The 141,630-nt window shown below is 37.3% G+C and overlaps 13 protein-coding genes across 20 annotated transcripts in view; 6 read left to right on the forward strand and 7 right to left on the reverse strand.

The window, feature by feature from the left end:
• Positions 1-2,984, reverse strand: part of LOC132177002 (CRIB domain-containing protein RIC4-like) — a 5,941-nt gene extending 2,957 nt beyond the window's left edge. Inside the window, exon 1 of the mRNA XM_088515876.1 lies at positions 2,968-2,984. The gene's annotated coding sequence lies outside the window, so the exon portion shown is untranslated. The remainder of the gene's footprint in view (positions 1-2,967) is intronic.
• The window catches only part of LOC132178387 (Transmembrane amino acid transporter family protein), a 3,309-nt gene extending 297 nt beyond the window's left edge, over positions 1-3,012 (reverse strand). Inside the window, exons 1-3 of the mRNA XM_059590827.2 lie at positions 2,751-3,012; positions 1,127-1,737; positions 1-243 (exon numbers count right to left, since the gene is read on the reverse strand). The exon at positions 1-243 is cut by the window's left edge and continues 297 nt beyond it. Coding sequence (XP_059446810.2) covers positions 1-243; positions 1,127-1,737; positions 2,751-3,012 — 1,116 coding nt within the window. The remainder of the gene's footprint in view (positions 244-1,126; positions 1,738-2,750) is intronic.
• Positions 3,013-5,875: 2,863 nt separating this feature from the next.
• On the forward strand, positions 5,876-8,528 carry Z-ISO (15-cis-zeta-carotene isomerase). 2 transcript variants are annotated; one of them, XM_059589180.2, is made up of 4 exons: positions 5,876-6,486; positions 7,033-7,179; positions 7,297-7,506; positions 8,036-8,528. In XM_059589180.2, exons 1-4 carry the CDS (start codon positions 6,061-6,063, stop codon positions 8,369-8,371), a joined length of 1,119 nt encoding a protein of 372 aa, XP_059445163.1. In that variant the 5' UTR covers positions 5,876-6,060; the 3' UTR covers positions 8,372-8,528. The 2 variants fall into 2 exon arrangements, with proteins under 2 accessions (XP_059445163.1, XP_088371917.1); XM_088515791.1 differs by having other exon boundaries at positions 7,077-7,179.
• A 1,711-nt stretch (positions 8,529-10,239) lies between these two features.
• Positions 10,240-21,951, reverse strand: LOC132177808 (nucleotide/nucleic acid binding protein). Its single transcript, XM_059590269.2, has 15 exons — positions 21,650-21,951; positions 21,458-21,565; positions 21,215-21,329; positions 18,134-18,870; positions 17,731-17,862; positions 17,280-17,369; positions 17,076-17,199; positions 16,535-16,858; positions 15,545-15,609; positions 13,540-13,711; positions 12,737-12,841; positions 12,549-12,650; positions 12,291-12,464; positions 10,809-10,940; positions 10,240-10,724 (listed from the first exon to the last, which is right to left on the reverse strand). Exons 1-15 carry the CDS (start codon positions 21,691-21,693, stop codon positions 10,548-10,550), a joined length of 2,601 nt encoding a protein of 866 aa, XP_059446252.2. The 5' UTR covers positions 21,694-21,951; the 3' UTR covers positions 10,240-10,547.
• A 2,042-nt stretch (positions 21,952-23,993) lies between these two features.
• LOC132177128 (MAP3K epsilon protein kinase 1) lies at positions 23,994-63,151 on the forward strand. The gene is made up of 24 exons (XM_059589350.2): positions 23,994-24,316; positions 25,575-25,709; positions 25,912-25,932; positions 26,429-26,502; positions 26,602-26,692; positions 26,776-26,859; positions 29,895-29,996; positions 40,676-40,807; positions 41,158-41,229; positions 44,695-44,798; positions 52,030-52,144; positions 52,262-52,648; positions 53,479-53,811; positions 53,908-53,952; positions 55,169-55,348; positions 55,470-55,553; positions 55,940-56,031; positions 56,135-56,218; positions 57,609-58,474; positions 58,840-59,225; positions 59,336-59,470; positions 61,391-61,797; positions 62,504-62,618; positions 62,871-63,151. The coding sequence occupies exons 1-24, from the start codon at positions 24,257-24,259 to the stop codon at positions 63,045-63,047; spliced, it is 4,281 nt and encodes a 1,426-aa protein (XP_059445333.2). The 5' UTR covers positions 23,994-24,256; the 3' UTR covers positions 63,048-63,151.
• Positions 63,152-68,482: 5,331 nt separating this feature from the next.
• On the forward strand, positions 68,483-79,045 carry LOC132176961 (uncharacterized). The gene is given in 9 exon segments (XM_059589127.2): positions 68,483-68,699; positions 69,409-69,810; positions 70,623-70,703; positions 70,859-71,250; positions 72,809-74,222; positions 75,248-75,345; positions 76,934-77,075; positions 78,037-78,690; positions 78,693-79,045. Coding segments are annotated over 9 exon segments (3,399 nt in total). The 5' UTR covers positions 68,483-68,521; the 3' UTR covers positions 78,731-79,045.
• Positions 79,046-80,755: 1,710 nt separating this feature from the next.
• On the forward strand, positions 80,756-82,566 carry CCB3 (cofactor assembly, complex C (B6F)). Its single transcript, XM_059589138.2, has 3 exons — positions 80,756-80,832; positions 80,950-80,993; positions 81,892-82,566. The coding sequence occupies exons 1-3, from the start codon at positions 80,790-80,792 to the stop codon at positions 82,432-82,434; spliced, it is 630 nt and encodes a 209-aa protein (XP_059445121.2). The 5' UTR covers positions 80,756-80,789; the 3' UTR covers positions 82,435-82,566.
• Positions 82,567-83,551: 985 nt separating this feature from the next.
• LOC132176964 (BTB/POZ domain protein, putative (DUF177)) lies at positions 83,552-86,258 on the reverse strand. 2 transcript variants are annotated; one of them, XM_059589136.2, is made up of 3 exons: positions 86,139-86,258; positions 84,586-85,344; positions 83,552-84,195 (listed from the first exon to the last, which is right to left on the reverse strand). In XM_059589136.2, the coding sequence occupies exons 2-3, from the start codon at positions 85,149-85,151 to the stop codon at positions 83,781-83,783; spliced, it is 981 nt and encodes a 326-aa protein (XP_059445119.2). In that variant the 5' UTR covers positions 85,152-85,344; positions 86,139-86,258; the 3' UTR covers positions 83,552-83,780. The 2 variants fall into 2 exon arrangements, with proteins under 2 accessions (XP_059445119.2, XP_059445120.2); XM_059589137.2 differs by having other exon boundaries at positions 84,586-85,355.
• A 636-nt stretch (positions 86,259-86,894) lies between these two features.
• Positions 86,895-91,758, reverse strand: LOC132176963 (putative trehalose-phosphate phosphatase C). 4 transcript variants are annotated; one of them, XM_059589131.2, is made up of 10 exons: positions 91,569-91,756; positions 90,269-90,803; positions 89,673-89,813; positions 89,142-89,213; positions 88,914-89,042; positions 88,756-88,806; positions 88,183-88,284; positions 87,944-88,021; positions 87,497-87,637; positions 86,895-87,300 (listed from the first exon to the last, which is right to left on the reverse strand). In XM_059589131.2, the coding sequence occupies exons 2-10, from the start codon at positions 90,608-90,610 to the stop codon at positions 87,151-87,153; spliced, it is 1,206 nt and encodes a 401-aa protein (XP_059445114.2). In that variant the 5' UTR covers positions 90,611-90,803; positions 91,569-91,756; the 3' UTR covers positions 86,895-87,150. The 4 variants fall into 4 exon arrangements, with proteins under 4 accessions (XP_059445114.2, XP_059445115.2, XP_059445116.2 ...); XM_059589132.2 differs by having other exon boundaries at positions 90,269-90,814; XM_059589133.2 differs by lacking the exon at positions 89,673-89,813 and having other exon boundaries at positions 91,569-91,755.
• A 2,913-nt stretch (positions 91,759-94,671) lies between these two features.
• DWF1 (cell elongation protein / DWARF1 / DIMINUTO (DIM)) lies at positions 94,672-99,294 on the reverse strand. 2 transcript variants are annotated; one of them, XM_059591546.2, is made up of 3 exons: positions 99,147-99,294; positions 95,969-97,242; positions 94,672-95,338 (listed from the first exon to the last, which is right to left on the reverse strand). In XM_059591546.2, exons 2-3 carry the CDS (start codon positions 97,214-97,216, stop codon positions 94,883-94,885), a joined length of 1,704 nt encoding a protein of 567 aa, XP_059447529.2. In that variant the 5' UTR covers positions 97,217-97,242; positions 99,147-99,294; the 3' UTR covers positions 94,672-94,882. The 2 variants fall into 2 exon arrangements, with proteins under 2 accessions (XP_059447529.2, XP_059447528.2); XM_059591545.2 differs by having other exon boundaries at positions 95,969-97,247.
• Positions 99,295-102,856: 3,562 nt separating this feature from the next.
• Positions 102,857-110,086, reverse strand: NTMC2T5.2 (Calcium-dependent lipid-binding (CaLB domain) family protein). The gene is made up of 9 exons (XM_059592578.2): positions 108,897-110,086; positions 106,546-106,787; positions 106,414-106,432; positions 105,389-105,594; positions 105,011-105,120; positions 104,767-104,865; positions 103,742-104,195; positions 103,495-103,633; positions 102,857-103,389 (listed from the first exon to the last, which is right to left on the reverse strand). The coding sequence occupies exons 1-8, from the start codon at positions 109,748-109,750 to the stop codon at positions 103,545-103,547; spliced, it is 2,073 nt and encodes a 690-aa protein (XP_059448561.2). The 5' UTR covers positions 109,751-110,086; the 3' UTR covers positions 102,857-103,389; positions 103,495-103,544.
• A 1,951-nt stretch (positions 110,087-112,037) lies between these two features.
• LOC132179111 (small nuclear ribonucleoprotein associated protein B) lies at positions 112,038-117,160 on the forward strand. Its single transcript, XM_059591751.2, has 2 exons — positions 112,038-113,022; positions 116,883-117,160. Exon 1 carries the CDS (start codon positions 112,190-112,192, stop codon positions 113,012-113,014), a length of 825 nt encoding a protein of 274 aa, XP_059447734.1. The 5' UTR covers positions 112,038-112,189; the 3' UTR covers positions 113,015-113,022; positions 116,883-117,160.
• A 3,427-nt stretch (positions 117,161-120,587) lies between these two features.
• PRP40C (pre-mRNA-processing protein 40C) overlaps positions 120,588-141,630 on the forward strand; it is a 23,709-nt gene continuing 2,666 nt past the window's right edge. Inside the window, exons 1-14 of one of the 2 annotated variants that reach the window (XM_059589129.2) lie at positions 120,588-120,676; positions 122,297-122,618; positions 122,713-122,859; positions 123,567-124,218; positions 124,336-124,499; positions 125,062-125,099; positions 127,111-127,189; positions 128,389-128,859; positions 129,572-129,655; positions 132,028-132,168; positions 132,297-132,403; positions 135,426-135,549; positions 139,664-139,807; positions 140,718-140,864. In XM_059589129.2, the coding sequence (XP_059445112.2) occupies positions 122,304-122,618; positions 122,713-122,859; positions 123,567-124,218; positions 124,336-124,499; positions 125,062-125,099; positions 127,111-127,189; positions 128,389-128,859; positions 129,572-129,655; positions 132,028-132,168; positions 132,297-132,403; positions 135,426-135,549; positions 139,664-139,807; positions 140,718-140,864 (2,613 nt within the window). In that variant the 5' untranslated portion in view covers positions 120,588-120,676; positions 122,297-122,303. The remainder of the gene's footprint in view (positions 120,677-122,296; positions 122,619-122,712; positions 122,860-123,566; positions 124,219-124,335; positions 124,500-125,061; positions 125,100-127,110; positions 127,190-128,388; positions 128,860-129,571; positions 129,656-132,027; positions 132,169-132,296; positions 132,404-135,425; positions 135,550-139,663; positions 139,808-140,717; positions 140,865-141,630) is intronic. The other variant, XM_059589130.2, reaches the window with a different exon arrangement.

The raw sequence follows: 141,630 nt of genomic DNA on the forward strand, positions 1-141,630 counted from the left end.
TGCTCTGGAGCTCATTGAATTTGGAAGCTTGTGCTCAAGCTGAATGGCAACTGGTGCAAATTCTAGAGCATATTTGGTCATGGGTGTCAGCACAGTGGCCCATAATGCAATCTTTGTCACAATGAGATGTTTGGGCATGCTGAGAGTGATTTGAGGGTTTACTTCAGCACCAAAAAATGTGGCACCCATGAATGCTAATGCTGTATAAAGTGCAATCACTAATGTGAAGCTCACGATAGATACCTGAAATTAATTAATTCCCAAAATAAATAAATTAATTGATGAATAAACTAGGAAGCAAAATATTGTTTCTGTTCATCTAAGCATTCTCGTATTTTGGCTAGCTATTTGTTGAGCTGCTATAATGTTCACCAAGTGTGAAAAAAAAAACATTAAAAAATCTTTATCATTCTATGCCGTCTCGAAGAATTTGTCAGGACATAATTATCCCAATAGAAGCTCATTCTCTAGCTATGGCCTTTCTAGGCCACCTAAGGGATAGAGTTTTCTTCCAAACTAGATTAGATGAATTTTCTCCAACATAATCTATAATGATGACATGTGTCTCTTAACATGTGAGAAATACATGATTTTTTAATAATATGTAAGATGCACATGTATTTTTTCAAATTGTAGAGAGCATGCCCTTATTTACTTAAAGCAAGCTAGGCCCAAGTCGTGCCTTGCCACTCGCCAGCAGCCCATTGTGGCCTGTCCTAGGGCCACCTACGATCTGTTCGCTGCTAGCTCACCCTCGCCAACGAGACCCCTCAAATCGCTTCTCGGGAAAGGAGAGGTCGCCACTCGTGGCACCTCCTAAGCTCACTACATTCCTACGGCAGCGATCGCAATAGGGATGGGTCCCAAAAAAAAAAAATATTAATTAATTAATTGATATACCCCTCCCCCTAAAGAATTTTTTTTAAAAATTTTGCCCCCCAAATTAAACAATCTAGTTCCGCCCCTAGATCGCAAGCTACTGACAAGGCCAATAATGACCAGGAAGTATGGACCAATGGAAATAATAAAGAAATCCTTTAAAATGAATAGTTAAATAAAAAATAAATTTATTGAGCCGGATGTGAAAGCTAGCGTTGTGTGATAAAAGGAGGCAAAAAGTAGCTACCTTCGTAAACCTGCTGGATGGATTTTTCATGGCCGTATATAAATCAGGGAAGACAATATGCCCTGCATAGCTGAAGATATAGAGCCCAGATATTGCAGGAATTTTGTGGAGGTGGAGGGCTGGGATCCTGTGATAGGATTTCACACCTCCAAAAATGGCAGTGCAGGCCACTGATACAAAAATGAGAAGCGACATGAAAATACCACCTGATGATAGGAAAGAAATGGAAGACAGATTTCTGAGCCAAAGGCTAGGCAATGCTACCAAGACAGCCATTATGGTTAGGAGCTGAGAGGTAGACAGCTTAGCCCAAAGCACCTTAATCTGCAGCCCAGAAAGAACAGTAAAAAGGTTGTCGTGTAATGAGATTGTGTAAGACACGAGTGCCATGAAAATTTCCATGTAGATGAAGGTTGTGGCCAACACTTTTCCCTTTGTTCCAAAAGCATGCTGCCCAATATCAGCGTAACTTCTTGACTTGGGATTCTTGTCAAGACATTTTCCAAGTAGATGAGAAGTGTATGCACCTATTATCCCTAGCCCTATAAGCAGAAACACAGATGCCCATCCTCCATTTTCCAGTGCGTATGGAGTTGATAACTGCCCCAAACCTGCATGCGAGACGGTATATATTTATGTAAGGACATGCAACAACGGGTTTGAAAAGCCGAGGATCGGGATTTACAACAATTATCTATCTGAATTACCAGCAATTTTTTTGGCAGGTAAAAGAGGGCTCACTACAAAAAAATTCATATATAGCGATACTTGAAAGATGACGTTTTAAGCCCAAAAAAACCTAGTAGCAAAAGATTTTCAATATAGCTCTACACCCGATTAGTCAAAATAACTAATTAAGGATTTGTTGAGCTGCTGTAGTGTAGTGTTCAAAAAATTTGTTGAGCTACATATAAAGAAATAATGTTTTAAATGGAAAAGTAAAAGTTAATATATATATATATTTTCTAATCAAAAGAATGGGAAAGGGCGACCAATGTAATTTCTCCCTGCGACCAATGTAATTTCTCCCTTTGAGTGTGACTATCGGGGTTCCCACCCGCTGAGAAATGTTAGGTTTGAGCCATATCTACTATTTGGGAAGGTGGGTCCGTCACCACAACCCCACCAAAGTGCAAGCCAATAAAACCCCTTTTTAGTAGAATTTGGTTCACGCAACTACTACCGCAAGCGGATTCGAACACGTGACCACTAGGAAGAAAGGAGGAGACTTAACCCCTACTGCTTTACCAACTCGACTACCACCTTGGTGGTGAAAAATAAAAGTTCATAGCTATAATGTTAAGTTGGATATAAGTGTTTTAAAAAAGCGGGTAATTAAAATTCAAAAATATGTTCATTAACTAAATTTTAGCTAAATATATATTTATTGAGCCTGATGTAGATGCTCTAGTATGATAGTCTATGCACCTGCCCGAATAGGTGGTTGAACAGCTCAAAATTTAGTTGTGTAAGTGCGCACCATATATAAAGCATCTTATATTATATGCTTAAATAAATTACTAACAATTCAGACATATAATTGCCGTGAATCCTTGCCCAAAAAGGTGAACGCAAATGTCACGGATAGAGTTAATAAAGTTGTGATGGAAGAGTAGTACTTCACCTATGAGCATCCCAATCATATTGAGAACGGCATGAGCAAAAGAGCCATTGGCCTCCACATGGTGCTCAATGCCTGTGCCATTTTCGACAACCTTTGAGCCCTTAATGCTGTGGTCGCACATACATAGCCTACTTCCCTCCAAACAGACATGGCAACTCCCCCACTGCACATCCAAGTTGGCACCATGCACTGTCTCTCGAACTCGATTTGGCTGAAGAGAATGCAAGAGATCTCCAATGGACTTCGATATCTTCTCCCACATATTACTCGATCTAATTCAAAGTTCCAAGAAATTTGGAGTATTGATAGAATGGAAGGAACTTGGCAATGAAGGTATAACAGAGTGGGATATATTTATAACTGAGGAAAATCAACTAAATTTAAGAATCTAGCTAAAGATGTAGTTTAAGACGAAATCAGTACAGGTACAACTAATTATACCATTTGTGTAAGAATCTAATATTCTAATTGTAAGATATGCTTCGATTTGCATGACTCATGAGAGATGAGAGAGATAGAAAGTGATCTGATCAGCAATTGTACGTGGATTCTATAGGTTAATGGAAATTTGTGTGGGAGTTGCCAAATTGAGAACAATCCATTATTCTACACTAAAGTTAGCAGCCCATGAGCATGAAATAATCACCCGGACTCCCATGCATGCATTTCTAACTAATTACAACTATCTTACAAATTGATGGGATAATACAGGTATGACTTATTACGTTACAAGGAAGGATTTTTCTCGCTCTTGATCCGGATGAAAAAAATAATGAGAAATCTTTTGAGAATATTTTCAAAAACAAAATGGGACGCGGCCCACTTAACAATAGCATGTGCACGATAATTGGCACAACAAAACACTTTCAAAACATTCCAACTCTGAAAGGAAGACAAGCTTATACTAATATAAAAAACAACATTAGAAAAGTTCCAAGAAGAGAAGCCAGAAGTACTGCCGAAACTTCACCAAGAAGGGTGTCGATAACAAGCAACTTCTGAGTAGCAGCCATAATGATATTGCGAGAGGAATCACACTAATGACGGCAAAAGAGTCTCCCACTGCCACATCACCGAAATTTATCCAGCAAACTATATTGTTTAATTTTTTTATTATTATTAAAATATTGTCACGCGAGTTTTACAAAAGGAAATTATAATAAATATTGTAGTAGCTCAAGTATTTTCCAAAGGAGCTAAGTTCCATTGGGATATTGGCTGGTAGGCAGAAAGAAGGGATGCACTTATACGAATTTCTTTTTATTGATATTCCCCCGATCAGGATGCGTCATATTATTCTTTGGATTTGGGTATCCTTTGAGAAATGCCTAAAAAATAGTATTTGGAGGAAGGTGATGCCTAAGGAACATTCTAACGTGTCACGCAACATGTACCTCTTCCTCACTCACACGCAGACATTAACAACAAGAAATGTTAAAAGGTCAATATTTTTCTCATATTTTTTATCCATCTTATCTTACAAATCGACTATTAGATTTATGAACTTATGTAAACTCTACAAGTCTGATCAATTGCATGTGTCAAATATGAAGAACTTATTGGTTACTAGCATTTCTTACAACATTGATACTCATGCCAAAAACGTCCCATGACATGACATCAAATTAGATTTGGAGGGGGAAATTTGGGCCAAAATATTCTTCCTTGATCTCAAAGTTATCCCATTTGCATCAGCAAGAATTTCAAAACGAGTAATCATATACGTTACTCGATCTTTATTCTTTTATTTTTCAAAATTTATGTGGCGTGTTATGAAAAACTATATGTACGTACCTCATTTCTTGAATTTATTTATTTATTTATAATTATTTTGTTGGATATTGAGAGGTTGGGGGGATGTCTCTTCCGGCCATGTCCATACGATTACAAGAAATTAATTACCTCATGCTTTATTTAATCGCAACCAAGTGCTACTATTATGCGAATAAGCATCTCGTCCGACAAAAACAGAAAGGTGCATGGCGTCATTGGCATCAATGGGAATGCGCATCTTCTATTGGCAAATCCATCTCCAGGAGTTGTGCATTTGATAATAGCATCACTCGGTTGGATCAAAAGTCCAAAGGTTGGGAGATTTAATTAAATTTTTTTTTTTAATCTTATCCATACTATGTGGTAGTCAAAATTAATATTCGATCCAAAATCTAATTGTGATCTTCACAGTCACGTTACACTTGGAAGTTGGAAGTGTGAGAGTGAAAATTCGTATAGTATTTCTCTATTAAAAAGTAATGATATAAGGAGGACTATAATTCTATTATAGTCTTTTCAAATGTGATATAGCTTTTACAATCATCATTGAATTTGAGATAATCATTATTGAATTTCGATCTATTGGTAACTTTAAAAGCCACATCACATTTGGAAAGACTTTAGTCCTCTTTATAATACTACTCGACCACATGATCAATTAGTTGCCAGTTATTGTGAGAGAGTTCATACGGAATTAAAATTTTCAAATAAATTTTGAATTGCTACCTACCTAGATAGTTGTACTACTCGACCACATGATCAATTAGTTGACAGTTATTGTGAGAGAGTTCATACAGAATTAAAATTTTCAAATAAATTTTAAATTGTCGAGATACCTACCTAGATAGTTGTACTTTACATGGACTTTCTCAAAAGAACGGCCCTAATTGTTATGTATTCCAAATTTTTTTTTTTTTTATTTAGGAAAAAAAATTGTCATGATTTGGCATAAAACTGACAATTAATTTTCATATTTTTAAGAATATTTTGTATTTGGATTTTATATTAATATAGCACTCCATCAATAGCTCCTTTCTCAAGTTGTTACACTTGGGCACATAGAACCTTTCTTCTCCCTTTTAGCCATTAGAAGACCATCCTTTATCCCACAAGCAACGAGGAAGGAGCTTGGAATAATATTTTTATTTTGAGAAGGAAAAATAAGACATAAAAAATAAAAAAAATAATTTAATAATTTTTAATCCCACAAATATCGATTTAATAATTTAATAAAAATTATAATAACAAAGGCCAAAGGGAGGTCGATGAAAAGGGGAATAACAAAACGGATTCAATTGATAGCTAAGAATGAGAGGGGAAGACACGTGTCAACAGTTGGGGAACAAACAAACGCCAGTGGAGGCAGTGCGTAAGCAAAGTGGTGATAACACTCACCTTGCTCCTACTCCTCCTCCACCAACAAAAACCAACGAAACCAACAAAAGGCCGGCGGCCGGAAGATCCCAAAGCCACCCCCAAAAGCATAAAGTTTCTCCAGATACCCTTTTCCTTTGCGGCTTTCACTCGCTTGTGGAAAATGGGTACCACGCTCGTGCTCTCCAACGCCTTCTCTCCCTTTTCCCACCGCCCCCGCCACGGAAATGAGCGGACCCACTTCCATAGACGGCCCACCTCCACCCTCAAACCCTCCCTCCACAATTCGCTATTTCCTTCCGGTTTCAGCTCCCTCCGGAAGTTTCGGCCGGCCCCCCGCACTTCCCTTGAGACAGAGAGCTCGTCCTCCCATGTTGATCATGACAGCGAGGGGCCTCTGGGGGTGGGGTCGGTGGGCGAGGACTCCGCCGTGTTCGAATTGGGCGAGCAGAAGATATCTTCGTGGATCTATTTCTCTGTTGTTCTTGGGGTGGTTCTGTTTTTGCTTGACTTGGCTTGGATCGATAACTCCACGGGCCTCGGCAAGGCCTTTATCCAGGCTGTTTCGGAACTTTCCGACAGCCACGAGGTGGGTTCTCTGTTCTTTTTTCTTTTTTCGCTTGTCATTTGTTTGCTTGCTGAGAAAAAGGCGGGGAAGGGTAACAGTCAGCTGATCAGGATAGTTGAAAGAGCTTTAGAATTGCATTGTGCCATGGTAGATATAGGTGGAATAATTCCAAGGTATAACCCATAGAGATCCCCTGCAATTCTAATTCTCTCAATCCCAGCCGAAAAAAGAGCCAAAAATGCAAGGGTCTCAGTCCACCACCCATAAGCTTGATTAGCATCTATAGATTGCTTAGTGCTTGTTACAACTTTGTTCTCAACACGTGGAATTCATTCTGCTGTTCTTATTCAATTTACTTTTAGTTTTGCAGAACCCTTGAGAAAATCGATATCTTGAGACATAGGTGGAATTCAGTTGTCATGTAATTTTCATAAAATGCCTAGTGGACTATATAACTATATATTTCATCTTTGTGGCCTGTTATGCTGGTAAGAGCAAGGCATAACTCTGTGAACTGTAATTGGGTCTTGGTTGTAAAATCTGAGCCCTGAAACAAATATTTTGCAGGTTGTGATGTTGGCCCTCATTCTCATTTTTGCCATTGTTCACAGTGGGTTGGCTAGCCTCCGAGATGTAGGTGAGAAACTCATTGGAGAACGAGCTTTCCGTGTTCTGTTTGCAGGGACATCTCTGCCTTTGGCTGTTAGTACTATTGTGAGTTCTCTGTTTTGAAGCACAATAGCCTTTTCCTCCTAGTTAATTTGATGACTGTTGCTCTTTCTTTTGTTTTGTTTCTGGCCTGTTGAAATTTATAAAGTGGTTGTGATGCAGGTGTATTTCATCAACCACAGATATGATGGAGTACAGTTATGGCAGCTCCAGAGTGTTCCTGGGTTACACCAACTCGTGTGGCTCTCTTCTTTCATCTCCTTCATTTTCCTTTATCCTTCAACCTTCAATCTGTTAGAGGTAGCAGCAGTTGACAAGCCCAAAATGCATCTTTGGGAAACTGGGATCATAAGAATCACCAGGCATCCGCAGGTATGAGACGTTTCATCTCATTTTCAATGGCTATTTAAAATTGTGTTTGTTATGAATTTGGTATATATAGGGCGTTGGGATGAATGCTACTTTTTATATTTGGTGATCTTAACAGCATAGAATCCATTTCAACCTGTGATCTTATTCCATTAGTCAGTAGTTTATTTGACATTTTCCATGGCTTCGCCAAATCTCTCGGTTGGTATTTTGCCAAAAAAAAAGTTGCTGTGTGGTGTTTAAACGAAAGTAATTGCATCTGTTTCATTGTAGAAGACACCATTTCCCCTTCATATTGGGTGTTTAAACGACTGAAATCATTACATCTCTAATGGATTGCCAACATAACAGTATCAATGACACTTATTGCTGAAAGCATAAATATGTTTTCATCAACCAGAATATTGACTCCTATCAGACTCTCCCTCTCTTACAACACATAACATACAGACACAAAAACAAATACATCTAGGCAGCCACACAAACATTTGCTTAGTCATTCAAGGTTGTTTTTTTGTCTTTTTCTTTTCAGATGGTTGGACAGGTAATCTGGTGCCTGGCTCACACTATTTGGATTGGGAACTCTGTGGCGGTGGCAGCCTCCATTGGATTAATCGGACACCATCTATTTGGTGTTTGGAATGGAGATAGGCGGTTAGCTGTACGATATGGTGAGGCTTTCGAAGATGTGAAAAAGCAAACAAGTGTTATCCCGTTTGCCGCGATTCTTGACGGCCGTCAAAAGTTGCCAAAAGAATACTACAAGGAATTTATTCGAGTTCCATATTTGGCAATCACAGCATTGACGTTAGGTGCATACTTTGCACACCCGCTAATGCGTGCTGCCAGTTTTCGGCTTCATTGGTAGGGTACATAGTCATCTTCTTTGTATTGAATTGGACGCATGTTTTTGAATTGTATATATATAACCGATGTGCAATAAGGCATATCATCTGTGTTCATTTTTTGATATTTAGGAGGAAAGGTTATCCAGGGCACAAAATGCATGTCAGTTAGTAACGAAATGTGAGTCCAAGGAATGCATTAGTGTCTACTGAATTATTGCTATTTTTCACACTTTTTTGTTACATTTATGTCACACCAGTTGATGTGGTATGTTTTAAGTGGCTTACCCTTTTTTTAAGTGGTTGACATGAGAAACTATTTAAAACATGTCACGTCAGCTAGCGTGCTAAATGTGAAGAGTAGCATTACTCATGTCTACTATCTTCTTTTTTTTTCTTTTTTTTTTGTTCTGACAGAAGATCTCAAATAGCCTTACTAAACTTTTGGCTAGATGCAACAAAAAAAAAAAGAAAAAAAAAATATATATATATATATGGCCCCTAAACCCAGCATAAAAGTGTGATGCTTTTGATAAGGTTTACTTAACAAGGTAAATCCTTAAGCTTAGAAGTCTGGTTCGGGAAAAAATAAAATATCGGGTGAGTGATGATATCATAGTACATTTATTTCCTTGTAGTTTTTTTTCTTTATTTATTTATTTTTTATTTCCTTGTAGTTTGATTAACTAGCATTCAAAACGCCCTCTACTTTGTGACATTTATTTCCTTACAAAAAAAAAAAAAAAAAAAAAAAAACCTCCCCATAGGCCATCTAAATAGAAAGTTTGGGGAAAGGCTCATCAACAACTCATGGCTTGCGCCGTTGATGGAAAAGAGTAAAACTGGCCAACAACCCAATCCATGGAGCGGTGAGTGAGGCAAGCCCCATTCAGAAGGATATTAAGTCGGATAAAATGAAAATAAATAAATAACACTTTCTAGTGGGTGGACAACCCAAAGGGAAGATGGAGTACGTGTCGCAAAATCGTGTGGTCTTCTAAAGCAATCTCGCATCATGCACTCCTCCTATGGATAGCTATTCGGGATGGTTAATACATCTTTGTGGACAAGCCCGTGAAGTCTTGGATTCTTTCTTCTTTTCATACCCTTTCGCACCACGTTTGACCTTGGCAAGAGAACACTTGTAGGTATATCTTGTCTTTTTGGTTTGAGGAAAAATTCTTTCTCGGCTTAGTATGCAAATTGATGTTCACGATAGCTTATACACTGTTTGGAGAGAAAGAAATATTCTTCATGGGCTTGAGCCATCTCAGGAAAATTGGGAGCTCCAAAGCTCATGGAGAATCTCGGAAGAGATTTTTGGCCAGTAACCAACAATCCTTTTTGCTCAGAATTTTTTTTAAAAAAAGAAAAACTAACGTTCTTTCTTGTTCTGTTAAGTAGGAGATTCCCTCTCAACCAAGTTGCCTTCGTTGATTTTTTTTTCTTGTGCTTATGTGATTTGGACAGTTTTTTCTATGGAAAAAATATTTAATTTATCCAACAAAGAAAAATAGAAAGGTAAAAACCCTTGGTCCAAACAAGCCCACCAAGGCTTGTAATAAGTTTTCATTAGCCGAAAAGAAGGAAGGAAAGAAAAAAAAAAAAATCAGGGTCCTAGTCCGAATCATTCCAATCCTCCGTGGGATACGCTTAATCATGATTACTTGACTACCTCTTAAGCTCAGATGAGCCAAGCACAAATTATTAATCCACACTTGGAACATGTCACTCTATTTAACTACTCGGCCTTAGTCATATGCCTACTGAAGCATGAAGAAAGTAATACGTAAATACGAATATAATATTTCTTCTCTCCTCTTTATCATTATCTTCTTTCTACCACCGTTAGAAACAAAATGGGGAAATAAAATGAGTTTAAAAGAAAAAATCATGACAATTATATGTGAGATTAAGAAGTGATAAGGTTCTAAATATTCCAAGTTGCGCAGGCAATATTACACAAAGGGGAAGGGGTTTGGCGCCCCACTCCTCTCCCCCTTGGCTCATGAGGTCGGGGATGTAAAAGATAACCGGCCCCTAACAAGCAAAAACGGGGCCTATATTTAATTAATTTTTTTTTTTTTTAGGAAAAAAAGGAGAGGGAGAGAGAGAGAGAGAGAGAGAGATTATAACCTAGAGGAAAAGCCATTTATGCCTTGCCATTTATAATACACGACAACGACATGAAAGCACTCACTAATCAGCAGCAATCCTTTGAAACTTCAGTGTTCCTTCACCCTGGATGGCCATGTGCTTCCGCTTCTTGGATAAATTAGTTGAATTTTGAAACCCATTCTGTTGTTCAGCAAATTGAACAGCTGTTCTAGCTCGTAATTCTTCCAAGCTCTCACCTTCCTTTGCTCTATCAAGAACCTGAATATATATATATGCGAGCAGTTATGTCAAATTTTCAATTGTGTGAATGGACAAAGTGACCTACACGTCTAGAATACTTACCAGATGCCGACCATAGAGATGAGTGCTCGAAAGTGCTTGAAGTGCATTCGCTGCCTCTTGCTTCGTAACATACTCCACAAATGCAAACCCTCTATGATTTCCAAACTTATTTGGCAACCTTAGGCTCTTGATCTGTACAACAAGAGCAAAGTCAATTAGAAAAACATTAGTTACTTACACTATATGACAAATTGACAATGCATGATTCACAACTATTTCGATCACAAATGGTAAAACCCAGAATAATCACTGGGAGAGGAAAAACCAGTCAACAAGCAATCCTATTAAGTTTGAGCTTCACATAATCTTTCACAACAGTTGGGGGGTCTAAACAAACAAAATCCAAAAGGTGTTGCTAATAACCGTTCCAGATGTTATGCACATGCGTGGTTATTGAAATCATGATCAAGATCATGTTAATAAACCTAAGTTCATAGGATCTAATCAAAATTGACATCCATATCATAAAATCGGATTCAACCAATTTTAAGGATTCTAAATTGGGCTTAATTTGATTTAATAGAGTTCTCTCTTTTCTTTCCTTGATTCTACATTTTGAATTTCAATATTAACATATTGTGCATGAGAGAGGGGCGTGGTGGAGAGTTGTTGTGAACTTTAAATTTGGTAGTTCTTGGGGTGGGTGGTGTTCTATTGAGCCCCCTAGGCCGTATGGGGTGAGGGCCGGTGGGGCCATTGAAGAATATTAAGAAGATTTGGAGGATGTTTTATAGTCACACCAGATTTGAGCAAGGGGTGGCTCCAAGATCAAATTCTGAGATGATGTGTGGTGTGAGGAGATGGTTTTTAAAGATTTTTTTTTTTTGGATTTATACAGTATTGCTTGTGTGAAGGATGCTCTAGTTGCAATTCATTTGGTTATAGAAGGGACGTGTGTGGATCCAATATAGAAACAACCAAAATCAGTCAGACAAGCAATCATATTATTTGTAAATTTGAACTTCATGTAGTCTTTTGCAATATCTAGGATCTCGAAAAACAAAACACAAGTGTTGTCACCAGATGTCATGCCCATGAACTTTTCACTAAAGACACTTCCAGACCTTTTATCCTCAGGGATATATTTTCCAAATTGCTCATTTTATTATGAAGAAGATATCACATCACAAAGGTGAACATAGCTTCAGCTTAAAGGGCAGTTAAGTAAGGATTTTTTCCATCATAGGATCAAGTGCAAGCACATATAGGAATGATTTGGGTGTCTAAAGTTTGAATGATCACGAATAGACATTAACCTAAAAAGCTTCATAGAGGTTTTGACCACACAATGCTTCAGCTCTTCCCTCTTAGACACTCTCTAGTTCTTGCATCTTGATTTTATAGATTAATTGCAAAGTGAGGATTGAAAACCCTAATCTGGAGATAAGGATTCCAAACTTCTCTAAATTTACAGGAACATTTCCCAGAATTATATATGCATTTAACAAAATGTACTACGATTAAATCAGTACAAGTAATCACCTGGCCAAATGGACTAAATAGCTCTCTCAGATCTTTCTTTGTTGCCTCAAATGCTACATTTCTTACAAGTAATTTGGTTGAACTCTTATCCTTTGCAACCTTTTTCTCCGCTTGCTCATCCTTCTTAGCATGACAAGGTTGCAAGAGAAGAGCATGCCCATCCAAAACAGATCCCTGAAAAAGAAAGTGTGAGAGTTGCAATAAGTTTCCAAAACTACAAATAGCATGCAAGTAATTTTGATACAAGTCTGTTAGTACCTGTAAGTCTCTACAAACATTGATGGCTGTCTCAACAGAATCAAACTCGATGAAACCAAAACCCATCGAAACATTCTTCCCATTTTTCAAGTGCTTCTTCACCTGCATGTGACCAGATGTACTACAAAAGATAAGAACATTATCTTATATAAATCAAAATTAAAAGTTACAAGGACCAAGATAATTACCCTGGCACTTAAAATTCTTCCCTCCTTCATGTGATCACTAAAATGCTCTTTCAAACTCTCATCGGCAGTCTTAAAATTCAGATTCTTGACAAATAGAGATCGCGACTGAAGCATAATAGACCCCAATAAAAAAATTAAAAAAAAAAAAAGTATAGTAATTAATATGGATAATCAGAAATAGTCACAGCATCTGCACGCATATAAAGTGAAAAGCTGTATGATTATTTAAAGAACAATATCATGCTACCTTAACCAGCCAAAAGATAACAATAAGCAGCATTACTAGTTAGCCCTCATATACACTGGAGGAAAAGCCCTGCCAACTCAATATTTAGTCTAGAACTCAAGCCAAATGCACATTAGAACAAGAAGTATCCAGAAGCTCATAACAAGCAGGATTACTAGTAAACACGCATATACAGCAGAGCATTTACAACCGAACATTGCAACATGGTTATTAGAAACCAGCCACAGTTAAACACAGCTAATTTCCCACCAACATGTGAACATGTCAAAGCTGAACGCGGCCTATGCACATACAAAAGAAAAGCAGAAAAGAAAATAGTAAAATAAAACCAAAGATCTTGGCCCAAAAACTTGCTACAGATTAGTCAATATTACAACTTTGAAACGGAAGATTGTTAAGTGCTTCTAATCAATGGGATTGACAAGATACACAAAAGATACAGCATACTCAAAGAAATATGTTTTTTTTTATAAGTATACTCAAAGAAATATGTGACCGAAATAAAATCCTATAATGAAGAGGAAATAAATGTGCAAGAAAGAAATGCATATCAAACCTCAATTCTATCAGGATCGATATCCACATCGTTTAATCCTTCCACTTGTTGCTCCAGTATTACCCTCTTGGCATCATGTTCACCAATGGCATTATCTTTTTCATCAGTCTTGGATGTTGAACTTTGACTAAGGATATTGTCAGGAGCCCATTCCAAATATAGTGGACCATCCCTATATTGATAAAAAGCAGTAAAGAGCTAGAAACTCCTAAACTACCTAAAAACTAGATGCAGATATCAAGATAGAGGGAAAACAAAAGGTAAATGCATTCACATGAACAATGAGAAAACAAACAAATAACAGGATCTAATATTCTAATGCAAACATTAAGATGATGAAAATATGTGGTTATTGAAGATGATAGACCAAAAAGCCTCACAGATAAGAAGCAACATTAAGTTCAGGTCCACATGCACTAAGTTTCTCTTCCGCAATTCTCCTACTTCTAAGAGGCTCCTACAGGTTGTGGAGTAGAAGCTGGAGGTGAAATACTTATGTTGATGCATTATGACACAAGACTAGATCTCTCCCATTACATTTGAATGATAAGCCAGAGAATACAAGGTGCTTGGGGGGATAAACCATACCCTCTGGTTCTCTAGTATTGGCTCACAGGACTGTAGAGGAGTTGATTTCTCTGTTCTTCAACACTTTGTATCTTTAGACAGTTACTTTTTTTTTTCTCCTTTAGTATTTAGTTTTCATGTCTTTCTTGAGATTTTTGCCCCTAATTTTTAGGTGGCTTCTCTTGTATACTTCATATGCACTTGGGTTGGGGGCGCCTTATGCTTTTAATGATATTTGATTATTTATCAGAAAAAAGTATTGACTCACTGTTGGTCATGCTAGTGAGAACATTCTAAATAACAGCAGGAAACTGCAAGCTATCTTCAATATTCTACTGCCAGTGACGGAGAAAAAATAAAAATATAAAGACAATTTCAACAATCTAACCAAACCACCCTCACATTGGTTCAGGCAGCTTATACTCTATATAAGTGTAGGCTTGGGTTTTGCTGCAGCTTGTTCAAAGCAAATGGTTGGCTTCAACCAGAGGCAGCAAACCCAAGTTTGGAAGTCTAGAATCTATCTTCTTTCACGCAAATTCCAATGCCCAGGGGGCAGAACAAAGGTGAAAAGGTGAACACCCCAACCCAAGCCAGCAACTAACATCGGCTTGAGCAGCTCGTACTGGAAATAAGAGGGGTTGGCTGCAACTCCAAGTTGTTTGAAAGTTTAAACTGTTGAAGCCATGGAAAGAGTAAAACTCAAACTTAAAAAACAATTTGGCTAGAATTCCAAATCAAGGAAGCAAACAAACATTAAGCTTGTTTTTGAGAAGCTATTGAATTTCATATAACATAGAGTAGCTTTTGAGAGCAATTGCCTTTTATTTGCATGTGAAGAAACAATATATGAATGTTCGCTTAAATAGTTCGAATCACGAAGATGGACCAAAAAAAAAAAGGGATGGAGAAGTATCTTTTCAAAGCATTTGAAATTTCCTCCAAGGTTTGCTATTCTTTCTCTCATTCCCTTTTTTGTTTTTTTGTTTTTTTTGTTTTTTTTGGCTTTTGATTAAAAAGTTAAACATGCATCCAGTATGTCTTAAACCCAATACTCACCTCCACCACATTCTTATGGTGGGAGGAAGTACCATATAAACTAAAGCTCATTGGCTTCTGTAAAAGCCTTTTTTTTTTCTTTTTTTTTTTTAATTCCTTTTTCTTAAGTACAGTAAATTTGTTTGAAATTTAACAATAGTAATTCAAAAAAAAGAAAAAAAGAAGAAGAATACTAGATTGATCATTAGGCTAAGTCTAGGTTGGGCAGTTGCAGAGCTGAGCAGAATCCGATCTGACACAAACCAAATCCACAACTAAAATTTAGTGGATATGCTAGATGTTCAGAAGTTCAGCAGCTAGGTTTGCAAAAGAATATATATCTTCTTTGTTTTTTTCAAGATTTTCAATTAATATCCTAAAGAAACAAAAATGTACTTACTTGTAACGCTTGTATGCTAAACCTCTAAAAGCTGCACGAGCTTCAGCTGGTTCAACGAAAACAGCCTGAAATATCATGGAAGAAATTAGTAATCTCGTGATGTTCTCCCACTTGAAAGGTAGAAAGGAACATCAAATCCTCAAACTTAACAGAGCTTTCTAACAGAGAAAAAAAAAAAAAAAATCTTACCTAATAAGACTACATGAGATCATCGAGATGAGAACTAACAAAGAAACCTTAAAAGAAAGCATTTTTTTTTTTTTTTTTTTTGACATGACCACACAAGAGGGGGGAGGGGGATGGTTAAATGCCAATTGCAGCCCAGTCAACCCAGACCTCAACGACTCACAGGCCTGAGTCAGATCCTCTTCTCTACCACCCTGCCATTTGTTGAGTCTACATGCATGTCTAAATTTCATCTCTCAGACAACAAAAATTAACATCGACTCCAATCTTCTAGGAGGAGAAAAGCCTAAAACTCCTCTTGTGCACTTTTAAGGTGAAGAATTTTTATTTTTTATTTTTAATTTTTCTTTTAGGATCACTTTAATGTTTGTTTATTCTATCTCAATTATATGAACAGTCCCCTTGATAATGATTTGTAGAACATTTACTAACTCAGATAGGAATGAGATAAATTTCGATAAATAAATATAAATGAAACCTTGACACCTTTGTGGTCTAGCAGCTTCAATCCATAGCTTCCCTCCCTCTCCATCTCTCTCTCTCTCTCTCTCTCTCTCTCTCTCTCTCTCTAAAGGATGAAACCCTGGGTTGTTTTAGTATAACTGCCTTTAAGACAGGTTACAACCACTACATGATTCCAGTTGAGAAAAATTAAGAATGAAGAATCAGTGTAAAGTTAACTAGAAGATGATATGCCAAATAGAAACTTCTTTTAACATCAACAGTTGCAAAGGCACACTCAGTAATATAATTGAAGAGGGAAAAAAAGAAAAGAAAGGGACAGGAAAGCATGAATGTGCATACCAAGGCCAACGTTTTTGTCGGAGGAAGAATAATTTTGTCCAAACCCCCAAATTTGCTGAACATCTTGACCAATTCATTTTCAGAAGAAGCAAATGGCAAGTTCTTCACTAACAGAACATGGTTGCTTCTTTTCACACCATCAACTTTCCCAGCAGCATATTCCTCTAAAGATGCTACATTTACTCCAGCATTTGTAAGAGCCTTTTTAGTCTCTGCAATTACTTGAGTTTCTCCCAACGCTATACGCACAGCAAGATCGTCAGCTTCCCGATCAAGTAAATCACCTTTACTTACACCATATTTCCTAGAAATGTTTTCGACAACCTATTAACATACAGGAGAAGAGGTAGAATGAGGCCCTTCCACAACACATACGGAAAAATAAACACTCAGATTTAATACAGTGGGCACGCTGGCCGCGGGGGGATAAAAAACAATTAAGATTGGCAACATCCTTCAGAATTATTGTTGTGATTTGTGCAGTGTGTTTAAGCTTCACAATTGAATATTCAAGCACACTATGTTTCAGGTTAAAACATACCGTATCAGGACGCATGTACAAGCTATTCCACGCTCTAGTATCCCCACCAGCTTCAGATGCTTTCCTCTCTTCCTCCCTCTTTTGCTTAAAACTTTTTGAAGTTTGGCTGGCAGAAACATCAGTCCTAAAGAGCATGCGATGTCAAAGTCATGATTTCATTGAATGAGGCAATCTGAAAAGCCCAAAGAGCTCAATACCACTTACTCCTGCTGGTCAGAAGATTTTTTTTGTTTTGCTGGCATAACATGCATTAATCGGCCTTGGAAAATTGAATTGTCTAATTCTTCTAATGCCCTGTTCAAAAATTAAAATAGTTTATGATTTAAGTAAAAGATCAGAGGAACAAAGAAATTAATTATACGCCAGCAAACGATTCAGCAGAGGTTTAAATAGCATCATCAATTAGGAGGCATGAACCCATTGGCTAAAAAGAATTTACAAGAAGAAATTAAAGGAATAGAAAGAAAAGACAAACCCCTTATGACCCTAACTTGCAAAAATACCAAAAAGTGCAAAAGGTTATAGTTAATGGCATGAGAAACACAAGATTGAAGTCTTAAGAGTATCACACAGCTTCAAATTGATCATTAGTGACCTAAAACTCATCATAACAACAACTAAAACAGCTTTTAGTAATAAAAGGGAGACTATCCACCTCACTGCAGATTCTGCAACTGCATAATGAATATAAGCTAGTCCTTTGGACCGTTTCGTCTCTTTGTCAATAATAATATGGACCTCTGAGACATCACCGAGTTTACTAAAATGCTCTTCTAGTTCCTCCTCACTGTTACAAAAAACACATCAAAACAAAAATAATAATAATAATAAAACATATAAAAGAGTAATGCAGCATAACAAAAACTAGAAATAGCTGTTGGCAAAATAAGAAGAAGAAAAAAAGAATTGATTTCATATACTACACAAAACATATCTTTCTTCTTCCTCTTTTTTTTCGTAAATGAAAGATTTTATTGATTATACAAAATAAGAAACACACATACAGAATAGGAAACACATGCACACACAAAACGATATGGAAAATGAAGGATGAGTACGTTGCTGTATATGGCAGATTACGGACAAAAAGACGTCTAGTCTCAAGAACTTCTTTCTCAACTTTCAAGCTTGATGATTGGTTCCCTGGTTTAGGTATTTCACTGTCAGGGTCCTGGGAAGGGTCTTCCTCTTCAACATCTTTCCAGGGGACACCCTCTCTAGAGGCAGTATTTGATCCCTTTGAATCTACTTTATGAGCAGCCTGGCCCTCAAGGCTTTCTTTTAGAGATCTACTGTTGTCATCTTTGTCGTGGTTATCATCCTCGTTACTTTCTGAATCTGACCATTCTTGTTTTACTCTACTCTTGAAGTAATCCATATCGGAAATGACTTCATCATGAGCAAGATTACGTGATTTTTTAGCTTCATGGTTACCTGATATCTCAGGCTCAGGTAACCCAACGTGCACTGGAACTGATTTATCTTTGCGCTCCTCCTTGTCTTGAGTTTCCTTCTCACTGACATTGACATTCTGGACCGCAGTAGATGCTGTTAGTGTATCATTTGCCCACAATTTTGACTTCATGCGTGGTTGCATGACCTGAAGAAATTCCTGGAGTTTAGGATCATCATTCTCGCTACCCTTTTTAATATTCTTCTCTCCTTTAGATTCTGCAAGGCTTGAAATTTTAGCACCAGCAAGTTTCTTCCCCTCTTCAGTCACTGTTCCTTCTTTCTTCAAAGAGTATCGACTCCAAGGACGAGGCATATTTGGATCCCCAACTTTATGAGCAATCTGAAAGTAAGAAAATGGGACTCATTTATAGTTGAATCATAAAGCTAAAATTATCCTTCTCTGCATCTATGTGTATAAGTATAATTGTGTTTTCCCTCAGGCATCAAATACTATTACAAGTATTGTGAATGTAAGCAAAAGGGGCTCACTAGTCCAATAATGATCATTTTTCAGTGTCTTTTCATTGTAAATGCAAGTGAAACGGGCTCTCTGTTCCTCTATCAAGCAAAGATCAAGTTGTGTGTCACTGTACATTATGTGTTTTTGAGCTCTAGAATATCAAAACCATTTTAGGTTTAAGTAATAGGATATTGAGTTGACATAGATAGGAAAAAAAGGACTAAGAGTGCTTTTGGTGGCCTTAGGAGAAGTTGTGGATATAGAGTTCAGAATTTTAGAAGAAAGCATTTGGGTTCAAGATTGACTAGGATATAGAGTTTCCATAGATAGGAAACGTGAGCGACAGGGATCCAGAACCTAAAAGTGTTCAATCGAGCTCTGTTAGGGAAGTGGTTGTGGCGTTATGCAAATGAGAGAGAGGCCTAGTGGAGAATCGTTATGGACGCCAAGTTTCGTTCTGAGTGGGGTGGGTGGCACTCCATTGATACTTCTAGGCCGCATGGGGTAGGGCTTTGGAAGTATATTAGTCAGGGGTGGCGGTTGTTTGCTAGCCATACTAGATTTGATCCAAGAGTTGGGTCCAGAATCAGATTCTGGGACAATGTGTGGTCTGGAGCATCGACTCTCAAGGAAGTATTTCCGGGCTTATACAACACAGCTAGTGTAAAGGATGCGGATCTTGCAGTTAGCATGGATCTTATGAGTGGGACACTTCAATGGAATGTGAGTTTCAATCGGTTGGTTCACGATTGGGAAGTGGACGTGCTAGCTTCTTTATATACTTTGTTGTATTCCCATCGAATGAGAAGGGAAGGGGAGGACAAAATTTGGTGGGTTCCCTCTTGTAAGGGGAAGTTCGATGTTAGATCATTCTATAATGTTCTTGCATTTAAAGAGGCTAGTCATTACCCTTGGAAGAGTATTTGGCGTACAAGGCTCCTTCGAGAGTGGTTTTCTTCGTATGGACGGCGGTGCTAGGGAAGAGTCTTACAGTTGACAATATTCGAAAGAGAAATCTTATTGTGATCAATAGATGTTGTTTGTGCGAATCGGATGGGGAGACTGTAGATCACCTTCTTCTTCACTGTGAGATTTCCTATGGTATGATATTTTCAATCGTTTTGGGTTGTCTTTGGTCATGCCTAGAAGTGTGGTGGATTTGTTTGCTTGTTGGTGCACGGGAGGCAATTGTCGGAGTGCTATTGTGTGAAAAATGGTTCCTCTCTGCCTCATGTGGTGTTTATGGTTAGAGAGGAATGCAAGATGATTTGAGGACTTTGAGAGGCCCCTGGAAGAGCTCATGACTTTCTTCTTCTATACTATTTTCACATGGCTTGCTCCCTTAGTGATTAGCTATCCTGATTTTCTTGTTCTCTTTTCTTCTTATATGTAGGCGTTCTCTTGTATACTTCCTATGTACTAGGGTTGCGCCTCTCTGCGCTTTTTGATATATACAACTTTACTTATAAAAAATAAAAAAATAAAAAAGGAAAAGTGAGCAAAAGGAGCTCACTATTCCTCTATCAAGCAAAGATCAACTTCTATCTCCGTACATTATGTGGTTTTTCTAGCTTTGGAGTATCAAAAAGTAAATAGGATGTGGAGTTGACATAGATAGGAAAATCTGACTAAGTGTGCACGAGATAGCCTTAGGGTTGGGGGAATTTGTGGATCTAGAGTTCAGAATTTTTAGAAGAAATGTTTAGGTTTCAAGATTAACTAGGGTTTTGAAACAAGTGGAAATAAGGACAAGAGCACTATTTTTTCATCTTTTCGCCTTTAGTGGGGCTTTTCTTTGTATACATCCTGTGTACTAGGGTTGCGCCCTTTTACGCTTTTCAATGAATTGCTTATTTATCCAAAAAAAAAAAAAAAAAAAAAAGAGGGTGGGGGGGGGACAAGAGCACTATTTTTCAAAGTAAACAGGTTGCTTGAAAGTTCCTGACAGCAACTGTGTTGAGGGATTTAGGGTTGGTTTTATGGGCTATTTGGTGGCTATTTGGCAAATAAAGTATGTGAGGTTTTAAGGTTTTTATATGTAAGGAGAAGGGCTTGATTTAGGAACTAGGCAGAATTGCACAACCGGAACTATAGAAACAGATGGGGCTTCCTACTTAACTGTAAATTTGCAACTTCAAATTCATGGTAACAACTGCTGTTAAAATAGAGTATCAATCAAAGTTTTATTAAGAAAGGAAAAAAAAAATTGTACAAGATAGTGTACCTCACAAGTAATCCTACAAGTATCAACGTAAGATCTGTTGAAGTATTTGATGGCTTCTTCAGCTTCACGCTCTGTGCGGAACCCAATAAAAGCGAACTGCCTACTCTTACCATCCCTAAAGTAACCCACAAATTAAGCAAATAATCACAGATTCAAGGACAACCCGTAACTTAGAAAGTGAAAGCAACAAATCCTATTAAAACCAAAAAAACAAAAAGAACAAAAAAACAGGTATAGTAATACTTGGTTCGCATTAGCTTCGCATCTGTCACTTCTCCTTTCCGAGAAAATAAATCTCGAATGCGATCCTCACCCACATATTTTGGCAAATTCTTCACACATATTCTAGACCTGTTCACGGGAATGGAACAGAAATAAATATCCTAATACAATATATATTAAAGACATAGCAGAGAAGAGTAGAGCTGAACTGACCCGAGCGGCGGAGGCACAGTCCGGGTGTTGAAGTGATCCCCCATTCCTGCACCCTCTTCTTGTTTGTTCTTTTTCTTCACAGGCGGCGGAGGCTCAGCTATTGCTTTCTCTGTTTTCCTTTAGCACCTGGCACAAAGAAAAAAGCGCGCCGAGGCCGAAAATATAAAAACTCTTGCCGTCGCCGCGTCTCGACCTACCACTTCGCGATTGAGCTTCGTTTCTCTCTCCCTTCACTTCTACTCTCTCACGGCCGCTCTCGTCTCGCTAGAACCCTCTCTCGTATTTGGATCAATCTTCCTCCTTTTTTTTTGGGGGGGGGGGGGGGGGGTAAATTAGCAACAAGCCAACAATGAACACAAAATTATTCTCACGCACACGTTTTTTTAATTAAAATACTTAAATTACCCTTTTATAACTTCAATCTTTTTTCTTTACTTGATTTTTTTTTTCACCGAACAAACAAAAAAGTAATTTAATTTGTTGAAAAATACATGTACCCTTCGAACTACAATTTGCAATGTTCCTCATACTATGGAAAGTTTTATAATGTATCTTAAATTACAAAAATATTCTTAATAAAATAAAATTAAAATAATTCCAAAAATAATAATAAGGTGACCCACAGCAGCCATGAGTCTACGGCAATGGCCATGGGTCACCACATGAGACAAAAATTTGTTACAAACTAATTTATAGTTAATTTATATAAACTCATTTAGTCAATTATAAATTCATTTGATAAAGTGACATGTGTTATTTAATATGTGAATAGCACGCTCTTTTTAATAGCTTTTTGACACATGTCGCTTTATTATATGAGTTTATATGAATTAATTACAAACTAATTTGTAGCAAATTTTTGTCCCACCACATGTGTCTTCACATTGCGTGTGTGTGTGTGTTTTTTTTCTTCAAATTTATATGTATTTTATTGTCTTTTGCATAACAAAATGGATATATTGCAAATTTTGGTAGTTTTGGGATATTATTCAATCAATTGTTTTGAAATATATTGCAAATTGTGTGTTAATACGAGAGTATTGTACTTTTCTCTTCTTCTTTTTAAACACTTATTCAGGTGTAAGTGTGTGTTTTTAGCAAAATTGTAAAATGTGATAACATGTACATTTTCATTAGTCGCGTTTTCTAATTTTTTTTTTTTTTTTTCAAATCGCACTTTCTAAAATTACTAACCTCACATAAGCAATGAGTGAAGTATATAAATTTGCTGAGAGTGAGGAAATAAGATCCTCTATAGTCTATATTAAACTAGAGAATATCCAATTAATGGTCAAGATCTCTCTAGAGAGATCATGAGAACATAAATAAAACATATGTCCAATTAATAAAAATAATAATAAAATATTATATATATTTTTAAAATAATTAAAAAATTCAATTATAAAAACCTAAATGGGTGGCCAGACTACCTCAGTTAGGGCTAGGGGTAGTCAAAGCTACCCCATGGCCCTTGGGGGTGGCCGAACCATCCTCAATGGCCAAATCTAAAAGAAAAGAAAAAAATCATTTGACCATTGAGAGTGATCCCCTTGGTGGTGGTCGAACCACCCCAAACCAACGGGGGTAGTCTGGCCACCTCCAATGGGTGGCCAACCACTTTTTAATTTTTTATAATTTTATTTTATAATTATTTTTATTAATTAGACATATATGAGATATCTTGACCATTAAAAAAATATTCTATAATCCAATACGGATCGGAGAGGATCTTATTTGAGAGTGAGTGCGAGCTAAAAAAAAAATCGTTTGATCTCCTCTCTCTTCTTCTTTCTCACATTTTCTTGCATTGCTTTTGTGTAGTTCTGTTCATTTATTTGCGAGCAAAGAGCAGCTCACCATTCTTGCTAATGGTCGACAACAATCCATACCAAATAATGAAAAAATCTAATATTATTCTCTCTTTCTTTTGGTGGAAAATAGAAAAATAAAATAAATAAGTAATATTTTAAATGAAAGCCTAAAAGTTGATAACTAAAATATATATATATATATATATATATATATATATATAAAAAGATAATTTAATTAAATGTTCAGCTAAATATTTATTGAGCCATATATTACTCAAGGTGCTTTTCAATTTCATTGTATTGGGATATGTTCCTCTTCTTTTGTGTACAATTTTTTTTTTTTTTTTTTAATTTTTTTATCTGTTTTGGATATTATCCAAAAAGGTTTGTTTTTATTTTTTTAGTAATAAGTAAATAAATCTGTTTGTTAATTAATGAAAAAAGAAAAAGAAAAAAAGGAGTAACTTTTGTTTTAGCCTTAAGATTCCATTGTCCATACGATACAGCAAGACATAGCACATCCCTGCCCCAAACATTCTATTTGACCAGCTTTTGATCGCAGTGTCCTCAAAGGTTGCCATCGTACTCTGAGTTGGAGTGCTCCGAAGTCGGCTTATTTATTAATTATTACTACATTTCGGACACAAATATACCACCAATCGGAACCTTCTCTCTCTCGGAAAGCTTTGGCCTCCATCGGCCGATCAAAACCCTAACTCTCTCTTTCCAAACTCCGTTGCAAATTGCAATGGAAACTTCTAGGGTTTCTGAAAGGTAGTAGCGCAATTCGGGAGCGATGTCTCGGCAAATGACGTCGTCGGCCTTCCACAAATCCAAGACTCTCGACAATAAATATGTGAGGACATCAATGTCTAATTTCGCAATTGTTGGGTTTATTTCTTTCTGCTTTTCCATCTCTGTGGCGGTCATTTTCTAGGGTCTTAACGTTGTTTCTGTTCATATTGCCTGTTTGGTTGCCTGAGACAATGTAGTCGAAGGGAGGAAAGTGAAAATTCTGAGACTATTATTCTGTAAATCGAGAAATGTGAATTTTCATGCTATTGACCGTCTGGCCCCGAGAAAAGAAAAATGCAGTGAAAATGTTCATTGAATTTGGAAATTAAAGTGCATTAAGGCATTATTTTGCTTAAAAAGTTATTATATTTAGTAGCTAGTAAATGGCAGGTTAGGGTTTCGTGTTTGCGGTTTAATTGCATTCTTGTTTGTTTGGATTCTGATCTTTTTTTTTTTTTTTTTCCCGTCTCTCTCCTTTTCTTGTTTCTTGTAGTATTGTTGCTTTGGTTACACTGCAGTGACCGAGCTAATTAGCGTGTTGGGTTAGCCGGTTATAGCCACTAACTACTCTCTTTTAATTTTCAACATATATTGGATACCAAAAAGAATGTTAAGAATTTGAACATGCTATCTGGCTTTAATTTTTTTTGGTTCTCAATGTCTAGATTTTTCAAATTGTTGTTAAGTAATCGAGATATCATAAAAAAGCGTAAGTATCCCATGTACGCAGTATAAAAGAGAAGCCATCTAACTAGTAGAGGCAAAAGAACAAGAAAATCATGGTAACTAATCACCATAGGAGAAAAATAAACAGCTATCAAAAGATAAAAAGTGTTGAAAAATAAAAACTTAGCCTCCTCCAAAGTTTTCTCAAGGTCTTCAAAACTTCTATAATTCATTTCTTTCCATAGACACCACAAAAGGCACGATGACATCATTTTCCACAAAGCAACAATCCGAGTGCTGCCGGCAATCCACCAACAAACGTACAAATTGGATTTTGGGTTTACAAGTGATGTATCCCCTGTTTGGTTGCTTAGGATACGTAAGGAGAAAAAGAAGAGCAAAATGAATGCAATTATATGTTTGTGTTTTTTTATTGTTATTTTTTTCTTAATTAAAATAATTCAACTTAATTGATCCAGGTCTTAGACTTAGTTGGATGGGGTTTTTTGTTCTCTTTTGTCTCAAAGGAGGATAATCCTATGTTGCATTTTTATCAGCAAATGTTTGAGGGTTGAAATTTCAGTTTGTTCATGTTTGGAAATATTTTGGATTTTAAAGGTTTGTGTTAATCTTTACATGTGAAACTTATGCAGATGCTTGGAGATGAGATTGGGAAAGGAGCGTATGGTCGAGTTTACAAGGGCTTGGATTTGGACAATGGAGACTTTGTTGCAATTAAACAAGTTTCATTGGAGAATATTGCCCAGGAGGATCTCAACATTATTATGGTTTGACCAAATTCCCTTTATATAATTGTATATCTTTTCCTTTTCCTTTTTTCTTTGTTTCCCTTTTTATAATTGTATGTCTCAACATTATTGTGCTATGTTTCCATAATTTGTTGTTTCCTCTCTCTACTATGTTGATTTGGCTCACTGGGTGCTCTTTCCTTTGATTATCCTCTCATCGGTGGGACGCTTAACACCTTAGCAAGAGATTGATTTACTGAAGGTATATTTTTTCTTCTCTTTTTTTAACCTTTTCTGTTGTAGTGTTTGGTTTTATAGTTTCATTGGTGTACTCCTTTGCTTATTTCCAACTATACTGCATACAAGCATGTGTAGTGCATGAAGGCTTTGGGTTAAATGAAAAACCCATGGGATATGCTGAAATTGTTACATTACCAATGACATGGCTTTAACCATCTGTACATTGTATCAATCAATTGCCAATGAGTTTTAGCTCAAAGGCACTTCTCCCTTTTACTTTCTTCTGGAACTATGTCATTGTAAGAAATAGTACCTGGTTCTTAATTTTACTTTCTTCCTTCGAGCATCATGCATTTTATGTGTGCTGCTGTGTGTGTGCTGATATTTTGTGTGGACAACCTTTCAAGCATCACCTTATAATTTATGCTGCTAAAGTTAGACATACTGAGTTCCTCTGGAAGAAAGTGTATGCTCACTATGTTATTGATACTGTTTGGAATATGAATCTTCTTTTGCAGAACTTGAATCACAAAAACATTGTGAAATATCTTGGATCTTTAAAGACAAAGACTCACCTTCACATAATCCTTGAGTAAGCTCAAATTTTCTGTATGGCAAATATTTGTATGCATCCTTCTTTGGATATTCTGCTTGAAAACCCTTCGGTTTCTTTTGTTTGTTGTTCACATAGGTATGTGGAGAATGGCTCACTTGCAAACATTATCAAGCCAAATAAATTTGGACCTTTTCCAGAATCACTGGTTGCTGTTTACATTGCTCAGGTTTGCTAATGTCCATGTAGTTTATTTCTGGTTTTTTGGGGTTAAGTTTTGCTGAGGTTTTATTAGTATTCATCGAGACACAGGTTTTGGAAGGCTTGGTTTATCTACATGAACAAGGTGTGATCCATAGGGATATCAAGGGTGCGAACATATTGACAACTAAGGAGGTAAATTCCTGCTGGTTGTTGTTATTAGTCTTTTGTTGGTTCCTGTAGCTTTCAGAGAACTCCACTAGACCTACACATTCAAGTTCCCATCTCATGCTGGTGGTTTGGCCATATTAAATTTTCCAAGCTCACTTTGATCTTCTAGTTCAGTTCAGGAGTAACATGTTGGCTTGCTTTATGATTTTGGTTTAATTCTAGGTACGATAGATGCAACTTGGTGGGGGCCCAACCCCAAGGGGTTGGCCTAGTGGTTGAGGCTTCTGGTCTTAGGGAGTATCACCCCATAGATCCCAAGTTCGAGACTTGCTAGGTGCAAACTCTCCCTTGGGGCCACACCCCCTCGTGTAAAAGCCAGCGATTCCCTGATCCGTGTAGGGAAACTTCCGAGGGTGCGGTGCACGGGTTCGAGGTTTAGTCTATAGGGGTGGGTCTGAAGGGCCCTGCCTTGTCGAGGTTCCCTGTCAAAAAAAAAAAAAAAAAAAAAAAACACGGTGTAGGTTCGTAGAAAAAATATTTTTTTTCTTGTTGCTAGTGATGGGGGCTAAGAAAAGTGTATGCGAATATAATTTTTCATGAGCCCTACTCCCCACTATATACATAAACACAAATATTTCCCACTATATGCATAGATTTATATATTTAGAAATAGCATGAAGACTAATATACCCCACGTGGGATGCTTATTACAATAGTAGCTTCTTCTAAACCTTTGATCACTTCCCCTCATGCTGGAGCATATATGTCACATAAAATTGGTTTGGAGCAAATAAACTTTTTTTTTTGATAAGTAAAAATATATATCAAAAGCGCAGAGGGGCGCAACCCATATACACGGGAAGTATACAAGAGAGCGCCTAAGAAGAGGAGAAATGAAAGAGGAAATCAGAGAAGCTAATTACTAAAGGAGCTAGCCAAGCGGCTGTCCAAGAGTAAAGCGTAAAGAAGAAAAAATGAATCAGTTCCTCTATAGTCCTAGTAGAGTTCTCAAAACATCTAGCATTTCTTTCACTCCATATACACCACATAAGACAAAGAGGAACCATCTTCCACACTACCGCACTTCTAGCACGACCTCCCGACCACCAACAAGAGAACAAGTCCCTTACTCTGCCAGGCATAACCCAATGCAACCCAAACCGACTGAAAATAGTGTGCCAAAGAGCTCTTGCGGTTTCACAATGGAGGAGAAGATGATCTACTGACTCTCCTGACTTTTTGCACATACAACACCACTCCACCACCACAAGGTTCCTCTTCCGCAGATTATCATGAGTCAAGATTTTGCCAAGGGCCGCGGACCACCCAAAAAAAGCCACTCTCAAAGGCACCTTAGAACGCCAAATACTCTTCCAAGGAAACATCTCATGGCCAAAATTAGACAAGGCCTTGAAGAGCGACTTAACTTCGAAATTACCTTTCCTAGACGAGGCCCAACAAATACGATCCCCCGTACCTTCAGAGATCTTGCACGAGTACAATCGCTCAAAAAAAGGAGCAAATAAACTTCAACCTATTAAAATCATAGGTGCTGTAAACATTTCCGCAAGCTGACCCTTAGACTTCACAAATGGTGTAGAAATATCTCCACTTGATATTTTATCTTGAATGAAGTGGCAATTAACCTCGATATGCCTAGTTCTTTCATGAAAAACAAGTTAGAGGCTATATGAAGGGGTGGGGGTGGGGGTGGGGGGTGTGTGTGGGTACATGAAGTGGCCTTGCCTTAAAAGGGGTTTTCCGTTATCAAAAAAAATAAAAAATAAAAAATAAAGTCTAGTATACCCCACATGGTATACTACTTACAATAGTAGTCTCTCCTAAACCTCTTAACAGTAGCTGTAGATAAACCAATTATACTAGGAGTATAGTTTGTATTATTGTTTTTTTCTTTGTGAACTTTTTGTTGTGAATGCATAGCCTTTTCCATGTTCATATGTATATGTTTTAATTATGTGGTTTAGAGTAATGAATCCTGTGGTAGTGACTTTTAATACATTTGGATGTTTTAGTTGTTCTTTGGACTGGCATAACTTTCATAGACTAGTGGCCTATTTGGAATTGCGTTAGGGAGCTTAAAAAATACTTTTAGTACCCAAAAAGCCGTTCCAAACAAAAAGCCGGCTTGTTTGGTAACAAAATCTAAAAGTACGATTTTTACTTTTTTTAGTCTAAAAAGGGCCAAAACGCACTTTTGGGAAATGCTTAAAAATGAAGTTTTTTTCTAAAAATCTCTTTTTGACTTTAAAAGTTCTATTTTCCAACGCATTCTCGAACATGCTCTAAATTATGTTATGTCAGTGCTGCTGAATTAGTAAGTCTTGGAGATTATGCTCCTGTGGTATCCAGAATGACATGATCGATAGTGGTAGGATTCAAGTGAATCAAGTTATGTGAGATTTTTGCTGACCTGACAGCTGATAACAATTTAGCATTATCATTTCTTTTTGTACACGCTTTTCACATGGATTGCAGGCTGGCTTGCTCCTTTAGTGATTAATTTTCCTGATTTTCTCTTTATGTTCTCCTCTCCTTTCTCCCCCACTTAGTCGCACTCTTGTATACTCCCTGTGTACTTGGGTTGCGCCCCTTTGCGCTCTTTAATGCATTATTACTTATCAAAAAAATCTCTTAATGCCCAACATCTGCTGAGGTGCTTCAGTCTCATGTCATGCATGTATTCATACAGCTATGATTTTTTTTTTTTGATAAGTAAAAGTATTATATATCAAAAGCGCAAAGGGGCGCAACCCATATACACGGGAAGTATAAAAAGAGAGCGCCTAGGAAGGAGAGAAATGAAAGAGGAAGTCAGAAAAACTAATTACTAAAGGAGCTAGCCAAGCGGCCGTCCAAGAGTAAAGAGTATTCATACAGCTATGATTATTGTCCAATGTCATCTGCATATGCTTCTATGTTTTTCAACTTTGTTTTTCCTCTCTCTGGTTGATTGTTCTATTATCAGTTAGTTAGCATGGTCTGAAAAGTTTTCAGTAATTCTTGTGAATTACATACTTGACCTAATCTTACGCTGTCAGGGTCTTGTGAAACTCGCTGATTTTGGTGTTGCAACGAAACTGACAGAGGCTGATGTTAATACACATTCAGTTGTTGGAACACCTTATTGGATGGCCCCCGAGGTACTTTAATACTTATATTTTGATTAGTAATTTTGTCAGTTTTTGTTCTCTATAATGCTGTTTGAGCCCTGTGGGGCCAATAGACCCAATTGAAAATTGTTGAATCAATGTTACTTATTCTGGTCCCAGTTGGTCGATGGGGATTTATAATGGACCCTATTTAATCAGAATTAAGGTTTAGTTGAGTGTAGTTGAATTTTTTTGCTTGTTTTAAGGTTTGTTCTTGTTAATTGTAGTACACATTAAATATGTTAGCAAGAACCGATGTTTGGATCTTTTTTTCCCTTTCTCTTCCTTTCTGTTTTGTTCTAATTTTCTCATAGATAACAATAATTGAAGAATAAAATTTAGTGAACATGTTTCTTAGCTAGGGCCAGTCAATTTATAGTTCCTTGTCAGCTGATGGATGTATATCATATTCATGCAACTCATATAAGAGAAAAAAAAAATGTATATTATAATATGTTAATGTGGCTGATTCCTTGTAGTTGGCATTGAGGTTGGGTTCAATTGGTAGTTCTTGTCTTATTTATCTTTTTTTTTTTTGGTTTTTGGAGGCTGTTGTTCTATTTGTCCTAAAATAGAGATTTTGCAAAACCTTTTCTTTAGGCTTCCCTGGATGGTCCAGCAGAAAGAAAAGTTTGTGGAACTTGGAAGCTAGGGTTCAAAAATATTCATTTAACTGGGAATTGAAAAGAATTGATTGTACTTTTTTTTTTTTGATAAGTAATGTAATATATATCAAAAAAAGCGCAAAGCACCTCTAAGTACACAATAATGTATACAAAGGAACCCAACGAAACACCCAAACAAACCAAAAACCCAGAAAAACCTCTAAGAACCCAAGAAAGTATACAAGGGACCCAACCAAACACCCAAGAAAAGCCCTAGTGCACCTCAGGGGGAAATGAAAAAACATTTTTCGACCCCAAAATCCCCGCCGACGCCGGCCCTTCACCGGAGAGATGGAGCAATCCAGATTTTTGAGCTCCCTCATCCCTTAACCTTAGGAGCAGAAGCTTCAATCACGGGCTCCCTCTTCTCAATGATGGAGAAAAGGTCCCGAAGTTTTTTGTCTTCACCTCCCCAAGACAACCCCACAACGGGAGCGAGATTCATCGCATCAAGCCCCCTATCGGAATAGCCCTCCTTCCCTTCCACCGAAGAATCAACCACAGCCTCGGCTAGCAGGTCCTTGTTCTTATGCAGCTGCTTAGCGACTTTTTCCTTCACCCTCCGGGTATACCACAGTTGGGACGTGGATATAGAGGAATAAATGGGAGTACCACTCTCTGTCATGCGAGGAAAAGGACGGCTAAGACTCCTACCCATCTCAGCCGCCCCATCGGAAAGGGAAGTGGTCGAGAGAGAAGTACAGACCTGAGACGAGAGCAAGGAGGTAGCAGCAGGGGAATGAAGACCCATCTCAGCCACCCCAAAGGTAGGCGAGACAGTAGAGCCTACCTGAACCTCCTCCGGCAAAGAGGTACCGGAACAGGGTCCTTTCCCTTAGAAGACAAGGAAGATTCCTTCAACACCACCGGAGAGGGAGAGACAGCTCTCGGACCAAAGAACCCACGACGAATCAAACCTTTTGCCGGAGAAGAGGGACGAACAACCTGAGATTCCTCCCCCCCCGAAAAAGGAACCTCCCTATCCCTGCAAAGGGGGCTCGCCGGAGAGTCCACCTCCCAAGGAACAGAGAAGGCCTCTTTGAGAATAGAAAGACGCACCGAATCAGAAAGCTCCGAAGATACAGTCGCACCCAGGCGGGCTTCAGGCACCGAAGAAAAAGAAACCTCCCAGTCCCTGCGCAAAGGGCTTGTCGGTAAATCCTCCGCAGAAGGGGTAGAAACAGCCCCCTGAGAGGATCCGTCACCGTTAGACCCAACGTTCTCGCCCAAAACTCGCACCAGAGCGAGAGAGAACTCCGTCGGGGAAGACCCAACGCCGGAAGCCAAACTGGTAACTTGCAAACTCAAAGAAGACCTAGCCGATGGCTCCAAAACCCCTTCAGAGACCAGAGGAAGCCTCGGAGAAGGCACCAAAAGCGACACACACGCAGAAACAGGCTCCAAAGGTAAAGAAAACGAGACAAAATTTAGATTCGAACCCAGCTCCGAACCCGGAACCGAGTTTTGGACTGGATCCGAGTTATGATCCGGATCCAAGTATTGAACTGGATCCAAATATTGACCCGATCCCATTTCAGAGGCCGACCCGGAAACGCAACCCAACACAGAATTGGTTAGGCCCAAAATACGAATTCTTTTTCTCCTGCGATTGGGCTTCGAGACAACCCCAGCACGGACCCGGTCCAACTTATGTTGGATTTGCCCTAGAAGCCTCAACAACCCACTAATACCGATCTTACCCTTCTTCTTCTTCCTCGAACTCACAGACCCAGCTGCCTTCGCTAGAGCAGTAGGCAAGCACTCCAACGCAGAGCAATCCATGGCAGAACGCAACCCAATACCGTCATACTCCGATTCCAAACAAGACGACCCCGAAAACAAATCGAGAGACCTCGGGTACTCTACTACTCTCGCCTCGACACCCGGAGAAGATCGAAGTACATCCACGAACGATCTCCCGGAATCGACCCCCAAAGAAGGAACATCCATGAGAAGCCCCGCCGAACCAAACAGCTTGAACTGGGCCGCCAACAGTTGCCGAAGCTCTCCCGCAAAACGCCGCCAGCCCTTCCCAAAGCGTCCCTTCGGAAGCCAAATGACTCCTTTACGTCCACCCTCAGCCAACACCGATACCTCCAAGAACCTTCCGGCCTTATTACCTCCCTCGTGGACCATCGTGGCCTTATCACCCTCACGGTAAGATTTGGTGATTTCTTCCTTCACCTGAGCCTGAATCGCCGCTTCCACCGTTTCCACCAACCGTGACGAACACTGAAAGCTCGCGAAAATATACCCTACAAATCCTTTTCTCCTTTCCTCCAGACGAAGGTTAGGACACCCAGCCTTTGCTGAAAGGTAGAAGGTTTTAGCTTCAAAAGAGAAGCTGCGTTCCATAACAAGCATGCCGTGCCCTAACGCGCAGCACCAGCCGCGCCACCGCTCGCAGAAAATCAAACTTTCAAAATTTCAAAATTTGAAATTCATCCGAATCTAGAGAGGGAGAGAGGACCATGCTAGAGAGAGAGAGAGAGAGAGCAAATCCATGAAGACATGTGGGCTGTATTGTGATCATATCCATGAAGACATGGAATGGGGCCTTGTGCTAGTGGTAATGGGCACTTTAATCCCATTTATTAGATTATGATTGTACTTTGATTAGATTATGATGGTTCATTATTTTTCAGGGAACGTACTTTTATTAGATTGTGGTGGTTCCTTGCTTTTCCGTGATCTGGGCTGGGGTTGTGAATCCGTGACTGTAGTGTATAAACATTTGCCTTAAGTTTGCTTTCATACTGATAAAAGAATATCTAACAAGGCCATAAGAGAAAACTAAGAAATCCTACTTGAAGTAGTAATTTATTGCCTTTTTTGTTTAGGTATGGAATAAAAATGACTGAAGCCAGTCGTGAAAATATAAAAAGTGAGTCAGGAAACCATTGTTTTAGTGGGGCCAAACTAACTTGTGGAATATTTGAACTTTTTTTTTTTTTTTTTTGATAAGTAATGATGCATTAAAGAGTGCAAAGGGGTGCAACCCAAGTACACATGAAGTATACAAAATAGCGACTAAGTAGAGGAGAAAGAAGAAGAGAACATAAAAAGAAAATCAGGGAAATTGATTACTATGGGTGCAAGCCAGCCTGCAGTCCAAGTAAAGAGCATGTATAAAAAGAAATGAACAAGGTCCTCAAGGTTTCTCGACAAATCTTCGAAGCATCTAGCATTCCTTTCCTTCCATAAGCACCACATAAGACATGGGGGAGCCATCTTCCATGCTACCGCACTTTGGGATTTACCACCCGACCACCAACTAGCAAACATCTCCTTGACGCTTCTAGGCATTACCCAACACATGTTGAAACGAGAGAGGATAACATCCCACAAAAAGCGCGCAACCCCACAGTGAAGAAAGAGATGATCCACAGACTCCCTTTCCGATTCACACATACAACATCGATTAATCACAACAATACCTGTCTTCCAAACATTATCCAAGGTAAGAGATTTCTCAAGGGTGGCCGACCAAGCAAAAAACGCCACTCTCGAAGGAACCTTGGTGCGCCAAATACTTTTCCAAGGGAAATGGTTGGGCTCTTTAAGGACAAGCTTACTGTAAAAGGAGCGAACCTCAAACTCCCCTTTTCTAGATGGGATCCACCACATCCGGTCCTCCCCTTCCCCATGCAACGAGAGCGAATACAAGAGCGAGAAAAGGGAGGCTAAGGCCATCTCCTCCCAATCATGAATTATTCGAATAAAGGTAACATTCCAATGAACCATACCATTTATACACACCCTGATATCCGCAATGGAGGCAGCCTTATTGCTAGCAATATTGAAAAGGCCGGGAAAAGCATCCTTGAGGGACATCTCACCGCACCAAATATCTTCCCAAAATTTGACTTTCAACCCCGAGCCAGGATCAAATCTAAAGTGACAGTGAAACGACTTCCAACCCCTACAAATGTGTTTCCATAACCCCACCCCATGCGAACCGCGAGGAACTATAGAGCGCCAACCGCCCTAAGACACCCCAAACTTTGCCACTAATATCCTTCTCCACCAAGCCTCTTCTTCATTGGCAAATCTTCACAACCATTTCCCCAAAAGAGCTTGATTAAAAAACCGCAAACTCCGAATCCCTAGACCGCCCTCGGAAACCGGCTTACAAACCTCGTGCCAACTGACCAAGTGGATCTTAGGCTCGTCGTTGAGCCCCCCCCATAAAAAATCCCGTTGAATCTTCTCAATGTGATTCGCCACAGAGGTAGGGATAGGAAAGAGAGACAAAAAGTATGTAGGAAGGTTGGATAAGGTGCTCTTGATGAGGGTGAACCTAGCCGCCTTGGACAAATACGAACGTTTTCAAGGGGCCAACCTTCTAGCAATCTTCTCCAACATGTTTTCCCAAATAGCCAAAAGCTTGAAAAAAGCCCCTAGAGGAAGGCCCAGATACTTCAAAGAGAAAGAGCTGGTGCCACATCCCAGAATGCCAGCCAACTCACCCGCCTCACCCGTACCTTTGACAAGGACCAAAACAGATTTGGCCCGATTTACTTTTAACCCAGAGACAGCCTCGAAACCAATAAGAAGGGCTTTAATAAATATAATTTGGTAAGGAGCAGCCCCACAAAAAACCAGCGTATCATTAGCAAAAAGGAGGTGAGAAACAACTACCCGATCAGACTCTCTAGCACCCATATAAAAACCATTGATGAAACTCCTGTTGATAGAAACATTGATCATCCTGCTGAGCGCCTCCATAACTAAGATGAACAAAAAAGGCGAGAGGGGATCGTCTTGTCTCACCCCACGCGAACTCTCAAAGAAACTGGAAGGAGAACCATTGATCAAAACCGAGAACCGCACAGACGAGATACAATTCTCAATCCATAAGCACCATTTCTCACCAAAACCGCACCTTCTTAACAAGTAGAGTATAAACTTCCGGTTCATGTGGTTAGAAGCCTTTTCCATATCCAACTTACACAAGAGGCCAGGATCCTCAAATCTGATTCGGCTGTCAAGGCATTCATTGACAATAAGAACCGAATCCAAAACATGTCTGTCTTTGACGAAAGCATTCTGTGGATTGGAGATGACCCAATCCATAACTCTCCTCATTCTATTGGCTAAGACCTTAGCAATAATCTTATAGGTCCCCCCCACAAGGTTGATTAGACGAAAGTCCTTCAGATCGGATGCCCCATTAGACTTCGGAATAGGAGCAAGAAATGTAGCATTAAGCCTTTTTTCAAATTTACCTCTATCATGGAACTCCGCAAAAACAGCCATAATGTCCAATTTGATCACATCCCAACAATCTTGGAAGAAAGCCATAGAAAAACCATCCAGGCCTGGTGCCTTGTCCCTATCATTTTTTTAATCACCTCTCACACCTCCCTTTCCTCGAAAGGAGCTTCCAAACTAGAGGACTCATCAACATCTAACATGTCGAAGTGAAGATTATCCAACCTCGGTCTCCAACTAAGAGTCTCCGTGAAGAGCGACTCATAAAAATGGGTGATACGATTACTAATAGCCTCTTGGTCAGAAGAAGTAGTGCCATTAATATTCAATGACTCAATATAATTCTGTCTACAGTTGGCATTAGCAATCTGATGGAAGAATTTCGTACACTTATCGCCCTCTTTCAACCAACGGATCCTGGATTTTTGCCTCCAATTGATTTCTTCTTGTAGGAAGGAGGATTCTAACTCTCTCGCAAGCACACTTTTCCTCTCAATCTCCTCAGTAGATAAACCCCTCTCTTCTTCCGCCCTCTCAAGAGTTTTAAGATCATCCATACGGGTCTTAATACAAGCCCCCACATTGCCAAAATCTTGAGCATTCCATCTTTTAATGTCCCATTTTAGAGCTTGCAACTTCTTAAAAAGAATGAAACTCGGGGTACCATGAAAATGATACAAGACCCACTAGCTACGAACTTTATCCACAAAGCCCTCCGCTTTTAGCTACATATTCTCAAATTTGAAGAGTCTTTTGCCTCCCGAGGAAGGATTGCAATCTAGAATAATAGGAGCATGGTCGGAGCAAACCCGGAGCATCCTCTTTTGCCGCAAATCCGGATGACGAACTTCCCAATCCGTAGAGACTAAAAACCGGTCAAGCCTAGACCAAGAGTGATTATTAGACTAGGTGGAGATCCCCCCAGCTGAGGGGAGGTCCATGAGGCCCTGCTCCGAAATGAACTCACCAAAATCCCTCATTGCAGCCTGAAAAAAAAACTCCCCTCGACCTTTCACTCGGATAAAGAGTAACATTGAAGTCCCCCCCAATGCACCACGGCATATCCCAGCAGCTCATAACCCCTGCCAGCTCCTCCCAAAGAAGACGTCTGGAGTTGACTCTATTAGGCCCATACACCCCCGCAAACGCCCAAACAAGACCATCCACAACATTTTTGAAGGAGCAAGCCGCCACATAACTACCCAAAACAGCATCTATCTTCTCAACAACCCTCTTATCCCACATGAGCAAAATGCCACCCGAAGCCCCGATAGAAGGAACATAGCACCACTCCACATACGGGCAGCCCCATAAACTCCTCACTAAGCTGAAGGAAATAAAATCCAACTTCGTCTCTTGAAAACAAATTAAGTCTGCCGTCCAACTTCTGAGCAGATTTTTAACCCTCAACCTCTTATCCCTCTCATTCAAACCTCTCACATTCCATGAAAGAATCTTGAGCTTCATGATTTAACTCAATTGAACCTCCCCTTACTCCTGTCCTTCCTAGCAAACTCCAAAAAATTAACAAAAGACTGCAGATTATTAAGCTCTCTGTTACCTTTTTTGACTGGAGGCGTAACCTCTTCCCTTTCCATTTCATTACCTTTGTTGTCAGCGATAAGTATCCCAATGGTCTCCTCGAGCTTCCTTTCGTTTCCATCACAAGAGAGGCCAACTTCTTTACAAACCTGGGTAATGTAAACCCTCTCCTGAACCCGCCAACGGTTCCTCATCCAACGAATTTGGGACGAAGGACTCCTGAGACAAAGATACCTCTACTGCAGGGGAGTCTCCGCCCAAATTTACAACTGGCGTCGCATAGAGGAAGCGACTCATGAAATATTTTGCTTCTGATTAAGGGAAGCGACTCATGAAATATAAGAAGTATAGAAAATCTCTTTTGAGTGGGGCCAAACAAATTGAGAAATCATATTTACGGTGGGATACATTAATTTGGATACTTTTGTAATTACGTAAAGGGTGAATATTTGTCCAATGAATGTTTCATTACTATACGTGCTTTTACACGTTAGTATTGATGTAGATATATGTATACATATGAGTAGTGTGCATATGTAGATATATGCCTTTTTTTTTAACTTATATAAAAAAAAAAAAATAGTGTGCCTGATTGGGCAGATGCCATGCATGCACATATTTAGTTCTTAGATGTTTGTAGACCTTCTTTAGGTTTCATGATTTGGTACATAACTGTTCCATTTGTATTCATCTGCCTATATAATCTATTTTGTTATGTTCAGTTAGTTTAATACTTAGTGCTGTCATATACTCTAGTTCCAATTATTGCTTTGCAAATATTAATACTCCTTAAATGTTTGATAGTTCTCCAGCTATTCAATGTGATGTTTCTTGCTTACGAAACATATTTTTTTTGTACAGCGAGTTTAACATTGCCTTGGGTCAAATATGTATTTGGCTCTTCTGATTATAGTGCTGATTTTGCAAAATAAGATGGTCTTTCCCACCACCTTTTATATAATAACACATATAGGCCTCCTTGAGGCATTTCAATAGCGGATGACCTTACATGTCAGGGTGCACCTGTGAACAAGCAAAATATTCTCTGTTTTCTGCTTGACATGCAGAATCTGCATCGTTAAATACAGAAACCATCCAATATTGTGCCAAGAAAAAAAAGGAAAATGTTATAGTTTGTATGAACGGTTTAAACACAAAAGGCGGAGGCTATTATATTATTCAACTTATGTTAACCTAATACAAGCATCCTATTATATAGGATTAGGGAAATACCATAGAGACTAAAATACCCCCAAAACCCTAATGACTCAAACCCTAATTCTTCTAACACTCCCCCTCAAGCTGGAGCATATACATCATATGAATCCAGCTTGGAATATACAAGCAAACGAAAAACAACTAGAAAACATATTCTAACATTCCCCCTCAAGCTGGAACTGCTTGGACCACACAAGTTAATTAAATAAAACTTCAACGCCGGTCGAAAACTCGTTGGTAACTTGAACAACCATTTGATCGGTTCTCGCCGAAAAACACCAAGGCCGGTCGGATGCAACAATCACTTGATCGGTTCTCGCCGGAGAATCCAAGGCTGGTCGGATACATCGATCTTGGGATTGGTTCTCGCCGAAAAACACCAAGGCCGGTCGGATGCATCGATCACTTGATCGGTTCTCGCCGGATAATCCAAGGCCGGTCGGATACATCAATCACAAACAACAAACAAACAACAAATTTTCACATGATTAACCAACAAGATTCGCCGAAAAACAAATATTGGAAAAACAAAAAACTTTGCCGGAGCTTCGCTGGACATACGCCGGAACTTCGTCGGGGCTTCAAAACTGGCCGGAAACACACAGAACAGGCTGGCAATACCTAAAAACAGAAGAAAAACACTGAAAAACAGAACAGAAACAGTCACTGGAGGCTCGCCGAACCATTGCCGGAGCTCGCCGGAACTTGCCGGAGAAGACAGAACACTCCGGCCACTTCAAAAACAGCAACTACAGAATCAATAGAGGGCCACACAGTAACGTTTCAACACCAAAAGCATCAAATCGTCGGAATATTTTTTTTTCCCAATGGCCGCTGCAACTTTTCTGGCCACCACAGAACACTCCGGCCGCTTCAAACAAGACAGAAAACCACCGCAGAACCATCCGGCCAGCATCACAGAACATCAAAAACAAACAAAATATATATATATTTTTTTCTCATCGGAAGGAGTTCCGGTCACCATAAAACAAGAACAAAACAGCTCTACGGAACTCTTTGGAGCTCTTTGAAGGTACTGCCCGTGTGGGTTAGCCCACACGGGCAGTGCTGCCACCAAGAAGAAAATTAAACTACCCAAGAATCGAAACAAGCTCTGATACCATGTTATAGTTTGTATGAACGGTTTAAACACAAAAGGCGGAGGCTATTATATTATTCAACTTATGTTAACCTAATACAAGCATCCTATTATATAGGATTAGGGAAATACCATAGAGACTAAAATACCCCCAAAACCCTAATGACTCAAACCCTAATTCTTCTAACAGAAAAGAAGAAGTTGCCTTAGATTTATGCAGTTATGAAGGTGTTAAAAGGGGAATCAAGATCCTCTAGAATTCATTGAGTATTCTATTAGATAGATTTTGAATCAAGATCCTCTAGAATTCATTGAGTATTCTTTTAGGTAGATTTTCTCAAATCTCTGTTTTCAAATTTAATGGTTGGGATTTTGCCATATCAGCATTTATAACTTTTATTAATGCAACACTTATCGCCTCAATATTTATCATATTCTTTTTCTGATAATCGGGATATTTGGGGCTTTGCGCCGACTAGATCCTGGGGACACTGTGCAAAGTGCCCCCTCCACACGGGTTGGGTAAAGGTTTATCATATTCTTCTATATTTTAAAAATGATAAATGGTAATATGGTTATATTTCAACCTTGTAATTCCAATCAGTGGTTAGGATTTGAGGAAATCTATATGGTAGAATACCCTAGGAATTTTTTTTTTGATAAAGTAATATATATTATCAAACGCATAGAGAGGTGCAATCCAAGTACACAGGATGTATACAAAGTAACCCCTACCGTATAGAAAATGAATTACAAAGCTCTAAAAATTCAGAAAATGTAGACACATGTGAGTGAGACCAAGTCACTTTCCATGAGAACAAAGTATTTAGTGCCAACTTCTTCAACTCTTAACAAAGTAACCCTAGGAATTTTAGAGGATTTTCATCTGCTGAAGGGAGACTTCTTCTTGATGAAACTTGTGATTGTTTCAGGTGATTGAGATGTCGGGGGTCTGTGCTGCTTCTGACATTTGGAGCGTTGGTTGCACTGTGATTGAACTTCTTACATGTGTGCCTCCTTATTATGATCTACAGCCGATGCCAGCTCTCTTTCGTATTGTTCAGGTGTGCCCATCTGTCTTTATTGATTATTGTCGTTGACTCATTAGGATGAGGGAGCCTTCTGCATTAATTCTTGTGGATCCCATGGAGTTCTCTTTGCGAATTTGGTTTCATTGTACATCTGGCTTAGACAGCTCCAGTTACTCATCAGTTTTACTTTTTGCTGGGAGAAGGAACGGTTATATCATCATGCTTTACTGATTGCTATCATTAAGTGCTCAAAATTGCTCCACTTTCTGTTTGCACTTTTCCTTCTTGGTGGTCTTGTGTTCATGAAATGTGCAGCTATTTTATTATATGCTTTACTCTCTGGCTAGCAATAGTCACAGTTTTTCTCTTCACCTTTCTTTCAGGATGAGCATCCTCCTATACCTGACAGTCTATCTCCTGACATTACTGATTTTCTGCGTCAATGCTTTAAGAAGGTGAGGTGGTAGTTTACTTATTTGGTAAAAAAACTTTTTATGTATAAGGCTATGACGAGAATTTTTCTATCTAATTGGTGCCTAGTCTCTTACTCTGTCTCTTTCTTCCACTATGATTATGAATTAAATCATTCTTTTAATCCATAAGAAGTTTTTATTTGTCTCTCTTTGCCTGGGTAGTTTTAGATTACAATCCTTATTTAATCGAAGAAATCCTTGTGTCAGATGTATGTGGGGTTAAAAGAATGGTCTTACGGGCTTCTTAGCTCTGACAATTACACTTTGACCAAAAGGCAACCAAGTGTTATAGCCTTTTTTTATTTGTCATTCTTCACTTCTGTTCTGATTGTTTTGTTCTGTTTTTCACTGGTTTGGGAAGTGAAGAATGAAACTTTCCTAGGTCTTCCATAGCTCTGCATATCATCATGCTTTTCAAGCTCTTCCATCCCCAAGCGTTAAAATAGGCAGTAGGTGGTACGATGAGCATGTGAAATCTCCTCAAGAATTAGATCAATCTTTGGAGGTGAATACCCAATAACCGAATTAATGGTGTTCTCTTCCTGGTAAATTTCTGCAGTAAAAAATGGTTGTTACTTATTCTATGCAATGAGGTTTTCTATGGTCCATGATTGTACACTACCATAGTCCAAAGGAGAAAACACTTTAGATGGAACCAAGGATTTGCAAATGATCATAGCATGGAAGGAGTTTCCATTATGTTGCTGAAGATGGACATACCTTGAACATGAACATTTTAAAGCTCTTCCATGCCCAACTAGGGGGACCATACATCTTGCACGAGCTCTCACTTTGGATAAATGTTCAGATAAGAAGAATATACACTTTTATTTATTTATTTTCATATTAGAAAATCAAAATGAGAAAATCCAGCTAGGTAAAAGGAGGTAGGATATACAAGTTTCTCCTATTACCATTGAAGTGAGCAGAGATCATAATGGACTAGCAAGTCCTTCTAGTCCTCATTCCAGGTCAGCGAACCGAAAGCACCGTTAGCTGAGGTTAGCTTGTTCAGTCAATTATGACCTTTAATGAGGAGGTCAATCTAGCATAGGCAGAGGGCAAGGAAATGGGTCCAGCAAGCTCTTTATGAACTTAAGATTTGACGTGGAATGTGAAAGGGTTAAATGAGAGGGATAAAATGTTGACAATAGGGAATCTTCTTAGGGAATGGACGACTGATATTGTTTGTTTACAGGAAACCAAACGAGTTCATGTCTAGGCTGTTGTGTGCAGTTTTTGGGGTTGTCTTCATGTGGACTGATGTAATTTGGGTTTGATAGGGACTTCTGGAGACATCCTGTTAATGTGGGATAGGAGTGTGCGGGGGCTTATTTTGTGGCTTGCTCTTTTAGAATAGTCGATGACAACTTTGAGTGGGCTTACGCGGGTGTTTATGACCCTAATGTTGATAGTGGCAGAAGAGTGTTTTGGGATGAATTGGCTGGGTTGTTTTGTTGGTGGAATATACCGTGGTGTATTGGGGGTAATTTCAACATCATCCTAAAACACTATCAACATCATCGCTTGCCGAGCAAGAGATCTAGCAATTTCCTTTTGTCCCTAGCTGTGTTGGAGTTGGAGTTCATTTTTGAACAAGGTCTTATGGATCTCCCTCTTGTAAATGGTAAGGTTTAATAACCGTGATCCTCTGTCGTGGTCTAGAATTGACAGGGAAGCCCAGCTTCCTGGTGTTTCTTAGAGGAGGGTTTAATCAGATCATGTTCCTTTATTGCTTGATTGTGTTGATGTTGTTAGGAGCATAGGGTATTTCAAGTTTGAGAATAAGTGGCTAAAATCTGAGGGTTTTTTGGATAAGGTGAAACAATGGTTGTCGTTTTACAGCTTTCAAGGCTCCCCTAGTTGTCTTGAAAAAAATGGAATGAGGAGGTATTTGGCAATGTTGAAAAGCCGAAAAAGGTTCTTTTTGGATGAATTGTGAGATCTTGATGTTATTGAGGAAGAAAGATATTTATCTGATGAGGAAAAGGCATGAAAGATTGAGATTTCTAGTGACATGGAGAGGGCTACTCTTTGGAAGAGGTGAGTTGGAGACAGAAGTTGAGGGCCCTCTGGCTGAAAAAGGAAGACAAGAATACAAAAGTTTTCCACTGAGTGGCTAATTCGAATGGAAGAAACAACACCATTGATTCCTTAGTGGTTAATGGCTCTGTTTCTTCAAATTCTACGAAAATAAGTGAGCATGTTTTGCAGTTCTACACTTGTCGTTATTCATAGCAATTCAATTAGTGGCCTAAATGGGGTGGTCTCTCTTTTAATTAAAGAAGATGTTATGAGGGTTTTCCATGATTTTCATGCTAGAAGCAAGTTTGAAAAAAAAGCCTTAATGCCACTTTCATTACTCTCATTCTGAAGAATTCTGAGGCTGTTGATGTTAAATATTTATGACTTGTTAATCTAGTGAGTGGAGTTCACAAGATTATTACCAAAATCCTAGCAAGTAGCTTGAAAAGGGTTGTAGAGAAGATTATGTCGAAGCCCCCGAATGTGTTTGTCAGAGGTAGGCAAATCCTAGACTCCATTCTTACAGCTAATAAATGCATGGATAATAAGATCAGATCTGGTGAGGCAGGTGTGCTTTACAAATTAGACATTGAGAAAGCCAACGATCATGTCAATTGAGAGTTCTTATTATACTTGCTGGGAAGGTGTGGTTTTGGTGAGAAATGGCATAATTGGATAGTGCATTCTATTTCTTCAATGCACTTTTCTGTTTTGGTGAATGGCATTCTTTCTTGTTTCTTCAGTAGCTCTCACGGTTTGAGACAAGGAGATACTTTGTCTCTTTTGCTATTTGTCATTATAATGGAGACTCTAAGTAAAATGCTATTTGCTACTGTAGATGGGGGATTTCATTTAGGCTTTTCTGTGGGGTCTAGGAACATTGGCGTGCTTCATATTTCCCATTCTTTTGTTTGCGAATGACAACTTGATATTTTGCAAGGCAAACCCAGGGGTCTGATTTCTAAACCCTGTCTTTCCTGAGTCACAAGCTTCCTTTCCATGGGAAGTTTCTGTTTGTTTCCCAATCTTTGGGCATCATAGACTGGAATGGCAAAAGGTAGAGTAGGTAAGCATTCCTCTCTTGGATATGTACACGGGAGTCATTTATCAATGGTAAAAGGGAGGAACATCTGAGCATCTGTTGCCTAGTGCAAATTGAGAACATTACAGCCTTAAATTTCTTTGGCTTGTCTAAACTTACTCTGGAAACTTCAACTATTCTGATTTGTAATCTTATAGATTGGTGGCCATTACCTATCAAAAAAAAAAAAAAAAATTTTGATTGGTGGCCATGGGATAATGAATTATACGCGATATGCATATGTGGAATCCGATTATTGATTAGACCTGAATCGTTATCTGATGTGTGATTTATTGGTAACCTTATAATTTCTTTATCTGACATTTAGTTACACACTTCAGGATGCTAGGCAAAGGCCTGATGCAAAAACACTGCTTTCTCACCCTTGGATACAAAATTGTAGGCGTGCTTTGCAATCTCCTCTCCGTCATAGCGGAACATTAAGGTAGACATATAATGTTATTTTATTTGGTGTTTTTTGTGGAGCAAATCCTTGTATCATTCATACATTTCTTGGCCACATGATCAGTTTTATCACTTATGATTGCTGATTTGATTTTATCATAAGTTTGAAGTATTTAACTAATAAAGAATTCTTGATTCATTTTTTTATTGGAAATTGAACTGTTGATTACACAAACATTTATCCATGTACGAGGCTTTACGCTATAGTTATTGGTCATTTATTGTTAGTATCTCGGTTGAAGTGTGATGCACTATATTTAGTGTGGCCAGTGATGTTTAGTTAATTTTATTTTTTGATAAATTTATCCAAAAAAAAAAAAATTGATAAGTAATCAAATCTCTTTAAAAAACGCGAAGGGGTGCAATCCAAATATACATAAAGTATGTAAGAGAGACCCCTAAAAGGGAGAAAAAGAAAAGCAAAATTCTAAAAATTTAGGAAAACTAGAAAATTGTGGATTATTGTATGCCGTACTTTCTTTTTTGATAAGTAATAAATTGTTTTATTAAAAGTGTAAAGGCACCCCAAAGTACACTGGGAGTATACAACGGGATCACCTAACTAGAAGTGGAAAAGCGAAAAAGAAAATCATCATAAGTAATCAACACCTATTATACACAATGAAGTAGATTATTGTATGCCGTACTAATCCTATTATACGCAATGATTAAATCCTTTTATACACAAGTTATTGCTCTTTTCAAAATGTGGAGGACAACTGGGAGTGGGCTTTTGGGGGAGTGTATGGTCCGAATGAGGATGGGGAAAGAAAGGCCCTTTGGGAAGAACTGGCGGGTTTGATGAATGTGTGGGAGGTTCCTTGGTGTCTTGGAGGGGATTTTAATATTGTTCGGTTTCCTAGTGAGCGTTCCAGTGTTTCTTACTATTCCACTAGCATGATGGATTTTTCGGACTTCATCTTAGAGAACAACTTGGTGGACATGCCCATGATGGGGGGTCAATTTACGTGGTCTAACAATCAAGAAAATGAGAGTTGGTCTAGGATTGACCAATTCTTGATATCCTCAGATTGGGAAGATCATTTCCCTGCAGTGTCGCAAAGAAGACTTCAGTGCTTGATCTCCGATCACTTCCCTTTACTATTGGATTGTTGGGCTCCTTGCGGAGGTAATAAATGCTTTAGATTTGAAAATATGTGGCTTAAAGCTTGCCTTTGAAATATCTAGGGCTTCCTTTGGGCGCCCGGTTTAAGGCCAAAAACATTTGGGATGATACGCTGGAAAAAGTTGAGCGTAAGTTGGCCAGTTGGAAAAGGTTATACCTTTCTAAGGGAGGAAGGGTCACTTTAATCAAGAGCACACTCTCTAATCTTCCTACTTATTTATTATCTCTCTTTCCTATACCTGCTTCAGTGGCCAAGCGAATTGAGAAGCTTCAACGTGACTTTCTTTGGGGTGGTCTCAACGAAGAGTTCAAGTACCATTTGGTCAAGTGGGACAAGGTATGCTCTCCGATCTCTAAAGGTGGTTTAGGGATCAGGAAATTGAGAGTCTTTAATCAAGCTCTATTAGGGAAATGGCTATGGCGTTATGTGCATGAGAGAGAGGCTTGGTGGAGAATTGTAGTGGATGCAAAGTTTGGTTCTGAGTGGGGTGGATGGCATTCTGTCGACACTCCCGGCCCGCATGGGGTGGGTCTTTGGAGGCACATAAGGAGGGGGTGGCGTTTGTTCTCTAAACATATTAAATTTGATCCAGGAGATGGGTCTCATATAAGATTTTGGGATGATGTTTGGTGTGGAGATATAATGCTGAAAGAATCTTTCCCAGGCCTTCACAATATAGCTAATGCTAAAGATGCGTCCATTGCCGACAATTTGGAGATTATGGGTGGAACCCGCCAATGGAATGTTAGTTTCTTTCGGTCGGTTCACGATTGGGAATTGGAAGTGTTAGCCTCGTTCTATACTCTGTTATATTCCCAGAGAATGAGAAGGGGAGGGGAGGACAGAATTTGGTGGATCCCGTCTAGACAAGGGAAGTTTGATGTTAGATCTTTCTATGATGTTTTGGTAAGTAAAGAGGCTGATCCTTTTCCTTGGAAGAGTATTTGGGGTACCAAGGCACCTTCGAGAGTGGCTTTCCTTACTTGGACGGCGGTGCTAGGGAAGATTCTCACTCTTGATAATCTCAGAAAAAGGAATTTTATCATAATCAATAGATGTTATTTGTGCAAAAATGATGGGGAGTCTATTGATCATTTGTTCCTTCACTGTGAGATCGCTCGATCCTTATGGTACGCCATCTTCAGCCGTTTTGGATTGTCTTGGGTCATGCCTAAGAAGGTGGAGGGATTATTTGCTTGTTGGTGGTCAGGAGGTCGCTCCAAGAGTGGCGTTGTTTGGAAAATGGTTCCTCAATGCATTGTGTGGTGCTTATGGTTAGAAAGGAATGAGAGATGCTTTCAGGATTCCGAGCGATCCTTGGAGGAACTCACGGCCTTCTTTTTCCATACCCTCTACTCATGGACAACGGCTTGGCTCGCTCCTTTAGTTATTAGCTTTCTTGATTTTCTTGTTCTTTTCTCTTCTTCTAGTTAGTCGTTTCCCTTGTATACTTCCTGTGTACTAGGGTTGCGCCCCTCTGCGCTTTTGATATAAAACATTACTTATCAAAAAAAAAAAAAAAAATATGTGGCTTAAAGCTGAAGGTTTTGTTGACAAGGTTAGGTCTTGGTGGGGGTCTTATTCGGTTGAGGGTTTACCTAGTTTTGTGCTAGCTAAGAAGTTGAAATCCCTTAAATTGGATTTGAAAAAGTGGAATGAGGAGGTGTTTGGGGACATTGGGAGGAAGAAAAAAGAGTTGTTGGGAGGTATTCAGGAGTTGGATGAGTTGGCAGAGGTAAGGGGCTTAGCCCAAGAGGAGAAGGCACAAAAGGCGGATATGGTAAAAGACTTGGAGAACACCTTGTTGTGTGAAGAAATTCATTGGCGCCAAAAATCGAGATCTTTGTGGCTCAAGGAGGGGGACCGCAATACTCACTTTTTTCATAAAATGGCTAACTCTCATCACAGGTATAATCGTGTGGAAGTGCTTCGTATTAACGGCGTTTTATCCGATGATCCGGCTGAGGTAAAAAATCACATTGTGAGGTATTATCGAAACTTTTACTCGGAACAAAGCACGTGGCGACCTAGAATGGACAACCAGCCTTTTTTGTCCATTGATGAGGAGGATAAAAGGTGGTTAGAAAGAGATTTTGAGGAAAAGGAAGTTTGGGAGGTGGTTAAAGGTATGGATGGTGATAAGGCTCCGGGTCCGGATGGCTTCTCCATTGCTTTTTTTCAAGCTTGTTGGGGTGTTATTAAGAATGATGTTATGGCTGTTTTTGCCGAGTTCCATCATAGACGACAGTTGGAGAAAAGCTTGAATGCAACTTTTATTTCCTTGATCCCAAAAAAGGCGGAAGCGGTGGAGATGAAGGACTTTCGGCCCATTAGTTTGGTGGGAGGGGTGTACAAAATTGTATCTAAGGTTCTTGCCAACAGGATGAGAACTGTGTTGGGTAAGATCATATCCTACTCTCAAAATGCTTTTATTGGGGGTCGTCAAATCCTAGATTCGGTTCTTATTGCAAATGAATGTGTGGATAGTTGCATGAAGTCAGGGGTGCTAGGTGTTCTTTGCAAATTAGATTTGGAGAAGGCCTATGACCATGTTAATTGGGACTTTGTGTTGTATCTGCTGCATAGATGTGGTTTTGGCGAGAGGTGGAGGGCTTGGATAGAGTGTTGTATTACGTCGGTAAGATTTTCCATTCTCGTGAATGGTTCTTCGGAAGGCTTCTTTAATAGCTCGAGGGGAATTCGGCAAGGGGACCCGCTTTCTCCGTTACTTTTTGTGCTTGTTATGGAGGCATTGAGTAAGATGGTGAATGCGACGGTTGACTTAGGCTTTTTGACTGGCTTCTCGGTAGGAAATAGGGTATTATCGGAGTTGGTGGTCTCTCACTCTTTATTTGCTGATGACACCTTGATTTTTTGCGAAGCTTCAATCGAGCAAATCCGGTATGTGCGGCTCATTCTTTTATGTTTTGAAGTTGTTTCGGGTTTGAGAGTGAATCTTGGAAAGTCTAAAATTGTGGCTATTGGGGAGGTGGAGAACATTGAGGGTTTAGCTGATATCCTTGGGTGTAGTGTTGCCGATTTGCCTATGAAGTATTTGGGTCTCCCTCTTGGGGCGGCGCATATGGATACAGCTATGTGGAATGATGTGATCGAAAAGATGGAGCGTCAGATGGCAGGTTGGAAGAGAATGTATCTCTCTAAAGGAGGTCGTTTAACTCTCATTAAGAGTACGCTCTCTAATCTACCGACTTACTTTTTGTCTCTGTTTCCGATCCCTATGAGTGTAGCTAAAAGACTTGAGAAAGTTCAAAGAGATTTCTTATGGGGAGGGATGGGAGACGAGCCTAAGATGCATGTTGTAAATTGGAATCAAGTCTGTCGTCCCCTTCGGTACGGCGGGCTTGGCATTCGAAAGTTGCATCAGTTTAATCAAGCTCTCCTAGGTAAATGGCTTTGGAGATATGCGAATGAGAGTGAGGCTTTGTGGTATAAGGTTATCAAATCTAAGTTTGGAGATCAGGATGGTGGGTGGTGCACAAAGAAGGTCTCGGGTTCCCATGGTGTGGGCTTATGGAAGCACATTCGTCAAGGTTGGGATTTTTTTGCCAAAGGCATCCGTTTTGAGGTGGGGGTGGGTTCGAAAGTTCGTTTTTGGCATGATATTTGGTGTGGGGATTCCGCTTTGAAGCATGCTTTCCCATCCTTGTTCAACATTGCCAGACATAAAGAAGCTTGGGTGAAGGATAACTTCATGTGGAGGAGTGGGGTGGTCGAGTGGAATGTAATTTTTGTACGGCCCGTACAGGACTGGAAAATGGATTTGATTTCTGCTTTCTTGGACCGGTTGTACTCTTGCAAGATATCCACAGGTTCTGTGGATCGTATTCGATGGTCATCGTCTAAGAAAGGCAAGTTCAAGGTTAAGTCACTTTTCAAGGCCTTGTCTAATTTAGATCATGAGGTGTTTCCTTGGAAGAGCATTTGGTGTACTAAGGTACCTATGCGAGTGGCTTTTTTCGGGTGGACCGCGGCCTTAGGCAAGATTTTGACTCATGACAACCTGCGGAAGAGGAACCTAGTGATAGTGGAGTGATGTTGTATGTGCAAGAAGAATGGAGAGTCAGTCGACCATCTTCTTCTCCATTGCGTGACCGCGAGCATTCTTTGGCATACTATTTTTGATCGATTTGGGTTGCATTGGGTCATGCCTTGCAAGGTGAGGGGCTTGTTCGATTGTTGGTGGTCGGGAGGACGTTCCCGAAGCGCGGTACTGTGGAAGATGATCCCTCTGTGTCTCATGTGGTGTATTTGGAATGAGAGAAATGCTAGATGCTTTGAGAACTCTACTAGGACCATAGAGGAATTGACCCATTTCTTCTTCTTTACTTTGTATTCTTGGACAGCCGCTTGGCTTGCTCCTATAGGGATTAGTTTCTCTGATATCCTTTTTCATTTCTCTCCCTCTTAGGCGCTCTCTTTTATACTTCCCGTGTATGTGGGTTGCGCCCCTCTGCGCTTTTTTATATCATTATTACTTATCAAAAAAAAAAATTTATTGGCAATCATAATGTTCTTTAGCTCGACCACCAAAATCTCATGATCTTCAAAGCTTGTTGCATTCCGTTCTTTCCAAATGCATTACATTAAGAACAAAGATGCTATTCTCAAAACTTCTAAGATGTTACGCCTTTCCATCTAACCTCTCCAACTTGCTAAGAACTCAATTACCTCTATAGGTATTACCCATTCTACACCAAAAAGATGAAAAATTGAGACCCATAATTCTCTTGCTACTTCAAAGATCTATGGACTCCTCGCTTCTCTTACACGTACAACAACAATCCACCGCTATAATATTTCTCTTCCTCAGATTATCCAATGTGAAGATCTTTCCAAGCGTCATCGTCCACCCAAGGAACACCACTCTCGAAGGGACCTTCACTCTCCAAATACTATTCCAAGAAAATAGAAAACCAGCAGGAATAGATAATGCATGATAAAAGAAACTTACTTCAAATTTCCGCTTCTTAGACGGGATCTAACATATTTTATCATTGCCACCTTGTCTTAATTTGATAGAGTACAAAAGATTAAAGAAAGAAGTGACCAAGCCCACTTCCCAATCATGCACTGGTCTGGTAAAAGATATATTCCACTAAATAATTCCATTAAAGGACTGCATATGATCTGCCACTCATGCCTTCTTACATCGAGCAATACTAAACAATTCTGGAAAAACTATCTTCAGGAGACTGTTCTCCCACCATAAATCATGCCAAAATCTTATCTTGGACCCATCTCCCACCTCATATCTAATAAAACTCGAAAATGCTCCTCACCCCCTCCTTATATATTCCCACTCTCTTACTCCATAAGGAGTTTGATCCTAGTGCTGTTATTGACTGTGTTGCTGATTCAGGGGTGTAATTAGTAGTAGTAATATAGTACTGTTCCTAGTATCGCATATTTTGTTTTTGTATAAAAGCCCTAGTACGAAGATGTAGCCTTAAGTTCTTTGATGTAATAACAAACTCTTCAGGGTGGAAATGTATGTATGTCCTAGTGATGTGGGATGTTTGACCAGTATAAGTAGTATTTTCATAGCTTTTTACATAAGTTGAAAATGTTTCTCTAGCATTAAGTCATTTCTCATTTAAGCATGATATGATAAGGCTGAGATTGACAAGAAGGAATTATTGGAAAGAGGTGAAAAGCTTGTGGTGGCGTGTGGTTAAATTAGACTAAAACTTTGGTATTTTTTGGAAGTTGATTACTTTTGTTGCATTATCATCCGAGGATGAGTGGAGCATTTAAGGATAGGGATTGTCACCTCCCAAGCTTGGCTGGGTTGGGGGTGCGACAATGGCATTGTGGTGTATGCTAGTAGCAATCCTTGAGCTAACCTTTGCTCTTCACATTTATGGGGTTTGCTCCAGGTGTATGCCCAAGATATATGTGGGGGAACTTATTATGTGGCATGGTTTTCCTTATTTGCCTGTTTTCCTCATATGATATTCAAACTTAATAGCTTGCATTTTCTAGGAGAAGGGAAAAGATGATAGCATTGTTGATGGGATTAGTTTTATTATGTTGATTTCATCTTTTATGTTTTTATTTTTTCAGAAATATACAGGAAGACGTTTCAATGGATGCAGAGATCTCTCATGGTGATAATCGCAGCTCTGCTGAAGGCCTTTCTGCCGATAAAGTGGAAGTAGCCGATCCTGAAATTAAAGTTGTAAGAACCATTTGATGACCTTTCTCGGGAAGCAAATTATAGGCTTCTGTAAAAAATTGGAATTTAAATTGAATTTTATTTACATTATGTTAACAACCTGGATCATTTCAATTCCAGGACTCCAGGAAAAGAGAGTCATCAGCTGAGGTTTCAGATATGAGCACGTCTGACAGGGATCATGCTTCAGATGCTAATATTATTGAGGAAAGAGAGGCAAATCTAGAAGATTTAGATCAAGTTCCTACCTTTTCCATCCACAATAATTCATCTGTTCCAACTGGTTCTGGCACACAATCTTCAAATTCTACCTCTGAGGCAACTGAGCTTCATGAGGTACCACATACTAGTGAGCATAGTGAAGTGCTGATGAATGGTAACATGGGATCTCCTGAATCAAGAAGGAAAAGTGTAGCTGAAAAACATGGTGGAAAAGGAAGCTCTATCCATGTCGGGAATAGATCGTTTGGTTTTGGACAAAGAAGTCAAGATAATAGTTTTCAAAAGGTAAAAAAATAAAAAATAAAAATAAAAAGGGTAAAATTGCACTTATCAAGTTTTGGACAAAGAAGTCAAGATAATAGGTTTTTTGATACTTTACTTATAAAAAAATAAAATAAAATAGAGGTAAAGTTGCACTTCTTACTGACGTATTCTTCTAATTACTCACTATGCTTTTGATTGGTTATTGTTATACACAATCGAGTGGATATTGTTATAAGTGCACCAACAAATCCTGCATACTTGTAAAGGGCATACATAAAGATCCAGTTTTTTATTCAATTTCACTTCTCATGAATTCATTTGGCTCCTCTTTTTTAGTGTTCTCATATTTCATAGCTTTCCCCTTTCCCTTTTTGTCTGTATCTTAGTTTAATCAATGTTTGTGGCCACTGTCTAGTGGACTGCAAGTGAAAATGTCTGGCAATTATTTATCCATATTTTGATGGCTGTTATCTGATTGTGGTTGATTTGTTTGACCATCGTCTTGTGTCTGGGTTTCTTAAAAAAGACGTTTCTATAATTTTCTGATCAGTAGCTTTGGTTGCATAGCTTCTCATTTTTTTCTGCTTTTTTATCTTCTCTGTGTTTCATACTACATAATCTTGAGAATAGGCAGGGATATTTGAGTTCAGTGTTGGTTTTCACATTTTCTTCTTGCATTTTAGTAAAGTCTAGTTATGATTGTATCAAGGACTTTGGATCAAGTTTCATAAGGAGCTTGAAACTATCATCGCCTTCTTTCTCCTCCCTCATTATCAGTATTATGAATATTTGAATTTGCATATGGATTAGTAAATTGAATCTCATGGATTTTGTAACTGCCACTTTTGAAGGCGGTGAAGATGTCAGTCACTTCAGGGGAGAATGAGCTAAGTAGATTTAGTGACACTCCAGGAGATGCGTCCTTGGATGATCTATTTCATCCATTGGATAAACACCTGGAGGATCGGGCAGCTGAAGCTTCAACATCAGCGTCAACATCATATATGTCCCATGGCAATTCATCTGTAACTGATGCTGGGAAAAATGACCTGGCTACAAAGTTGAGGGCTACAATTGCTCAAAAACAAATGGAGAATGAAATGGGGCAGGCAAATGGTGGTGGTGGTCTTTTGAAACTAATGATGGGTGTTCTAAAGGATGATGCTATTGATATTGATGGTCTGGTATGTTAAGTCCGTGTGGTTGATGTTTCCAAACATGACACTTGTCTTTATTCATTATGCCTGATGCTTTCTGCTTTTTCTATTTTTGTTTACCAGGTTTTTGATGACAAATTGGCCGGAGAAAATCTGTTTCCCCTACAGGTACACTGTTCTTTTGAACAATAAGTCATAGTCAACCTGTGAAATTTCTTGATTGTTGGAAAATGGTTCAACTATAATATTGATTTCCAATTCTCTATGGTCTCTCCCTTGCACTGGTGTAAATTATTTTATTGTGGGACTCTCTTCAATATTCGGGGGCAATCCATTTGTTTTTAACATTGATAATTTATTTGACGTGTCGAAATTGCAAGAATGTCTAATTGTACTGTAATTTTGAATGCTTTTATAGAAATGAACATTCTTTCTATGTGGATCCTATTTTGCCACTCAGTCTTTCACATCTTTTATGGTCAATATCTTTTTTTACTACTTTTAGCGATGCCATTTTTACTGTCTTCTCTTTTATATATATCCTGTGTATTAAGCTTCGCCCTTTTGTTTTAATACAATCTTATTTCTTACCAGAAACAAAACCTTTCTTTTCTGCATTGATGGATATAGAGATCTTGCTTGTGCATGTCCATGCCTTCTCTTGGGACATACTCGTATCTTGTCATCAATGATGCCACACCAACTTTGAGTGGACATATTGGTTTCTTATCCTATTTTTTTGCCACTCAACAACCATTACATCCTCGTCTTAATTATTTCCTCATCTTAATTAATCTCAATTCATGGAAATGCTTTTCTATTGTATATTTGTCTAATATTTTATACCTAAAGCATAGCTTGCCTTATAGTGGTCATGTGACCTTTTTTTTAAAAAAAATTGAATGTACTCTACAATTATGTATACTCCAAACACTCTTTCCACCCAGCTTAATTCTATGGATAGCATCTTGAATTTCCTTTTGGATAGTTGAACTAGGCTTCTGAGAATGATTACTTTTGGCATTCTGAACTTTAAATTTTTTTGCTATTCCCTGATCCCTTTTCTGTCATTGGCTACTGTAAGTTTTAGTTCTATTCTGAGGATTAAAGTGTCTTCATGTTTGAACTGAGCAACATTTATTTCAAAAGATTTTCTTTTTGAAAAAAAAAAAATCTTAGCAGCTTTTTGTGATTGCTATTATGTATCTTCTATGGATTAAATGTGCTATACTTGGTCTGCTACACTTACTCAACCATGCTATATAGATCGAGTGGTTTTCGCCCCGCATGCATATTGGATTGGAATGCATTTTTTATTTACAGCTCTGTATATGCTTTTGAATACGGATAACTAAGGAACTTAACTGTATTCTTGCTTTGCTAGGCTGTTGAGTTTAGCAAAGTAGTTGGGTCATTGAGACCAGACGAATCAGAAGATGTGATCGTGTCTGCCTGTCAGAAACTTATTGGTATCTTTCACCAACGCCCTGAACAGAAAATTGTTTTTGTTACCCAGCATGGTTTGCTCCCTCTAATGGATTTGCTAGAAGTTCCTAAAATTCGTGTATGTTATCTATTGTTCTACAGGGTTGATTTCTAAAGTTCTTTTCCCCCCTTCTCTAACATAATCTTTTAACTTAGATAACAGTTAAATTTACGGGTATGAATTCTTCCAAATATTGCAGGTCATATGTGCTGTGCTTCAAATTATAAATCAGATAATTAAAGATAGCACTGATTTCCAAGAAAATGCCTGCCTTGTTGGATTGGTGAGTACTACAAATATTCTGGTTTTTGTGTTCTCTTGTTGAGCAACTATTAAGATTTATGAAAAGTTACCTTGGGATGGTTCCAACTCAAGGTTCCTTGAACAATTGTTAGTTCCATTGAATATTTGTACTTCTTTATATAACTTTCCGCATTTTAATCTTCCAGAAGAATTGGGTAGCTTACTCTTTTTGATTTTAAAGCAAAGATTAAGTCTTTCTATTATCTTCAAATTGAGGAAGACTGGAATAATTTTTGAGGCTAAAGCCTCTTTATCTGCATTAGTATTACTGTTGAAGTCGGTCTAAACATCATGATTTTTGTGTCTATGGACTAGAATATGGGGTTACTCTAAATTTACCTATGTTATTGATTAATTACTTTATAGATTCCTCTGGTAATGAACTTTGCCATTGCTGATCGTCCTCGGGAAGTTCGCATGGAAGCAGCTTATTTCTTGCAGCAGCTTTGTCAGTCAAGGTACAGAGTTGTCTCCTTGTGTTATTATTGCCTTTTTCTTTTCTCTCTCTCTCTCTTCTTAAGGGAGTTTAGAATTCACTTTGGAGGCTTCTTTTCTGTGCAGCTCCTTGACATTGCAAATGTTCATAGCTTGCCGTGGAATTCCTGTTTTGGTGGGATTTCTAGAGGCTGATTATGCGAAGTACAGGTTTGTGGTTGTTTATCCCATGGATGGAACAATATATGTTCTGGAGCTTTACTTAGTGAAGTACATTTCAGTTGACAATTTTGGTTTAGAAGTGAAAGAAGTTATACAGAAATGGCATAAGTAAAATTGCCTAAGTATTGAGTAATTGAATGTTTTGTGGGAGCTTGTGCATCTCATTGCGTTTGAAGACACTACTATCTAATGGGTGACTGGATGCCCATTTTTTAGTCCCTCCTTAAGTTTAATGGTGATAGCTAGCTACATCATGGCAGTGACCCTCCCTTACTCAATGCCCTTCCCTCTAGTGGGTGGACATACAACTTTGGTTCAAATGGCATTGGTGAATATATGTTATTGTCAATTTGAAGTTATTTAAGCTGTATTTGTTTTGGCGTAAATTGTTTTCGAAAATATTTTTCACACTTTTGAGTGTCCAACACAGACGGAGAACATTGGTCAACAGGAAATAATTTTAGGTTAACTCGTCAACAGATGCAAAAGCAGAACCCAGTTTTTGCACCTCTCTTTCTCGCTTACTTGACAAAAAGAAAAAGAAAAACTCTATGCTCTCTCTTGTCTTATCTCTCTTGACCGACAACGATCACATTGGAACACCTCTGCCAATTTGGACAACTCACAGTGCCAGCTCCTAAGCAGTTGGCCCTCAATCAGAATTGGTTACTCCAACATCGTTGTGTCCACCACCCAGTTTGAACTCTACATGGAATGCTCCCTTCAACAATCACCTCTCTTTCCTCTTTCTCCCCTTAAAAATCTACCATGAACTTCTCTTCCATCTCCTCTCTGTTTGAGCTCTACATGGAATGCTCCCTTCAACAATCACCTCTCTTTCCGCTTTCTCCCCTTAAAAATCCACCATGAACTTCTCTTCTATCTCCTCTCCTTTTACCTTCTTCAAACCCAAACCCTCCATTGTCACCTTTCGACAAATTGGCAGAGGTGTCACATTAGACGGAATGTATTGAAGCTTTAGAATGGCGGTTCAACATTTTCGTATCAAATCATAATTAAAACCAAATTGTATATTGAACTTTGACCACGATGATATTCAATCCATCTCATTGTTCAAGGGCTTTTGACTTTGCCTGGTGTGCATGTTGTTTCTGACAGTCTTATATTACATTTTAGTGGTAGATTCTGATATGATGCTTATTTCCAGCTTTGTTAACCACTTTAGGACGTTTTTAACATTTCTCATGGTTGACCTATTTGCAATTTATGTGTAGATCATATGTATGCTTGCTCCTTTTTTTTTTTTTTTCCTTTCTTTCTTCCATCTCTCTCTCTCTCTCTCTCTCTCTCTCCTGTCTACTTTTCTTTTTCTTTCATATTTCTTTACAAAGCTGCTGATAAAGCTCTTTATATCCAGGGAAATGGTTCATCTAGCTATTGACTGCATGTGGCAGGTCTTTAAGCTTCAGCGATCAACCCCTAGAAATGATTTCTGTCGCATAGCTGCAAAGAATGGGATACTGCTTAGACTTATCAACACCCTTTATAACTTGAATGAGGCAACTCGACTAGCTTCTACATCTGTTGGGGGAGGATTTCCAGTTGACGGTTTCACTCAACGACCATCTTCTGGTCAATTGGACACTAGCCATCCAATTTTCATTCAGAGTGAAGCACCAATTTCCACAGCAGATCAGCATGATCTCCCCAAGGTTAAGCATGGTACAATAGATCAGCACATGTCAATTGGAATGCAAGAACCTTCACGTGCTTCAATTTCTCATTCGCAGAGGTCAGATGCCAATCAATCAGATGCTCGATACTTCCCAATAGATCCTGATAGGCCTCAGTCTAGCAATTCAGCCATGGAATCTTCAGTTGCTTCTAAATTGCCAGACCCAACATCTTTAGAGAGAGTTTCAAATCTATCAGTTAATAAAGAGCGAGACAACTTGGACCGGTGGAAGATTGATCCTTCTCGAACAGATGTTGACCTGAGACAGCAGCGTGTTGCTAATTCTGCGAATAGGACATCCACAGACCGGCCTTCGAAATTAATTGAAAGTGCATCAAATGGGTTTCCTACAACTGTGGCCTCTCAGCAAGAGCAAGTTCGTCCTCTTCTTAGCTTGTTGGAGTCTTCCCGACATTCTTCTGGTCAGCTTGAGTATGTGCGGCACCTCTCAGGGTTGGAGAAACATGAGAGTGTACTTCCTCTATTACATGTATCTAATGAAAAGAAAACAAATGGTGAACTAGATTTCCTGATGGCTGAATTTGCAGGTAATTGGTTGGATTTATTTACCCAATTTCACATACTGTTGAAATTAGTGAATGTGATACTTGGATTGTAGTATTATTTCCTCAAAACCATATCATCCTTTGGGATTAGTATATACTTAGAAGTTATCCTTCAGAATGTGAACACATTATCTAGAAAGTGGCTTCTATGTACACCTTCATTAATGTATTAAACACACCCCAATGTCCCGTTCGTACATGAACTTAAAAAGCTGCTTTCAACATTTCTCACCTTGTGCACTTAACCTACCAACAAAAAATACAATAGTAGCAGTAATTCTCAGTTTTTGGCTCAGGCATATTCTGTATTTCTAGAGAGGGTGAATTATTTGTTAATGGTCTCACAGATGTTTCTCAACGTGGAAGAGAAAATGGAAATCTTGACTCTAGTGCTAGAATTTCACATAAAACAAGTAAGAAGGTTGGACCAATAGCATCTAATGAGGGAGCTGCTTCAACATCTGGGATTGTATCTCAGACAGCATCTGGTGTGCTGTCTGGTTCAGGTGTCCTAAATGCTAGACCAGGGAGTGCAACATCCTCTGGGTTACTATCCCACATGGTTTCAACATTGAATGCAGATGTTGCCAGGGAGTACCTCGAAAAGGTGGCAGATCTTCTGCTTAAGTTCGCCCAAGCTGATACAACTGTAAAGTCTTACATGTGTAGCCAAAGTTTGCTAAGCCGTCTTTTCCAGATGTTCAATAGGGTAGAGCCTCCTATTCTTTTAAAGGTATTTAAAACAGTTTCTTCTTTTTCTTCCAACTTTTTTTTTTTTTTCTCTCACAAGTGTTGCAGCATATCTCACTATACTCTCTTATATTGCTGCTCATCATTCTTTAGATACTGAAGTGTATCAATCATTTGTCAACGGATCCAAACTGCTTAGAAAATCTTCAGCGGGCAGATGCCATTAAATATTTGATTCCAAATCTTGAACTCAAAGAGGGGTCTCTTGTATCTCAAATACATCATGAGGTAGACCTTCTTGACCTACATCTAGTATTAATGGAGCATGACTAGGCTACAAGCTGCATTTATTCTGCATTTGAAGTTTGAATGTCAATACTGTTAAGATTCATGTATTTCACCAAAAACATTCCACGCACATACATTTCTTTCATACACCAGTATTTATTCCTAAATACGATGTTCTAGATTTAGGGCACCTCATACGGACATTTCACTTGTCCCTTTCTCTCTAACAAATACAATGGAAATTTTTTTCAGTTTTTAAATGCATAATTGCTCCAGAGTCTACTTATCAAAATAATTGCGCCAGTCATTTTTATCTGATTATTTTATAGGTTTAACTATTGCACACCTGCCATGTACTCTAGTGTTCTCCTTTTTCTTAATGAATCTATTACTTATCCCAAAAAAAAAAAAAAGAGTATTTGCCTATGATATGCTGTACTTATGGGGAACTTTTGTACACACTCGAGTTCTTGACTGTTTCTCCGTTTATTAATACATCTATTTCTTCATCAAAAAGAAAAGAAACGGCCTAATGTATCCGATATGCTCTACAGACCTCCTTTAATATCTTAACTTCTTGTTACCATCATTCTCCCTCTCTCTCTCTCTCTCTATATATATATATATATATATATATAGAGAGAGAGAGAGAGAGAGAGAGAGAGAGAGAGAGAGAGAGAGATATGTACATATGTGTAGACATGTAAAATTGATATATGACAAGTCTTTATCTTCTTTTTTCTTTTTCCTTTAGCTTCCCAACATATTGTAATTTTTTCAACGATTTTTAGTCAAATATGCCTTCTTTATTCAACAATGATGAACACAGTATGTGAGGATTGCTAATTTTATGGAATTGGAATGTGGAAGTGCCATGAATCGGGATACATGATATGGTTCTCAGTTCATAAGGTGCATAGGGGAATTCGATAACTGCGTTGGACTTATCTATAATGTGTTACTGATGAAGAGAATCTACACGGGAAAACAATAGGGTTTGCATGACATGTAAACGTTTAGAGCATACCTTTGGAAGTTATTTCTATTAAAATATATCTTTGAGAGTTTGAACTGGAAGCATTAATAAAGCTGATTTTGTAATCGCGAAGTTTTTTTCTTAATTTTTGAGCATCGATAGAGAATCCTTAATGTTTGCGTTCTCACTTTTGCTGGTCATGTTCCCTATTCCCTTGTTGTGAAATGTGGTAAGTGAATATCTTCTTTTCATGCCGATTTCTCATTAATCATATCATTGATTTTAATCCCAAGGGGTTGACCCAAGTGGTGAAGGCCTTGGTCTTGAGGTTTGCTCCCTTCAAGATCCAAGGTTCAACACCTCATGGGTGAAAACAATTCCTTGGGGCCACTCCTTAGTGAAAAACCAGCGACTTAACTAGTTCAGTGTAGCGAAACTTCCAAAGGTGTGGTGCACGGGACCGGGGTTTACTCTGCAGGGGTGGATCCGAAGGGCCTTGCCTTGGAGAGGTTCCCCGACATCAAAAAAAAAAAAAAAAAAAATCATATCATTGATTTTTCTGGTTCTGAAATTTCAGATGTTACTATCACTTGCTTGCTGGGATAGGTAATTGAATTGAGAATTAGGTAGCCTTTCTCTGATTCAATTGTAGAAATATCTATCTGGCAGAGGAAAGAAGCTATACTGAAATGAAATCTTTAGCTAGCCAGTTATAAATAGTACTTTTTGCAACCTCTTCCTTATAAATGTGAGTTTTGATCTTCAATATTACATCTTATGTATTACCACTTCGTTGGCTTGTTAATATACTCATTTATGTTTTAGAAATTTTGAGCTTGTTTTCATTTTCCATACAACTTTTTCTTGTTTTCCCCCAGTGATTGTACTTTTTGCCAGTTACCCAGTTTCTAATTATATTTTAACTATTTATTTTGTCCCTGAAGGTTCTCAATGCACTTTTTAATCTATGCAAAATAAATAAGAGGAGACAGGAACAAGCAGCCGAAAATGGAATTATTCCACACTTGATGCAATTTATCATGTTGGATTCTCTCTTGAAACAATATGCATTGCCCCTACTGTGTGATATGGCTCATGCATCTCGTAACTCAAGGGAGCAATTAAGGGCTCATGGTGGGTTGGATGTGTACTTGAGCCTTCTTGAGGATGAATTTTGGTCTGTGACTGCATTGGATTCTATTGCCGTTTGCTTAGCTCATGACAATGACAACCGGAAAGTGGAGCAGTCATTGCTGAAAAAAGATGCAGTCCAGAAATTGGTCAAGTTCTTCCAATGCTGTCCAGAACAACATTTTGTACACATATTGGAGCCATTCTTGAAAATTATCACGTAAGTGATCTTGCATCTCTCCTATATATTTTTTTTTTATGAATTAAGATTGTACTTCTATGTTATGAAAATCGACTTTGTGTGAGCATCCTCACAATTGTTGAGTCCCCGTATTGAGGAGTTGAAGAGAGTTAAACATAGTTTGGCATAAACTTAAAGGCCTAATATTCAGTTGATATGGAGATCAAACATGCATAGCAATGACTCTGGGATAACTCTCTTAGTGGTTTTTTCCGACGCTAAACTTTTTGATGGATTAAAATCTGCAAAGATGATTTATTAACTGAAAAACTGGTGCACAAGGCACTGGCTCTTTGAAAACCTATAGATGATCATTACTGCATGCTATGTGGTTTCTTCTCTCTTTCTTGTCTTCTTTTGGGGAGTGGGATGAAGGGTGGCTTCTAAGATTACCTCCGTTTTTTACTGACCAATTTTAAATAGTGTAGCATAGCTGTGTATTGGTTGCTTTTCTTTTGATTTCATCAAAACTTGAGTTGTCCTCCATTAACGCTCTACTTTGACACATTATTTATATGCCTTGTCTAGCATTAGGGGAGCAGACTCTTTTGGTTTACAAATTTGTGCACTCCCTCGGCCCCCTCTCTTTCTTCTTCTGCCCGCTATTTTCTCTCTCAGTGGATAGCAGGGGAAGGATGCACACTAAGGGTTTTTATGAATTTAACATTACATTTCTGGATTGCAGGAAATCATCTCGAATCAATACGACATTGGCTGTTACTGGTTTGACACCATTGCTCATTGCAAGGCTGGACCATCAAGATGCTATAGCTCGCCTTAATCTGCTTAAGCTGATAAAGGTGAGAGTTATTTTTCTCCCCTCAGTTTATTTATGATGCATTTTACAATATTATTATTATTATGTGCTCTGTAGCGGTTGATAGAAAATGAATTGACTTCAATTTATTATCACTGGATTTTTCATTTTATTATGATGAAGCTTCTTTATTCCTTTTTAATTCTTTGGTTTTGCTATTTAATAGTTGAGTGGAAGTTTTGTATCGGAATTATTCGGCCTCCTTTGGTTAATGCTCAAAATTTTCATATCGCAGGCTGTTTATGAGCACCACCCGCGGCCGAAGCAACTGATTGTGGAGAATGATTTGCCTCAGAAGCTTCAGAATTTAATAGAGGAACGTAGAGATGGGCAACGCTCTGGGGGCCAAGTGTTGGTGAAGCAAATGGCTACTTCACTGCTAAAAGCACTTCATATAAACACCGTTTTGTAAATTTAGGTTCTTCAATTTTCCCCCGTGTGTAATGTTTCTTTCATATCTGTTTGGCTTTTTCACCTTCCTCCAATGATGTGGGACTCCCTCTATCTGGGATACGTTAGGACTCCTAAAAAGGTGGCCGTCTTTTTTTTTCTTCAGTGAGCTGCCTAGATCGTTTTATCTTCTTTTCTTTCTTTTCTTATACCACCCACCCCCACCCACCCCCCCCCCCCCCCCCCCCCCCCCCCCCCCCAGGTTTAAGACCCCCCCTCTCTCTCTCTCTCTCTCTCCCCAAATTATTTTCCAATTCGGCTCCTAGAATTGTGATGTAAATCTTTGACCAAGTGTGATTAGTGAGTGTCCCATTTACGTGTATTATGCTTGTGGATCATACATTATACGAGAGCAGTATCTTACAAATTTTCTGTGGTAAATTATCCTCCCTTCTCATCCCCTTAACCCCCAACCAACCCCCCCCCCTCCCCCCCCAAAAAAAAAAAAAAATCACTGAATTTTGGTCTATTAAATTTGTTCGATTGGTCTCTTAATTCGTAAAGTCTGTTGTATTGTTGATTGGAGTTGTGAAATGATCAAAATATTCATGGTAGTTCGATATGTCTAGGACATCTCTGTGAATCCTTAACATATATGTTCAAGGTGGTGTAAGCCCCAAAATCTCCTCAATGAACCTCATCAAAAAGCCCATTTGACCAGGGGCACCCTTTTCATATTACAGTCTCGTCGAGGCTCACACCATCCCATTCTCGTCGCTTAGGAAATAATGCATTAATTGGATTAGTCCGTTATGTCATGATTCCCAATCTCGTTTAATTTGGTTCCATTTATGTTGACGTGATCAATTACACGATAATCTCCAATATTTTCCATTTATGTTTAATTTTTCACTATTTAAAGTTTGCAGATGTTGTACTGCTGATTCATAGTTAAGAATATACATTGCCTTAGTATTTTGTGGGCTTGATATGCTATTACACCACACTTCTATTTCATTTCTATCTTACTTTACTGATGTGGTACTTCCAATCAATTCCAAATTTGTCTTTATCAATGGCTGATTAGCCGTGCAACATCAACAAAATAGAAGTGTGCTTTCCTACTATTTCTCCTTATCCCCTGTGGTCCCCTTTTTCTCCCTTCTTTCGGTTTAATTGTCTCAGATTTACATCAGAATTTGAATGCTATCTTTTGGCATTAGCTCCAAGGCATCTTATCATTTTTTTTAATGAATTTGATAGCCTAATAGGTGCATTTAATTGTTTGGTGACTAAAGTGGTAAGTGTTATATGGATTATCACATTAATTTATAAAAAATTTATAGTAAAAAGTTATAAAATTTTGCCGTAACTAAAACGCGGATCTTGACTTTGTTTTGTTTTGTGAAATCAAAACATAGCTGATTTTTTTTTTTAAGGTTCACATCTATGTGTTTTCGGGAATTATTAGGGTTTGAGGATATTCAAATCCTACTTGGTTATTAAATTGGAAGCTATTTGGTTGTGTGTATACTGTTTGTTTGGTTGTGGGAACAAGATAATCCTTAATTTGGTTTGAGGATATCCTACTCAATTTTTAGATTGGATGACAGAGTTTTCCTTCAAATTGGGTTGGAGAAACTTCTTCCAACTCAACTTATAAAAATAACATGTGTCATTTGAACATGTGAGATGCATATATTTTTTTAATAACAAAGACAAAGTTTGAATAAATAATATTATAACTCACACGCATCTCACATATTATTAAAAAAATTGGCACATGTCATTTTTACAGACTAGGTTGAAGGAAGTTCCTCCAACCTCATTTAGAGGAAAACTCTGTCCTAAATTGGAGACTTTTAGTTGTGTGCACATCGTTCACATTATGAGAATGTATAATCTTTGTTCCAATTATGAATTCTTTATGCTCAAATTTGTTCCATAAGCACTTAAAAAGCAAAAACAAGAACAAAAAGAAAGGTGTACAAATGATCAAACCATGGAAGTCGATGTGGTGGGTGCAAGATCATCGCCACGATGGTTGCGTCAAGCGGCCACTGCCGTGAAGACTAACTACAGTCACTTTTTTATTTTTATTTTTTCAGAACCACTTTTCAGTTTTCTTTTGTTTTTCATAAACATTTAAAAGCTTTGTTAAACTAATTTTCTTTTGTGACCTCACATACAACAATTTTTTAAAATATGACCTCCGCTAAATTAATTGGGTTAAATACTCGTTTACTACATGTGCTTTGCCTCATAATCAAATAGTCACCCTGGTTTGCAAAGTATTACAAATGATACTCATAGGCTTCTTATAAATGCAATCCATACTTCTGTTTATGTCTCATTCATCAACTTAACGACATTCCACATTAAGGCCTTTGAGAATCTAACAACTATCCCATGTATCACATTATTTATTGTATTCAGCAACATACAATCTACTTCACTTATAAGTCATTGACACTTATTTAATAAGACCCACATCGAATTAACAATTACCAAAACAAAAAAATATTACACTAATCTGCAAATTCCCCTTTCTCCTCTAAATTGTACGAACCTTTAGACGTATCCCAAATGACGGCCATCCAATGTGAATACTCTCCGAGAAGCAGTGGCGGAGCCACATGAGGCTTTGGGGCCCAAAGCTTTTTAAATTTTTTTTTTTTGTTTGGCTGTTTTCCTACCCCAAGTCCAAAAAAAAAAAATTCTTCTCTTCTGTTTACGCAAGTTATCACTCGGCACCCTAAAAATATTTTAGGGACACCCCCAATATGAATTATCTGGCTCTGCCACTGCCGAGAAGAGAGTCCCAACTATCCGGATTGGTATAAAATGTAAACTCATTCTTTTATAGCATCTAATTAATAGGAGTTTCACACATTAATTAGCATATAACACCAAATAGAATAAACATGAAAACACACCGTACGTGATTTCTTCTTTCTACGACCTTCCCTCCCACCGCAATGAAACCCATTTTTACTCTTCCCTTTCTCTACGATTTGTTTGGCTGCAGGGAAAATTCTTGCGAGCGTGGAAGGGAAAATTTTGAACCTTTGAATTCTAGCCTTTTCTCTTTGAACAACGTCCCCACCTATCCTCTTAACCCCATTGACCCAATTCATATATTTGCTATGAATTGGGGATCAAAAGGCCACACAAAGCAAACAAACCGGAAGAAAAACTTGGAGAATGGGTATTGAATTTATGATTTAGTAAAAGACTGAATTTACACCAAAGCTTGATAATTCTACTCTTTGGGGCATGAGTAATTCAATCAAATCAATGAAAGAGATGTTTTTACAAATTTCACGATATTGCTATATATGTTCTAATACTTCTCAACATCCTTTACTACCAAGTTTACAACCCTTCCTATATATTTTCATTCTACTGTACTCCCGCCAAAGAAGGAGAAAAAAATAAATAAATCATTGAATCAGATGGAACCTTTTCTCGCTAGCCAAACATAGGGCACGGGGAGAAGCTAGTGTGCATTACCTTGTAATTGCTTTTGTGGGGGCCGGCCATGATTTGGTGAGATTCCGTGCAGCTAGCAAAATCCGTTCATGTTTTCCCACGGCTATCTTGAGCTTAGTACTTGGGATTTGGCTTCATTGACCAAAATATATATATATATAGGTCGTACGGTACGAAAGCAGCAGCAAGCCCAAAGTACCCAGTTCAAGAAAGCCGTGGAAAAGCATGCTACGACCTTCTATATTCTTCCCTCTTCTTCTTCTTTCTTCTTCTTCTTCGATCATAAACATGCACTCTCTCTCTCTCTAGATCTCTCTCTCCAAAAACCTAAAACAAGTACTGTAAAGAAATAAATCAGGAGTATATATATATATATATATATAAAACATGTGAGGACTGATGATCGGCATGAAAATGAAAAAGAAATTGAATTAAAGTATAGTTTCCATAAAGATGCATGAAAGCCGGTAGAGAGATAATAGATCGAGCCGGTTGGTTGGTGGGGTATTAGGGGGATCCGGAGCACACGTGGCGAGGAGAGGGAGAACTGTTACGTGGGGACTCTCTTTTGTTAGTTTCCGATGAGTTCCTGATTCCCTTCCGCGGTCTGTACGCCGCGTTATGCGCCGACGATTCCTTTACTACTACATTAACTCAGTCTCCAGGTCCCATTCTGTGGGGGCCTCTAACTCGCTAGCTGCGTGCTTTCTTTTCTCTTTTATCATTCATCATCATGTTCTTAAACATTGAGCAAACAGTACTGCGAAGACACCAGATTTTGCTAGATTTAGAAAAATGACCTGTCCTTTTCACCAATACTATATATATATATATATATATATATATATATATGAGTAACCCTATTTTACTACATTATCTCGTCGGCTCAGTAAAATGGGTAGGAATAAGTAGCATTATTTCAATATTTGAGACTTGTTTATATAACCAAAAGTAAATTTTTAGGTAATATTGATAGTCTCGTACCCTTTTATTATGCTCATTTCACATCGGTTGATGTAGAAAATCACTTTTAAATACGTCACGTTAAGCGGTATGAAATTAGTGTAATAATTGAGTGTAAAGAGTAGTCTATTAAATTAGCATTTGCTTAATTCTTATATGAATTTTTAATATAAAACATACTTTTAAAAATGCATGTAAAAATCGCATGTATTGTAGACATGCATATCAGTTTAATAGGTTATACTGAAGGAAATTTCTCTAACCTAGTGTTACGAAATTAGTTTGCAACTAGGTAATTTGGGTAAATTATTAGAGGTAAGCTATATCTCCTTCCTTCGAACTCGCGTTTGAAAATAAACTTTTATGATGAATTTTTTATTAAAGTTAAATTTTATTTTATTTTTTAAAATAAAATTACGAACAGATCATGATAATAAACTCAAACTAGAAGTGTGAATAAGGGGCAACCTTTCTTCGAAAAAGTAATACTACACACATTTTTACTCTAATTTTTAAAATTATTATTAGATTTGAAAGAGATTACTATTAAATTTTGATTCAATAATAATTTTAAAAGTTATCTTTAAAAGATATGAGAATGTATGTACGTAGCAGTTTTCTTCTTCAAATCCGGATTAAAGCAACTTGTTGATCACCAGTGGCATATCTATTATCTACCAACATGAGAGAGCAAATGTGCATTATTATCTCCTGTTTGTTAACAATCCCAAAAAAGTGTTTTCTCTTCCTGAAACACAAAAACACATTTTTCGAAAAATTCTTACCAAACAAAACATTAGCTGGAGACAGATTTGGGTTTAGAATTTATAACGGTTGGGATTGGAAAATTTTGGGCCCAAACTTGACCCATTGCTATTACCATTTACCAATACATTACCAATCGTGGTCCACGGGGTCAAGTTGGGTTGGTTACGGGCGGAATCGACCCGACCACCAGCCCAACTCTGGTTTCCGGACCTTCTCTTATTGCGGTGCCAGCTTCAGTGAGGTGGTAGAGTCTGTGTCCTACGAGTAGGGAGCATGAAGGAGTGGAAATTGCCGCCGGTGGTGGCGCCGTTTGTCGTCCTTGTAGCTTTCTTAATATTTCCCGTTGATTGTGAATCGGACGGCGTCGGTGAATGGCAGATGCTCACCAAGCAAAACTTCTCTTCTCAGACCCGACTCCACCCTCATATCCTCCTCTTCGTTACTGTTCCCTGTATTTACTCCTCTCTTTTTCTCTCTCTCTCTCTCTCTCTCTCTCTACATGTATATATGCATATTTGATTTGGTCGTGTAGAATGGAATCTTGACATTTTAGTTGATGATTATAATGCTAGGGCTCTGTTTGTTTCGAGTTAAAATAGTCATGGGATTTCTCTTTCTATTTTCTATAAGTTCTGTTTGTTTGAAAGAGACAAAATGAAGAATTATTTTGTGCATTTAGAGTGGAAAAGGAAATAAAGCATATTTTCTCGGAAATTGTTGAATTTATGGTGTGAAGAAACCTTCATGGCCAATTATCTATGCGGAAAAAAAAATCTAGAGGCATTATTTCTGACTGAAACGAATGAAGTCTTTAGATCAGAAGTGAATTCCTTAAGAATTGATGTTTGCAATCTTAGCCGTAACTGGGAAGTCTAAACCACTAATAACCGTTTCTTCATTTTTGGTAATCAAATTTTGTTCAACTTAACTCATCTATGAAAAATGATAATGTCCATGTAGTTGAAATGTACTACATGTTAAGTGTGGGATATATTGCTTTATGATGGTGCTTTATGAATATGAAGAGAGTAGGCATGCTCACCAAGCAAAACTCCTTGGTGACTTTTATGATTGCTGTTGTTGTTAGTATAATCATCATCATTATGAGCTAGCCTTTGATATTTTACTTTTAGGTTAAACCCAGTCATTTTGATGCGCAGGGTCTGGTGAGTTTCGATCTCTGATGAGAGAAGTAACACATCTGGTTTCTGATAGACAAGAGGAGTTTAGTTCGTTAAAGTTGATGTTTATGTATAGAAATATGGAGAAGATGCTGGCAGATGCTATTGGTGCTACTATGGAGGAAATAACAATTTTATATTACCACCATTCTATTTCTTACAAATATCGAGGGAGATACCGGGCACAAAGTATATTATCATCAGTCTATCCCTATATGTCGCTGTTGCCAGAAGAACTTCCCCTCAAAACCCTGCATAGTCCAGAGGACTTGAAGGCATTTCTTAGTTCAACTGACAAGGCTTTACTTCTTTTGGAATTTTGTGGATGGACTCCTAAATTGCTGGCCTATGAGAAGAACAATGGATCTGAAAATGATATTGGTGCGTGAGGTTTTGCAACCTTGGATAACTTTCATATATTCTCTTGAAACTATCTAATCATGCTTGCCTTGATTAAATATCTATCTAAGAAGTGATGCAAGTTAGTTTTCTAATTGAATTGACGTTGCAGATGACATCCTTGCTTGTTTCTAGGAATTTTGTACTGATTTTTGTCTTCTTTTTTTTTTTAATAAAAAAATAAATAAATAAATAAATCAAAAATAAATCTAACCGTGATTTCTCATATTTAATTAACACCAGACTGAGAAAGACTCAAGTTTAATTCTCATTCAAAATTGATTATGTATGTATTTTTGAAGTTTTATATATATTTTTGGACTGTGAGTCACTACTTTACCTTCTTTCTTTTTCCTCCTTTTAATGTTGTAGGCTTGGCCTAAGGGATTGCAGCTTTTAATTGAAGAAAGGTGTTTTACCATATAGTTTGATCATGTGGTTGAATATATTTATTTAAAAGAAATTCAATATTTCGTTTTTTTTTTTTTTTTTGGCAAAAACAGTGAAATCAATTTAGCTGCTCTGTGTGAGTTTGTGTCCAGAGTTCCATTTGATGTTCGTTTTCATTCATTTTACTTCAATAAGCAACAATATCCTCTATTTTTCTAATCTGCTTTTCTTTGTATGATTTTTTTATTTTTTATCATAGACTTTAGCAATGATTTTGTCTATGTATGAGCCGAAACAGAAGTTTCGGTAAGATATAAAATGTCCCTATTTTCTACTATTTGGTTTTGCAGGGTTATTTAACTTATTTTGTCCCTTAATAATACTGACGAATTTTTTCTTTTCAGGGGATCTTCGTGGAATGAGCTTTAATGGAGAGACAAATAGATCACCGACACTTGAAGGGAAGAATAACCAGAAGGTGGCTGGTAGTTTCTAATTGCATATCATTACGTGACTGATTTTGAAGTAGAAATAAAAGAAAACTATTAGCAATAAATTTGTCACTTCTTGTTATTTGTTAATGGTTTTACCTATCAAAAAATAAATAAATTTGTCACTTCTTCTCCTTTTTCATAAACAGGGGCCGAAAAATGGAAGTGTGGTGTTGAAAATGGGTTCAGTGGAGTTCCTTGGCTTGGGGAATTTGGCACAGTAAATGGAAGTGCTACTTTCGAGGAGATTGAGAATGTGAGCTCTAATGTCGTATCATCCTGTACCTTACAAGAATTTCAGCAGTTTGATTCTTTCTTCTCAAATTTCATGATCATTGCAAGAGAGTTCTTTCTGCCCACTGAAAGGCATAGATTTGGTTTGGTCCTTGAGAGATCAATGCTCTCATCTCTTGGTCTTGATGATCCTGGTTCATGGTTGGCAATGCTTTCCATTGCTGGATGTCCCAGTTGTTCAAAGATTCTTGGAAAGGAGGATGACCTCAAGAATGTTTTACAGATGGATAATTCTGTTGTTATGGAGGTAATTTTAACCAGTTTGCTCTTCACTTGTCAGTTGATCTCTACAAGGTTTCTTTACATCACAATATCTTGTGTCAAAAATCGTGTGGCTAAAACCCTAACCCTTTTAGATGTATGGCTTTGCTGATTCAATGCAAACTGTGATCAGTAGGAGCTGGCCTGGCCCAATGGTTGCAGATTTTAGTTACTCATTATGGACAAGACCAAACTTAAAAAAAAAAAGGGTTAGCACAAATGGTTATCGCAATGGATAAAGAAATGTACAATTAAATTCACTGTTAGAATTATTTTCTTGAAAAGTAATCGCAAATTCCAATACACTGCTAGGATTTACCTAAGGCAAGAGGAATAAGACACTAATACATGCTTGGCATGGATGTGGGACTATGAAACAGGGATTAAGGATACAAGCATAACACTATAAATACCCTGATGTAACATAAAATGGGCATATCAGGTATATGTAAATATGTCTTGTAAGTGCAAGTGTATGAGAAAATCCATACTCCCTCTGTCCCATAATACAAGTCCAAGTTGCCAAGTGCACACATTATAAGAGAAGTCAATTTTTTTTTATGGGTAAATAAAAAAAAAAAGGAAAAAAAAAAAGAAGAAGAGAGATTCTAAAGACAAATGAGATACTAAATGGTCAGAGCTTAACTATCTAACTCAGTAAAAAAGAGGGAGCCCATGGCGCATAAGTGCCAATGGACGAGCTAAAATATGATGTGCATTTTTTGATCTTCTAAATTTTTCTTTTACTATAATTGTCCTCAATGAAATGAGTATAGGAAATATTTTCCCAGGCGTCATCTTAATTATGTAAACAGTTTGGCCATATTATTTTTGGTTTAGTCTAAACAACCTTCAATTTCCATAGTGGACCAGAATATAATATTGTCAAAACTGTGTAACTGAGTAGATGGCAAAATCTAGCCATTAATTCCAGACAGAAGGAAATACTTTTGCATACAGGGAGTGATGGACTACTTTCATTCTTGTTCTTTGTGAATATGGCTTTTACTGGATAACACAAATAATATGATTGAAATCACTTATTTGATTTTACTCTCTCTCTCTCTCTCTCTCTCTCTCTCTTATCATATTGCCTTTTGATTTGTCTGATTCAACATATCTTATATTGGTAGTTTTTGTATCGTAACCTCCACTTGGTAAATTGCATCCCATGGTTTCTTTATAGCTAATATCATTACAGCCAAGATCTGTCTGTTTATGGGCCTTGATTTGTCAGGAACTTTTCTATTTCTCATTTTAACGAGCTCTGATATAGTTTTACTTATCAAAAAAAAGAAAAGAAAAAAGAAAAGCAGCTTTGATATAGTTATGTACAATGCCAAATTTGACTTCCTTGCATGCTGATTGGTTTTTCAACAACCTGTAATGCTAATATCCATCTTTCTACATGTCTGTTCCTCTCTCTCTCTCTCTCTCTCTCTCTCTCTTAATTTGGGCTTTTATTTTCCCATAATTTGGTTGTTTCCTGGTAAGTTCTATGTTAGCATTTTTCATTTTTATATATATCTCTTTTGATCATGTAGCTGGACAGTGATAAGCGTGATATTGGACCTGCTTTACCTGCAAATAAGCCGTCTATACTTCTATTTGTGGATAGATCATCTGGGTTATCAGAAACTGGAGGAAATGGTAAGGAAGCTCTTGATTCTTTTAGAGAACTGGCGTTGCAGTATCATGTGTCAAATCAGATAGGTGAGCAGAAGAGGAACAAACCTGAGAAATCCTCGGCCCAAGATTATCAAGCATCGGATAGTAAATTTAAACATCCTAGATTGAAACTATCTCCTACAGCTCGAAAGATTAAATTGAAGGAAAAGTTGTCTAATATCATGATTATAAATGATGATAAACATGTCACTTTGGATAAAATAGCTTCAAATCTAGAAGGCAGTTCCTTGCAGAAGATCTTGGCACACCTTTTACGGCAAAATGAAGAAGGTTCATTACACTCCCTTGCAAAGGAGTTAGGTTTCCAACTTTTATCTGATGACATTGACATCAAGTCGGCGAATACTTTGCCATCGCAGACAGTTCAGTCTAGTCAAGTTTCACCAGCAGTGCTTAAGGAAGGCCTTGTCTCAAATATTGTTGCTCTGGACAGAGACCAGTTACTACAAAGCGAAAGTTTATCTGCTCATACGCAGGAGGAAAATTCTATAATAACTAACGGTGAGCCCCCTTCTCAATATAATGAAGAGAAGGCAGCTTATATTGATACAAGTAGGCAGTTAATATCAGTTGAACCCCACGAATCTGTTACAGCTCTTGAAGAAGTCGCTACTGCTGAATATTTGGTGGTGGAAGAAAAAAGCTCTGAAGATGTTGTGGTGGAAGAGATAAGATCTGAAGATGTGGCGGCTCCACGAAAGATTTCTTCACAGGTGGACAACTTGGTGGAGCAACAACTTGACTTTCAAGGTTTTGAGGGTTCTTTCTTCTTTTCTGATGGCAACTACCGGTTACTTAGAGCTCTGACTGGTGAATCAAAGATTCCATCCTTGGTAATAATTGATCCCCTTTCACAGCAACATTATGTATTACCCCAGGAGTCAAATTTCAGCTACTCTTCACTTGCTGATTTTCTCCATGGGTTTCTTAATGGAAGTCTTCTTCCATATCAACGGTCAGAACCTGTTCTTCAAAGCCCTAGGGAGGCCACTCCCCCTCCATTTGTTAATGTGGATTTTCATGAGGTGGATTCTATTCCTCGAGTTACAACTCATACATTCTCTGAGCTGGTTCTTGGTTTTAATCAATCTGGCACCAAAAATGTGGTCCATACATGGAATAAGGATGTGTTGGTCCTCTTTAGCAATAATTGGTGCGGGTTTTGCCAGAGAATGGAACTGGTGGTTCGTGAAGTATATCGGGCTGTGAAGGGAAACATGATCGCTTTAAGGGGTGGATCAAGGAATGGGGAAAAAGTGTTTAGTGGTGGTAAGAGCTATAAAGTGTTAATTAAAATTGGCACTATTAATTTTTTTTCTTCACGTTTCTCAAAAAGTAAATGCATCTTTTATTACTTCATATGGACAATTCAGCTTCAATAAACTATTTGTTTTTTTTTTTTTTTTCCCTCTTAAATTTAACTAATAGTCACATTACACTAGGCCAATAAAATTTCTTTATGAACTTTGAGTCTACATAAACTGTTCCCCAAACACCTCAAATTTTAAGAATCGGAACCAGTTATTTGCTCAACATTTGGCAACATGCAAAATCCAAAAGGTTATTCTTGGGGATTCTTTGGTAAACTGCCTAGGGATTTTAGTTCTCCCCCACTTTTTTTTATATCAATAAATGATATATTGTTTATAAAAGAAAAATGCAAAATCCAAAAGGTATGCTCTCCTTTTCTATCAATCCAAGCACTGAAAGGAAAAGAAGTTTTGGCAATTCATTTTGTTGATATTGTTTTCTCTTTCTTTCTTTCTTCATAATTTGATATTTAGAGTTTATGTGTGTCCTAAGCATAGAGTAGCTAAAGCAATCCATCTAGAAGAACTCATACTGAGAATGTCCATCTATTTTCAGATTTGTTTTTTAATTAACAGCAAAATCATAAAATTTCTGGTTCTTTCTTAGTGGTGAGTTTTTTCTTTTAGACTAAATAAATATTTTCTCTCATCCCTCATAAACCACATTTTCTACATTGGCTCTTCTTAGAGGAATAGACCGTGTTTTCTGAAAAAAAAAACCCACATTATTTTTTTTTCAACCCAACCAAAAAAAAAAAAACTTTTGAATGAATTCTATGGTTGGGGTGGCTGGCCACGCTAACAGAACACTGGGGCTGGTCGCACCACCCCTGAAGTCCCTCGGGGTATATACATACATATGGTGTGTATGTTGTGGATTCTTTGCATATATTTTCTCATTAACATTTTCCCTTAAATTATGAAATGGTAGAACAACTTAACTTCCTATAAATCTCATGTTTGATCGATTGTCTATTCATGTAGCAGACAACCCGAAGGATGCTTTGGTGAAGCTTCCGCTGATCTATTTGATGGACTGCACATTGAATGATTGCAGTTTGATATTAAAATCTATGGATCAGGTCTGTTTTTGGGATCCACATTTAATTTCTATATATTTTTCTTGTATCTTCAGTACTGTATGGAAGTAATGGTTTATGTGCCCTCTATTTTTTATAAACCAAAGCTTCTTACTTGATTAGCACGAACATTCAGTTTCTTTTTTGGCCAAGGGGATTCTGTTTTACTTTCTTTTCTTCTTTTTTTTTCTTTTTTTAATCTCTCTCTCTCTCTCTCTCTCTCTCTCTCTTTGGTGTTGAATCTTTGCTTATGTTTGTCATGTTGCTTATATATATGAAATGACCTGTTCATATAGATATATTTGACTCCCTTTCATGCTTCTGAAGGGCTAATGCATGCTAAAAGTTCTTTGTCACTGTTTTCCGACAAAATGTTTTCTCAGACTTGAAAGGGGCAACAGTTGCATTCAGAATTTGTTAGTTCCTTCTCAGAATTATGACTTCCTTTGGGGTGGGGATTTTTTTAACCTGTGGAGCTTAATAACTTGATGTGTGTTATATGCATCTCTGTATATAAACTATCTGTTCTTATATCTTAATGAATAGAGTAGAGATCTAGCATGGAAACTAAATTGAGAAGAAACAACAGTATACATGCTGTTTACTAGAGAATCCCCTAAAAAATTATAATCTAAAATTTATGTAAACTCTAATACATATATATATATACATAACTCAGCAACAAATGAAATGAGAAGGATCAGAGGTTCAGCTGTTGGACCTTGCAGTTGGAATGTGATGTCAAAATCTATTTGCTAATAAAAAATTAAAATTTTCTATTGATTTAATCAAAGATGAAAGTAAGATTAGAATAATCTCTAGCCTGATGTTGGGGGTGTTGTAAAATGGTCATAAGGTTTGGGGTCTAAGTTGTAGTATCCTCTGGACTTGATAATTTTCTTTTAACTTGATTGAAAGAAATGTGCTTATAGTTTTCATATATGACCATACCAGATAACTAAAGAAACATGTACATAATTCCATATATGACCGATCATACACAAATAACATAGCCAAATGTAAAGACTTTGAACAACTAGTGATATGTCAAGGATTTAACTTCTCCCACTTCCACCAGCCAGGTCAATGACCGGTTCAGTTCACCAGTGCTCTGGTTTGACCAATTGGTCAAACAAATGAAACAAAGCTGGCTCTGACCATATGTGAGTTAAGGGGGTAAAGTAAATTGGAATTGAGGTCAGTTGACAGTTCAAATGGTCCAACTGCCTGGTTCTGTCCAGTCTTAAAACCTTGCTGAAACCTATTGGAAGTGCTTGACATATATTTTGTTGAGGTTCCTGCCAATATTGGTGGAATATTAGGAAAATGATGGATTTTACTAAGCTTCTGAAGTAGAAAAAATTGCATTTTATTTAAGCTGGGGCCTTTCGTATGTGACTGAGCAGTTGCTTAAATTTTTCTTTAAAATTTCATGCTTTTACTCAAATATATTGTTTAGTAGTTTATTTCTTGTCCATAGTCGTTTTAAATGTGGTGTAATATTTGTACACATGTAATGTGTAGATGATTAGGATTTCTGTACATGCTTATCGTTTTATTTGCGGTCTTTTGATGTCTTGCAATTGTGCAGAGTGAAGTTTATCCTGCTCTGATGTTATTTCCAGCAGAAAAGAAGAATGTTGTCCTCTATGATGGAGATATGGCAGTAGCTGATATTATCAAGTTCATATCTCATCATGGAAGCAATTCTCATCATCTTATCAGTGATATGGGTAATCTTTCGTAGGGTTACAATTATATGACAAACTACTGAGACTTACAAACCATGCGAAGGAAACTGGTTAACTTTGATTTAGATGTTGCCTATATTGGGGTGTTGTTCATGTTTCTGCTCCATAACCCTTCCCGGCTTCCCCCCTTGATCTTCTCTAAAGTCATGTTTTTTTGTTATTGTATTGTCAAAAGAAATATCTCCATCTTCTCGTGTAAATCTGTCATTATGCTTTTTAATTGGTACATTATCTTAAAGCCTTGCTGTTATGAGCTTCTTTCTTTCTTTCTTCCTTCCTTCCTTTCTTTCTTTCTTTCTTTCTTTCTTTCCTTTTTTTTTTTTTTTTTTTTTTTTTTCACAACAATATACCACTGGGGTGGTGTATGCCTTGCACATTGAGAAAGGTAAACCCATACTAGATGCTGATGCTGATACCTGTATGACACACCTTGCAAAATGCAGCATGGATGTAGAAAAGAGTTTTTGTTATTACAATGTGGAGATTAATTGAATACTTGATGCCCCAATTTGCGGGACAAATTTTTTTTTTATCTGCATATTTTAATCTAGTGCTGATTGGCCATGCGTGTTGGTCCTTGAGATTGAAAGTACTTTTATGTAATAAAACAAACTTGTAATATGGCTAATGATCTTACATTTTAATAACCAAACCAACAAAATAGTTTACAGAAGTTACTATATATATATATATATATATATATATATATATAGTTTACAGAAGTTTCTTGATGAACTTGCTGGATTTAAAATTCATAAATACATGGCAGGAGAGCATATTGAGTTTGTGCTTGGGGAAATCCATTCTGAAACTCCGTTGTTTCATTGTTTGTTTCTTTTGACTACATGTTTTTTTTTTTGAAGTCTCTGTTTATTGCACTTACTAGTCAATCGTTCTGTAGTTTTTCACCTCCTCCCTCATAGAACTCTGCTGGTTTTGGTAGGAATTCTATGGAGTGTTTCTGAAAAAGGAGGGAGGAGTCGGAATCTATTTAAGGATGCATCACCAACAGAAATTCATGATGGAATTTCAGATGCTGAGGACAAATTCCATGAAGTCCTATTAAAAGACAGGACACCAAAAGAAGTCTTCGAATACAATCAAATCAAATCTGACACATCAAAAAAATTGCATGAAACGGCTCCTCATGTGGTGGCTGGTTCTGTCCTAATTGCTACTGAAAAACTTCTCAGCATACAACCATTTGATAAGTCACTAGTTCTCATTGTGAAGGCCGATCAAATTACTGGATTTCAAGGTCTAATTATCAACAAGCATATCAGATGGGACTCTCTGCGTGAACTGGAAGAAGGGTTAGAAATGCTAAAAGAGGCACCTCTGTCCTTTGGGGGGCCACTTATAGAACACGGAAATCCGCTCGTCGCGTTAACTCGAAGAGCTACTAAATATCGGTATCCTGAAGTCCTTCCAGGTGTTTACTTTGTTGATCAAGTAGCCACAATTCGCCGAATTGAGGAGTTCAAGACAGACAACCGATCCATTGCTGACTACTGGTTTTTCTTGGGCTACTCCAGTTGGGGTTGGGAGCAGCTGTTTGATGAGATTGCTGAAGGAGCTTGGGGTGTAAGCGATGATGCTATGGGAAATTTAGAATGGCCATGAAGTTAACTATTTAGCAGCTGGATTATCAGTTCAAATATAGAGCTTTTGGGTAACTCAAGCAGGAACTTTAAAGCAGCAGAAAACCACTGAGGTATGAATAGAGAGGAGCTTAGCCCTAGCATACCATTTGATACGTGTAATGTGATGTTCCATTGATTTAGTTTTTGTGCACGATAATTGTAAATGTGAGACTGTATGCATTGTTGCTGCTAAAAGAAAGTCCGAGTCTTGGTTCACCTGGCTGTAACTTCTAAGAAAATCTGCCATTCTCGAAAGGGTTATTGTTTTGCAATTGATTAATGCTACTCGTCACACCCATTTTACATTGGTTGACATAGCGTGTTTTAAGTGGCTTTCTTAGACTCTGCAAATTTTGGGTGAGTTTGATATGTGTTTTAAACCATATCTCTGTTGTTGCATTCATTTACTTCTCTAGTTTGGCATCTGAGAATGAGATTGCTTAATCGATGACTACATTCTATCTATACAAGGAAAAATGCCCAATGCACTAGTCATTGAAGATTGATTTACATTAAGGTTACCCGATTATGTGTGTATCCATATATTTGGTGGTAAACATTAGAGGGAATTGGTGTGGGGACTCCTCTTTGAAGCATGCTTTCCCGTCTTTGTTTAGCATAGCCAGACACAAAGAAGCTTGGGTGAAGGATAACTTTATTTGGAGGAATGGGGTTGTCGAATGGAATGTCATTTTTGTGCGGTCAGTTTGGGAGATGGATTTGATTTCTTCTTTCTTTGACCGGTTGTACTCGTACAAGATATTCATAGGCTCTATGGATTGTATTCGATGGTCTTCGTCTAAGAAAGGCAATTTCGAGGTTAAGTCTCTCTTCAAGGCCTTGTCCAAATGTGACCATGAGGTGTTTCCTTGGAAGAGCATTTGGCGTACTAAGGTGCCTTTGCGAGTGGCTTTCTTCGGGTGGACCGTGGCCTTAGGCAAAATTTTGACTCACGACACCCTGCGGAAGAAGAACCTAGTGGTAGTGGAATGGTGTTGTATGTGCAAGAAGAATGGAGAGTCGGTCGATCATCTTCTTCTCCATTGTGAGATCGCAAGTGTTCTTTGGCATACTATTTTTGATCGGTTTGGGCTGCTTTGGGTCATGCCTTGCTTCGAGAGGACGTTCTCGAAGCGCGGTAGTGTGGAAGATGATTCTTTTGTGTCTTATGTGGTGTATTTGGAATGAAAGGAATGCTAGATGCTTTGAGGACTCAACTAGGACTATAGAGGAATTGACTTATTTTGTCTTCTTTACTTTGTATTCCTGGACGGCTGCTTGGCTAGCTCCTCTAGGGATTAGCTTATCTGATTTCATTTTTCTCCCTCTTAGGCGCTCTCTTTTATACTTCTCGTGTATGTGGGTTGCGCCCCTCTGCGCTCTTTTATATCATATTTACTTATAAAAAAAAAAAAAAAAACATTAAAGGGAATTTTTATGTCTGGAATTTTTACCAAACCTTCGAATGTGTCTTTTGAAAAAAATCATAGTTTAAATTATGATAGAGTACATGTTGGAAATTACATATATAACTATGGATAATCCAAAATTGCAAGAATACGTCTTTCCTTTTCATTAGAGTATTTAACCAAAATTAATACATTAATAATAAACATTTGTATTTACGAACTTCAATCATACTTATAATTTGAAGTTCCCAATAACAATTGGAGTTTTCTGCACTTACTTATAATGCAAAGTTTTGCTTAGTACATAATTAATATTAGTAGGAAATCCCTAATGAAATTAAATAAGAACTCTTAACCCTTATGAACAAGGATTCCTAATTATTAACCAAAAAAAAAAATTTAATTTTTTTTTTTTTTTTAATTCTTATAAATAAGAATAAGAATTCATAAAAATAATAACTTTAAAAGATCCTTTTATGGCAGTGGCTACGTAACGCGTGTTACTCTTAATTGTCCAAAATCCAACCCGCCCGACCCGACCCATTACTCTGTTTGCTACTAGAGTGATCAATAGAGAATTGTAAGAACGATAACGTTTCGTCCACCCACTCACACACTCTCTGAAACTCTTCCTGGACACTAAAATGGCGACTTGTTCTCAACTACTCGATTGCTTTCAAATCAAAGGTATTTACGAATGGCGTAGTAGTGTCTTTTTCTCCTCGGCTTTTTGGGAATTATAAATTTCCTGTTATATATTTCATCTTACGCATATTTTTGGGTTGTGTTTTCAATTTTTTCAAGGAAAGCCGGCTCTCTCATCCAATCAAGGCCATTTCCATGTTTCTGTGAGTACCCAAATCTTCTTTGTAATCGCTTGATACTCGGTATAAATTTATTGAAATTTCTCTTGAAATGGGTGAGCTGAAAATAGCTAATAAGATGGAGATATATTGCAGAATTTCTTTTCTGTTTCTAAATTTGGCAAATGAAGCCTGCCATTAGTTATAATCTAAACGGCTTTTATTATTTTGAAAACTTATTGGTTTCATAATATGTCGTTATCTCAGTTTATTCACCATTGTTTTGTGGCCTTCTGGTTACTGCAATCTTACATAAGATATAGAAATGATGGACTTCAAAAAAAAAAAAAAAAAGTGCCCTTAATGTACCTTCATGTTATAAAGAAACTGCTGAATCATAAGCAATAGTTTTCCCTTAATACAAAAATTTTAATCTCTCTTGTTGTTGGCTTTTTGAATCCTCTGTGCTCCTTGGCTTTGGTAGATTACTTCCTGTGAATTTGGGTATTTAGATTACTTATAAAACAAAATGTTAAAAAATTCATGCACCTTGAATTGGCTTAGTTATGTAACTTATGTTTACAGCCAAATCTATCTACTTGAAAAAAAAATGTCAGAAAAAGAAAGAAAGAGGGCTTTGCTTTTCTGACAGTTCCTTTCTACTAATGGAGTACTAATGTGAAGTCTATCTTGAATGACTCCATTGTAAGAAATAATTAATTGCCTGCAAATGCTTTTAAAATGGAGTAATTAAGTCTATGGGGAATCTACTCATCCAGTGTTTCTTTTTACTAACCACAAGGCCAAGACACTGGTGGGAGTACTTTGATAGTAAATAGCCCAAAGCATTTAAAATGAAGATCTCTTTCCTCTTCATGCTTGTTGAAATTGTAGTCCAATCCATATGTGCCTTGACTGACTATAAATCTTCACCTTGTGGCAGGAAAACCTTAGGTATCCAACGAAAAGAAAGTCGAACCGGGGTTCCCAACTTGCTCGATGTAGCTCGTATTTTAGGGAAATCGTGGCTTTACCCAGCAATGAACTGCCAAAAATAGGTGCATCTCTTTCAGTAGAGCCATTTGATGCACACACAGTTGTAGAAGTTCTCAAGATCGATCCACCAGGTACATCATCACATGCTGTTTTAGATTTTATGCAGAGATTGGTAGTAGTAGCTGATTTGGACCCGGCTTCTGCAAAGATTGCGATTGCATTTCTTGGACCCTTTCTCTCCATATTTGGTTTTCTGTTTATTGTGAGAATAGTAATGTCCTGGTACCCAAAGCTGCCTGTTGGAAAGTTCCCATTTGTCATAGCTTATGCTCCCACCGAGCCCCTTCTCATCCCAGCACGTAAGTTGATTCCACCCCTTGGTGGAGTTGATGTAACTCCTGTGGTCTGGTTCGGATTGATCAGTTTTCTTAATGAAATATTAGTGGGCCGGCAAGGGCTTCTTGTCCTTCTTTCTCAACAAGTTAGCTGATATATTTGAAAGATGTAGGAAAGAAGAATGCTTATTATCTATGTAAATGGTTTTCACTTTTCAGAGTGTAAAGCTTGCCTAAGAGTTTATGTTTCATATCCATTACATGCAGAGGAGTAATGCTACACTTTACACTGTTGACGTAGCATGAGCTGAATGTAGAAAGTTTTGTATTTTTAAGTAGTCATTCAACTTATGCCTCCTGGGCATGAGAATAAACTGCTTAGCCCGTCAAGGGTGAAAACTCTTGGATTACCTGGTAACTGATTCTTACGGGTAAGGTCAGTTAGCCGTAGGAGTTTGATTAACGGTGAGGATTGTTGTACAGTATGCATTTGCGACGTGCAATTAATCTGAGTAAAGTTCTCCTACGTTATCAAAAGAAAAAAAAGTAGTCATTCAACTTATGTCATGTCAACTGATGGGAAGTGGGTGTGAATAATAAATTTATTCTATACATAGTGGCTTCGCGAATATAAATTGCAATTTACTAAGCCATTTTGGAACTCAAACGCTTGATGGCTTTTAATTAGATTTGATGATACAGAAATGATTATGGAAGCCTTCTATGGTGACTTGTGTGAAATACACTTAAAATTATTATTAAAATTAAAAGTTGAAGTAAATATCCTTGTTCATCCTAAGTAATCATTCCTATTGAAAGTTGAGAAATTTCACTCACTTGTCCCAAGTATTATGTTTTTTTTTTAAAAAAAGAACAAATTATGGTGATTTGGGTTTTTACTCAAGTCACCATAGAATTTTTAGTTCTTTCCTTTCTCTCATTCTTTAAAGACCATGAAATGTTGCAAGGATTAAAAAAAGAAGGGAAAGTATTTCACAAAACCGAAAGTTAATAGATTCCTAGCTACCCAGCCTAGCGACCTTTTCTTTTTCTTTTTTCTTGCTTTTGTGTTTTTTTGGTTTGCCCCTCCAAGTGAAAAATGTTGGAATGTTTGCTGCTGGTGCAACATAATCGCTAATGAGCAATATTATACACCACTTTTATCCCATTTTGCTAATATACACTGCCAATTAGGCTTGAGATTTTTTATTATTATTATTTTACCAATAACCAATTCAAGGGCTCATTTACAGTGTCGCATCAATAAAGTGAGATAGAAGTGTAGAATATAGTATTTCTCAATCGCCAGGTTTACATATTTTCATGCATCAAAGCTGCTGGTCAAGAGTACTGTAGCGTCATGAAAAATATCAACTAATCTTGTATCTTTCTCTAAAATGCCAGTCAATTCTTTACGTTACAATTACATAAGAAAAGAAAAGGACGGTATATTGAACAACAAAGCTACTTCTAATGGGACTCCATATCACTTCACCTCACCTCATTTTCTCTGCATTTGCTTTTTCAAATTTCCAAGAGGCCCGTTACTCTTCTCCTTCACTTCCTCCTTCCTACAGCTACAACTACTTGTATTTAAATTTGTACCGCAGTTCAGACACATACCTTTGCAACTCGGATCACAGATTGCATTGATGGTAATTTCCACATGCACCATGTCTCTTATGTTCTTTGAAATATCAATCTCTCTTTCTTCCGGAGGAAAATATAGCCGGTCATCCAAATCAATTGAAGCTTCATCATCTTCCTCTTCTTCCTCACTAATTCCAGAAAAAATTTTCACTTTCCCATCCCCAAACATGGCTCCCATGCTGATAACCTCTGGCTCTTCAATGGGTTCTTCAGATAGTAAAAGCGTGAAGTTGGAGAATACACTCTCAGCAGCTGGCTCGCCACACCTTCAACAAGAATTTAACAATGAATCAAATTACATGAAGAAAAAAAAAACAATTTAATGATAGCATTTTCCCAGAACTATGATGCTATCATTCCGTTCGTTTGCTCCTCACAGCATTTTTTTCATTCCTCTAGTATACAAGAATGCCAACTACCCTAAGGACTATCAACCATGTTTTTTAATTTTTGACACATGAAGAAAATGCTTTTTAAAAGAATGATATTCAGAATGTGACCATTAAAAACATGTAGATTAAACGAAAATATTTATTCTAAGGGAGTGCATAATAGTGGAATATGAAGGTAAAAGAAGATCTAGATATTGATTGGTGTGTGTATGCACAAAGCGAAACGGAGATTAGCAATTGAATTCAATTAATAGATTAGAATACCTATTGCAGCAAAGAGAGATGACAGTTCTGATGATACCATCGAGCCTCAACTTTTGCTTCTTCCTTGTTACGTCAATGGAGATCTGCACAGGTGTCCCAAGCGGATAGTCCTTGACAGCTTTTGTGACCCGTAAACCCATTACTGAAGCACTAGACTTGGAGATCAAAGTTGAATGCTCTCCCAACCCAAGCCTCTCTAGGGTTGTACAGTACTCCACATGTGAAACTGAAGGGTTTCTCTTGTAAATAACAGCCCCTTCCCATGGTGACCCTGTGTCTTCAATCTCTTCTTGCCCTTGATCTCCCCCATCAAAAGATACATCCTTCTCTTCGGTGGACTGATTATTAGTTCGTATGCAATCTCTTGCAGTAAACGTTAAGATACCATGGGGTTTGCTTATGGAAACTGGATATTTATCTTGGGTTATACTCCATGGAACTTTGTATTGAACGAGGGGAAAGCATGGATTTAGAGAAGCACTTCCCTTGGATTTCAAACTATAAACCTTCAATTGGTTTAAACAAGAGGAGGGGACAACAGAAGTTGAGGGGAATATAAGTGACATTTAGTTATGATATCGCTACAGGAAATTCTATGGGATAGAAAACTTTATAAGGCTTTCATATAATTATTCAAAGGAATTTGGGCGTAGTGTCGAATTCTGGATATGAGAATGGTTGGGGACCAGTACCAACGTGGCTCTATGATTGTATTGGATGAGTCAGGAAACTCAGCAAGGGAAAAGGAGGAACCAAATTCTGCAAGACCACTGGAAATAGTTCAGACAAAACAATTGTAGTTGTATTATATTGCAAAATTAAAGTGCACGGGACAAAATATAGAAACATTAGAATACTTTTGACATGAAGAACATGCTTTCTTTCTTTTCTGAACAGCATAATGAATTCAAAGTTACAATTTTTAGCAGGGTGAGCAACTAAGGCCAGAAGGAGTTGTTGACTTGACTTGACAAAGTAAAAATAAAAAAAATAGAATGTGAGCACCAACCAGAATGTCTTCATGTCTTCGTTGACATTACAGTACACAGTAGGATATGCAAGTACAATAAAGAAGTGCTTTCATTAGAAATTGAATTTGTTGTGAACAAATAAAAGTTCAAAACTGTCAAAGGACTTGACTGGCATATTGAAAATGAAGTGGGTAAATGCTAGTTTGGTATCAAACTGATTGTTAGTGTCAGTAAGTAGATAAATGCTTGCCAAAATGTCAAACCGATGGTAACATAAGTTCTAAGTTAGGCATTCCCACAAACACTTTGCGTTCCAGCTAACTCAACAAGATAAACTCAAGTACGACGCTACGACCCTATGTTTATAGGTCATGAGTGAACTTAGCCTACATTTGGCGCTTATGGGTTTTGATTTTCAGATAGAATAATGGAAGAAAAAAAATGTCATGGAAAATTATCAATCTTTTAACGAGAGAGGGAAAAGGAAGGCAAACAATAGCACAGAAAACAGACTCAAACTGTATGGGTGATTATCAACCCAAAAAATCTCAGAAGCAAACCAACTCAAGCTCGGGTACTTACATTGTGAAATGATATTCTCTCCACGATTGGAAACACCACAAAACGTATATGGTATACACGCGCGAGAGAGAGAGAAATATGAGGTACGAGGGACTCTCCAGAGAAATGCTACCTGGTGAGGATGATATGGCTTCCTAGCAAATTAAACAGTCATGGGCCTTCATTGCCAAATTTCATAAGGCCCACCATCTATAAAATTACTTTTTCGGTTTTTCATTTTTCGCAATTAACTCCAAACATTTTATTCGTCTTTTAAATAAATCTTTCAACTATTTCTATCATAAGCTATGTAATTATATGACTAAAGAAATAAAACTGTACAAATTTTCAAATTAAAAAAAAAAAAAGAAAAAAAGCATGCGGAAGAGCATACAGAAAAAAGATTTCCTCATCTAACCTTTTTTATAAAAATACCATGTGTCAATTTGCCTGTGAAATGCATATTGCACATGCATTTTTCAATAGAAAGGCAAAGTTAAAAGAAAATTTATTAAAAAAACTTTTGATTCTCCCATGTTATTTAAAAATACATGTGCATCTTGGAGTTAAATAGACATATGGCATTTTTATAAGGAAAACTCTGTCCGATACGATGATGTTAACTCAAGACGATTTACCATGGTCCTCAAGGAGTAGCTCAATCAATTAGGAATCACGCCTCATGAAGCGGAGGTTACTAATTTGAATCTCCCCTCCCCCTCTTGTGTAGACATGTAAAAATATAAATAAAATCATTTACCATGACAAACATCGAAGTAACTTTCCTAACAGATCTACAACAGAAGTATTATTGATTTTTTCCTTTGATAGTATTTTTGATACATTACAAAGACAAAAATTGAATTGAAAATAAAAAGAAAAGGACCAGCAACCCACCCACTATATATACAAGTTTTCTATTTAACAAGGGCAATAGACAATAGTGGCATTGTACAATTGATGGAGATGAACAGTGCATGAAGATTGAAGCAGATTGATGCTAGGCAAAACTAAGATTGCTCTGCTAGATTAATTAGTCGAAAGAAGAGATTCTTCTCCACCCGGTAAGCTTTGTCAAGAAATTCATAACCTCTATTGTATCACGTAAAGAGAATGAAGCGTCCGTCATTTTTGGTGTGGAAGACACGACGATGGGAAACCCCCTTCCAACTTCCTTTATAAACTGCAACCAATATTCATATACGATTATCACATTACCATGCATGTGCCCTACTTGCATGCATGCATCAATCATATGCCATCCACATAGTGTAATGTCATTTATTAGATTATTATATGACTATTAATTATTAGAGTTAATTTTAATTGTTATGTCATTGCAGTTGTATAACAGGCGTATAACACTGGTCTCATATTACCTTAAAGGCATCCTCATCCGTTGCGTCATCTCCTACATATAATGGGAGGACATCGTCATTTCGGGTACCAAACACAGTTTTTAGTAAATAGTCCAACGCATGACCTTTGTTCCACTCAATATTTGGGCGTACTTCCATAACCTATTCAACAAAACTTCACAAATGAAATGAATGATATGCATTGGAAAACATAATTAATCATTTAGTGTTAAAGTAATGATTAAATTTACCTTTACCTATTAGCTAAGTTTTTGCGATAAATGATAATTTAACATAGTATCAGAGCCAAAGGTCTGGAGATCTAACCTTGACTCCGTCAAACTACCACTCATTGAAATTAAATATGTGTTAAAGTAATAATTAAGTGATTAAATTTACCTATTCCTATAAACTTAAGCTTTTAAGATAAATGGTAATTTAACATTTAGAAAATGACAAATATTATACCTTTTTACCCCCTCCCGCGCGAAAGCTTGGATAAGATTTGATGACAGAGTCTACTATCTTCTTAACATTCTCAACATTCTGCAGTAAAAAGATGTAATCGTAGCATCCAAGAAACTTTGAGAATTACTTCTCTGTGTTTGATTTCCAAACCATATAGCAGTTTTTGTGCGCATCATATATGAAGGTATATATGATTTTTTTTTTTTTTTTTGTTTTACACTGGGAAATGGAAGTTTTACCTCCTCATCTACACATCGGAAGTGTACAGAGATGCAGAACTTATTGTCCTCAACCATGGCTCCTTTGATGCCTCTGGTCTTTTCTTGTAGTTTCTCCTTTATCTGCAAAAGACACATGAAACATTTAGAGAAGAAAAGAAGAAGATGAAGGATACATTTATAGAGACATTTTCATCATTCTATTGCATGGTATTTTAGAGACACTATGCAATTCAATACTGTTGTTATCTTTAATTAAAACAAAAAAGGATGAGAAAAATATAACACTAGATTACAAAACATCTTGTAAGAGTTTCAAGGGACACACACGATGTAGTGAAGTGAGAGGAGTTGAGAATTATCTCTTCTTTATCGTATCTCTCAGAATATTGAGCTACCCTTCTGAATGTTTAAGGCAACGTCCTATAAATAAAAAGGCATGCAAGGTTTTTATCCTCAAACGGTGTGTTTGTTAAGAGCTTAGAATACTCTAATATCCAATCATTTTAATCTCTTTTTAACAAAATAGACAAAAAGAAAAGGTTAGATCCTGCTTCTTTTCCTATTGAGAAAAGAGTGATCCAATCTGTTTACCTTCTTTAGCTTACATAAGAATTTCTTTGCAACATAGAAGTTGATAAAACCCTGTAAAGATTAAGACATGTTAAGATAGAAATATAAGGCTTGAAAAATGCAAGCAAGAGCTCATTTTCAGCACAAAATTTCTAAAATAGTACAAAGTTAATGAGTACCTGTTCATCAGCAATGTGAGTTTGATCCTCAAGCTCTGCATATTTTTTTAAGAATCCTGGTGGGATTGATATATGCATCCCATGACTTCCAGCATAGCACAGATCCTTTAGTTTTACAAATTCAATTGCCTAAAAAGTAAAGAAATATATATACATTTCAATTAGCTCAAACACACGATTTATATATATAGTTTATATAAAAGGTGTATATAATCTCAAAGAATATACCTTATCCCTAGACCTTCCGGTGACAATTGCAGTGGGGAAACATTCAGCAACTTCATGCACTGCTGAGCGCATCTGCACGTTGCCATAATTGTCTTACTATTATAACCAGTATAATAATGTAGCAAGAAAGCTCAAATCACTTTATAAAAATGGAAAAAACAAAAAAAAAACAAAAAACCTAAAATTTTTTGTTTACCAAACGAGATATAGGGTTATTTTTGCAATTAGCTATTCAAATTGAGCGTAATTTGACAGAGCCCCCATAGAGAGGCAGGCTGCAGGGCTCACTTGCGTTGAGGTATGAGGCAACCAATTAAACCCACCAAATGGGACTTCAGTGACTTTATTGGAATATGCAATATTTACATATTAATATCCGAGAAATCTTCTCCTTTTCACGTTTTTTATTTATTTATTAGTTTTAATCGAGAGGAGTTTATTAAGATTAACCAAAAAAAAAAAAAAAAAAGTAGGCTATTGAAGGATAAAATGGAAATTTAATTTCGGCCTTGTCAGTCTTGAAATATTTACTTCATCAGTCATGAAAGCTTTCTCAGGATCATTAACAATTGGCGAGAGAGTTCCATCATAATCCAAAAATACAACTATTTGTTTTCCCTTAGCTATCTTCATCATTTGTTCAAAAGTGTGTAACGCAGATGGATGCTGTGTCTGCAAACAATCCCAAAAAATAATCAAATAGAGATGCAATACTACTTTATGCATGTAAGAAAGAACATAAATATGCACCCCCAAAAAAAATAAAAAAAATGCTATTGACATTCATGAAAAGAAGAAAAATATTTGACGATAGCATATACATGCATGATCGGATGGGGATTCCGTGCAATGGCCTCATGTGAGAGGTTGTTCGGACTCTACCTGCTCAAGCAGCTGCCGAAGAACCCCTCGCATGAGGCTATCCATTGCATATGGACAGGCAGACAGCCTCATTACACTGTATCCCAATCCTGCATGATCTAACTCAATATATAGTATAAACAAAAATATGACTCACAAGACCATATGTAGCAATGTAGTAGATCATCAAAAATACCATATTTAATTTACATGCCAAAATAAATATGTTGTTGCAATCATGTGAGAGGTGTAAGCTTAGTGCCTACCAGCCATTCACTATATGTAACCACACTTGCATCTCTGTTGTCATGGAATTCTCTTTCAATCTCTTCTTGTCCTTGATCTCCCCCATCAAAAGATACATCCTTCTCTTCGGTGGACTGATTATTAGTTCGTATGCAATCTCTTGCAGTAGACGTTAAGATTCTATGGGGTTTGCTTTTGGAAACTGGATATTTATCTTGGGTTATACTCCATGGAACTTTGTATTGAACGAGAGGAAAGCATGGATTTAGAGAAGCACTTCCCTTGGATTTCAAACTATAAACCTTCAATTGGTTTAAACAAGAGGAGGGAACTACAGAAGATGAGGGGAATATGAGTGACATTTAGTTATGATATCGCTACAGGAAATTCTATGGGATAGAAAACTTTACAAGGTTTTCAGATAATTATTCAAAGGAATTTGGGCATAGTGTCAAATTCTGGATACAAGAATGGTTGGGGACCAGTACCAACGTGGCTCTATGATTGTATTGGATGAGTCAGGAAACTCAGCAAGGGAAAAGGAGGAACCAAATTCTGCAAGACCACTGGAAATAGTTCAGACAAAACAATTGTAGTTGTATTATATTGCAAAATTAAAGTGCACGGGACAAAATATAGAAACATTAGAATACTTTTGACATGAAGAACATGCTTTCTTTCTTTTCTGAACAGCATAATGAATTCAAAGTTACAATTTTTAGCAGGGTGAGTAACTAAGGCCAGAAGGAGCTGTTGACTTGACTTGACAAAGTAAAAAATAAAAAAATAGAATGTGAGCACCAACCAGAATGTCTTCATGTCTTCATTGACATTACAGTACACAGTAGGATATGCAAATACAATAATGAAGTGCTTTCATTAGAAATTGAATTTGTTGTGAACAAATAAAAGTTCAAAACTGTCAAAAGGACCTCACTGGCATATTGAAAATGAAGTGGGTAAATGCTAGTTTGGTATCAAACGATTGTTAGTGTCAGTAAGTAGATAAATGCTTGCAAAAATGTCAAACCGATGATAACATAAGTTCTAAGTTAGGCATTCCCACAAGATAAACTCAAGTACGACGCTACCACCCTATGTTTATGGGTCACGAGTGAACTTAGCCTACATTTGGCGCTTATGGGTTTTGATTTTCAGATAGAATGATGGGAAAAAAAAAAAAATGTCATGGACAATTATCAATCTTTTAACGAGAGAGGGAAAAGGCAAACAATAGCACAGAAAACAGACTCAAACTGTATGGGTAATTATCAACCCAAAAAATCTCAGAAGCAAACCAACTCAAGCTCGGGTACTTACATTGTGAAATGATATTCTCTCCACGATTGGAAACACCACAAAACGTATATGGTATACACGCGCGAGAGAGAGAGAAATATGAGGTACGAGGGACTCTCCAGAGAAATGCTACCTGGTGGGGATGATATGGCTGGATGAGGATCCACAGCAATTTTTAAGAAATTGCCGTGGCAGCAACTTTCATTTGTAAGGCCAGAAATATGGGATCAGGATCCACCAACAATTTTGATATGTAAGGTCAGCAACATGCCACGTCTTCTTTCATATTCTTTTGTTTTTTTTATAACATCTCTTCCAAAGACAACTTTTAGTAACGTGGTTTCAAGAAGTAATTCAATCGGCTAGAATCATGTCTAATGAAATAGAGATCTTTAGTTTGAATCTTTCTTTCCTTCTTGTGCGGACATGTAAAAAAAAAAAAAAAATCCTTAGTAACGTGGCATATTTCTGGACGAGGATCCACAGCAATTTTTAATTAAACAGTCATGGGCCTTCATTGCCAAATTTCATAAGGCCCACCATCTATAAAATTGCTTTTTTGGTTTTTCATTTTTTACAATTAACTCCAAACATTTTATTCGTCTTTTAAATAAATCTTTCAACTATTTCTATCATAAGCTATGTAAAACTTTAATTATATGATTAAAGAAATAAAACTGTACAAATTTTCAAATAAACAAAAAAGAAAAAAAGCATGTTAAAGAGCATGCAGAAAAAATTTCCTCATGTAACAATTTCCTCAACCCTATTTTATAAAAATGTCATATGTCAATTTGCTTGTGAAATGCATATTGCACATGCATTTTTTAATAGAAAGGTAAAGTTAAAAGAAAAATTATTAAAAAAAACATGTGATTCTCCTATGTTATTTAAAAATACATGTGCATCTTACATGTAAATAGACATATGGCATTTTTATAAAGAAAATTATGTCCGATATGGTGACGTTAACTCAAGAACAATTACCATGGTCCCCAATGAGTAGCTCAATCAGCTAAAGATCACGACTCATGAAGCGAATGTTATTAATTCGAATCTCCCTTCCTCTTTTTGTGTAGACATGTAAAAAAAAATCATTTACCATGACAAACATCTAAGTAACTTTCATAACAAATCTACAGCAGAAATATTTTTGATTTTTTCCTTTGATAGTATTTTTGATACATTACAAAGACAAAAATTGAATTAAAAATAAAAATAAAAGGACCAGCAATCCACCCACTATATATACAAGTTTTCTATTTAACAAGTGCAATAGACAATAGTGGCGTTGTACAGTTGATGGAGATGAACAGTGCATGAAGATTGAAGCAGATTGATGCTGGACAAAACTAAGATTGCTCGGCCAGATTAATTAGTCGGAAGAAAAGCTTCTTCTCCACCCGGTAAGCTTTGTCAAGAAATTCATGACCTCTATTGTATCACGTAAAGAGAATGAAGTGTCCGCCCTCTTTGGTGTGGAAAACACGACGAATTAGGAAACCCCCTTCCAACTTTCTTTATAAACTGCAACCAATATTCGTATACAATTATCACATTACCATTCATGTGCCCTACTTGCATGCATGCATCAATCATATGCCATCCACAAAGTGTAATGTCATTTATTAGATTATTATACAAATATTAATTATTAGAGTTAATTTTAACCGTCATGTCATTGCAGTTATATATATATATATATGTTTGCGTGAGCAAAATTATGCGTTGGCCTTTGTAGAAATTAAATTGCAATAGCAAATAGCATTGAGGAAAAGAATGGATTTGGTATTGTTAATGGGTGTAATCGCGGCGATCGAAGACAGTTTTTGGTTGGATTTTGTGTAAGGGGCATAAATATATCCTTTTGAGGATGGATTTAGGCACCTAGCTCCACATGCATGTGGCCGCATGCAACAGCAGCTCCTGATGAAGGGAAAGATTATTTTGTTAATTTGGACGGTTAAAATATACAGGCTGTATGAATTAAATTAAAATTTAAATTTTTAGTAATATTATTCTTCTTCCATTTTTTTCTTTTTTTCCCTTGAATAGGTATTAGTAGAAGAACATGAGAAAAGGCTAATATTCGGTTCCAACCAAAGATTATGCCTAAAACCCTGTTCCTTTATTCGCTGAGTAAATGGAGATGAAAGCTGATGTAATGAGATCCTAATCTTGGAATAAAATCCAACCCAGTCCATATGGTAGAAGACGCATCACTTAGGACCACCCCAACCCCAAAAACCTTGAAGGTAGTTTTGATAGGTGCATCAGTACCACCCCAACCCCAAAGACTTTGGAGAAAGATTAGGACCACCCCAACGCCAAAGACCTCGAAGGTAGTTTTGATAGACGCACTAGTTAGGACAACCCCAACTCCAAAGAAATAAAAAACATCAAACACCACTTTTTGTTTGGTAACTGGAATTAAATAATTGAAGGCAGATTTGTAGCAAGATTCTGGACAGTTGATTTCTAGAGGCAGAGTTGCTTGAGTAATGCTATACAATTTTTTTCTCGTAATGCCTGAGCAATTGGCAATTGGACTCATTGTGAAATAGTTGAGAAATGCTAGGTTTACAAAAAAAAAAAAAATTACAAAATTACGTGGCAAAACATAATTGGATTTCTCAAAATTTGAATTTATCTCATTCCCAATCATTTTATGCCATATCACTTTGTAAATATTTTTGTAAGCCTAAAATTCCTCTTTTTAAAAAGCTGCCTTTTTTTAATAATAATTTTGAGTTTTAACCATTTTACAATAAATTTTTCGTTGATTACTTAACAGAAGCTATGTTAAATATCAATTATGTCATTAAAAGATTATAAATAATTCATTATTAAAAAGAAAAAAAACAGGGCCTGAGTGGCAAAATATCTTACTGAAATACTTTATTAAAAAACGGCCAAAACTTGAAACTATTATTGAAAATTTTTGAAACCATCTGAGTTTCTTGAAAACGGGTCAAAAATTAGGATAATAAACAATATTTTTGAGAAATGCTGGAAATCCCATTTTTACCAATTATTCCAATAAACTACTCATTAACAAAATAACAGAGTCAATTAATAACACATACAAATACAGAGAGAGACAGGGATGCCAAGAGGGGAGGGAGGCCATAAACCATAGTCAAATACTCATTAAAAGCTACGGACAGTGTAAATCTAATCCGTTAAGGAAACCCCAAAGTAATCGATAATAATCTCAACAACTACCGCACCTGACCGGCAGGGGAAAATGAACTAAAATTACCAAGACAACCACAAATCAGGAGGACAAAAAAACAAGGAAACTTACCGGATAAAATTCAAATTTCACTTAAAAATCAGTCAACTGGCTCGTCAAGCTCGGCGTATGCTGTTTCAAGGTGGGCTTGCTCGGCCTCTTGCACCTCCTTCTCCGTCTTCCTTCCCTTCTTGCACTTGTAGTACACACTCATGAAGGTTCCCACAGCTCCATACTTCTTCCTGCATTCCTCATAGAGACCAGCATCAAACATCCTCCAGAAGTTTTTCTCATTCAGTTCAGATACTGCATACTGAGGCTGGAACCCATGATTTTCGATCAACCAGCTCTCCATTCGACGGACTGCCTCAGCACCGTCAAAAACCTCACCCCTCAAGACAGGGCCAGGTGCATAGTAGACCCCGACATCAGTGTACATCTGAGCATACTGTGTGTCTCCCTGCCTGCGATGTAGCTCAAAGCCTGGTTCAGGATACACCATAGTTTTGACAGGGAGCTTGTACAGTCTATGTGGGCAAAGCCAGATGGGATATACCTGAATAATTAATCAACAATAATCCAACTTATGCAAAAGAACAAAATATTAAAGATATATAAAGAGTTATTGCATGCATCAACCTAACATTTTTTTTCTTCTCGTGTCTCTATTCAAATTTTACGTTGGGTTACATATCACTTCTCCATCCCAAATTACAAAGGAATTAACTACTTCTAGAAGTTAAATTTGTCCCTCTCAGCATCCTTCAAAAACCAAAACCACCATTCTGATTTATCTTAAAAGCATGCTCTGCAATTCTCACTTGCATGCATATCACTTTAGGAACATTTGTACGACCTTACAAGAGTTCTACAGTTGATATCGATCAGAAGTTTTCATATTTAAAGGTTCTTCCAACACACCCAACATACAACAAAAAGAGTTAAAAAGCAATAGCCTGGGTTGTCAGCTTAAGGCAGTCTACTATTAACGTCCATAATGCACCAGTGACCTGACGTCCTAGTAGTAATAGCACCAAGAAAACAATCATATCATCTTAAAGGAAATGTAAGTGTCTTTTCTCCCCCCACCTCAATCCCTTTGTTCCCTTAATTTATCCTCATATTGCTAAGATGTATATAAATTTGACAAGAAATAAATCACAATTGAAATCTCGGAAAGAAGTACCTCCATCTCACGGTGGACCCACTCGAGAGCATCCCCAACCTTGTAAAGAGGAACAAGCATGTCCTGAATTACATGCATCTCATGGTAATAGTTCCTGATCGCTTCACCTTGAGTAGCTTTGAGCAGAGAAACCTTGGGTGGCATCAACCAGCCCAAGAGAAACCTAAACCAAAACTGATCTGCAAAAGGAAGGATAAGCTTTCCCTCCCAGTATAGACACCTAGTGTGCCTATGGTAATACTCCCTGGTTGGGATATACTCGACAAACTCTCCTCTCTTTAGTGCCGTCTGTGCATACTGGTAAAACCAGGGTTTGAACCACCATCCAACACTGTTGATTACATTTCCCTTCTTCTTGGCCTCTTCTTTTGAGGCATACTTACCTGTCATGCATACAGCTTCAGTTGGATTATAAATCATGGTCTCAACAAAATCTGGAACCTTCTCTGGATTATCCTGGTCTCCATCTCTGGGAGCAAAAGAATCAATATATCCCTGTGCAAGTTCCTTTATATTACCCACAACAGGCTTGTATGTAAGCCTCATGTACTCCTTAATGTGTATAAGCTTGATTTCAGCAGAGACAAGAAATCCCAGTGTACCCTGAGACCATGGAACGGCATAGAAAAGATCGGAGTACTCATTATCTTTGGTAGCTCTAACAACTCGGCCATCAGCTAGAACAATTTCATAGGCCACAACAGTATCAGAGAATAGGCCATAGAGGTGAGAGCTACCTTCAATCCCATAGCCATTGATGAGGCCACCAACAGTAAGGTCATCAAGCTCAGCAACTACTGCAAGGGACAGATTCATTGGAACAGTGGCCCTGCTGATTTGCCCCATGTTGACTAGGGGCTCAACTCTTGCAACCATTCTGTCTTTATCAATTTCAAGGATATTTCGAAAGGCAGATAAATCAACCTCAAAATGCCTAGCCCGCTTATAGTCAACATTGCGCATTCCAACAGCAATCCATGGTTTCCGTGCTGTGCAGACAAGACCATCCCTTGATGGGTTTCTCTGTTTGAGTCGTTTTACAACTTTCTTGACATTTTCATCATGCTCCTTCTGACGCTGCTTGAAGGACTTCCTCTCGGATCTAATGTCCCCAAGATATGTGAGGAAGTAAAGGGTGAAGGAGATAGGGAGGACAACAAAAATAACAATAATCCATCGAAAGTTAACAAAATAGTCCACCCAGATCTTCTTCCTCTTTGGGCGGAGGGGCACATCAAGATCCGACATTGTGGGGAGTAAAGGCACCTTCTTTGCTGCACTAAAGAAAACAAAAGGAAATTATAAATAAAAGTAGCATAAGTTATGCATTTGATTTTCAGAGTTTCCAAGACAGAAAATACTAACTTATATAAGAACAGATTTGCTTTCACACATAATAGGAGACCGAAAGCATATAATCAATTTCATAAAAATTGTACTTCATTAGAACACATCAAGGGAAAAAACTTGAAAATTGCAAATAAGCAGCCAAAAAGAACATACTAATTTTTTCACATGTATCAATTATAGTGCTAGCAAACTCATATCTTAAACAAACATCAATCTATCAACGGGAGTTGAGATGCAAAAAGCCAGCAATGCCAACTGCACCGTTTGCTTTTGTATATGCTCAACTGGTCAAAATAAGTGATTATGCCCAATATTCCAGATTGGTAAACAACTCATACACCCCATAGAACTTGAATCATGACCTTTCCCACCACCCTTCTATGAAAGTTAAAAGTGCAATCGGGTGAAAAATATTGTGAGGACCATCACTTCATTTCTAGCATCAAAAAGTTCATTTTCTATGCCAAAAAACTATCAAGTTCAATTATCTTTGCAATAACAAAGTGGAAATCCAATTCATATATCAGATATCCTCTTCATCAAGAACTCACCCCAAAAAAAAAAAAAAAAAAAAAAAAAGAGGACGTGTTATTATGCCCTTTGAGAAATGCCATGGATGCTCCCTGCCATGGCAGTAAAAATTACTATTGGTTTTGGACGGGTTAAGCTGTATATTGAACATCAATAGTGATTTTCACTTGAATTACATGTAGTATTTCTTTGTACCCTTTAGATCTAGTCAATAAGAATGGCTAGAATTGCATGCACGTGCAGTATGCTGCATTATGCATATGAAATGCTTAACCCATAAAATTTTGATAAGGAAAAAAGATATTGATTCGGTAGTATAACAAAATCAGTAATCAACAAACTGTTCAGTCCGGTTGAAAACGGAAAACGGCAGAAAATCTAAGACAGAGTCTAAAGTCAGAATCAGTAAATTCCAAAACATTTGAGAAAAGGACAATCCCTGTAACCCAACCCAAAAGTCCAAACACAATCATCACAAATGAAACCGCAAATACTATTTCTTGCAGTTACTGAGATCTGCTACCAAAAAACAAACTACATTGCCAATTTTAGCAAAATGAAGCCGAAAAAGCTAACTTTCACAACATCAATCACCAAATGATTAGCCATTCTCCGATGTGTTCTCAGACGAAGAAAAAAAAAATCGTGGAATTCAAATTTTTAAAGCAAAGTACGTCCGATTACAGATCAAACAGCTATTAAGCAAACGAAAGGAAAAGGTGCAATTTAAAAATAAAATAAAATAAAATAAAAAACACACACGCACACGCACACGCACACGCACACGAACATCTCATAGAATCTAGATCCAAGATCTCCTGCCTTAGAAGCAAACCACGGTCGTTTTTGGATTCCGAGAAAATGTAGTACTGTAGTAAAAGAAACACAAATTTCTAAGCACGACGATGTGACTATGTTTGGATTCAGAGAAAATACAGTAAAAAAAAAAAAAACCCGAGTACAATGAAACTGCGGTCCAGTAGGTTTCTAAGAAAATAATTAGAAAAAACAATGATTAGTAAATCTGGCACAAGTTTCCTTACTTTCGACTCTTTTCTCTTTCTCAGAAACTAAATGAAATGAACCAGAACCAATATACTTAGAACTTCACTTTCTTAATAGCCAAACACAGGCAGCTCGAGAAAATCTCAACGCATCCAAACACACCACATAAAAACCCTCAAAAATGTTTTAGAGTGAGAAACGTTCACCATGAAAAGCATAAACGACAACACTCAAAAAGTCTCGCAGCCAACACCCAAAATCACAGAGAGAGAGATAGAGAGAGAGCGAGCACCTGAAGCAAGAAGGCGAGCTCAGGAAGAGTAAGATCGGAAGTGTAAAGGAATAGACATAAAAGCAAGATAAAGGAGTGAAGTATAAATTATTTAAAAAAAACTATTAAAAAAGTAGAAAGAGAGAGAAAGTGAGCGATTGAGCGGATCTTGAGGGTCTACCGTTATGGTGAAATGTCATACGGACAAATTGCTCTAATAAAAGCATATCAATGACCTTCGTTTTCAAGCCATCACAAAAAATATATCTATTTATATATATTCCGTTTGGGTTTTTTTTTTTTTTTTTTTTAACAATTCCGTTTGGATTTAAAAACCAAAACAATTTGACGTTTTCAAAATTTTTAAAATTATATTTTGTTGAAATTAAGAACGCCCCTATAAAATGGAAAGCATATTCTATTTAATTATTAGAAAAATTATATGTAATTCTTTCAAATTACCAAAAAATTGTTTAATGTTTTTGAGAAAAATACATTTAATAAAAATTAAAAATATATGCATATATTAGTAAAAAATATATAACATGAAAACAATAAAAATAAAGAATTACTTTGAAGTGGCTGAACCATTCTTAGGTGTTTGGGGTGCATTGAGATCTCCTCCAATTATTTAAAATTAGAGAATCTCATGTTACAAAATCGTGGCCCTTCATTTTAAATTCAATAATTTATAAAATGCCAACTGCTTTTGTATAACCGTGACATTAAATTTTGATTTTAAGTTGACTTTTGCTTTACTGAAGTTTAAATAATTTTATAAACTATTTAATTTAAAATGAAGGGTCATGATTTCGTAACATGAAAATATCCAATTTTAAGTAATTGGAATGGATCACAATCCGTTTAGGGTAAATGGAGGTGGTTTTACCACCCCTAAAGACCCGTTCTTTACCATCTTTTTTTTATAATAATAATAAAATTTGTTATAAATTTTTTGTTTTTCCTTTTCTTTTAATTTATCAAAACAAATATACGAACAAATAATCTAAAACACTCATAAAATACTGAAAATTATTTTTACATTTAAATCATACCATTAAAAAAAAAAAACATTTAACAAACTAACCCGATAAAATTGGAAGTAGTTTCAAAAGGGGTTAAAATTCTATTTATTTATGGATTTTAGGATTTTGCATAGAGCACGTGTTCGTATCGACATGATTTACGGATCCAGCCGGGAAAAAGAAAAAAACAAAGATGACGGAGAAATCGAAGTCAGATCCGTCAACAAAAAGCAGGCGCAACCCACGAGATTCGCTGTTGCTCACGTTGGGACTACTCACAATGCCAACACCGTGACAGCCTGCCTGACAGTTTTTATTTTTCTATTTCTTTCTTTTAGTTTTTTTTATTTGCAACAAAAAAAACGTTTCTGAATTATAAATACTCTTAGCCGTATTTTATATACGGGAAAGGTAGTACAATTATTGTTGCGGGGGCACTAATCTCGATTAAAGTAGGCCTTGGGGTCTTTTTTAAGATCACTCACGTTGGTTTCTGAAAATTCAATTCATGGTAAAATGTATTTTAATATATTTTGTAGTCAAATAATGCAGCTTTTTAGTAATTAATATATTTTTTTAAATAACTGACATAAAAAATTATTTAAAATTCAAGTTTTCATGGATTAGTCGGGAACGAAATTCACCGAAAGATACTGTAGATCTAAAGACTGATTGAGACGGTGATAATCAAAAAATTAAACAAAACATAAATCAAATTTAAATATAAAAAATTTCTCATTGAACGTATGATATTATTTTATTTAAACAATATGCTCTATTTTTATGAAATTAATAAAGAAAAAGCATTGTCATATTAGCCATTATTCTTTACATTGATTTTTTTTTTTTTTTTTTTTTTTTGCTATACCATTTAAATATTATTTATTCATTCCTTACTCGAACAACGGAACAAGCATAACTTTAATTGCACAAAGAATAAATACGAAAAATATAGCAGTCTGGATCCAATCCAAGATTTGACCGGATAAACTTGATTTGGTGTATATATATATATAGTAGCAAAATGCTCGTGTGTGACAAAAACCCTTCGGCTATGTTTAGGTCATTTAATTTAATATATTAGACTTAACCTCTTCTGGCATTGAGAATGGCCTGGACACAACTGTGTTACAACTGATAATTAATTAAGTGCGAGCATAATTAATAGTAAATTTGTAACTGGTAGGACAGAAATTTCCTCCAAATCAGTTTAGATAAAATATCTTCCGACCTATTTAAAATAGTTAAGAAATTTCTATTCTAAATGATATGTCTCTTATTTTATAAGAATAGAATGGTCATTTCACATTTTTGTTTGACCATTATACCCTTTAGAAAGGAGGCCCGGATCCTTCTCCTATGTCTAGGCAATTTTATGAACAATAATGCTTAATGGGCAAACGTGATTTGTGTGCACCTTTCTTTTTCACATAACCCGCAACTTGGAAATGCATAACTAGTGTGGACCATGTCACCATGTGGTATATATTGCCCCAAGCCATGGCTAATGAGTTTATGAGTGTAGACCATGTGGTAGGGCCAGATAGATATTTTCAATATTTTTGTTGTTTGTATTATTAGCAATTCAAATAGTAAGTGTCTTATAGGATCTAATTGTCTTTCAAGCAGTCTATCCACCTATTAAGTTTAGGACAGATAAATTTCATTAGAGTTCTCTCACATTTTCTGATCGAATTATTAGATATATGAATCATTTGATCCACGCGGGCGGCAATGCCTAAAGCTGTGGGAAGAATCTAAAAAGGTAATCACGTTAACTCATAATTAGAGAGTGTGGGGTTAATATATTGCATGGACGTGCTTGATACAACTAGTTTTCGCTGTCTTAATTATAGTTGTTATGTTTGATATCATAGTGTCAGTGAAACTAGGAATATTCTTAGTCATCCATATCCACTGTACTAATTTTGAGTTGCAACTTGCAACTATAAAAACGCATACATAATCATTATGCTTTTCTATCTAATGTGATGTGGGATCAATATGTTTTTGTTTTTATTTTTGTATGTCCCTTGCCCTTAAATGGCCCTTAACGAGCCTCTAAAAAATCTTGTATACCATGACCAATGCCCCAGTTTTTATAAAATAGAGCTTGCTGCTTTAACAAATAAACTTCATTCATTCATTGTTTAACCGCTACTTTGGCTAAATCATGCGGAGCATAATTTGCTTATCTTCTAGTGTGGCAAATCAGCCGGCTTTGCATCATATTCAACACCACACGTGTATTCTTCACGAGATATGCTATAGTGCAATAAAAATACTATTTTTAACCCATAAAAATCTTAGATGGCAAAAGGCCACAGGCCCATAAGTGGGTAGAACCACAGTAATAATGAATGGGGCCTATGGCCGCTTGCCACCTAAAACTTTTATGGGCGAAAAATGGTTTTTTTATTGCACTAAAACATTTCTCATTCTTCACTAGCTGTCCATATTTACTCTAATTTTGTCCCGTGTAACATATATAATATGGCTGGGAAAAGCTCTAATTAATATTAAGAGAGAGAGAGAGAGAGAGAGGCTTGCTCATTGGAACCTTCACTAAGAAGACCCTCGGAGATATATTGGCAAATCCATAATCAAGAATCTAGATTTAATGTCATCATAAATAACCTAGCATTCTCAGGAAATTCAGAGAGAGAGAGAGAGAGTAAGAGGGACTGAAAAATAAATGTCACTCAAAAAAGAAAAAGAAAAATGATATATTCATATGTGCAACCATGATCCCTAATAAATGTTTAGACAAGATATCAAGCTTGACTTCATAAAACTGTCTTTTGTAGAAATCATTTGAAGGGGTCTACCTCCCAAGTAGAACCTTCTAATGCTAGAAATAATTATTTACCTTTTGCCCTCTTTTTGGGGCAGACTAAATACCCTCCAATTCCAGAAAAAAGAAAAAGTTGCTCTATTTTTGTACCCGTGCCCTATTTGATATGGCTCGGATAAAAAGAGTCATATGAATAATGAATAGAGAGGTACAACCCCCTTTCCCCTTATTGAATTGGACAAAAAAAAAAAAAAAAAAGAATAGAGAGGTACAAGCTCATATACACTACTACTTGAGGGTCAAGACAAATAGGCCAAAACTTTCCTGCCGCCAACAGAACATTCCTCTGCCACTACCATGAATTTACAGAATGTAATATAAGCCGGTGGAAAATGAACCATTTGGTGAGTCCATTGCAAGTGTGAAATTGAAGTTTTTGCACAGCCTGCAATCATACAAGATATTTTCATTGAGCAGTCAGTCTATGAAGAGGGGTTTTCAAAATTTGAGACAGGATTATGAAGCTATGGAGAGGAATTTTCAGAATTACTTGTTAGAAAGAAGCACTAAAAGTTACTTCTTTGCTACCACTGTTGCATATCAAGGATTGAAGAAACTTGAACCGCCAACATTGAGAGCAATTAAAACCGATATACAAGTAATCACAGCAAGCCAAAATAAGGCTGATCCTGCAATGGACAAGTTTTAGACAGTCATCAGATCACACAGCATAAACCAATCATAAATTGTGAACTGTAAATATTAACTGCATCTGAGAGTTCATATTAACACAACACCTCTAGAACCTTCAGGGTCATCAATGGAGTTCGAGGGGATGGATTCAGCATTAAGACCACGTGACCTTGGTATTGTGGACCCTGTAGTTGAGACATCATCTAAACGTTTGGTATTTCCCGCTTCAGATGCCACTATCCCTTGAAACTCTTCACTCACAATCAATGCGGCTAGAACATCCATAAATGACTCTTTATCTGTCTCATTTGAAGAATCTCTTTCATCCTTCTCATATTCAACATTTGACTGATCATAATCAGACAATTCATCATCTGAAGCATCCACATCAATGGAATCTTCCTCAGGCCTGTCATCTTCTTCATCCTCTACGTAAGCTTTATACGTCAGTCGAAGTAGTATCTCTCCAGAAGAGCCCTTTTTAAAGAGTCCCCAACCTCCTTGCAAGACCACAATCCTGTCTGTTGGTACAGTGTCTTGGAGAGATCCCAGATCAACCTAGAAATAATATTCAACTGAGAAGCCATGCAGATAGGTAAAAGAAATTGACTAGGCATACTCTCAGCTCTCTGATCAAAACTTTCTATTGTATATTAAGTTTCCTGTGAATGCAGTCAACCTTGTGCATGAACTCGTTACAGTAGGTCTGTAGCTTAACTACATTCACACCCTCAAATGAAATGTCAATTTCAATATCCAATTATTATGGGATGACTAGTTTGCCTTGAAAGAAATTTAAGATACCATTGTATTAGCATACTACTTATATATGTCTACATATTATTTTTTGTTTTTTAGACTAGACATACACTGGCCGTATATGCCAATAATACCATTAAACATGAGATGCGGGCATCTCACATGGATATTTATTCTGGAAAGTAGAGCTAAATGGAAAAATGAGTTTCATGTGGACTGACGTTGTTGGCAAAAGTGTTTTTTTAAGTACTCCTATCCAAGAAACTAGGTCAAAACTTCAATCTAATGGAGACGCGTCATAATTACATAATATGTCAATTAAATAAGTTAGGCAGCCATGCCAAAATTTATCAACAAAATAATACTTTACCTCCGCTGTTCCAATAGTCAAATCTGTGAATCCTAGAGAATCCTTTACTTGGATGAATAATTTTTGTTTTCTAGGGTTCGCAACGAGCATATGAAAATCCTGCCAAAAATCACATGAATACATGTAGTTCACTTCAGATTAAAATAAATTTAACTGACATAATGAACTTCTAGCAAACCCACGAAAAACAATAGATGAAATATTTTCCTTTTTGGATAAGAATAGAATTACAAAGAAGCTTCACCTGATTCCATATTGGCTCACCAGGTGGCCCAGTGATTGTGGTTTGACTATTCTTTTTACTGCGTATGCTCTGATCTCCCAGGCTTAGAATAACATATGGATCAGTTTTGCCTGGCAAAAAACAGAGACGAGAGGAGATATAAAGGGATCAAAGGAGGAAATATATATGGATCAAAGGATCACATTATGGGCAAATGACAAACTTTTTAGAAAACAAAAGAGCAGCTTAAAATCAATTGCATACTGTTCTAAATGAGAACAAATTAACAGGATGTGCAACTCAAATAGTTGATAATTTTAGCAAATTGGATTTCACAAATTCATAAAACCTACTAGAATCCTCTTTGGAAACAAGTACACAAGGAGATATAATTGTTACCAAAGAAAACATAAGAAAGATTCCGAGCATCTACAAGAGTCGCTGATAGTTCTCCAGAAAAATCCTTGTTTCCTTCTTGCACTTCCCCTGATTTGAAGAAATTAGCAATAGGACCAACCGCTTTTCCCTTTTGGAAATCTAAAACAATCTTCTTTGGACGAACAAACAGTCGAGGCAAATCCTCAGTGAGAAGTTTGGTCAAAAACCTAGAAAAATGCAGTCAGGAATTTGGGTCAAAGAGTGGACAATACAGATAACAGGCATAAAAACACAACCGATATGGATAATGCACCTCCAAAGGAAATACTACACCATGAGAACTACTGGCATGCATTCAAGAGAAGAATAGAGAGATACTTCATCGATATAAAAAGGACTAAGCATATTAAGATTAATTGATACTTCATCGAGATAAGATACTAAGGGGAGATATTTTTACACTATTTGGGAAGTCTAAGGATCAACTTACAGATGCATAATGTAACAGGTAGAAGCTTTTATTTTATTTTTTAAGCTGGGCTTGGTATATATGCTCCAATTTGAGGGGGAGTGTTAAAAGTTTAGTAGAGGCTATTATTGCAACAAGTATACACTATATGAGGGTATCCTATCTTTTTGTTATTTTCCCCTTATACAAATATCACATGTAATATAATATTATATTACATAATGTAATCAATATAATGCATATTTGTGAGTGGCAACTAGGGTCAACTAGAAAATCCTCTTCTCATACACCTTCTATATATATATTTCTCCTTCTCTTTTCCTTAACCCTATCATTAACAATTATCACAAAAAATAATCCTAACACACATACATGAAATATATCTCAAAGCAGATGCAAGTGGAGCCCTCAAAAAAACTCTTTCCTTCCTAGATTAACCAAATCAGTATGAAACATATCCTACCTTTTAGAAAACATAAATTAATTATAAAAACAAAAGAAAAAGATGATAATGGTTGCATTTACAAGGAGCATATGCAATAATTTATAATGAATATGGGAGATAAAGTCCACTTACATTGAGAGAACAGGAATTGCTGATTTTGCCCAATGTGCACACAAAAGAAGAGAAAAGGAGTAAACATGCATCAGTATCTTTGATATCAAGAAAAATAGCTACTACTAAGGCCATGCAATTATGACATCATACCCATTAAATTGAACAAGCGGAATGGGGACAATTCAAATTTGATCTTTGGAAGTGAAACAAAAGCCCATGAAACAGCTCCCACGTAAGGCTCCGTTGGTATCAATCGCAATTTGACCCAAAGCTCCCCATCAATGTCAAAATCTCGAACACCAACTGGGACAACAATGGGGATAATACCAAATTTTAGTGAAAGCATTAACAGCATACGAGCACCACCAGTATATCGGAGGCCTATTTGGTACCTAGATGACATCAAAGGATTTACAAATCAGTTTAGTGAAATATTGATCTGATAAACAAGGATCTTAATTTCCAAATGCTATAAAATTTCGCAAATTACATGCAGATATATCATATAAAACTTCCACAGCTCATGCAAACAAAACCCTGGACATGTCAGTCAAACAAACTTATTCTTGTCTCCAATCTAATACTGTCAATTTGGTAATCAATGTCTGATCCGTTAACCCGAAATCCAATTGATTGGTTAACTGGTAAAACATAGTTATATGGCAATCTGAAACAATTTCAAACATTACCAAATGATCAGTGATTAGATCCAACTTCAGATTCAGAGAAATTGTTCAGTGGAAACATCAAAGTATCACCTCTATATGGTGTCCATACATACTCACCAAAATAGTGAGGAATATTTATATTGAATTACTCTTTTTTTTCTTAGATAATGATAAACTATATCAATAAAGTAGGAAACTCATTGGCACCCATAAGTATACTTGAAAATTACTCAAGTTGTAATTAGAGCTCTCTAAAATCACTTATAAAGTTCAATCTCACCTAGTAAGAACCAATGGGAACTCAGAACTCAGGGTCCATGAGTGAGGGAGATTATGACTACCCAAAAAGTTTTTTTTTTTTTTGAAATATACTCATAAGTACTAGGTTTCCCATTGGTTCCTTACTAGATGAGATTGGGAGAGATTAGACTTTATAAGTGATTTTAGGGAGCTTCAATTGTAACTTGAGTAGTCCTTTTAGAGTAATAGCGCAGATGTAACTAGTACTTTTCCTAGATTGTTACAAAAATACTGTAAATAGAACCGACTTATTCCAACAGCTAATCATTAAAGCGTGACTAAACCTTAGATTCCAAGATTGGGTTCCTCCATCATCCTTGGGGCTCCTACAGGCTACAGTAGGAGAACATAGACACATCTTTACCCTAAGTTATCATGAATGTATATGAAAACATCTTTTTTAAGGCAACACCCCCTCACCAAATATCATGCCAAAAAAGGACTCTCCCAGCATTTCCAATCTTAAAATAAATGGAACCCCAAAGCCTCTCCCAACCCACAATTAACCTTCTCCAAAAACAACACCCATGAGACCTCCCTTACAATACCACTGCAGCTGCAGGAGCCCTACCTGCATGCCACAAATGACCTACGAATAGGAAGAATCCTAGAACAAAATGAGAGGTACCTAACCAACTTCTTACCAACTCCGAAGTCCACCAATCCCAACTGTCCGCCTAGTTTACTCCAATCACTAGTCTCCAAAAATGTTTCCCCTCCTCACCAAGTCACCATAACTTCACAGCCATTTCCCCAATAGAACATGTAGGAGATTCATTGAAATTTCTCCAGTCTATTCGCCACATGGATGGGAATAGTGAACAGTGACAACAACAGGGTAGGCAAGCTGGATGCACTTAATAAGGGTGATATGTCCCCCTATCAACTGGTACAACAACTTCCATCCTGATGACTGTCTCTCCATTCTCTCACAGGCTAAGCTCCACGACTCACTAGCCTTAAAAGGACATACTCTACTTCCATATGGGTAAAGAACATACTCTACAACATAAAACCTCAGCCAACCCCTCGAGACCAATAACATCCATTGCCTAAATTCGCTCTAAAGCCTGAAATGCCCCGGAAAGAAAGAGCCAACCTTACGTAGGCGAGGCATTCAGTGTTGGCATCACAAAACAGAACAGTATCATCAGCAAGCAGCAAACGATAAATCGTAAAAGCACCTCTAGAACCACCACCAACATGGAAACCAGAGATAAAGCCACCCTCCATTGCTCAAAAAAGCATTATACTAAGAACGTCCATCGCAAGAATAAAGAGTAACTGTGCAAGTAGATCCCCTTGCCTCAGCCCCACTCAAAGCTATCAAAGAAACCAAAACGAATAACTAGTAAAGACACACAAAAGACTTAAGACAAGCAAGCTTTACAAAGAAAGGCTGACTCCATCCAAACCAAACACGAAGAAACACAATACAAAATCCGAACAAAAATAGACATAAATATATAAGAAAATAACTTCCTAACAGAAGTAAGCACCGCAAGTTCCATTCAAAGACAGTGATTAACTTACTGCAAATCGTTAACGCGACGCGAAGTCCGGCGCTCAACGTTCCTGACCGAAAGCGGCTCATCCCCCAACGAGAACTGCCTAATCTCAACCCTCTCCACGTAATCAGGCTTCTTCAAGTCATCGATAACCGGCTGAAGCAACCCAATGATCCAATTCTCAATCCCACCTCTGTAAACCTTCCATAACTTCCCCAACACCATGTTCACCCACTCCACCGACTCCTTCCTCTGCAAATCTTTCTCCAAAAACAAGGAAAAGCTCGTCGGCACCTGCGGCCACCCTCCGCCGCCGCTGCCGCTGCCGCTGCCGCCGCCGTCCACCTTTTTTCGCTTCCCAGAAGTCCATACCTTATCAAAAACCACCCCAACAAAGAAGAAGAACACGAAAAGTCCCGCTATATTTCGACTAATGGGCGGAGACGGGATTGGGTGTATGACTCCCAGCTGGGTTCTAAGCTTATCCACGATAGGGTCCTCTTGGAAATTGGTGAAATTGGACCCCACTTGTATCGGTTGTTCCTCGGACAAATCCTCGCCGTCCAATTCATCGGAAAAGCGCTTGACAACGAATATCTTGGCGCCTCGTCTGGTGGAGTTGGCTAGTTCTACGCTGAAATCGTTGAAATTACCGTTGGGAGCCTCGGAGGGGATGGCACACGAGAAAAAGCTCCATTTTCTACGGGAAATAGAAATTCCGCTGGCAAAGCCGGGTTGCTGCCTTCTCCTCTTCCGTTTGGAGAAAGGGATCGATTGGTTGGTTAAGCTCAAGGGATTGAAGCGTCTACATGGGCAGAAGAGCTGCGGGAAGAGCTTCCACGAGCAATCCAAGCTCGCTGAAGGGGATTGCGGAATCATCTAGCAGATTGGAAAACATGAATCCGGAGGCAGAGTTAAATCCGCACGCGGCATTCAATGCGGGAAAAAGCAATTGCAGGCAAAAACGCTGGCCTCTCGCCTGGAGGCGTACAGCAGCGCAAAGAAAGTGGGCGAGTCCACAAAAGGGAAAACACGAGGAACGAGTGCAAAGTGATATTCAAGGCCTCAACATGAGGAAGACGTGGACAATAGTAAGTGCACGTGGGTCGGAGCCAACGCGGTGGTGGAGCCTTCGCTTTTGCTGCGGCCAATTTACGTGGTCTTCGTTTGGATTATGTTTGGCAATCGCGACTTGGATCTTGCGTCGGGATTGCGTCTGCGAAATTTTTTGGATTCGGATTAGATTTCAACACGGTTTGTTCCGAAATGACAAAGTTTTCCACCCAACGTGTAGGAGAAAAAAATTTGTTGAACCTAATTTATAAAAGTGAGATGTGTACTTTCAACATGTAAAATGCACATATTTTTTTAATAACAGAAATAAAGTTGAAATAAATTTTATTAAAAACTCATATGCATTTCATATGTTATTAAAAAAATTGATACATATCATTTTTATAAATTAGGTTTGGAGAAAAACTTTGTCTGTTCTGAAAAGTGAAAAATGTCGGAATAAATAGGGTATTTTTTGTCTTAATTTTAATTTTTAAAAAATATTTATCATAATTGTCGGGAAGATTTTATTATTTTTTCCTAATCTATTTCAACTACTTTGTTTTTTTTATAAGAGTCATGATATTTCTATGTAATAAGTCATTTAATAAAAATGTAGTTTTGTTGGAAATTTTTTTTAAGTAATGGATGTAGCCTTTTAAGGTTAATTACCTCCAATTTTTATGTTTTCTTTCTCTATCTGCTTTTGCCTCTTTCACATATCTTATTTTTATTTTACTACATTAATAGAAGAAAAAAAGAATGAGAGAACACAAATAAGGACAGCATTTCCAAATGCTAACTCACAATGAGAAAGGTTAAATACAACACTTTCATTTTATCTTCATCATATTAGGTTGATATGGCCGTGCAAGTTAATACTTTGATTTTTAATTTTTTTAATTTTTAATAATGGTTGATCTAATGGGGCAAATGGGCACTCCATCAGCCTAATGGCTAATGGGCACTCTTTCATCGGCCTAATAGAATATGATAGGACATGTGTATAGTATTAAGCATTGAGTAATGCTAGATACTACATGATAAGGGCATGTTTTGTTGGTAGAGTAGGCCCGTCAATTGGAATGATTATTCCCTAATAATATTTATTATTTTGTTTGGTTGCACATCATTCTTATAAATAGTTATTATCGTGAAAATAACTATTCCTATACAAAATGAAAGAAATCCACTTAGGGTTGGCATCGGGGGTGGCCCCTAAGGTTCTATTATGTGTGTTCGGTCGCTCATAGATCAATTTTTTATTTTATTTTTTTATTTTTTTCGGTTTAACAAAAAAATAACATGGGTTTTTCATTTCTTTTAATAATAATAAAAAAATGGTATTGTAACCATTTTGGTTCAATTCCAATGAGAAAACATGTCTTGTCACCAAACTAAAAAATATGAATAACTATTTTATTTCACCATCTCAATTTCTAGTAATAATTATTCAGCTTTATAATATAATAATCATTCATCGTACCAAATATGCCCTAAATACTACACCCTCATCCCACTCTCATCTCACTAGGCTACCACATCAGCCATTGAATATTTTTTGTAACCAATAATTGATGGGCACTGCCACGTAAGCCCAATTGAAGGAGGGTGTAATATTTAACATTACTATTTGAGTAATTATAAAAACTATATTTTTATCTTATAATTATTCCACAATATTAATGTGACAGTTCCAACAAACTATTAAATTAGTCATTGTTATATATATATATATATATATATATATATATATAATGCTTGGTAATGCATCTTTCGTGCATGAAAAGGCATTTTTTCAAAACTTAATACAAACACACAAAATACTTTTTAAAACACAAAAGCACATGTTTAAAAAACTTTTCATACTTTGACAATGAATAATGTTACACTTCACACTCATTTTATAAGGGCTAATATGACTTATTTTAAGTAATTTACACTTATTTTTTTAGGTGATTAGCATTATAAATTACTTAACACATACCAAAATAAGTATGAATAATAACGTTATCAATAGAAAAGAGAGGTGAGAAAATGGTCAAGTCTAATTGTTTGTGACAATAACCCGACCCGAAAAAACTCGGTTAAAAGAATCCGCCCATTTTATAACGGGTGTGGTCGTCATTGCGAGCCCTAGCTTAACCCCAGATAGCATAAAGTAAAACCCCAATCGGCGCTCTCTCGTCTCTAAAGTAAAACCCTCTCCCCTTTGTCTACCATTCTTGGACCCGAGTGGAGTCCGTAGCAAAAGAAGCAGTAACAATGTCGATGTCGAAGAGTTCGAAGATGCTCCAGTACATCAACTACAGGATGCGGGTCACAATTCAGGACGGCCGGCAGCTGGTTGGAAAGTTTATGGCCTTCGACCGCCATATGAACCTCGTCCTCGGCGACTGCGAGGAGTTCCGCAAGCTTCCCCCGGCCAAAGGCAAGAAGACCGGCAACGAGGAGCGCGAGGACCGCCGCACACTCGGCCTCGTCCTCCTCCGCGGAGAAGAGGTCATTTCCATGACCGTGGAAGGCCCACCGCCTCCTGAAGAGTCCCGTGCAAAGGCCGTCAACGCCGCCGCCCTGGCGGGACCCGGCATTGGCCGCGCTGCCGGAAGAGGGGTTTCTACGGCGCCGCTCATTCAGGCTCAGCCTGGCCTTGCTGGGCCCGTCCGCGGCGTGGGTGGGCCCGCGCCGGGTATGATGCAGCCACAACAGATGGCGCGCCCGCAGCTTTCGGCTCCGCCCATGACTTACCCGACTCCCCCGGTGATGCGGCCGCCTTCTCAGATGCCGCCACCTCCGTATCCGGGGCAGGGGCAGGGTCCACCACAGATGGTGCGGGGACCTCCACCCCCTGGGCAGTTTGCCGGGAGGCCGGGCGGGGGGATGCCGCAGCCGTTCCCTATGCCACCGCAGTTTGCGCAGAGGCCAATGGGGCCACCACCGCCGGGTCAGATGATGAGAGGACCTCCGCCACCGCCTCGCCCTGGGATGCCCCCGCCGCCGCCTGGTGGTGCTGTTCCCGTTTTCGGGCCTCCCCGTCCGGGCATGCCGCCTCCACCAAACCCTCAGAATCATCAGCAGCAGCAACAGTGAGTGATTAGGTATGCTCCTGCTCTCTTTTCTGTTTGATTTTTCTTGTTTACCATATAAATATGATTGTGAAAGAGATGCTGCTATATTTGTTGCTCTGAAACCGTATTCTGAACTGTATGTTACGAGTGCATTTCATATGTTTTAAATGTGTGTGGTTTGGGCTTCCAGAGCATCGTATTGTGCCTTTTATAAGCTGTTGTCAAGTGTAAGGTTGGTTCCTGGGGACCGGTAGGGGCTTTTAGATGATTCCATTTCCTTCTCGGTGAGGAGATAACGTAAGTTTATTGCATCTGCTGGAAAAAAAAAAGTGATATGTTTTTGTAGTACACACACTCCTACAAAGAGCAAAAATAAAAAGATAAACCATGTGTTAATTTTGTTGCTTTTGGTGTATATTCAAGAGAAATTTATCTCCTTAAATGTCCATGCGTGGAAGGAATTTGTTCTAATTGCTGGGCTCTGAAGGTAACTTAATTTTAAAATGTGATATTGACTCATTGAGGATAGAAATTGGCATGGGGGCTGTGGTTGCATTGTGGACAATTTCTAGAGTAGCCATTTGAATTGCTTCTGTTTCTTAGGTTCTAGAATGAGTTCACTGTGTTGCATTTGTAGCATTTTTATTGGGATTAAAAAAAAAAGATGTTGATGTTTAGGCCTCCTCACATTAGGAGTTCAATTTATCTTGTCATCATCTCTAACATGCAATATGTTTTGTTTCTTAATGCCATAAAACCATTTTAAATATGTCTACTAAGCAAGTGTTTACGTTTTGCTGTGCAAATGTTGCATAGTAATTGGTTCTCAATTCACTTGCTTTCTGAATTGAACCTTTTACAGCATCAGCACCAGTTACTGTTCTGCATAGCAGCTTCAGGGTCACAAAACAGTGGCAAGAGGCACACTCTAGGTCTGCATTATCTGTTCATGTTCTATTCAAGATGAAACATAGTTTAAATGGAGGGTTGAAGAACCATCGCATTTGCAACAGAACATGATAATGAACTTATTTTCTGTTTGTTTGTCCAAACTCATTTATGAATTCTTTCTACTTGGTCTGGTGCCACACATGCATCGCCATCAATGATAGTCCTGTATGCGAGGGTCTAGATGTAACTAGTTCAAGTAGTCAAGTTTTTAAGATTCTATTGATATCATTTAGTGGTATTTATGTAGTATGTGGCAGAAATAAATGTACCATCTAAATTGAGATCAGATGCTAATTTATTATCCATCTGGAAGAGTAGGTATGGAAACTTATTTGAATGTTTGGAGGTAAAAATGTTTTCTCTCATGTTTCATGAATATGATGGCCCTTTGAAGCTTTTGTAGGGTGATCATCTTTACAGACTTTGGCCTTCATGGCTGTTGTACTAGACTACCCTATGTTTGACCTTATGCTTTTCTTCTTGTTGTTTGAGTCAGGTCTGTGCATCATATTTGTAAAGCAAGACAATTGTAGAGAAGACGTAGGTAGGAAGTAGAAAACATCTTCATCTGTTTGTCAACTGTCTGTTTCATTTTTTTGTGTGACCTTATGGATGTGTTGAGTCTACTGATTTGTGGATTCTGCAGATTGAGATAGCTTCTTATTCCTGTTGTATTGGAAATTCAGCTGTGCAGTTGCAGATATTTTCTTGTTTTGTGGAGTGCTTATATTTTATTGGAACTTGTAGAGTTTTTGCTGCTTTTAGTTCAGTTTTATGTAGGAGCTTAAGCAGATTTTCTGTCGTTTCCCGTGTTTCTCTAATTATTATTTTTTTTGGGAGGGGGTTGGGGATCGATATCTCACGCCCATGCGCGCACACAAATATCAGCTACTGATATAGGTGTATGTTTTCTATTGCCAGTAAGATCAAACATAGACTCGACCATTTAATCTGGAAAATTTCTTGGAACATTTTGCCTGTAAGACCAAACATTCTCAAATTCACTCTAGTTGCAGGCCAAAAATACACTTGCTGCCCTATGTGTAATGGTTCCCAAGAAACCATTCAACATATCCTCCTCTCTCGCCCCTTTGCAAGAATCATTTGGAGGAACATTAGGTGGCCCTTGGACACTAGCACTTATGGATCCCTTCCTATTACTGTCTGGATCAAGGCTTTCCTCCGGCCTCATGCAGAGCTAGCCATTCCAAAAGTTGATGTCCATAATTTTCAAGTTACTGCAGCAGTTGCAATGGACCATTTGTTTGGCCCGGAACAAAAACCATTCATGAAGATAGCTTTAGTGGAAGATAGCTTTGTTTATTTACTTTTTAGAGGCACATATTCCTTGTGTGAAATGGTAGGTTCTCATGTCACTTGTGTTTTGACAAATAGTTCCATCTTATAGAACCTGCGTCACTTGTGCAATAGCTTTGCTGTCACAAAGGGTACACTCTGAATGTTCTAAGTAAATACCAAATCTGCGTAATAGATTTGCTGTCACAAATGTGGCAAGGGTACATATTTCTTGTGTGAAGCGGTAGGTTCTCATGTCATTTGTGTTTTGACAAATAGTACCATCTTATAGAACCAGCATCACTTGTGCAATAGGTTTGCTGTCACATATGTGGCAAGGGTACACTCTATTGAATGTTCTTAGTAAACACCAAATTTACCTTATGTGGAAAATTGAAGAGCGGTCATATATGTTGGGAAATACCACTTGATAATGTTATTGGTTAGATCCAAACTCATTTATGGATTTCTTCTTGCTGTATCATGTGTGCAAAGACCTATAAGTGATTATGGAGTTGCATTTTGTGTTGAACTCATGAATGATGAAGATGCTATTGCTATTACTTTGGGGTACCCACATAGTACATGACAGAAACAGATCTCAATTTGGAACACAGAGACAGATTCTAATTTCTGACTTGTCTAGATGGACTGGAGATAGAAAATGGAAAGAACTGTTTGTTGTGGCAACTAGCTGGTTGTTATGTTATCTTGCTCTATCAATTTGTTGGCCCTTTGGTACTCTTGCATAATGTAGTCAGTCTGGGCTCAGTTCTTTTCTCCTGACTGGCCTTCAGATTCCATGCTCTCCTCAGTAGCTATGGGTTGGTTTGGTGAAGTTTTGAGAAACAGACCGAATGTTTCTGCTGGCTATTTTATTGTTTTTGGTTGTTGGAGTCTGCCCCCTGGTGCATAATCACATGTTACTGTCTCAGCCTGAACCTCTGTTGCAAAGTTTGAATCAGTACTGCTATCTTGTAAAAGCATTGTAATTCAAAATTGCAAAAATTATATAATCAGTTTAGCAGAATATATATAAAAAGGTTGGAAACCCTGTTTTATTTGTCTAGTTTGATTGACATCTAGATTTGATAAATTGAGACTTTTAGAGTCATTTGGTCAATGTTTCTTTACCATTCCTTAAGCCAGACCAATATCAACTAGGCCCATGATTGGTATTGGAATGGATTGGTCTATCTGGATGATCCATAGAGCATTTAGAATTCTTCAATTAGCTTCGGAGGTCTTGCATATTGTGTATGTGTTCTCCAGTGTGTTTTGATTTATTTATAGATCCCGAGTTGTCATGTTTACAGATTATTTTCTTACACTTTTTGGATTCTTTGGAAAAAATTTGTAGAAACAGACTCATTGTTTAGGCAGCATGGGCCTCTGTAGTCTTGACTTGTTTTTTAGCAAAAATTAACAGTAAAAATATTAATGTACTTTTGTGGCCAGAAAAAAAAAAGGGGGGGGGGGGGGTGTGGAAACTGTGGTTTGTGAGCATGATTTACATATATTTGGTTTACCTGATTTCTTTTGGTAAGATTATCATTACAGCACTAGTTTTTAGTTGTAGAATTCAATCTGTGGTTATTTTTACATACCAAAGTTTCCAGAAATGATCTTGTTCTTTGTAGCAGGGTACAGTCCATGCCGTGAAGGTTTTCAATTTCAATTGGATCCTTGTCTTTTGCTCAGTCATATCCAAGTTTCAAATTTGCTAGTGGTTTGGACTAGGGCGAATCTCTCTCCTCTGAGTATCTTCAGATATTGTTCATGTTATCTTATGATGTTAACACAGCCTGGCCTCCTCATGTTTGACATTAGACAAATATAATGTATTTTGTTAGTGCACGTTGTCAGCTGAATTCAAATGCAAGACAATTTCGTGACTGGGTATATATTAGATCTTATGTCCTCTCTCTCTCTCTCTCTCTCTCTCTCTCTCTCTTAATTAACATGATTAGTTGCATCTTATAATTATGGAATGTTTGCAACATATTATTGAAGTGCCTGACCCAATAAGGTGCCCGTGAATAACAGACTCTGGTCTGCTATATATACTCTTGCAGGATGGGAAACGATTAGTATTGCACCCATTATTTTTCAAGTTGATTAAGCTGCTGAAATTATCCGTTTGATGTTCTTTGCAGGGTTGTAAATAAATCGAGTTGATTACAACTCAACTTGTATAAACTCTTTTTAAGTTTGATTTGTTTAATAAACAAACCGAGCTTGAATGGTATAAACTTGTATGGACTTGTAGAATAAGTTCATTTTTATTATTTTTAAGTTTGCGATGAGATCATTTTAAGTATTTGAAAAGATTATAAAAATAAAAATAAAAGTGGTAGATATAGCTTCTTATGATGGTGAGTTTTGATACAGATGTGTATGTGGTGACTTGTGTGTGATGAATGATATCTATATATATATATATATATATATATAAAAAATTGGAGATTAGATTATTTAAAATTCTAAATAGAGGTGTACGATATAATATAAATAGCCCATTTCATTAATAAAGGCAATTGGATTACCAGTGAATTATAAAAATTATTGTTCATTTCGTGAAGAAATCATTGTTACAATACAATAGTTTTTTTTTTTTTTTTCCTCTTCCTTTGATAAAAACTTTAGTATCGAAAAATAAATCCTTCTTTCTAAGGCGGAAAATAAAACATTCGTTTTACATAATTATTGTAAAAATATTATTTCTTTGCTTACATAGTAAATTTTGTACTTTCTTTTCAAAATTATTCTTCTAACTTTCGGTTTAATAACATGGCCGCCCACAGATTAGTTAAGGAAGCAGTTAAGGAGGTTATGAATAGGGTGTGGATGGAAGAAATTTCCTCTTGTATTTATGATATTGCCTTTTCAGAGCAGTTTGCTCTTTTTGGTCTAGAGTTTTATACTCTAGATTTGTTTATTCTATGAAGTTCGACAATTTTTTTTTCAAAAAAAAAAAGAAAAAAGAAAAAAAGTACCCTTTGGTGGTGTTTGATAACCCTTTTTAAGAGAGAAGTTTTTTATTTATTTATTTTAATATTTTGGTTGAAAACGTTGACATGACAGATATATATATATATATATATATATATATATAGTTTTTCGTGAGGAAATTGATTTGTTAATGTTTTAATAGAAAAAAGGAAAAATGGTTAATTACATAGGTCTACGCTAGCCATTTACAAAATAAATAAATAAAGGTTAATTATTTTTTTGGTACGTGTTATAAGGCTCTTTATCAAATAGACACTTTAGTTTCAAAAAATGATATAGATTATACTTGTCCCGAGAGTCCCAAACTCTTGACCCTAAATATTAAGATGATACTTTCCTCCATCTTCCATCAAATAATTTATCAGAGAAACAAGTGAAATCAATCAATTGTCATGTGTCTTATGTATCTTATTAATATATATTTTTTTTAAAAAAATTGAGAGTAGTTGAGCCATTCCTATTGTCAGACAAAGAGTGATTTTTGCCACGTTTACAACCTGCTTGAGGGTGGTAGAAATTATATATATATAGAGAGAGAGAGAGTTTAACTTTGGTCAGGACTATCCTTAAAGCCCTTGTTTTACGGCCCCCAATCTCTAACTAACGCCTAAGCAAAAACTCAAAAATTGCACTAAACTTATCTAAGCCCAAATACACTAGATTTTTTAGAAAGAAAAAATGAGAAGCTGAAGAACTTGTGGAAGGGATTTGGCCCCTTAGTGAAGCTGGCCGTGGGTCTGCTGTGGATCACCTCTCTCCGGCGTTGGTTTTCGGCCTTTAGGGTGATAAAATCCCTAAAGGGTTAACCTTCCATCTTTAGGTTTTAGATTTAAATATAAAAACAAGTTTTTAAGCATTAGAAGTAAGTTTTGAGCATTAGAAACGGGTTTTGAGACATTCAAACAAGTTTTGGAGCATTAGAATCGAGTTTTGAGATGAATTTTGACGGGTTTTGAGGTGAGTCACGACCGGCGAGACCTAGGCCAGTGGGTCTCACTAGACCCTCAGCATGGGTCTCGCACAGATCTAGCCGAGACCTACAGGGTGGATTAGCCGAGACCCACGGGGTGGGTCTCACCATTGTCAAACCCACCCCGTGGGTTTGATGGCCAAAGGTCTTTTTGGTATTTTCTTTACTTTGATTTGCTGTATTTGTTCTCATTTTGGTTTTTTGCAATTTTCTTAAAATGATGATGTGTTACATGTTGATTGAGTGCTGCAAAAGTGGTGTTTTGCAGATGGTCCGGACCATAGGGGCTCTCATATATATATATAATTTGTTTTTTAATTTTTTTAATAATATTAATGAAGCATATTTTATTTGAGGAATGATAGGGACCCAACTTTTTTGCCCAACAAAAGTCCAACTTTTGCCTTATTTATTTTTTAAAAATAAAATAAAATAAAAAATGAAAAAAATGTTTAAAGCAACCCTATCTATTTTTTGTCTTTCTTTTATTTGGTATTTTAAAAAAAATGAAAAATGGTATTTTTTTATAATAATGTCATTTTTTTTAAGAAAATGTAATTATTATGAAGAAAAATACTATTTTTCATTTTTAAAAAAATACTAAATAAAAGAAAGGCAAAAAATAGATAGGGTTGCTTCAGACATTTTTTCCATTTTTCATTTTGTTTTTTTTAGAAAAAAAATAAAAGGTAAAATGGAAAAAATGTCTGAAGCAACCCTATCTATTTTTTGCCTTTCTTTTATTTAATATTTTTTTAAAAATGAAAAATAGTATTTTTCTTCATAATAATGACATTTTCTTGAAAAAAATGACATTATTATGAAAAAATACCAATTTTCATTTTTTTTAAAATACCAAATAAAAGAAAGACAAAAAATAGATAGGGTTGCTTCAAACATTTTTTCCATTTTTTATTTTATTTTATTTTTAAAAAATAAATAAGGCAAAAGTTGGACTTCTGTTGGGTAAAAAAGTTGGGTCCCTATCATTCCTCTTTTACTTTACTTTAAAAAATGAAAATTGGTATTTTTTTCATAATAATGTCATTTTTTTCAAGAAAATGTCATTATTATGAAGAAAAATACTATTTTTCATTTTTAAAAAAATACTAAATAAAAGAAAGGCCAAAAATAGATAGGGTTGCTTCAGACATTTTTTCTATTTTTCATTTTGTTTTTTTTAGAAAAAAAATAAATGGTAAAAGTTGAACTTTTGTTGGGCAAAAAAGTTGGGCCTTTAGCATTTCTCAAAGTAAAATAGTGTACTCAGGGTGATGTGGCTTGAACACATGGCAAACTGGTAGTCAGATGGGAGTATAAACAGACGGGAGCAGAGTACCAAAACCTTTTTTCCCGGTGAGTCGTATATGGCGTTTGGCCATTTCGAGGGTTAAACTCAAAACTCAAAACGACATCAGACGCATTGGTCCACTACTTCCACGAACGCAAAACCTGGTCAGTATTGCTTCTTACCCTATGTTTGTTTCGGCAGAAAATACTTTCCGGGAAGTTTTTCTCAATGAATTAGAGAACCAGTTATTAATTTACAGGAGAACATTTCCGTGTTTAGGCCTTCTTTAATTTCTTGGATTTTTTTTTTTCTTTGAAAGGAAGAGTTTTATTTTGAAATAGAAGGGACCCCTAGGGTTCTGGACTTCTAGTTTGTCTGGTTGTTGTTGTTGTTTTTATTTTTATTTTTATTTTTTCGTTTTCCGTAATTATTATTTTATCTTAAAGAGAAATTCAGAACCTCACTCATAATTCAGAGTTAGTTATGTTTTGGTTGCCGAGATATTGTGGAAAGGAAAAGAAAAGAATTCCGGTAATGGTTCCCGAAGATGCAATATGAGAACCAAGTTGTAGACAGTATCCTGGGTTGGATTTATATTTAATATTTTGTCATTTTCTTTTTCATTTTGATTGGAGTACACATTGCAAGAGAAAGGCGACCGTAGAAGAGAACGCACTCAGTTTTTAAGAATAAATAAAATCTAGAAAACCAGAATTAAGAGCTAAACTAAAAACTCTGTCATCCATTCATACAGATGGCAGGCCAAAGAGCGCCCTGTCCAAAGACTGAGCTGCATGACTCCTTTGTGTTGCACTCCTATATTTGCTGCCCCAACTTGAAATCACTTCATAAACTTACTCGGGCATAATCTGAGACGCTTTTGGCGTCTACGTCTTGGACATAATAACTCAAAGAGTATTCAAAAACTTGTTAATGATGGGCTTCCAAGTCCATGGAATTATCCAATATGAGAATAAAGTGTTGAGTTTATAATAACCAAGAGATCCTTTTCTGAAAAGGGACATAGAGCCAAAGAGTTGCTAAGATTTAGTGCAATCTGATGTATGTGGTCCCATTAGTATCTCAGTTTTTTTTTTGATAAGTAAATGATATAAATAAAAGCGCAAAGGGGCGCAACCCACATACACGGGAAGTATAAACAGAGAGCGCCTAAGAGGGAGAGAAATGAAAGAGAAAATCAGAAAAACTAATCACTAATGGAGCTAGCCAAGCGGCCGTCCAAGAGTAAAGAGTAAAGAAGAAAAAATGAGTCAATTCCTCTATAGTCCTAGTGGAATTTTTAAAATGCTTTTATTGGGGGTCGGCAAAGATATGAGTAATTACTTATGATGATTACTCAAGGTATACTTCCTCGGGATGTCAAAGACCATTAGTTAGAAGCAGGGATTGTATTGTAATTCTAAATAATTATCTCCCATTCCACTCCTATACCACTGGGCCGATGTGGCAATCCATCAGCCTTTGAATTTTTTCCTTTTTTTAATAAAGGTTGTTCTAAGGGTTGATGGGCATTGCCAGATTAGCCTAGTGGTATGAGAGTGGGATGGGAGATTAGTATGTAGCTTTACCTTGTCTAGAAATGATGATAACATGGTGAGGCTGGCGGTGGTGGAGTTATCACCTTTGTTAACTTTTACTTCTCTTAAGATCACAATCCCCTCTCCTCCCCTGCAATATGAGATTTCTATGGTTTTCTATTCTCTCTTTTCCTTCTAATTCGTATGGTCAGGATTGTTATCTTGTTGACTTCAAATCATATGCAGATAAAATATGGCATCGCCAGCTTGGTTAACACAGGAAATGCAGCCATCAACTCCTCAAGCAACTGTACCTGGTCTACCTGCTGGAGTGTCATCTGGTGGCCCTTCAACTCCAACTGCGGCTGCTCCTGCTCCTGCTCCAGGTGCAAACACACCTACCTCAAAGGGTTCAATTTCTACTGCAAGTGGTTCAGTGCAAGGACCTGCCCAAGCAAGATTTGCTAGTGCACCTGGCTTTGCCGTTCCTGCACCTTCATTCTCTTACAGTGTGTTTCCAAATGCTACCACCCCTTCTGGAAGCTCTCAACAGTCATCATCTACTTCTGTCAGTGCCAATTTATATTGTTTGCCTGACTTCTGTATGGATTTTGTATTATTTATCTCTGATTCTGATTAATTTGTAGCTATTTCTGATGCAGGTCATTAACTCAGATCCACCTGCGTCTCCAATGGTGGTTCAACCGCCGGTTACAGGCCTGTCTTCATCTGCTGCCCCCTCTTTTTCCTATAACATTTCACACAGTAGTGTTCATTTCCATAGTAATCGGGAGTTTCAATCTAGTGCGGTAAGGGTCATGTTTTTGAGTAAGCATAAGGTTCTCTTAGGTGAACTGTGATTACTGCTTTATTGCTAGAGTTTATTGTTGCAATATGACTATAACAATCCTTAAGGAAATAGAGACACCTAACTAGCACCTATCAAAAAAAAAAAAGGAATAGAGACACCTGTTTGGAAGCTGTGTTACCGGAATGTTTTTCTTCTTCATTTTCCTCTCTTTTTTCTATGAATAATTACATGTTTGGTAGCTAGAGGATTTTGGTATATGTGTCAGAGAAGATGATCCATGCTTAAGCCTATGTTATCATTATCGCATGCAGTCGAGGATGATCAACATGCTTAGGCCTTTGGTAGGACTACTGTATGCAGATTTGACAAAGAGTTTAATCCTGATATGTTATTGTTCAAATGAACTAGATAGGTTGCTCTGAAACAATCTTTATAATGCTATGGCTCCTATCTAGTTGCTGAATTTTTTTGCTGACAGTTGTCAATCTTGCTATTTAAGCCCTGTTGTTTTGTTTTATTTTTCCAATCCCTGGGTTTTGGTCCATCAAGAAATGTTTGCAGTAATTTTAGTGAATAATGTCTAATTATTGCTTGTGAGCCATGGAATTGAAATATTATGACTGTTAGAGCATATAAATCAGTAATGATGATTGCTTTGATTTGTGTTCCAATAATTAATTGTTCTAATATCTTTGCTGATCCCAGAACACATCGGCTGCTGTGGCACAAGAAGCTGGTAATTTTTCATCTGCATCAACTTTCTCTGAGTCTGTTTCATTGCCTGCTGATACTTCTTCAAGTTCTACAATTCCTGTATCTTCAACTCCTAACTTGATCCAAGCAATCTCGTGGATGCCCTCTGCCCCATCTTTTTCTATGCCAACTGGAATGCCTGGAACTCCTGGGACACCTGGACCCCCTGGAATAGCAACGTCTGCTCCAATTTCCTCTAATCGGACCTTTCCATCTGCTGTTATGGATTCTTCTTCAGCTGTCCTAAGACCCACTATGCCAACAGCCCCTATGATATCAAATTCAACTGTTCAGCCTCAAATGTGCACTCCCTATGCATCGTTTCCTGCTATGGCTCCTCCCCCTCAGGGAATCTGGTTGCAGCCACCACAGATGGGTGGCATACCTAGGTCACCGTTCCAAGCATACCCTACTGCTTTTCCTGGTCCCTTTCCTTTGCCGGCACGTGGTATGCCTCTCCCTTCTGTTCCTCTACCTGATTCTCAACCTCCCGGTGTTACTCCTGTGGGAACTGCACTAGCAATATCTGTGTCTTCTGCTGCTTCTGGTCATATGCTGGCTGGAACTTTGAAGACGCAGACAGAATTACCTCCTCCTGGTATTGGTATGCCCATGGTTTCGTACTGAATTACTGATAAAACAATGTACGAGTTGTTTCTTCTACGTTAATGTCATGTAGAGTTCTTTTTTCACTTCATCAATGTCACTTGGGGTTTCGCAGATAACAGGAAACATGTAGAGGAAGTTGGAACCCACGGTGGAGCTGCTGTCAATGAACAATTAGATGCCTGGACTGCCCACAAGACTGAAGCTGGAGTTGTATACTATTATAATGCTCTGACTGGAGAATCCACTTATGACAAACCTCCTGGCTTTAAAGGGGAGGTATTTACAGTTTTGATTTGCTTTCTTCAAGTATTCTTTACTTCATTGCGCTGAGATTCTATGGGCTGCTATTTCATTTTCCCAAGTAATTACTACTTTAAATGTTAGAGCATTTGGCATTAGTAATATTACTGAAAAATTGGTGTCCAAATTATATATAATGTGCTAGAATAATTGATTTTTTCCTTCTTTCAATTTTATATCTTCAACAAAATCTGGCATGCATATGTAGCTAGAGGGAAGAAGCCTGGAAAATGTCATTTGTTTAGAGTTCACATGTAAAGATAATTAAGCATTTAATCACATGGGTTCTCCTTCAGATAGGAATTATCTAAGCCTGAAAGTTTATTCTCAATAGGTTTTATACGAGGATCATTATTTCTACAAATATAAATTAGTTTTAAGCGTTTCCTTTACTGCATGACTTCCAGATATCTGTAATGAGGTTCCTTAGGACTGACAATTGGTTCTTTGGCTATCATGTGCGACTTATTAGCCTTGGTACACCTGATTAATTTTGGACTTTTTTTGTTTTTTTCTTCTTTTGCCGATACTGTTGCAGCTTGATAAAGTTCTTGTGCAGCCGACTCCAGTTTCAATGTAAGTTTTGTTATTACTTGTTGGGATATTTTAAAAATTATTACCAATCTTGTGTGGAGGAAACAGAGGAGTTCTGATTGACAGTCACTATTCCTGTTTTCTGGTTCTGTTATCTATATGCATGTTATATTTCACTTTGATAATTTCATTATCTATATGCGTGTTGTATGCTATTAAGATACTGTTCAGGGCCGTTTATTGCTGTAGATTTGTAACTACTTGTAATTACCAGCTGTAATCAATTACCCATAGGGTGGAGCAGAATGATTGAACTTCACTGTGTATATATTTCAGAAAAAAACTTTTGTTACCCTGCCCCACCCAAAAAAAAGAGATTTGAAAAAAAAAAAGCATTGCGATAGGTAGGATATGCAGGCCCGTTATGAGTGGCTCAGTGTTATGCTAATAGCCTTGATTGCTGTGGAAACACCTTACTTTCTCTGGATGTCTTCATGGCGGGCTCTCCAGTTTTTGGTTGCTGCTTACAACTTCCTGCTTCATTAATGTTCCCGTTGAAAAGAACATTGGAGACCTATTAAAAGATTACCTTGTGAGAGTTTGTTCCTCTCTGTAGGATCCTTTTTGTTGGCCTTTACAACTTTTTGTCACTTGTAGGATCCTTTTTTCCTCAACCAGCCTCAAAGTCTTCTTTTCTATTTTGTTATGTGGTACTCAATTTGTAAAGGCATCAGATTTAATGTGAGAGCTTCTTTCTTACATCACTCTGAATATAGCCTGCAGCCCCTGACCTCTGAGATAGTTGTGAAGATGGTGTTTTGTTATTTTCAAAATTACTATATATTACTTAATTCTGCAAAAAAATTATGCTGTTAGGCTTATGCTTCTTGAAACAATGAGTGATTTTTCCTTTATTTATTTTTTATGGAGGCTTTCCAAAATTGCCTTTTCTCCCCCTTTCATTAAATTTGAAGGTGTCTGGTGCACCTAGAAGAAAATTAAAAACGAGCCTAACTGATATTTTGGTATAAGGTACAAGTATCCAACAAGGTAAAATGTCAATTGTAGTAAGTGTGAGTTTGGAAAGTAAATTAAAGCTGTTACCAGTAGTGAAACAATTAAAGTTTTTCCTTTACGGCTTGACTGTTGAAGGTCTCCCCTTTATGGCTTAACTGGTGGTCAGGTTCCACCTTTCGAGATCTTCTAGGCAAGAAAGTCATTTGGTGGGTGCTTGTCTATCATATGCTTGATATTTGTTTATCCAAAATCCTAGAAGATAGTATTTAGAATGGGATTTGAGCATATCAGTGTTCTATCTCATGGATACTATATGAGGGCTGTTGATGTTTTGTGGGTTTTTGGTGCCTGTGTTAGGTGCTTTCCTTTGTATACTACCTGTGTGTTTAGGGGCGCTTTACGCTTTTAATAAAATTTTCATTACTTATATAAAAAAAAAATCTCATGGATACTATATGCTAGTCATTCCTATTGATGTACATGTTCATATGAAAATATTTTGTTGATTTTATTTGAAACTTATCTACTTTGCTATTTTGGAATTAAACACCTTTTTCGATTTACAATTTGATCTCTATAAGTCTTGTCTTTGGTTTTCTGGTTTGCTGGAAATTTTGAGACGTGCTGTGATTTAGTGGCATAATATTATTAAACTTTTCTAGTTTACTTAGCTTTTATCTGCTCTATTTTCCTTTTAACTATTAGGGTGTGTTTGTCAAAGGACTTGGAAAAAGAAGTGGACTAGAACTGTAGCAGATTTGATTGATGTGAGAAAAAAAGTAAGAATGTTTTGTATGAAAAAAGTGAAAAAAATTTGTTTTGTAGTGATTTTTTTATTTGAATAGTAATAAAAAGTGATTGATGTGATGTAAAAAGTAAGAATGTTGGGGTTGATTTTGAGAGAAACAGTAGGGTCTTTTTTTTCAAGTCCTTTGCCAAACACACCCTTAGAGTTGTTGCAGGTGATATTGCTGTCTGAAAGTAATTTTTTAAAAAAATTTCCTTCTAAGCTGGTGTGATGTTTTCTTGTTGTCAGGGTCAATATAACTGGTACAGATTGGGTATTGGTCACCACAAGTGACGGCAAAAAATACTACTACAACAGCAAAACGAAGGTATGGGTTGTTTGTTCAGATTTCTGGGTACTCGAAGACTCCCTTTCTTTCTCGCACTTTCTCCTCCCTCCACCCAAACATCAGGGGTCGTTTATTTCATGGCCTGTTTGTTACTGTAAATAAATATGACTAGCATGGCTAATGATCCTATTGGGTTGCCAGGTTCTGCAGATTGTTTAAGAGCTAAAACAGTTTAGATGCATTCTCATTTTCTCTTTCTGTATGCTTTCATTTCTTAGGCATCATGATGTCGAGTGAGTTTATGTTTTGTTAGCGAAATAACTTTAGTTGTTGAAGAGGGTGCAATGTATTTGACTCTGCCAAGTTTATATACCATTATCAGACTGCTTTATTCTTTTTGATAAGTATATACTAGTATCTTTTTGACCCCCCTTTCCTATGCCCCTGTGTTTGGATGATGACTTACAACGGGGTTCACACTTTTCTAATATTTTTGAATTTTTGGATTGGTGTTCCTTTTCCTCTCCTTAATTGGAGGTCTCTCTTATATACTTCTTGTGTCCTTGGGTTGCACCCCTTTGCACTTTCTAATAAGATTGGTTTACTTATCAAAAAGTAATTAGAACCTTGCTTAAGAATGTTAGACAACTCTTTATCACAGGCTGTCATAATTTTCTTTGATGGAGCCTGGTTTAGTTGCATTAGTTACTGGTTTCTTATGGAACTCAAGTTGCTGGTTATCGAAGTTCCATAAGAAACTTCGATAACCAAGAGAGGACGTTAGAGGAGCTCAAGTCCTTTTTCTTATTTTCCCTCTTTGCTTGGACAATTGCTTGTTTAGCTCCCTTAGTAATTAGTTTTTTTGGCTTTCTTGTTCTCTTTTCTCTTTTTAGTTAGGCATCCTCTTGTATACTTCCTGTGTACTAGGGTTGTGTCTCTCTGCACTTTTTGATATATACAATATTACTTATATATATATATATATATATATTCCCCTTCTTGTTGAGCCTCAAATGTCTACTCATGTTTCTGGATTAACTTCTGAAGTTGTTTTGGAGATCTCTTTGTTTATGTTGATGTTTCACAAAGTCTCTCAACTCTTGTTTTGTGTTGACTTGCTAGTCATGTTTACAAATAAACTACCCATCAATAAGTTTGTTTCATTTTAAATTTTAGAAGTAAAGTTGTAAAAGCAAATATTTACATCTAACGAAATGTTTTTACTACTCCAATAACAGATTAGTAGCTGGCAGATCCCTTGTGAAATGACAGAATTGAAAAAGAAGCAGGATGGAGACACATTGAGAGAACATTCAATATTGTTACCACATGCTAATATATCAACTGAAAAAGGATCTGCTCCAATCAGTTTAAATGCTCCTGCCATTAACACAGGTGGTCGTGATGCTATGGCTCTTAAAACCTCGATTGTGCCAGGATCATCTTCTGCGCTGGACTTGATAAAAAAGAAGTTGCAGGACTCTGGAGCTCCTGTTACTTCCTCACCTGGTCCTGCATCATCAGGAAATGTTACATCAGAGTTAAATGGCTCGGGAGCAGTTGATACCACAGTTAAAGGTCTGCAAAGTGGGGATAGCAGAGATAAGCAAAAAGATGCTAATGGGGATGGTAATATGTCTGATTCGACCTCAGATTCAGAGGATGCAGACAGTGGACCAACAAAGGAGGAGTGCATTATCCAGTTTAAGGTCTTTCTTGCTTCTGTTTCATTGAAAAAATCAACCTTTTCTTATTTGTTTGCCCTTCCATTTTTGGAATATGAGCATCCTGTTATTATTACTTTTTTAATTTGATTTCTGATTGTATGTCAGATCCATATATATCAATTTTCTTCCAAAAGCTTACCAACCTAATAAAAACAATATATGTTGACAAGGGTACTTGTGTAAAGTAATAAATAAAATCTGAAACTTTTAGTCATGGTTGAGTAATCTTTTTCTTTCATGTTATGATTCAAATCTAATGATCAAGTGAAATCTGATTCAGTGAGATTTATCTATTCCTGAATTCATCAGCATTTTTATTAATAATGACATTCTCGTTAAAACAGCTGATAATTTCTTCTTATCTATGAAATTTTGATATTTTATTTAATGCTTTAGATTTGTGATATGTTTCAAATTGCCTGCGATATAAGACATTTTAAAAAAAACCCCCCAAAAAAGAAACCGAGAATATTCAATTTTTGCAATAATATTCCATTTTATGATTCTGATTTTAAATTGATCTTTTGAATATCTAATATTTGTGATTTTTCTTGGATGTTTAAACTTGCTCCTCCAGTTTTGTGAATGGTGTTGTCAACTGCTGTAAATATGTTCCTCGATGCAAATTTAAACGTGCCTGTTTAGAAATGCTAATGGTCTGGCATTTATTTTATTATTCTCTTTAAATTTATAGGAAATGCTTAAGGAACGAGGAGTGGCACCATTCTCAAAATGGGAGAAGGAATTGCCGAAGATAGTGTTTGATCCACGATTCAAGGTTTGTCGGGTCTAAAGGTTATGCATTACCTTCTAAGCTTTTAAGATTATTAAGAAATATTTGTCATATGAAACAATATTTATCAAAAAAATAAATATATGTCACATGAAACAAAGTTTTACATTCACATTATCACAAGGCTATTATGTAGACTTGGTTACAAGTTTCATTTCTTACACAAACTAGCCTTCGGAAACGGCACCTCTGCAAGTTTTAAGATGTGCTGACTTTATTATACATGTGTGTTATAGTACTCACATAAACCACAAGGAATAAAACAATAGAGGCCATATAAGTGAGATGCATGCTTTTTGTATACATATATGTACCCATCAATTTCAAATAATATATCCAAATTTTACATGTATCTTTATTGTAAAGGAAAAATGCTCACATGAGTTGATTCATCATGGTGAAATTATAGATATGCCAATCTATTTGAATGATCTTGATAGATCTATTTGAATGGTCTTGATCAATCTATTTGAATGGTCTTGATCAATGTGTTGTAACATAAATTGTATGTGAAGGGTGAGATCTAATAAACTGCACCTTATCATAGCTTCTCCCTATACATTTGTAGATATTTATATGCGAATGGTCATTTGATTAGGGGTGTCCATGGGCCGGGTGGTCCAACGGGCCAGCCCTTCCAAACCAGCCCAAAATTTGATGCCTGGGTTGGCTGGGCCAATTTTTTTGACCTGTCCAGTTTTCAGGCTGAGCTCAGGTTTTACAATTAATGCTTGGCTTGGCTTATGTGGTCCAGGCCAATTTTTTTTTTTTTTCAATTTTAAATTTTTTCATTATTTTTCCCTCTAAATCATTAGAATAAAAATATGGCCTTTTTTATATTTGAACTTTAGATGTTACACTTTTTACTTTAAACTTACCATTCAACTAATTGAGCACAATTTTGTCATAATGGATTTTATCTAAAGAAGAGTACATATGTGTTTGAAAATCTACATGGACCTGGTTGGCTAGGGTAGGGCCCTTCTATCTCTCCCTAGGGCTTGGAATAAGCTGCAAGTTTCCACCCTGGGCTTGAGGCAGCACATTAGGTCTTAATACATGGTGCTGGCCTGGCTCTGCACCTGCCCACCCTGGCCAATGGACAGCTCTACATCGCAGCATCTCTTTCCCTCTTAAACATAAGCTAGAAGTGGAGGATCAAGTTAAAAGTTCAATCCTGTATTGGTGCATGAGTTGCATTTACTTATAAAAACAATATACACATATACATGTATGTATTGTGTGTGTATGTACATGTTTTTTTAGGGAAGTAATAAATCAATTTCATTAAAAGCGTAAGGCGCCCCTAAGTACACAAGAAGTATCCAAAAGGAACCACCTGACTAGAAATAGCAAAATGATCAAGAAAATCACTAAAACTAATCGACAAAGTAGACACATATGTCGTCGTCCAAAGATACAAAGTTTTGAATAACAAAGATATTATTTGCCCTGACGACCTCTCCCTATCCTCAAAATTTCTATCATTCCTTTCCCCCAACACGTGTATGCATGTGTGCACACTAAAACATATACAAACACAATAGCATGTTCTTTTTTTTAAAAAAAAAAAAAAAATTTTGTTTTTGCTCGTAGCACTTTCTCACTTATGCTCCTGCTTTGGGTCCTTAATATGCTTTTATGTATCATTTCAAAAGGAAAAAAGCCATTGCCCTTGGTGAATTTGACTTCATGGTGACCTTCCGCGTACAAATTTTCTTCTTTTCATAATTGAAGGGGGATACCACTGTGTTAATCCTCTTCCCTGTTCCTAGGTTAATGTGAATGAGTAAGGTATTTTGGAATCAATTGAGATTTAGGTCATTGATGAGCGATATTAGGCTAATCTTGGGCCTTCAATAAGATCCTTCATCAGGTCTTATCTTAGGCCTGTTATAAGATCCTTTGGCAGGTCTTACTCTGTTCAACATCTATTTGTATGAGAATTTGGTGCCTTGAGTGCACTGGGCTGAATAAAATGTGTTCAGCCCGGCTGCTCTCTCTCCGTCTCTCCTCTCTCTGATCTCTTACTACTGCACCTTGAGATGGTGCATCTGCAGTTTTTTGTTTGTTGTACTTTCAACTCGAAGTTCACATACATCAAGTTTCTTTTCCTTCTACAACGTGACCTGTTTGTTTTACAAGAATTCATAATTGTTGTGCAGCAGCCCCTTTCAGGGTTAGGGACCTGGGCTGACCTCCTTTGCAGACACTGCTAGTTGTGGGTTCTGCCCCTTGATCATGCAGTGTTGTTTTAGCCATATTTTTGTGCAGTGTTAAGAGCTACTTCACTGTCATACTATATTAAGTAGTTCTTTTTTACTGTTTCTTATTGTGAAATGTCTCTATTGTTGTAGGCAATTCCAAGTTATTCTGCTAGGAGGTCATTGTTCGAACACTACGTCAAAACACGTGCTGAGGAGGAACGGAAGGAAAAACGAGCAGCCCAGAAGGCTGCAATAGAAGGGTTTAAGCAGTTACTGGATGAAGCATCAAAGGTCTCATGGGCCACCTTGAATTGAAGTGTCAACTTTTTTGTTTGGCTCATGCTCCTTAAACAAAAATCTTTTGAATTCTGAGATGTGGAGACTGTTGATTTCTTACTGACCCACTTTTCATTTTTCAGGATATTGATCACGATACTGATTATCAAACTTTCAGAAAGAAATGGGGCAGTGATCCTCGGTTTCAAGCCTTGGACCGCAAGGATCGAGAGCATTTATTGAATGAAAGGTATCACTCAAAAGTAGAATGTGACTCACATTTTCTCAGTGCTGTACACATGCATTTCTGCAATTAATCAGTATTCAAATTCATGGGTACCATCATCTGTATGATTCCTTTTACCTAATCTAGGTAACGGTCATCAGTGCCATCAAGGTACCTTTTTTGTTTGATAAGTAAATGTAATATATAGCAAAAGCGCAAAGGGGCGCAACCCACTTACACGGGAGGTATAAAAGAGAGCACCTAAGAGGGAGAGAAATGAAAAAGAAAATCAGAAAAGCTAATCTTTAAAGGAGCTAGCCAAGCGGCCGTCCAAGAGTAAAGAGTAAAGAGGAAAAAATGGGTCAATTCCTCTATAGTCCTAGTGGAATTATCAAAACATCTAGCATTTCTTTCATTCCATATACACCACATAAGACACAGAGGGATCATTTTCCACACAACTGTGCTACGGGATCGTCCTCCCGACAATGGAAGATGTTGGTTGGTGGGTCCCCTTAGGAATGCCTAAGCAACAAAGAAATATCTGCTCAGGTGGTCACCTGCACATGTTTGTTTGCAGGGGTCCATAAGCATTTTATTTTGGACCATTTAATTTGTAAACTTGCTGAGCTGTATTTTAAACCCACTTGAAATATTTAATTCCATAGAAGATAGAAGGCTGGTGTGCTCTCGTTTATTAGACTCCTACATGGGACTTATTTGCCATTGGGTCCCAGCCTTTTCAGTGAGTCCTATGTTGGTGACAAACATGATAGAACTACGTATGGTGATGACATGCATGATTAGACATGCTTCCTAGTTTAGGCGTACTATTGTTTATTCAGATGTAGAATGGGTGCTCAAAAAATTATAACATATTAGAAGAAATTACGTCTTCTTTTTTTGTCCCCGTTTTTAGTACATTTTTCCTCGTTAATATTTTTTTTGACAAGTAATCAAGATATTATAAATAGTGTAAGGCGCCCCAGGTACACAAAGAATATATAAAAGAAGCCACCTAATTAGTAGGAGCAAAAAGAACAAAAAACTCGATATGCTAAGTACATACTTTGTTTCAAGTGCTTTGGTTTGATTACTTTTCTTGCTTTATGTCATATATATATTTTTATTTAAATCGATAATGTGCCAACATTCAAAAGGACCAATGCCGTAATTGTGCACTAGTTGGTCTGAACATCTTTAAGAATAGGAAAATGGAAAACTTCCTCCCCCCCAAAAAAAAGAAAAGGCAATTTGGTAGTTTGGTATAGTTTTTTGAAGCTTTAAAAGCTTTACTTTCTGTTTAAAAATGCCTCTTATATAATTTGTTCATCATTCATATAGGTGTTGTAGCCTAGAAACATGACTATCTCATGCCTATGTAGGACCTAGCTTGAGTAAAGTTATACCAAACAGATGAGGTAAAATCTGGATGTGTGTGTGTGTGTGTTTTTAGTAGTAATATTTAAATTTTATCAATAAAAGAAGAAACCTAAGTATACAGGTATCATAGAAAAGAGTACCCTTAAGAATTACAATCAAATATAGTCAATAATATCTGCTAAAAAATAAGAGATATGGCCAAGCACATTAGACCACTGATATAAAGTTTGTAGAAATAAGAATTTCAGCTCAAGATTAGAAAGCTTAATGCTGTTTAAGGTGTAGTTAGATCTCTGTCCTAACTGTCCATGTAAGGCAAAGAGGGTCTACATTCCAGATTGAACTGTTTCTATTCCGTCCAAACATTCCTGCCAACAAATATTCACATGAACCTCCTTCTGAGACATCACCAATTTAACCCTAAATATTATAAAGAGAAAAGAGTTAAGGTCATTAGTAACTGTACAATGAAGTAGCAAGTGATCAATAAACTCAACACTACATTTACATAGCGTTAAATCCACCAATGTTCCATTCAATCTTAAAACCTGGGTTTTGCATGCAACCTATTGATCACAAGTTATCAAGGTTGGCATTTTTTTAAATGTAATTATACCCTCAAACCTTTTCTTCCTTGTCAATTCCCCCCGCCGGTTATTTTTGCTTGGAGTTCTTAAATAACTTGATAGTAAAACCTTTCTTTGTGTTGGATATTTCTGATATTTCTAAACTTGTTGAACATAATCAATTAGTGAAAAAGCATTCGGTAATGTTGGTCCTATCAGGTGTGATTGACTTAGCGAGGACACTATTATGGAGTTTTGGTCACCCTAGACCATTTTGGACATTGGGCACAAACCTTTTTGCCAGTCTTTGGACTTATGTTCAGCACTATGGCCGTGTCCCTAATTTGAAAATAAATTTATGATATAAAATCCCTGACCAACATGCATTGGTCAGTAACCATGGTAGGGGCCTTCTACGTGACATGAATGACTTGGTTAGTAAATATCCTTATTCAGTGCTAAGCAAAACTAAGAAATTTAGCATGCAGTTTTCTTCATCATTATGTGCTAACTTGTTACTGAAAGGTGACACTTTCCTTAACTTGATTCATAACTTTAAGTGAGTTTACCTAAATTTTAAGTAAGAAAATTCAAGTTATGGTGGGGGCTTATTATATGACTATACCCAAGTCACCATAGAATTTTCCTCTTACATGGCTATCGTTTCCAATTTAAATGTAAGTAGCATGTCATTCAGTGGGATAAATGATGTTGGGGGCCGTCTTTTCAAAATAGCAGTGGAAATTTCTGGTAGATGTGAAGTACTAGACCATGAGCATGTCATTCAGGCTGTGTCCCATTTCAGTGACTGTTCAGCATATACTGCAATAGACTCAGCTAACCTGTTATATTTGTGTATAATTTCTTTTACTCAGTGCCTTATTCAAATTTATATTGAAATGTTTCCTAGACAGAAAGTTCTTATAATCCTTGAAAGCAACATGAGTCAGCACGTAATAGGCTAGTGACCAGATTCTCGGGTCCACTTTGGGTGTGTCCTTTAGCCCTCTAATCTCTTTGGATTAGCGTGGTAAATTGCCTTTTCTTTTATAAGATATCACTATACTGGTTAGATAAGCTTTCTGATTCACTTGCAGGGTCCTTCCTTTAAAGAGGGCTTCTGAAGAAAAGGCTCAAGCACTACGTACAGCTGCTGCCACCAGTTTTAAGTCCTTGCTTAGAGATAAAGGAGATATAACTATTAATTCCCGATGGTCCAAGGTAGGTGCAGTTGTACTTCAGAGTTTGGCCTGTGTTTATTTGCCCGAGATACAACTCTGTTTTTTTCTCAACAGAATGCATTTCGAGTGTCTTTAGGTGTATAGCTTACAAGTTCAAGACTAGTATTATTAATGACTAAAATCACCATTTCCTATTACCATAAGTTTTTTTTGATAAGTAATATTGTATATATCAAAAAAAGCGCAATGCGCCTCTAGGTACACAAGAAAGTATACATAGGTAGCCCAACTTAAAACCCAAAAAAACCCATCCCAAAAACCCTACAAGGAACCACAGCCTATCGGAAAAACCAAAAAAGAACCCAAAAACTAAAGCCCACATTAGCCCAACACCAGCCCTAAAAACCCAATCCCTAATGCACCTTTGGAGGAAATGAAAATGCATTTTTGGTCCCAACACAATCCCGCCGGTGTTGACACCTTTCCGGAGAAAGTCTCCCTCGAGCCTCATAATTGATGGAGCATTCTAAATTCTTGAGTTCTCTCTTCCCTTTTACCTTTGGGGTATAGGACTTCCGCTCCTCTTCAATATTCGAAAGAAGATTCAAAAGACTTTTCTCGTCACCTCCTTCACCACAAGACAGTCCCAAAGTAGAGGCGAATTTCACCGCATCTAACGCCACCTCCGAATAATTTTCCACCCCCTTCTCCGCATTTTCCACCACAACCTCGGCAAACAATTCCTTGTTCTTATGCAATTGCTTAGCAATCTTCTCCTTCACTCTTCGGGCATACCCTATTTGAGTCTTGGAAATTGAGTAAATTGGAGCACCACCCTTCGACATGTGAGGAAAAGGTTCACCGAGTCTCAAACCCAATTCTGCCGCGTGTTTCCTCGAAGAAGGAACAGATCAGTGAATCTTCGATGACAACCTTAGAACCTTTAACTGATGAAGAAACCTCCTTCATCGCAGGCAGAGAAGGAGAAGCATTTCTAGGCCCTAAAAATCCCCGACGAAGCAACCCTTTTTCTGATACAGGGATACGGTCAGCCTTGACATGAGCTACCTCCGAAGGGACACAGACCATTGCCAGAGACGCATGGGAGGCAAAGGCCTCCGCCGGATACACAGCGGCCTTCACCATAGGAATAGGGGAAACAGAAAGCTCCATTACCCTGGAGACAGTGCTCACCATTTCCTATTAGCATAAGTTGTGGGCCAAATTATCATTTATCATGATAGTATAGCAGGTCCTGTGTTTAAATCTGGTCTCATTTCTATTCCTTCCCAATTAAGTTTAGAGTTCATGTGGTAGGGTTGGGCCTATATGTTTTTTTTTTTGTTACATAAGCAATAGAAAGTTCCATAATAAAGAGCGAAAGGTTGGGCCTGTATGTGACAGGAGTGTATGAGGGTAATGATTTAAGCAATTAAATTTATCAATTTTATAAGCTTCAACTTAAAAGTACAGATGACAATTTATCGAGTTAACCTTTTTAATGGAATCCATCCTCAATAAATTGAATTCAAATATAATGGAATCCATTCTCAACACGTTTTTGGGAGGTAATGTTTCGGGTGAAGGAAGTAGTTGATAAATTTGTGGTTCTTTTAATGCTTTCAATCATCATAAGAAGATTTTTATTTGCCAAAGGACCCATTTATGAGCATACTTTAAGTTAGTACTTATACAGAATACAATGATGAGTTAGGGTGGGAAACTTTCAAAGGCTTTACGAGATTTGTAGTGGGGGATGGGTCTAGGATTAGCTTTTGGCATGATTGGTGGTGTGGAGATTCAGCTCTCAAGATAGCTTTCCCGATCCTTTATAGTATTGCTTGTGCAAAGGAGGCCTCAGTTGCGGATAACGTGGAGATGCTAAGTGGATCCAACCAGTGGAACGTGAGTTTTTTTAGGGCGGCTCATGATTGGGAGGTGGAGGCCTTTGCCTCTTTTTTCCAGGTGTTACATTCTACAGGAGTGAGAAGAGGGTCGGAAGATAGATTATGGTGGAACCCTTCCAAAAGAGGTACTTTCAAGGTCAAGTCTCTCTTTCTATCCTTGGCATGCTCGGAAGGGAGGAGGTTCCCCTGGAAGAGTGTGTGGAGGACACAGGCTCCTCCAAGGGCAGCTTTTTTTGCGTGGTCGGCGGCTTGGGGGAAAATTCTGACCTTAGATAACCTCAGAAAGAGAAATGTGATTGTGGTAAACAGATGTTGGATGTGTAAGAAGAGTGAGGAGACGGTGGATCATCTTCTTATTCATTGTGAGGTGGCGTCTGCTTTGTGGAGTGCCTTTTTTGGCCGTTTTGGGTTATCATGGGTGATGCCTGGTCGGGTTTTCGAGTTGCTAGCATGTTGGTGGTCTGCAGGAAGGGAGGGGAGTGCTGCAGTCTGGAAGATGGTGCCTACTTGCTTTTTTTGGTGTTTATGGAGAGAGAGAAATAATAGGTGCTTCGAGGACGTGGAGAGGTCTTTCGAGGACTTTTTATCCTATTGTTTTCATACTCTGTATCTTTGGACTGTAGCGTTTGTTTTTCCGGTTTCGATTAGCTATAATGATTTCCTTGTACGTTTTTCCCTTTCTAGTTAGGTGATCTTCCTTGTATACTTCCAGTGTACTTCGGGGCGCCTACGCTTTTAATAAAGTCAACTACTTACTTATCAAAAAAAAACAGAATACAATGATGAGTTGATGCATGCATGCAAGGATGATTTTATGTGTCCTAAAATAGTTGGAAGGAATGTGCAATGATTGTATGATGGTCCATTATACGGAGATTGCATGAGCATGCTATTTGTATTAGGGCTGTAGTCGAGCCGAGCTGATCGAGTATTGCATGTTCGGACATGGCTCAGCTGTATCATATATGGGTTTGAACTTGGAGCAAACTAAAGTTGACTTTTGAAGCCTTGTTCGAACTCGGCTTGTCATGATCCTTGCCTTGTTTGAGCACAGCAAGGTTCCCAAGCCAAGCCACTATCGAGTACTCAATTGGCTTGAGCTTGATAGTTTTTTTTTTTTTAAATAAAAAAATTCCCATTTGAAAAAAAAAAAAAAAAACCAAAGCAGTGCATCCCACTCGCCCTCTGCTGCTTCCTCTCCAACCTCGAGAACACCTTCATTGGCGTTCGGAACTACAACAACCAGGACATGCTTCTCAGATCCTAGCACAACCTCTCGCCCGAGTCTCTTTGATATCCACGACGTGGTGGAGGAGGCGAAGGGGTGGAGTAGGATGCTCTCGATTGAGAAGCTGGCAGATTTTCTTTTGGGTTTCGAGGACATGAAGAAGCCGAAACGGATTGGGAGGAGTGAGTGGCATGCTTGTTGGCTTGGTGAAGAGCAGGTTCAGTATGCTTGCGCCACCGCATTTCTTTTGTTCTTGATCGGAAAGGCAATTGTTTTCCGATGAAAAGAAGATACAGAATGAATAACATCTGGACTTTGGAGTAGTGCGTCAGTGGTCTTGGGTTAAGAAGTGCTCTGTTTGGAGTAGTGTTTAGAAAGGAGAAAATTGGGTTCAAATAACATTCATATTATTTAGAGTTTCGAGAGGAGCGTGGGGTTATATCAGGAAATGTATATGGGAATTGTGAAACTGACTTTTTTTTTTTAATTTTTTTTTTTTTTTAATTTTTTTAATTTTTTATGATGAGGAACCCCTCCAAGGGAAACTGACTTAAATAGCTAAGTAGATGAATTACTTTACATGGATCCTTTTTTAAACAAACGGCTAAGATGGAATTAAACCCACCTAACTTTCAGGAGCGTAGATTGTATCAGAGCTAGTGTTTAATTCCTTTAGTTGCAATTCAGTTGGTTTTATCTCGAAAAGAAGAATAAATGCCAATTTGATGAGGAAATAGGTGACACTTGATAAAGCAAATTACATTGCTGTTGTAGATCTTGAAGATCTTTTAGAATGACCAACAGAACACTTGGAAGTGGCTTCACCGGATGTCACATTTTTCAAGTTAAATGCTGGCTAAGGTTTATAGTATATATAACTGGGTGACTAAAAGAACTTTTCGAAATTGGCTGTGCTACTGCAAATAACAAGTATAAGATATTTTTGTCTGTTTGATTTTTGTATTTAAAAAGTATTAGTTTTTCCTTGTAGAATCAATTTTGTATTCTGGTTACTGTAGGTGAAAGATAGTCTAAGGAATGATCCAAGATACAAATCTGTTAAGCATGAGGACAGGGAGGTTATATTTAATGAGTATATATCTGAACTTAAGGCTGGAGAAGAGGAATCAGAACGAGAAGCAAAAGCCAAAAGGGAGGAGCAGGTATAGACTTGTGTTCTACTTTGTGTTAGAAAGTCTCTCTCTCTCTCTCAACCTAGTTCATGCTCTCTTTTTTTCCTGGGTGATGTGGTTCATGGTTGAACATTTTTTTTTTTTTTTTTTGATAAGTTCATGGTTGAACATGAATTGGTATTAAAAGTTGGTGTATTGTATAAAACTACTTGTTGCATTGGAAGATAGATGCTGGAGCGTGGATTTTTTTTTTTTTTTTTTTCAGAATAGGTCACAAATCCAGATACATATATGCAAAAATTTATCTGGGCAAACTTTTGAATGAATACAAATATGAATTCCTCAATCGCTATTGATTATGTCTTTCTGGTTTGATTATGTCATACATGTCATGGCAATGTCATTTGATTCACTGTATACATTGCCAGTATATATGGGCAGACGTGAGAATAAATATTGGAAAAGTGGTTCTTTAACATGTACTGCTGATTTTACAGGTTGAGAACAATAATAGGTACAATGGAGTGGTCCTCTTGTTCCTCATGGTTGTATAAGTTGTAATTCATGAGGTTTGAATTTATTACTTATAAAAAGATACTGTGAGGTGTGGAGTTAAAGATGAAAAAGATGGGAAATTTGAAAATGACCAAAAATGAAAGATGGACCTGTCTGATGAGGGAAAGACCTCACACTTATGTGTATTCTGTATGCGTTCATATACGTATGCACTAACATATGTATCTCTGATCGATTACTTCAGGGGAGCACATTCATTTGTGTTTTTTGTAGTTTGTTTTAAAAATAAAAAATTATTCTCCCTTTATGGAGATGTCTTTAACATGTAAAATAATTGAAAATGGACCAAGATGATGTTCATACATTGTGTCTTGATTTTCATGGAAAATGTTAAAGTTGTTGGCCTCCTTGTACTGATTTTCAGGAAAAACTGAAGGAAAGGGAGCGAGAATTCCGGAAAAGAAAGGAAAGAGAAGAACAGGAGATGGAGAGGGTGCGAGTGAAAGTTCGCAGGAAGGAGGCAGTTTCATCTTTCCAGGCTTTACTTGTGGAAACAATTAAAGACCCACAGGTAAAATATCATTGGTGATTTAATTCTGGATACTACTGGATTAGGAATGATTGATGGTTATGCTGTATGCTGAATCATCAGTAGTAGACTATTGTTTGTTACTGTTGTATTTTTTAAGGTCTGCTGCAATATTAAAGATTCTGCTTGGGCCAGTGACTATATGGTGATATGAATCTGCATGATTAATTGTTGTAAATGACAAATAGTTTTACATGATGTTGTGCAGTCTATAATTTTTTTGCATGTGAATACAATTTTTAAGTAAGGGATTGAATATGTTGTAAAAGATGTCATGTTCATTATGTAAATTCTGCTACCTACAAATTGCAGCAAGTCAAACTAGACTCAGTTATGTTTTCTTCATTTTTCATCATTTTTTCCATCTGCCAAAAAGTACCCTCCCGGCCCTAGGGATGCCGACTTAAATATAAAAAAGTTTAGTAAATGAGTTACTTTTATGTCATGTCTGTTTTTGGCCACTCTTTTTAAGAAATTGGAGGTAGCGGATTTTCTGCATTTGTGGTTTCCCCATGATAAAAATTCTTCCCTTTGGATGTGATAAAGGCATGAACATTCATGAAATATAAATCTTTCTAGGATTTAATTTAGTCCAAAAATAACATCAAATCATTATCTGCACTATAGTGTTTTCCCTCATCATCTTCAATGTATTAGATCCTTAGTAATCCTAGAAGCAACTTGTCTACTAACCTTTTTACAATTAAGCCAATCTCCCTAGATTGCATTTTCTATGGCCAGCCATAGA

Source organism: Corylus avellana, chromosome 4 (genome assembly GCF_965113065.1).
Source record: "Corylus avellana chromosome 4, dhCorAvel1.hap1.2, whole genome shotgun sequence".
In the NCBI taxonomy this organism is placed as follows: domain Eukaryota; kingdom Viridiplantae; phylum Streptophyta; class Magnoliopsida; order Fagales; family Betulaceae; genus Corylus; species Corylus avellana.

Coding starts and splice junctions, on each gene's coding strand:
- Z-ISO (XM_059589180.2), top strand. CDS start 6,061: ATGGGTACCACGCTCGTGCTCTCCAACGCCTTCTCTCCCTTTTCCCAC. Junction 6,487..7,032: donor AACTTTCCGACAGCCACGAG/GTGGGTTCTCTG, acceptor AATATTTTGCAG/GTTGTGATGTTGGCCCTCAT. Junction 7,180..7,296: donor CTTTGGCTGTTAGTACTATT/GTGAGTTCTCTG, acceptor GTTGTGATGCAG/GTGTATTTCATCAACCACAG.
- LOC132177808 (XM_059590269.2), bottom strand. CDS start 21,693: ATGGGGGATCACTTCAACACCCGGACTGTGCCTCCGCCGCTCGG. Junction 18,871..21,214: donor CTTGTAGGATTACTTGTGAG/GTACACTATCTT, acceptor TCTTACTTTCAG/ATTGCTCATAAAGTTGGGGA. Junction 15,610..16,534: donor CGACAAAAACGTTGGCCTTG/GTATGCACATTC, acceptor ATGATATTTCAG/GCTGTTTTCGTTGAACCAGC.
- LOC132177128 (XM_059589350.2), top strand. CDS start 24,257: ATGTCTCGGCAAATGACGTCGTCGGCCTTCCACAAATCCAAGACTCTC. Junction 25,933..26,428: donor AAGAGATTGATTTACTGAAG/GTATATTTTTTC, acceptor CTTCTTTTGCAG/AACTTGAATCACAAAAACAT. Junction 56,032..56,134: donor CAGCAGCTTTGTCAGTCAAG/GTACAGAGTTGT, acceptor TTTTCTGTGCAG/CTCCTTGACATTGCAAATGT.
- CCB3 (XM_059589138.2), top strand. CDS start 80,790: ATGGCGACTTGTTCTCAACTACTCGATTGCTTTCAAATCAAAG. Junction 80,833..80,949: donor CGATTGCTTTCAAATCAAAG/GTATTTACGAAT, acceptor AATTTTTTCAAG/GAAAGCCGGCTCTCTCATCC. Junction 80,994..81,891: donor AAGGCCATTTCCATGTTTCT/GTGAGTACCCAA, acceptor ACCTTGTGGCAG/GAAAACCTTAGGTATCCAAC.
- LOC132176964 (XM_059589136.2), bottom strand. CDS start 85,151: ATGTCACTTATATTCCCCTCAACTTCTGTTGTCCCCTCCTCTTGTTTA. Junction 84,196..84,585: donor ATCTCTCTTTGCTGCAATAG/GTATTCTAATCT, acceptor TTCTTGTTGAAG/GTGTGGCGAGCCAGCTGCTG.
- LOC132176963 (XM_059589131.2), bottom strand. CDS start 90,610: ATGTCACTCATATTCCCCTCATCTTCTGTAGTTCCCTCCTCTTGTTTA. Junction 88,285..88,755: donor TCTTATGTAAGCTAAAGAAG/GTAAACAGATTG, acceptor TGTCTTTTGCAG/ATAAAGGAGAAACTACAAGA. Junction 87,301..87,496: donor CGGATGAGGATGCCTTTAAG/GTAATATGAGAC, acceptor TATTGGTTGCAG/TTTATAAAGGAAGTTGGAAG.
- DWF1 (XM_059591546.2), bottom strand. CDS start 97,216: ATGTCGGATCTTGATGTGCCCCTCCGCCCAAAGAGGAAGAAGATCTGG. Junction 95,339..95,968: donor GGGTCCACCGTGAGATGGAG/GTACTTCTTTCC, acceptor TTAATTATTCAG/GTATATCCCATCTGGCTTTG.
- NTMC2T5.2 (XM_059592578.2), bottom strand. CDS start 109,750: ATGATTCCGCAATCCCCTTCAGCGAGCTTGGATTGCTCGTGGAAGCTC. Junction 104,196..104,766: donor TGACTATTGGAACAGCGGAG/GTAAAGTATTAT, acceptor TATTATTTCTAG/GTTGATCTGGGATCTCTCCA. Junction 103,634..103,741: donor TGACCCTGAAGGTTCTAGAG/GTGTTGTGTTAA, acceptor TGTCCATTGCAG/GATCAGCCTTATTTTGGCTT.
- LOC132179111 (XM_059591751.2), top strand. CDS start 112,190: ATGTCGATGTCGAAGAGTTCGAAGATGCTCCAGTACATCAACTACAGG.